Genomic DNA, 122,635 nt, shown 5'->3' with positions numbered 1-122,635 from the left:
GCCCACACCCATCCATATAACATACATACACCACACATGTGAAAAGGAGTCCTCCAAATCTAGATGTGAAGACACATATCTGTGATTCCACCAATAAGGAGGCCAAGATGAGAGATTACTGCAAATTCAAGGTCAGCTTGAGCCTTTTGATGAGTTTCAGACTAGTGTGAGCAACAGAGAGAGAACTTGTCCTAACTCATGATAACAAAGCACAAATTAAGTCAGCCAAGCCCATGTTAAAACACCCCTCAATTAGTTCCTCTTCTATTATAAAATATGACTAAAGAACTTGGAGAAGACTCTTACCTGACTTTACAGTTCCAGAGGATCAGAGTCCAAGATTGTGGAATGAAGGCTTAGTGGCAGGAGCTGGGGGCCTACCCCAGTGACATCCTCCAGCAAGGCCACACTTCCGAACCCTCCCAAATAGTGCTATCAATTGGGGACTAAGTGTTCAAATGCCCAAGGGAAGCTGTGAACCATCAGTCTCAAATTTCTTGCTAAACAACAATGAAGATTTGCAGAAGTCTGTGCAATAGACTTCTGTTGTAATAGTTAGCACATGCACTGCACACAAAATGATAAAGACTGCTGTGGGAGGAAGTCAAATGCTCTTTGGGGCTTTCTGTTGTTGGGTTTCAGTTTTGTTTTGTTTTTGAGGCAGGGTCTTGTTCTATAGCTAGGCTAGCCTGGAATTCACTGTAGAGACCAGGCTAGCCTCAAACTTGCACATCTTCCAGCTTCTACACCACAAATACTAGGATTAAAAATGCACTGCACATCCAGCAAGAAAACCAGTGTTGGAGAGAACTACATTTTCTTTGCTCACCGTTATCAACTGATAGCTTCTGGGTTAAGGATAGGGTGGTGGTGGGGTGTAATGTGTCTACTTCTCTCAGTGCTGGGACCCCATCTGGCTTAGACCTGTGCAGGGCCTATGTGTGCAGCTGTTCATAATCTGACTTCATGCATACACCAGTCCTCTTGTGTCAGACAGTCTTGCCTGCTTGCTGTCCCCCCACCCCCTCCAGCTCTACCATCTTTTCAGCTTCTCTTCCACAGAGTCTTCTGGGCCCTAAAGGGAAGGGTTTGATACAGAAATGCCATTTAGGACAGAGTTATTGTCCAGTTGTGGGTATCTGTGTTTGTTCCCATCTACTGCAGGAAGACGCTTCTCTGGTGATGGCTGAATAGGAAGGACATGAACCTAAGAGTATAGCAGAATGTTTTGTTAGTAGTCATTTTATTAGTAGTTAGTAGTTCCTTTAGCAGAGTGTAGTATTTGGTTTCCCCACTAGGTCCAGGGCTTTTCTAGTCTCAGGTTCTTGGTCATCCCAGGAAGCACTGGGCATGAGTTTTATCTCATGGAGAAGGCCTTAATTCCAATCAGTGACAACCTGAGGTTTCCCCCCCTGGATTCACATTCTAGAAGAAACCAACTTCTCTGACCTCCACAGCCTCTCACGGCCAGTGCATGCCCAACCTACTCCCACACTGACATAAATAAATGTGATCGTATATTTTTAAAGGTAAAAAGATTGTGTCTGTTCAACTACTCACCATCACTCACTATGCATGGGATGCATGAGGCCTGGAGGTTTGATCCTCAGACCTGCACAAACCGGGCATGTGATGTGAGGGACATGGAAGCCAGCTAGTCAAAAGACCAATTTCAGTTTTGGCTACACACGTTTGAGGCTAGCCTGGGTTACCTGAGACCCTGCTTTACCTTAAAAAGGTTTAGGTATATGATATAGGAGCATAATTAACTTGAGGCGCTCCCTGCTGAGAGGTGAACAGAGGCTTATATGAAGGTGGGGAACCTTGGGCTGGTGGGGAAATAACATGACAGTCCAGAAATCATTCTGCCTGGGGATTACTGTCCAAACAGAGAAGTCAGAAATAACGTTAAAGGAAGTGAGAAACTGGAAGAGTTGTTTGTGCTTTATGAACATTATACCCACGGATTGTCCCCAAAAGTTATCTAAATCTCCCAGCGGGTCTGGAAAACCTTGATTGTGTAAGCCGGCCGGAAGCTGCACGCCTCACCGCGCTGGGCCACCTGGGGGCGCCAGGCAAGCGGTCCCCAGAACAGTGGGGTGACCAGAGAAGCGCGATGGCTGCCGCACGATTGCTGCTGCGCCTTGCCGGGCGCCTTGAGTCAGTGAGCTTCACACAGAGTGTGTGTGGCCTCCTGGGAGCCGGGCAGGGACCCGGGCCGTGGCACACGCATTGCAGCCTGGAGCGAGGACAGCTTGTTCTCTCGAGCAACCCATTCCCCGCCGCTTCGGAGAGGCTTCCAATCCAGGTCGGGACAGGGAACCAACAGAAAAAATGAGGGCTGTTTGGGGGACGGGGTGGTTGGCAACAAGCTAGCTCCCACTGTAGGCGAAAGTCCCCCCACCTTAATCTTTGAAAGCCCAATCCTGCTTCCGAAGTCTTAGCCCAGCCAAACCCCTTTTGTCAGAGACCCCTTTTCTGCCCTTTTGCGGCTCTGAGCCAACAGCCTGAGGTCTTCAGGACAGAGCCGCTCACAAACAGAGGTGTGGACCTGGGTGTGGCAGTCATTCTTCAGTCCAGTGACCACACTGTACTGTTGACCCGAAGGACATCCACTCTCCGAACTTCCCCCAATCTATGGGTCCCTCCAGGTAAGCACCTAGGAACAGGGTCTATGGGAAACAAGTGCCTTTTCCCTCCACAATGTTAATGGGTAGTCCCACAGTGGTGACCCAAGGTCTGTGTCCACCACAAATTCCTCTGCCCGCTGGATAATGGGGTCTCTGATTAAAGACAACAACCATTCACATTGGGCCCATTCTTTTTGCAGGTGGGCACATGGAACTTGATGAGGAGGTACCAGTCTGCCGACCCAACCAAGAGACCTGAGTGGAGTCACCTTGGGTGTGGGCTGAGGGAGGAACAAAGAAAAGACTCTTGATAGGGTTGAGCTTTGGATACTCTGACCTGTTCCCTTTGACTCCCAGATACTGGAATGTGGGCTCCGAGAGCTGTGGGAAGAGTGTGGACTACTGTTGCCCCAGAACCAGTTTTCTTGTGTCCTTCTGGGGTTATGGGAGGTGAGACAGAACAACCCCTAAAGCCCACTGAATAATCCTTGTCTGCTCTGGGCACTGGGGAAAGGTGTAGATGGACTGGAGTCCCCAAGCCATAGCTCTCACTCCTGTCCCACTTACCTGTCACCTACCACCCACTCCTTTGGCTTTGGGCTAGCATTTCGTCTCCCTAAAGCTCCATTACAAAGTCTCAAAGATAGTAAGTTTCTCAATGTTATATTGATTTTTGTTGTTGTTGTTGTTGTTTTTCTTCTTCTTCTTCTTCAGAGTGCCTACCCTCCTAGGCTGAGCTGGGGTTTCCCCAAATACCATCACCTCATTCTCTATGTACTGGTGACCTCCCAGGAGTCACAGGAGCAACTCCAGGTAGGCTTGGTAGTAGGGGAAGACAGGTCATATGACCTAGCTGTGACAGAACAGAAGACAAGGGGAGATAATCAAGCAGCAAGCTGCCCTGCCCCTTGTCTGTCTCCTCTCTACCTGTGGCCTCTTCCTCTACCTGAAGAATCAACATGTCTGACCCCAGGCCAGGATCCAAGTAAATCCAAATGAGGTTAATGCCTTTATGTGGCTGGGACCAGATGTAGCAGCAGCTGTGGTAGCCACAGAGGATGAGACAAAGACACCCGGACTTCTCTCCCAGGACCTTCCACTCTCTGTCTGGTAAGAACTTTCCCTTTTGCTATCAGCATACAACATACGCGCATGAGCATGTATGGGAGGGTGCCGTCTGTAGTTTCGTGTTGTGCAAGAGACTTAGGGAATGAGTTTGTCTACTGATAATCAAAAGACCATCTGAGATCAAAGACACTAACTGTTAAGGGTTTGTGCTCAGACTAGCTAGCATCAAAGACCTTGATCTGAGCCCTCACTCTCCCATAGAAAAAGGGTTAAACCTCCCTGAATGTGTTTCCTTTCTGTCAGGTGAGGTTAACACTCACTTGCCTTCTGCAATAGTTGGGAGGATTAAATGACTCAATATACTAAAGTTCATTGTAATACAAGGCATGACCTAGACAGAAACTGTCATAATCCAGCGCAACCGAACTGAAGGAGGACGGAGGAGCCCAGTCTCTGGCCCTGCCCGTGTCCATACTCATGCGGGCAACCCCAGCCACAGCAGAGGACCAAGAGAGGGTCGGCGCTGGAACCAAGTTTGCCCTCAAACTCTGGCTGCAACACCTGGGCAGAGGAAGGGAAGAGACAACTTTCAGGTAGCACAGCCTTACAGGATGGTCTGGTGCTCTTAGGGACATCAAAGAGACAAGGGGAGAGCAACTGCTCGTAGCCATGTTTGTGTGAATGTCCCTACTCCCTCCCAGGTAAAAGTGGAGTCCACATGGACCCCAGACCAGCAAAGGAAGGCAGGCGGCCCATGAGAGGGTAGACATCCTGGCAACCAGAGACCTTCGTCTAATACCTGGGATCTCCTTCAAGATGGAAGGAGAGATCCCACTCCATAAAGTTGTCTTCTGGCTTCCACATGCAAAACCGTGGCACACATGCCCACATACGAAGCAATAAACATTTTAAATGTCCTTTTTTGATTTTTTAAGTGAAAGGATGGAACATGGACCCTGTCCCACAAACCATGGGTCTGAAAAGCAAGAACAACATCTCTTCCCCTCCATGGCGCTCACAGAACATTCACAACCTTTATTGTAGGCGAGAACTCTGCTACAGCTCCAGGGATAAAAAGTAAAATCACATCATAGGGCCTTGGCCCTGAAGGGGCCTGAGTATTGGGAAGGAAGACACAGAGCCCCCATGTCCCACAAAAGGTACAATAATCTAGGCCTGAGACAGGTCACTGGAAGCTTAGGCCCTTGGCTGTTCAACATAAAAACGTCGTGAACTTAAATAGATAAATAGAGACCCAGGCAGTAGACAGGCCACACCCTGCTCCCAAGCCCCTGGGAATCACAACTAAGGCCTGGTTTCCTCCTCAAGTCACACTGAGAAGTAAAAGGCAAGGGAAGTCGTCTTTGGATAATTTGGGGTTTTCTTATTTATGTACAAAAAAGAAAGCTGCAACCCAAAATAGAGTTCTCTGTCCATCTCTGACCGGCCGCCTGACTGTATGGCCGAAGAGAATGGAACGGACGTAAAAGAACAGAAGTTTGGGTTTGGGTAGGAAAGGAGTCTTGCGGGAGGGGGCAGGAGGCTGAAGATCTGGTAAAGGCTGAGCCTCCTTCCCTCAGTTCCTATCCTTCCGTCCACCTCCCACTGCCTAGGTTACCATAACCCAAAGGAATGTGCCACCATCAAAGAACACGTCCAAAAACAGACCCCAATGTCCTTTTTTAAAAAGTTAAATGTTAACCCTTTGAGTACTGGCCTTGTTAGGCAGCGATAAGGCCAAAATCAGGTATCAATGAAGGTCTGGCCTGGCCTCTGGCCAATGACCTCTGAGGGATCAGAGCAGCCAGGGGTTGAGAACCCACAATGTATCCGCTCAGTGGTGGGGCCAATGGAGATTGATTTCACAATTCAAATGACTCAGTCCAAGGAAATGACGTCTGACCTACAGCCAGTCAAAGAGGGACCTGAAGGCAGGGGTCCTCCATGCCCTTCCCTCAAGGAGCTCCCAGGAGCCGCAATGCTGCTGACACGACCAGGAGGGGGTGCAGGAGTGGAGCTGCGGTGAGAGCTCCCCAATGTGGGGGCCAGTGGGCCCAGGAAGTGGGAAGGGGTTCCCCGGTACTGGAAGAAGTGGCCAAGGGTGTCCTGTTCATCTATCGAAGTGATAACTGAAGGGCCGTAGTGCTGGAAGGATGAAGGGCACAGCTTGATGTGTTATCCTGACTCCACCTCACTCACCTCAAAACCACTCTGTAGGGTACCAACCCTCACTGATCCCACGGCATTCTTGAGAAGACAAGCTGGGGAACCTCTCTGACTCTGCCCTACTCCCCCAGACCCTTCTCCTGTGCCTGGCCTTGAGGCAGCCCCTTCAGATATCCAGTTCTTGGCCTCGTGGGGGGTCTGAAGTGTGTGAAACATCCACAGGGAAGGTTCTGAGTACGTGTGGGGGTGATGAGCTGGAAGAGAGGTGCTAGGAAGGCACAGGTAGAACTATGAAGTGATGGGGGAGGGGTAAGGAAGACAAGCTGCCGTGTTCTCCCCTCACAGAAAAGCATTTTTAAATCCCTAGGGAAACTGGGCCGGGGAACAGAGTATAATCAGTGTCTAGAAAGAACTCTTCTAAAATCTTAGGTCTTCCTAGACATAACCACTTACCTGACTCTCAGTCTGAAGGAAAGAAAATAAATCTAAACCTGGTAGGAAAAGAAAAATCAAAATCAACCCCTTCTGATTCCTTTGCCACAAGGAAAAAAAAAAATCCCCCTGTCCCTGGGGCTCTGCAAAGAAACAGGTCTGGAAAGGGTGACAGGGCAGGACCCTCCCCTCCACCTTAGGGTCAGTGTTCTACCTTGGATGTCAGCCCCCAGTGGGAAGGCAGGTGGGTACTCATGTAGTGGGAGACTGGACAGAAAATCACTGCCCAGTGTGCCCATTGCAGGGCTCCGCAGCACCGAAGATGGCTGGTGACCAGAGGGCAGGGCTCTGGGAGTGGAGAGAAAGAGCTGGAGAAACTAGCCAAACAGTTGCCCAGGGTCCCATTCCTCCTGCCTTTCCCCATCCCAAAGCCTGCCCTGTGGCCAAAAGGCAGTTCTGACATCTGTCCCCTCTCACACAGAAGCAGCCCTTTCTCATACCCTTTGCTTCCAGGAAGGGCTGGAATGGCAGCCGAGGTAACAGGGCAGTGCTTCTTGGTGGGGGGCAGATCTTCCTCATCTGATGAGCTTTCGATTGTCAAGTCAATGATTTCAACCCTCTTCTTATTCTCTGACTGATTTCCCTCTTGGACTGGACTATACTGGAGACCTGTGGGTGGTTAAGAAGGCTGTCTCAGAAAAAGGGCCACCCATGATTTAGCTCAATTGGGGAGCAGGGGGTCACTCACCATCCAGCCCATACCCTGGCGGGGGGCAAACCTCTGATGCCTCCTTCTTGGGTTTCATTGGACACCAGGATCCATCTTCCATGAACTGGATCTCATCACAATCCGAACAGGAATTAAGAATTTCCATGAATAAACTAGGGGAGGAGGACATGGCAGTTCATGAGGCTGGAAGACGGCTGGAACCGCACTCAGGGCTCTGAGTTCACTTCCTAAGCCTTAGTCACCTCGTCTGCATTACCTGCCCTGCTGGACCTCTCTGAGCTGCTGCTGGAATAGAAAACACAGCACAGGCTGGGACTGGAGCTCAACAAGAGAGCCCTTGCTTAGCATGTAGGCCCTGCATCAACCCCTAGCACTGTGGGTAAAAGTGCACAGGAGCTTCAGAAAGGTTAGGCACAGGGTTAAATCTTCCTGAGAGAGAATGTGAAAGCCCCAGGAGAGGCTGTGGAAGGGACTAAGACTACTAGTCAATTATTAGGGGTTAGTGTGGAGGACTAAGTACATCCAGAACCTTTAAAAAAAAGTGCTTTTGTGATAGAAAAAACGAAGAGGTGCCTGGCTGCTATGCTCTGTGGGAAGGTAGGGCAGCTGTCAGCAATGCATTGGAACAAGTCAACACACTGCTCTGTCACTTACTAATGTGACCTTCAGCCCTAGACCCCTTTCTTCATCTACCACGAAGGCACCTATGTCGTGGAATCATGAGAAAATGCATTCAGAGTGCTCAGGTCCGTAACGTCACACACATGGTGGACAGCTAAAGGAGATGGAGAGGGGGAAAGCTGGGATTTGTGGGAAGAAAGCCATGAAGGGAGGAGAGGAGGTCTTAGTGACTGTCCTAGGAGAGAGGGAAGCTAAAGAGCCTTACCCATCAATAATCAGCGACTCATATGGAGCCTTCTTGTCACACACAGGACACGTCCATGTTGGCTTCTTCTCGTTCATCTGTAGATAAAGGGCTGCATCGAAACTCTGCAGGTGCGCACAGGTGAGGGCGCGGCACGGGACAGTCAGGCGCATCTTCCCTAGCGGGCACATGAGTGACACCCGGAGACTTGTAGTAGCCACTTCACTGTCGGGGTCAGCGGTCAGTTTCTCCTTGACTGAAACAAGGATTGGGGCCATTGCCAGGGGTCAGTGAGGCTAGAAGCAGCCTGGCAGCAGACAGCCCCAGCTGACAGGCAGTGGGTAGAGTATCTGGGGGCCCATGGCATGTCACAGGAGTAGAGAAGAGATGTCCCCATCCCTGAAGATGCTTAAACAATGCAGGGCAAAATGTGGCCTACGCCGAGGATGATCTAGATGGGAGGATTAGACGGAATGAACTTCAGGGCTTTTCAGTACAGAGACCTCTTACTTAGTAGGGTGGGATCAGAGCCTTTGAGATACAAGACTTGTGTGATCAGGAACACAAAGGCTCTTCCCACTGTGGGTCTAACTCCTCAACTGAGACTGAGGAGAAAGCCAGGGAGACTACAGGGAAGAGCTGTTCCTGATGAAGCCTGGAGGGCAGCAGGAAGCCCTGAACCCAAAGCAGGAGGAGGAAAGGGCTGGTACTCACTCAACGCCCGGGAGTGGTCTGGATTCCGGATACCCTTGGCTCTGAGCTTTTGCAGAAGGGTCCCTGCAGTCAACTGCCTCACCAGGTACACAGACAAGGAGTAATTCTACTTGGGGAAGGGAGAGGGAACATTAGCTTCTGCTTCCCACACCAGCTCTTTCCCAATGGCCTTTGCCTCTCAGAGACCAGAGACGGTGGCCTTTAGCAGAGAGACCTAAGAGCAAGATGAACGCCCAACTCAAACCTAGATGGCTCCCTGCAGCCTCTTTGGGCTCTTTCAGCTTTAGCAATGCTCACCCGTCCAAACTCAGATGACCAATTCACCACGATGGTGTTGGGAACAGTGGCTGAGAGTCGAGCCAGGGGTGTGATGTTGATCGGACGGCTGGGCCTCTTGGGCTCAGCTCCATTCTTGGTTGGAGGGAGGTAACCCTGAGGAAAGGAGGGATTTGTTAGTGGAGAGAGAGCACTGGGTTCAACTCTAACAACAGAATTCCTATCTCAGATTACTCTCTGGAGGGAGGCCTGAGAGCAAAGGAATAGGGATCGCTGTAACACAAGGCCCTATGTAGAACCTTTTAGGGGTTCATTTCAAGGGTAAAAGGAGTTTATTGACCAAGGAACTAGGAACCCAGCCACTGGGTCCCACGGGTCCACTTCAACGGATATCACCTTTAAGAGGTCTTTTCTAAACCTTTGTATTAAACTAGTGTCCCTCTACTGGGTTCTGACAAAAATCAGTCAGCCCTATTTTATTTTACTCATTTTTATTATTAAGTCTTTGGCAGTATCCTACAATGTGTTTTGATCCTATTCACCCGAACCACCCCCACTTTTCCACCCACCCAACTTTGAGCCCCTCTCCCTTTTATTAACGTTATCAAGGACAGTTTGTATTATCCATATACTCTTAGATATGTGGCTTTTCACAGGAGCATAGTCGACCTATACTAGTCAGCCCTAATTTAAATAATCTCTAGATTATATTGATTTCATCAATAAATGAGCAACTACTACACGCACCAGGCACTGTTCTAAGCATGTCTTTTCATAAGAGGGTTTTACTCAATATTTATTCCTTGCCAAAGGGAAAGACTCTTTACCTACCGGCAGGGGGCAGAGTTTCCCATTAACCTTGACAAAGAGGTTAGGGGGGAAATAGTCCTCCTGGGGGCAGCTGGTCTCACAGAGACAGAACCTGGTGAGAAAGGACAGATGAATGGGGTCAGCGGCAGTTTTCTGAGGTGAATCTAGCCCTGGAGCAGGGAACTCCAGAAAAAAGAAAAAAACCAAAACAAAAATTGGTCCTAGATATTTGCATCCAGGAGTCAGGGGCCAGAGCGGGCGGGCAGGCGGGCGGGGGCTGGGGAGGAGGAGGATGCTGTCCGCCTGTTTAGCACCCACCCTTGAGAAGCAATTCACCTGAGCTGCACTTGTATGATATAATCGCACTTGGCTCCTGGCAGAACCTCCCTGCAACAAGGAAGAGCAATGGCAGTTCGGAGGGTGAGCAGAAGGGTGTTCAGGGTAGAGCGGCGACACGCAAAAGAATGAGACAAAGCAGGACAGAGAGCAAAGTCCCCAGGGACGGGGCGGGGGAGGACAGGTGTACCTGGATGTGAGAATCTGCTGCAGCTGCTGGGGAGTGAGTGCAAAGGTAAAGTGGGCTTCCTCAAACCTCTGGCTGGAGGTGGACGCTGCGGGCACAAAGGCACAGTTATCCCCAAGCCCATGCCTGAGAAGCTACTTGCTTCCATCCCATATTGCTGATCCTTCAAGAATAAAAACGTAAGAGGAAAACCTTCCAGCCTGAACCAGAATCCAGAGAGCCTGAGGGACCACAGTCAGCCATACCAAGGGTGGTGGGCCGGATGAGCTCTCCGTAGACTTCATAGAAGGGCAGTGGTTTCATGGTGACATCAGGGTGCACAGGCTGGGGCAGAGGAGGGTGCATGTCCACCTCACGCTTAGGGCCCAGCAAGGTGCCAGGGGTCAGAAGGGTGGGAGGAATGGGCGGAAGGGGGCCAGGGGAGCCTACAGGAGAGGCGCCTGGGGGCAATGAGAGCAAGGAAAGATCGGAAGGCCCCAGGGTCTTCCGGGGAAAGCGCCTGCGGTAAAGTTCTTTGATCTTCATCTGGACGCTGGGGGCACAGCTAGACTTGAGGAGGTGCAGGGCCTTGGCCAGCAGCTCGTGTTTCCGCCCACTCTTGTTCCGGCCAGCGAAGCCAAGGAGAACCTGGAGCTCAGACACCCGGAAACTCATCACCATGTGCTGCGGGAGAAGAGCACAGAAACGATGGAAGCTGAGCTACAGGGGGCAGGGCCTCTCCCCTCCGTCCCCAGTGTTGAAAAGTGCTCTAAAGCCAGTGTACTGCCTCTGAGTAGCTGACCTGACCAGCTGAGCCCACAAGGACCACCTGTAGCCCCATCCCTACCCCTAATCCAGACATTTCATTAAGCAGATTATTGTCTCTTAGGGCTCAGACTCTCAAAGCCTTAGCCTCCTGGGAAAAAGATAGGACATGAGGAAAGAGAATTCAGGGCAGATAGCCCCAGGAGGAACAGGCCAGGTGGCAAGAGGATTGTATCCCACTGCCACCCTCCCAGTCACCTCCCTGTCTTCCCCAGAGTTCTGAATTAAAACTTTTATGGTCAGTGATTTTAGGTCAGAGTTCAACACTCCATCATCATCATCATCCCCACCTTTTACACTATTTACACACTCACACTCCTTTAGTCCTATTTACTAGAAGGAAGCTAGCAAAACTTGTAGGGGAGAAGGGTGAATCGCCAAGTCTAGGTAATTGACCAGACTTACTCCATTTGTCAGTGATAGGCTGTCTCTCTGCCAGTGAAATGCACCAATACAAGCCAGATTAGATTAATTTATATAATTATACATTTATATTAGGTTTATGGGGAAGCTGCCCCAAGGGAGTCACCATGGGGGGAGGGGAGGGGAGAGGGAAAGGGGAAGAGAGGGGGAGAGAGCACAAATGTCTGGATTATATAGGGAAGAGGCTTGGGGGAAGGGCAGCCCAGCCCTTAGGCTTGAAAGTTCGGGATTCGGGGGCATGCATGGTACGTCAGGGACTAAGGGATGCTGGGAAAACATAGAGGCCAGGTCTGCTAAGATATGCACCTCAGTCCCCTGTCCTGGGGTCTGAAACCAAACAGTCCGGAACTACTATCTTGTTTCTTTTGCTTATACATGGTATACATAGCCACCAGGGTGGAAACCAAGGCAAACTTCTCAACAGAGACCTGAAGAGAATGAGAACGGGGTCCATGGACCAAAGCCCAGAAGTAAGCTCTTAAAGGTGGATGCCCCATTGGCCAGAACTCAGGCTTGTCCAGGACATGGATGGGGCTAAGCCACAAGATGGGGCAATGGTCTAAGGTTCTGTGGGATATCATCAGGTGTGGTTCCCTGAAGACTGTGTGGTGGGGGCGGGGGCAAGATCACTCTCCTTCTAGAGCTCCCTTCTATGAATTTCTAGAAGACCTAGTCACAGGCAGACCATTAGTTCTCCCAAGTTCTCTTCCTCCTGGACTCCTTTTCATTAATGTGATGGAAACCTTGTCCCTCTACCTTTCCATCCTTAGCTCCTCCTACTTGTTTTTATCTCTCCTTTGGCTCTATAACTTATTTTTCTATCCAGTGGTTCACACTTCTCTACCTCTCCAACGACAGCACCTCATTAAGACAGTTCCTTGTCTCCAGGATGCTCCAGCCAAAGCTCTTGAGGTACCCTCCTGTGCAGCCCCGCCCCCTTACGTCTCAGCAGCCTACTTCCCACGGCTCAGATGCCGACAGCAGCCCCAAAGCCTCCACCCTAAGCATCATGTCCCCCGGAGCCAGCCAACATTTGGTCCTCGGGTCCCATCCCTACGTCTCCCCCTCACTGCCATATCTCTTGGCCTGATGGACTCACCCCTGCGCCTCTAAAGCAGCTTCCCCTCGCCTGACTGTACCCTGCAACTATCTACTACTAAAAACGGCTACGGCCCGCGTCCCCGCCCCCTGTGCCTCGGTCCCCCGCGGCGACAATTCCCCCTCCGCCCCACCCCTGCATCTGCCCTGCGGCCCCGCCCCCGGGGCGCCGCCGCAGCCCCTTCTCGCAGCCGCTGCCCGCGCATCCCTGCAGCCAGCCCCTGCCACGTCGCCCGCGCCCACTCCAGCCCGCTGCGCCCAGCCTGGTCGCCTCCCCGCCTCGGCGGGCAGCCGAGCGAGTCCTGCTGGGGCTGGGGGAGGGGGCCGGTACCTTTAACTCGCCCAGCTCCGCCATCTTGAGACATCGCAGGCGCCCCAGCCCGAGCCGGAGCTCAGGCCCAGGGACCGGCGCAAACTCTCCGCCCCAGCGCCGGCCGCAAAGGCCGCCTGCTCCGCCCCGTCCGGCCCCCTACACCTCCCCTTCCCGGCCCCGCCCGCCGGGCTTCGGACCGCCGCGGGCCTCGCCCCTTCTCCTGCAGCCCGGCGGCCGGGGCAAGTCTCCGGGTGGCGGGCGACACGGTGGCCCCGCAGGGAGTGTGCAGCCGGGGGGATCGCGGGGCCCTGCGGGTAACGAAGAGGAGGCGGGCCCGAAGAGATGGGCTTTTAGGGAACCGAGGATACTTGAAAGATGGAGGGAAAGTATCCGGAACTGCCGGAGCTCCGAGAGATGGGGGAGGGGCGGCGAAGTTGGAGCCCCTGCCCTCCGGAGATCTCGGCAAGTTTAAGTTAGCCAAACCCCAGAGTTCTGCCAACTCTGGGAGCGATGTGCTCTGGTCCTTTTTGGGGAAGTTGGGGACTTGCGAACTGTTGGAGACGGCTGTTCCCAATCCTTCACTCCACCACCCCCCCCCCCCGCCCCGAACACCCAGCAACTACAAGCGTATCTCCTGCTAGCGCCACACGACTCGAGGCTTGACAGGCAACAAAGTTGGGTGCGGAAAGCAGGACTTACCCGCAGAGTTGCAGGGGTGGGCCCCGATGCAGAAAGGGCTCGCGCCGCCCCTGCAGTCTGCACGGCTTGAGTTCGGTCCGGCAGCTGGACGCTGCAGCCGCTGCACCGCCCGGGCCAGAGCTCCGCCCGGCCGAGCTTTGCTGCTGGGGCCGCCCCCTCCTGGGTAAGCCCGCCAGGACCTCGGAGAGGGGAGCGGGGCGGAGCCCGAGAGTGGGGCGGGAGTATTAACTCCTGTGAGCACTTAGGAGAGAAGAGGTTCTGGGCGTCCAGTCTCAGTAGTCGTTTGATCACTTGCGGGCAAAACTGTGTGCATTGGAAATCTGGTTGTTCAGAGAGGCTCTAGGATGAGATTTCCATCTGTCTGGGGGGGGGGGGGGGGACCTGGGCTATGAATGGAAAATCAGCAACCCAATCCCTATAGATAGTCCTCTATCCCCCAACCTCCAAATATGCTTACAGTAACTAGGGATTCCACTGTTGGTGAACACAAGGAGGTACATGTACAGAAGAAAAACTTCTGCCCCTCTTTGAGATGCCTTCTCCCTCCTCCAAAGTTTTGGATCCTCCAGAGGGCTCTGTCTCAACCAAGTTGGCCACTTAACCTCCCGATTTGAGCAATTAATTTCTACATCTATGAAGATAGGTACTTTAAGGCACTGTGTCTTGTACTGTTATAGTATAAACTCCACGTTTTATAGTTGGAGCCTCAGGGATAATGTCATCTGTCCAGTCAATATTTGAAAAGGGGAGAGGTGAGTAGTAAAGTGCTAATCGGTGCTTGCTAGGTGCTGAGGGCTTAAAACCGCTCGAAAGCTCAGTCTGGTATCAGAGGCAAGTTGTACAACAAACATGCAACACAATAAGAAGCTCTGGTAAATACCAGGAATAATCCCATTTAGTTTAAGCCTTCAGTGTAATCCTTTCCATGAGCCCCAACCCAAGCTGCAAGCCATAAAATGCTAACAATATTCTTAATGCCTGTTAATTATACTTGACGACTTCCTGGTTTTGTTCCTAGGGAAATGACCACCCTCTCCTAACTCTGGGGATTGGGGGAAGGGGTTGTTCCTTACTGCTTGAAATGATGGGCCCCTCGAGCTAAATTTAGGCTAAGTACTTGGCCCTAAGTCTCATCTGCTGCTTCCTGCATCCTAATCACGCCCTAGTGCTTGTCCCTTCTGGGGCTAGAACCTCGGACTTTGTGCACTGGGATGCTGGCACAGCCAGCTGAGCTCATTGCCAGTCGTATTCCTTTGTTTCTTCCTAAGCTTGATATCCCTTTTTGCCCCAGACATTTTGTGACTCCAGATCCCTGGCAAAATGGATGTATAGAGATAAGTATGTATAGTGGCTGGGGAGATGGCTTGGTGGGTAAGAGCACTGAGCTCTTTCAGAGGTCCTGAGTTCAATTCCCAGCAATCATGTGGTGTGATTGGTGACTCATAACCATCTGTACTGGGATCTGACTGCCTTTTCTGGCTTGCAGGTGTACATGCAGATAGAGCATTCATATACATAAAATAAATCTTTTTTTAAAAATAAGCATATAAATCAGACAGTTACTGACAACAAACCTTGAATATTTCTCTAATTCTTTGGTATACATATAGCTTCATCATGAATTAAAGATGAAAGCAGCCATGCGTGGTGACACACAGCTTTAATAAAGCGCTGGTTTGTTTTATGGAACTCAAAAAAGCAATTAAATAATACAATCCAAAGGTATATTAATTTGACACATTCTAGAGAAATGTGTGATCGGAAAATCCTTACTCTCCAAAAGTAAGGCATTATATTTTTATAAGAACAGAAACTTTTGTATGGACAGTAAAAAAATTGTCATTCATAAACAGTCGTCTTGAATCTGAGCTAAGATGTTTCAGTGTTCATAGGCATTGCATGTCACGATGGCATGTGTGCTCCAAAGTGCCTCCAGCACTGGAAATTTGAGTATATCCATTATACCTCAACAAAGCTATAAAAACATACTACAGAAAATGACCTCTTCTTAATTCTTAGTGATTTAATAAAATATCTTAAAATATGAAAACTGGGACATGGAGGGTGGGGAAACTGGTCAGGGCACAAAATAAATAATAAAATATTTAAAAGAAAGAAAGTTGGACATGGCTCATACTTAAAATCCCAGCATGCGAAATCCTGCCAAGGCTACATGGTAAGTGAAAGGAAAGAGATATCTGGTCATGAGGAAATCTAATCTCCTCACACAGCGCACCAGTGTTGTTAAAAGATGACGTTCCGGGTTTCAGTACCAACGTTAGGAAAAGGATGAAGAGTGGGGGGGGGGGGGGGATATGGCCCATGGAGGTGTGTTGAGGCATGGGGGCAAGGGGGATGCCTCTGGGGGGGATCCATGTTGGGAATCCCTTCCCCCTGAGGGACCAGCCACACAATGGTATAGTACAGAATAGAGTTTATTCAAGTCATAGGAGAGTTAAGAGGGTAGTAGAGGCAGAGAGAAGAGAGGAGTAGAGGCTGGCCATGAGCACGTGGAGGGAGAGGGGGGAAGGGAAGGGGAAGAGGAGGGGGAAGTGGGGGAGAGCAAGGATGCAAGAGCATCCAGGGATGCAAAAGGCCAAGAGGCAAGGGAGAGAGGAGAGGGCAAGCAGCCCCTTTTATAGCGTCAGGTCACTGGGGCGGAGCATACCTGAGTAACTGAGGGACGGGGTGGGGTATACCTGGCTGTTGCTAGGTAACTGAGGGGTGGGGTTTACTGAATCCCAACAAGTACTACATAGTGAAACCCTATCTCTAAATAAATAAATAATTTGAGCACTTGTAAGATAAAGGCATGAAGATCAAGAGTTCAGAGCTGGAGAGATGGCTCAGTGGTTAGAGCACTGACTGTTCTTCCAGAGGTCCTGAGTTCAATTCCCAGCAACCACAAGGTGGCTCACAACCATCTGTAATGAGATCTGATGCCCTCTTCTGGTGTGTCTGTCTGAAGACAGCTACAGTGTACTCATATAAATAACATAAATTAATAAATCTTAAAGGAAAAAAAAAAAGAGGCAGGCAGATCTCTGTAGCATGTTCCAAAACAGCCAGGACCACAGTCTCAAAAAAGAAACCAAAAAGAGTTAAAGGCCAGCCTGAACTACAAGAAACCCTGGGGGGGGGGGGGCAGTAAGATGGCTCTGTCATCAAAGGTGCTTGATGACTGAACCCATTCTCCACTTACAAAAGGAAAGAACTAACTTCCTCTGACCTCTGACCTCTGACCTCTCGCCTCCACACCTGCCGGGGAGATAATAGCACTTACTGCACTTGCAGTGGGCCAGAACTCAATTCCCCAGCACTCACAACCTCCTGAAACTCCAGCTCAGGAGACCCAACACCTTCTTCTGACCTTCGTGGGCACCTGTACACTCGTGGGAGAACAGAGGGAGCATCGGGACACAACACAACCATGAAACCGAGGAAAGCTCATTCTTTGGGTTTGAAGTTGGCAGTTTAGATTAAGTCAGGAGCCGTCTACTCCAGTGTTAATCACTGACCACTCTCCCAGCTGCCATCTTGGGATCAGCTCCCTGGAGCCAAAGGCCTATTTTGCATAACCAAAACTACTTCCTGACACACTTGAATTTAGCCAAATGGGACTGTCCCTCTCTGGACCTCCTCTCTGCATTTTCTTAGTTTTCCTACCCATAATTCTAGATATAATGAGTGTGCCAATCCTTGATAATCTTTAGTAACTGAGAGGAAGGGATGAAATATTCTATTCGAGAAATTTCTGAACCCTTTCTGTGCCCTCCCTTAGTGGTTTCCTATCACTCGTGTCTCTCCATGAACCTCAAAGCTAGTCTGATCCTTCTCTCCGATCTGATTTGAGTATCTCAGCTGCACCCCCTCAGCCAAACCCTGGACCAGTTCCTGCAGCCCTGAGTGTAGCCCCAGTCTCTCTCTGCTGTCTCTTTCCCTGGGGCCACTCTACTGGCAAGCCCCTGCTGTCTGACCCAGCTTAACCCAGCAGAGGGCGGGCTGAGGGAGGAGATGGAGAGGGATCTGCTTGCAGGCTTCGGGCCTGCGGTCCAGATTTTTTAGGAACTCTTTCCCATGGAGTGGCCAGGGTAGAGGAGGGTCAGGTAGCTGAGGAATCAAATCTTTCTGTTCTAGAACCAAACCTGGATGCCCCTCCCTTCTTTCAAAAATCAGACTTTTCTCACTGTGGACCTAAGAGTCGCTTGTGCATTGAAGCCTGCCCTAGGATATACGTGGGCCACTTTTTTTTTTTTTAATTCAGATAGTTTTTAATCCCTGCATGCACCCAGAAAAGAATGGTGATCACACAAGAACATGTGTGTCAAATCAGGACACACTGTCACGTGCATTCATAGAGTACATCAGGGTGTAGACAGGTTTCCAATGGTATGTGCCCAGCACAGTAATCACAGTAGGTTTACAGGGACTCTGTTCTATTTTAGACAAGATTTTAACAGAATTTTTACTTTCTACACTTGTTGTGTGTGTGTGCACCCAGTCATTAAACCCAGCAACAAGCACACACACAGCCAGAGCTATTTGCAGGCTCAGATGGAATTTTTAATTGTGTATGATAGGGCATGAGTACCCTCAGAGATCAGAGGTGTCCAGTCCCCTTGGAGTTGGAATCACAGTTGGAATCGGTGAGTTTGAGGCCAGCCTGGTCTACATAGACCCTCAGCAGAGCAGAGCACAAAGAATCCCTATCGCTGTAAAACTACTGTGACTACCTTGCTGGGCACCATTGCAAACCTGTCTAAGCATTAGGAGTAGGCCCTAATGTGTGCCTGTGACAGTGTGCACCGATGTAGGTTAGTCAGTTACAAATTTATCTCTCTAGTGAGGGACTTTGCTAATAAGGGAAGAGAAAGGATGTAGTTTGTTTGTTTGTTTGTTTTCAGACAGAGTGGCAATTGTAGCCCAGGCTGATTGGACTCACTAAGTAGCAAAGGCTGGCCCTGAATTTTTGCTCTCCCTGCCCCAACCTCCCAAGCACTGAGATTAAGGTGTATACCACCACACCTGGCTTATTTTTTAAGTTGTTTGATCAAGATTCTTTTGTTCCCCATTCCACCCTTTTTGACAAAAATCACAACAATACCCAGGACCATCTGTTTTCTGCTTTATTTTCCAGGGAACTAGTTTACATCCACAACTCTGGTCCCATCTGTGCTGATTCCAGGAGCCAGGTTTTCAGGTGTGAAGTCCGTGTGTCCCGTGAAGCCCCTACACACAGCACCACTAGTGGGTAATTACCACCACCCACCTGCCCACCACAGCTTGATTGAGCCTCGTTACTCCCTGTAAGAAGAAATCCAAAGATGAATTCTGCACCCTTACCCTCCTGTCCACATCAACATGCTAAAGGGACTGCTTGTCTCCAAACTGGACAGAGAGCTGCCCATAAACGGGTAGGAGAAAGGCTGGGAGACAGTTGGTTTTTGAGTGAAGGGTGAGAAAACCTGGGGTCTATAAAGTCCCACCCTAGGGAACAACTGTCCCACTACCCTTCTTCCTTCACCGGCATCTCTGTACCCCAGACTTTAGCAAAATTTTCTAGCCATATTTTCTGTGTGTCCTGTTCACTCATCCTGTTAGTCCTTAATTTCATGACACCTGCTCAAGGTCCCAACTCCCCCTAGTGACCCACACTTTGTCTTCTCCATTGGCTTTACTTCAATGCTCTATGCCCTTATAGGACTCCCCAGTGTCAAAGACAAAAACCCCCATCCCATCCTTCCATAGCACCCCTCCCCCCCCAAGTCCTTTCTCCAAAGGCCCAGCCCTCCTTAGCCTCCAACCATAACTCACAAAAGGAAAATGCCTTTATCCCTGAGGGTACGAAGCGAGCCTGCCTCACTCCTGCATGCTGAGGATTCGAAGTAGGATGTTGTAGACATCTTGTTCCATGTAGCCCTGAGGGGAATGGCAGGAAGGACATAAATGATGAAGCACGGAATGTGGGGAGAGGCAGATGAGGGAACAGTTTTGTAGGATAGCAGAGTGCCAGTCATTACCTCTTGTAATTATATAATCTTTAACAAAATCTGCCTGCCTGCTGTGTCACTTTTTTTTTTTTTTTTTTTTTTTTTGTCTACAGTACTTGTGACTGAACTGTTTGTCAATGAACTATACCCCCAGCCCTCACTTGTAGTGTTAGATAGCTTTCCCATCTTCACAAGGAGGGGAATGCTACCTACCCCTCAGGATGGCTGTAAGGGCCACACCATGAATGCTGCAAAGCAAGCATGGTGTATCTCTACAAAGTCACCTCAGAGGAAACTGAGCTGGGGAATGGGGACAGGAAAAGCCCTCATGGATTAGGGAACCGGAAAGAGAGGCAGAAGCTCCTCCTCCTCCCATTCACACACAGCCTCTCTCTCTCTCTCTCTCTCTCTCTCTCTCTCTCTCTCTCTCTCTCTCTCTCTCTCTCAGACCTGCCACAGGGGTCCAGTGGATCTGACAAAGTAACAAGTATGTGTAGGGAACAGAAGGAACAGACGTGAGATTCCATCCTCTGTGCCTCTGCTGCCTCCCAGACTCCAGCACGCTCACCCGGGCAGCATTCAGTAGGTGATTCCTGTAGGTGGAGATGATCTCTTCATGGTTCTTCTGGGAATCCTGGAAGGGTGCAGCCATGGGAAGTCACATGCCTACCGTTCCCACGCTCAGCAAGCGGGGTGGTAAGGTGAAGCTTCCTGAGGCTGGCTCCGTGGGCCCATCGCTGGTCCACCCTGGCTAGTCTCCTGACACTCCCCACTCCCCACGCCCCTCTTCTCTGTCACCATCCATTTCCCTGCAGGCCAAAACCTACCTGCAGCTGCAGGGCCAGGTGAGTATTCTGCCCCCGGACTTCTAGAACTTCCTCTGAAAGCTGCTCCAGTTTCTTCAATAACTCCTTGATCTAAGGCCGGAAAGGAAAGAAAAAGATGGGAGGGGTTAAGACTGGGTTTCGAGTTTATGTTACTGTGCTTAAGAGAGCTATACAATACAAAGATGCCCCCAACCTGTGACCCCCACTTGCCTAAGGAGAGATAGCTTCCTGGAATGCTGGGGCTGTTGTTCATAGAAGAAAGCAAGCCACAGGCTTTCACGTCTGTGAACAAGGTTGGTTGCCCCAGCTGCACAAGATGTCCTTGATCACATGTAGGCGGGAGGTGTGAGAACAGGAAATACGTCAGGATATATGCTCGCCCCCAGCTGGATGAAGGCAGATGTGCATAACCTTGTGGGCTTTGCCTCTGTAAGCGCCGAACATAATCTACAGCCATTCTCTGTCCAGTGTCCCTCAGCCTGGGCAGTATTTAATAAAGCTTGCTTCAGATTTGGCTTTAAAAATGTAGTCATGGTCTTACTCTCATCTCATGAGGTTAACAGGGACCCAAGTCATTTTCCCCAAGATGACCCAGGGCCAAGGTCAGGTTTTCTTACTGAGTATTTAATATGTGCCCGATATTTCTACATGCATTGTCCTCTATAATATCCAATCTAGCCCTTCTAAGAACAATGCTTCTCTGAGGAAAGGACCATTGTCCACATTTTATGGGTTTCATAAGATTAATACGTTTTCAAAACCATGTAGCTATCTCAGGGTGGTGGTGCACACCTGTGATCCCAGCAACTGGGAGACAGAAGAAGCAGGCTGAGCCCTGTGATTTTTGAGGCCACTATATAGTGAGTTAAGGATGACAGCCAGAACTGTGTAGTGAGACCCTGCCTAAAAACAAAACAAAACCAAAATCATACAGCTAATAAATCATGGTTTAAACCAATTTCTCTTTGCTCTACTATAGTTTATGAACTTTTGGGGGGGTTTTTTTTCTTGCTTTTTGGTGTGTGTCTGTGTGTGTTGTTGTTGTTGTTGTGTTTTTTGTTTTGTTTTAAACAGTCTCACCGTATAGCCCTGGGTGACCTGGGCTCAGAACAGAGACAGAGCTGGCCTCAAACTCACAAAGATCCTTCTGCCTTTTCCTCCAGAGCACTGTGCCATTACAACAGGCTATAGCAACTTTTTACTGAGCACTTGACATGTGACCCAAATGATCATGTGTATTCTATTGTGTGTGTGTGCGCGCGTGTGTTTGTCTGCATGTATGTAAGTGTACATTCCACTTGTGTGTCTGGTGCCTGTGGTGGCAAGAAGAGAACTCCAGGTCCTCTGCCATTGGAGTTAGAGACGGGTGTGAGTTACCGTGTGGGTGCAGGGACCTAAACTGGGGTCCTCCAGAAGAGCAGCAGGCATTCTTGATTGCTAAGCCATTTCTTTGGGCCCAATAAAGCAATTTACTTGCTTTCCTTCTCTCTTTCTGTTCCCAGTGGTGGTGCTTAGGGATGAAACTTGGCCTTCTCCATTCTAGGCAAATGCTCTACCATTAGGCCATGTCCTCAAACCTTTTCTTTTTTGAGACAAAGTTTCTCTTGCCTTGCCTGTCCTGGAACTCACTCTGCAAATCACACTGGCTTTGAACTCAGGGAACCACCTGTGTCTGCCTCCCAAGTGCTATCGCTAAAGGTCTGTGCCACCATACCTGGCTTCCATGTCATCAAACTTCTGAGTATTTATAATAATTTATTTAAACGGGGACTCTTAGGAATCAAGTTGGTCTCAAGCACAAGGAGAGCCTTAAATACCTGATTCTCCGGTATCAACTTCTTTTTAAACTTTTATTTATTTAAATTTTTATGTGTATGGGTATTTTATCCGTGTGTGTATCTGTGTACCAGGTGTGTGCCTGGTGCCCTCAGAAACCCTGGAACTGAAGTTACAGATGGTTGTGAACCACCATGTAGGTTCAAGAAATTAAACTTGGGGCCTCTGGAAGAACCGGCCACTTGAGTACTGGAAACTCAAGTCCTCTGGAAGAAGAGCCATTGTTCTTACCCATTGAGGCATCTCTCCAGCCCAGTAATCTAATCTTGTTGAAGAGAAACCTAGGTTTCAACCAGGCAGTGGTGAGGCATATTTTGAATCCCAGCACTCGGGAGGCAGAGGCAGGTTGATCTTGAGTTCGAGGCCAGGCTGGTCTACAGTTTTAGGACAGCCAGAGCCTCACAGAGAAACCTCAAAAAAACAATAAAGCAAAGACAAACAAACAAAACCCCTGGGCCTTTGATACGTTAAGAATGTTGCCAGGGGTGGTGTCACCAGCCTTTATCAGCACTCAGACTGAAACAGGCTGATCTCTGTGACACAAAGACTTCATAGTGACACCCTAGCTCAAACCAAAACAAAAGGTTGTCTAAGATCAGTCAGCTATTAAGTTTTATTTGTTTTGTTATCAGTGTTGGGATTGACAGAACCAAAGGCCTACAAATATGCTAGGCAATCATTTTGCCCCACCCTGTGTGTCTGTACGAATGCATGTGTACATTTGTGCCACATTCTCAACACCAAATTTTCCTTGCCAGATTTTACTGACTTTCTTGCCATTTATTGACAAAATGCCTCATTTAACTCCCTTCTATGGTGATGTCTGTTTTGGACAACAGTTCTTCTGTGTGTGTGTTATACAGAGGCACACGCTGTTTATATTCTTATATTCTTCTGTTGTTCTAAATTTGGATATGTGTACAAGAATTTAGTGGGTAGTTCTACAACTTTTTTTTTTTAAGATTTATTTATTATATAAGTACACTGTAGCTGTCTTCAGAAGAGGGCACCAGATCCCATTACAGATGGTTGTGAGCCACCATGTGGGTGCTGGGAACTGAACTCAGGACCTCTGGAAGGGCAGTCTCCAGCCTGTTCTACTAATTCTAAACTCATTTGTAAATGAGTGGTTTAGAATATATAAAATATGTCATGTTGCCAAAACAGCACTAAGAAAATAGTGCCTTTCAGACTCCGCTGAGTCTCGGTGTCTCAGACAGGGAGGGTCTCAGGAGCCCTGGAGCCTTGGAACCAGCCCTGCAGCGGAAAATGACTTCTTCAAACTGTTCTGTTTCATTTTCTTTGCTTTGGTGTCTTTTTGGCCAATGGGAGTTGTTTCCGGGACTCATAGTGAATGGAAGGGAGGGGAGAGCAGCTACAGTTAACCCATCAGACTCTGAGTCAGCCGAGAACATCAGCAAAACCTCAGAACTCATTACACCACTAGGTTGGGCTAATGCAGGATTAAGATAAAATACTAATTGGCCGTGGTGTTCTCTGGTGGTAGCCCTGGGGGCATACATAACTTCTGAACCCAGAGTACTAAATTTTAGTGCCTACGCCCTCTTCTCTCTTGTATTGGGTTATTTGTTTTTATCTCTTTTTTCTATCTGTACTCCACCTCAGCTCCAGTCTCAACCCCAAACCTCTCTTGCTCTAGGCGAGCAAGCAACTCGGTTCTGCAACCTGCAAAAGCACCGCTGTTCCCGCTTTGCTCTCAAGGATACCTCGGTGCTCACCTTGGCCTCCTTGTCCCGACAAGCTCCGATGAGGTGGTTTGTCTTCTCCTTCAGCAGCTCAGCAGTTTTCTCAAACTGCTCCGAGCGCCCGCGCATCTCGCTAGCCTGGCGCTCCTGCTCGGCTGCCCGAGCTGCCAGGTCCTCGCTGCGGCGACGTTCCTCCGCCGCGGCGTCCCGCAATCGAGTCATTTCCCGACAGGCTGTGTTGTACTTCTCCAGCACAGCTTTGAGCTCCTGGCCCCAAGCCTGTGCCTGGGCCACCAGCGAGCCTCGTGTCTTCTCGTGCTGTCGCAGGCTGGCTGCTTCCCGAGCCCTCAGCTCCGCCACTTCTTCCGTAGCCTGGTACAGCAGCTGCTTCAGCTTGCAGATCTCTTGGCTCTTCCCGCTCATAGTGGCCTGTACAGCCCGTAGCTCTTCCTCTAGCTTCCCCAGATCTTCCTCCAGGGCAGCCACGTGTGGGGATGCCGTAGCCTTCAGGGATGCCTCTGGCTTACCACAGGGAGCCAAGGATCCCCTCAGCTGCTGGTTTTCCTCCTCCAACCGAGCCAGCACCTGTTGGGCTTCGAGGTGCCTATGCACCAGGGTGCTGATGCAGGCCTGCAGCTCCTCTAGGGGTTCTGCAGCTGTACTCTGTGCACTCCCTTTGCCCACGAGGTCTGGGGGTAGGCAGTTCCACAATCCTTGGAGGCCGCTGGTCTGGGAGGCCAGTCGCCTGCGCAGCTTCTCTGTAGCCTCCTTCTCCGCGGCCAGTTCCTCTGTCAACAACCCCACGCTCCTTCGCAACTGCAGTAGCTGGACCTGTGCCTCGGGCTTGGGCAAAAACTCCCGTTGTAGCTTCTGGGTCAAGGACTGCAGCTCTCCCTGCAAGCGTTGCCTCTCGCGCCCCAACTCTCCCAATTCCTCCAGTAAGTTGCTATTGCTCAGTCTCAGAGCTGACACCTCTTTCTCCAGCTGTCCCTTTGCCAGGCCTCCTCCTGAGGCCTGTTCTTCTCCAGGGGCCCCTAAGGGCTCTCCTCGGGCTCCAGGAGCCCTCTTTTCTTCCTGCTCTTTAGTGCATCCCAGGACTGCCTTTGGGGCTCCATCTCTGGACCCCTGGGCAGGGGCCTCAGGTTTCACATGCAGTCCCATCTTAGCTCCATCCAACCTTACCAGCACTCTCTCAAGCCTGGCTTCCATCTTTTCCCAGGCAGCTGCTGCAGCCTCAGCTCTGGGAGTCCCCAGGGCTCCCTCCAGAACTGGTCTTGACAAAGCCCCTCTGGCAGCGTCCTTTTCTCGCCACACTGCAGCCAGCTCTTCCCTTAGCTGTAGGAGGAGCTGGTTCATGGCTTCAGTGCCCACTGGTTCTCCAGCTGTGCCTGCTGGCCCAGACCCTGGAGCCGGGGCCTTCTCCTGGCCAGCACACTGCTCGGTGCTATCAAGGCCAAGGTTCTGTCCCCCGTTGGTGTTTGGTTGCTGCCCTGTGGCTTTCCCAGTGGTCTCGGACCTTGGGCTCTGGGGCAGTCCCTGTTCTGGTTGAGACTTTGTATGTACTTCATAATGGGTCTCTGCTGGGGCTGAGTCTGCAGCTCTCTCGGGGACTAATGTTGGGTTTACTGTGGCTGTTGCCTTCTGCTGCTTCTTTAGCTCTTGGATCCGCTCAGCCAGCAGGTTCAGCGGACAGCCCTGCTCCGTACCATCTCCTTCTGGCTGGGGACCAGGGCCTGGATTTCCTGGAGCTCCAGGTTCTTGCGCTAGGAGATGGCCTAGTTCTTGCACTTGCTCTCGAATTTGGTTCTCTAGGTTTGAGAGGGCCGCAGCTCGAGCCTTACACTCCTCTGTCTTTTGCACTAGCTCCTGCTCCAGCTGATGGACTTTCCTCTGCTCCTCTTCATACTTCCACCTCCACTCTTCCGAGCATCGCTCCTCCCCCTCCTCTTCCTCCTCTTCTCCCTTGGGCTTTGGTACCCATGAGCTCTTAGGAGGTGATCCCACCTGAGGCTCAGATGGAGAGGCCTATGTCAAAAAAGAGCAGCGATGTGACGCTATCTATTCAACTAGCCTCTGAAAGGGCCCCACTTCTCTGAGAATGTCTTGGTGCCCACGTGGACTGCTGGAATTGCTTGGGGGTAAGTCCAGAACTCTTAGGGGTCATACCTGAGAGGCGTGATCTGGGTGTTGAACTAGTCCATGACCTACGAGAAAAGAAACGGAACAAAGGAGAACTCAGCTCTCTTCTAATTTTCAGAGCTTGTCAGAGAAGAGGTGATCGTCTCATTCCATGGATCCCTAACTACCCGGCAGCTTTGGTTTCTTCTGGAGATGAGGTGTTCCTTCATTCTGTCCACTTTCCTCTTTTATTGATCACTGCCCTGGTACTATGAAGGCACTGGGTACATCAGTGGTGGGCAAAATGGAAATCACATGGACGATAACAATAACCATTTAATCCCAGCACTTAGGAGACAGAGGCAGGCAGATCTCTGAGTTTGAGGCCAGCCTGGTCTACAGAGTAAGTTCTAGGACAGCCAGAGCTACACAGAGAAACTGTCTCAAAAACAAAACAAAACAAACAAACCAATAGAACGATATCAATAACCGGAGTTGCAATGAGCAAAGGCTACAACCGGGGAATTTCGTGACCATGTTTATGGGGACGTGGGGTCACACGTTCCCAAAGTGCAGCAGCACTAAATTAGTAAAGCCTTTGACTAAGGCAGTGGTCCATGTTTTCAGATGGACAGCTTCCGTGAGAGTGGGATGCTAAGAAGCATCTTTAATTCTTTAGCTATCGAAGAGACTCTTGAAGGTACAAAAAGACGTTTACCGCCTCTCCGCCGCCGGTTCAGGGCCTGCTGTAGCAGCCTCCACAGCTCCTTGTCTTGTGTATGCAAAGCATAATGAAGAGCGTTGTGCCCCAAGCTGTCCACCGCTCCGGCATCCGCCCCGTGGCTCAGGAGCAGCTCAGCCACCTCAGCGCTGCCTTTCTCACAGGCCAGGATCAAAGCTGATCTGTGGGCGGAGACAAATCCGGAACACCAGCTTCCCCTCACGGTTTCAGAAAGCCCTTACTCGGTGGAGTCAGAACAGCACACCAAACCAGCCACAGACAAAGCTTTAGACCAAGGCAGGATTTTTTTCAGTGGCGTTCCTTGGAATACCAGAAAGTGGACCACTGGGAGAGCTCCATTTTCGTATGCTTTACAGGATACTAAAGTTCTGCACATGCCCATGGGCATACACACATGCTCCGAGCACGCGTGTACACACACGCACACGCACACACAGAGCAACATATATGCTCATGATCCTCTTGCCTCAACCTTCTGAGTACTGGACTACAAGCATATATCACCACGTCATCTTCTGCATACGTTTGGAAGAAAACTGTTTAGGATGTAGCCTAAAAACTAGCAGATTAAAACAGTGACCCCAGGCATAGCCACATTACTTCTATCGTCTGTGCTAGCATGGCTCCCTTAGAGCTCCAGGCAAAGACTTTCTGAACCATTCCTGGAGAGGAAGAAGCGCTCAAATAACAGAGAGTAGCCTACTCTCCCCAGTGCCTGCGGGCCTTTCCGGATTGCTAAAGAACTGGGGATTGGGATAGGACACAGAGATGGCTCACTTGTCATCCTTGTCTGTGACATTAACTCGGGCACCTCTCTGCAGCAGCTGTGAGCAGATAACCGCATGACCACCCAGCGATGCAATCATCAGGGGTGTGCGTCCATCCTGCAGAGGTTGTGGGAAAGCGTGGGGGAACCATTTGATGACCCAAACCCTACCAACTCCCCTTCCCCCACCCCCGCCCCTGCTGAAACAAGTTCTGGTCCTGGGGTTAAACACTAAGGTCCAGAAAGTTAGGAGCTCCCCAAATGATACGGAAAAGAGGAGGGATGGAGGAGGGGTGATGGAATTTTGGCCAATCAAACTCAGAGAAAACAGCAGCCTCCCCTTGTGAAACGCCGCCCATTGGTCCATCTGATACTCACATTATCCAGCACATCCAGGAAGGCTTCGTGGTCACACAGCAGGAGGACACTTGAAGCGCAGCCAGAGGAGGCTGGAAGGATCGAAAGACAGTGGTTAAGAAGAGGTTTGAAGAACGTCTGTTGTGCCCCCACAAATGTTAACCTCCCATCCGGTTCCCCAGGCACACACCTGCCCAGTGTAATGGGCTGCGGTTTTCTGCATCCACAGCATCTTCATTAGCACCACACTGTAAAGAGCCACAAAGGGAAGCAGATGTGGAGCTCAGCACTAGCATTCTCATCCTGTACCTCATACCAAGCCCCCAGTTTCCATGGTAATATGAAAAGGAACAGGAAGACCACAGCTCTGAGAGAAGCTAACTACTAGGCAAGCCCAGTCACTCCCTGCAGGTGATGGGCAACCTTGAAATTCAGTCCTACTCCTTAACTAGGGACAAAGAAAAGAGCAGACGATCAGCAAGTAAACAGATTAAAGGACTCGATACCCCGAATTGGCTGGAGTTTCAGAACCATTATGTGAAATTTGGAAGAGACCAGGAATAATAAAGGCAGAACAGTCAGTATGAGCTCAGTTGCCTACTGGGATACGCAAACCATCCACATGTCATTACACATGTATATTTCTCTTTATGCTACGTGGCTATAACCCCCTTCCACATCTATCTATCTATCTATCTATCTATCTATCTATCTATCTATTTATAAATGGGGAAGGGGTATGAATATGCCTGTGGAGATCAGGGGATAACTTACAAGAGTCAGGTCTCTCCTTCCATCATGTGGGTTCTGAGGCTCAGACTCAGGTCTTTAGACTTGGCTGTGAATTCTTTTACCTGCTGAGCCCTCTTACCAGCTCCTCCCATCAAAGACATTTTTATTTGAACATTCCTGATTTTCTTCTACATAGCAGTTAGTCTGTGCAGTGGCTCTCTATTGGCAGAACCCGATCGTCCTTGGGTACCCTGCTTTCTGACCTGTCCCTAGAGAGGGTAGCAAGCACGGTACAGGTACAGAGTAGATGTTAAACAAATGTTTGTGGACATATTAATAAATGCCAATCAGCTGTGCTGTTGGGAATGAGACAATATCGTTGGCTACTACAAAACAAAGTTGGGGACATGCTGCCTTTCTTTCTTGCCTGCACAGGAGCACCAACGACTGCCTTTACCTGAAGCAAGACCTTCACACACTGTGGCTGACAGGAGATGGTGGCCAAATGCAGGGCGGTGCTTCCTGGAAAGAGAAGAGAGGGAGGGTGGCTCGGTGAATACAGATGACTCACGGAGAGGGAGGGGAGGAGACGCACAGATAATCAGAGGGAGATTAGAGAAGAGAAGCCGAGGGCCACACCAGGCCAGAAATTCCAGTTCCTTGAGCAGCTGGTACCCTTAATGGAGGTGGGAGTGGGGGTGAAAGGTGCCTGGCTTCCAGGGAGGGGAACCCCAGGAGAGATGCTAGCCGAGACTTACTGAGCAAAGAAGCAAAGGCCCACAGCTGCAACCTCCATCAGAGCCCAGCGCCCGCCCCGTTGCAACCAGAGGCAGTCGCGCAGCACACTGGGCACGCAGTACCTGCTGACTCACCGTCCTCATTTTTGCTGTTGATATCAGCCCCGTTTGCCAGCAGTATTGTCAGACACTCTGTCAGGCCTTTGGAAGCTGCCAGATGGAACCTGCCAGGGTCAAAGCCAAGAAGGATGAAAGACCAGGGGGGTAAAATAGAGATGGTTCTTTCCTTTCTTAAAAAAAATTGTCTTTAATATTTCTAAGTTATTCTGATCAGTCTACATCTGGATGTCTTTATTTTGTTTGTTTGGAGAAAGGGTCTCACTATATAGACCTGGCTGACCTTCAGTGCTTGGCCCTCCTGACTTGACCTCCCAAATTCTGGACTTATGAGCAGGTACCAGCACAGCTGGCAGGGGGAGCTTTAATAAGCCCTGCTTCCTCCGCTCCCCAGCCCAAAGCCAATTCCAAGTACCAAGAGGGAAGCTCCCCTCGTCTGCCTTTCTAAACGGAGATCAAGCCTGTTTCCTACACCCACAAAGCCAGAGGATGCTACCAGAAAAGCTAGAAGAGCTACAAACGTCATGGGATTTCAGATGCTGCAGGAATGTTCAGGGGACACATGATGGCCTGCCTCTCCCAGCATACAACCTTCATAGGGTCAGCCAGACCTGAACAGGATTGTCCTGAACACTCCCTCCAGCCCCATGACAACATGACTTCTCAAGCATACACACCCTCCTGCTTTTTTTGAGGAGGAAACTTTGTTTAGCAATTAGTTGTCTGTTGGTTTAATGGGCTTTGCATCCTTTTCAAATCAGTGCGGCTTGTGCGGAGGCTGGAACTATGGGACAATACCCTCCTCCCTCCGTTGTTCTGTGCTTACCACATGGCAAAGGTTTAATACATACGCTTGACAATTCAAACAATAGAAGGGCTCTGAAGTTACAAGCCTTGCCTGATCAAGTTCAAATTTTTCACAAAGAACCACACTTATGGGGTGGGCTCAAGAAGACTTACTTACGGGGACTGGCCATTTGAGTTTAGTTTGGTGGGTCGGGCTGACTTCCTAGAAGCCAAGGCAGCCACGCGTCCCACGTCCCCCCGCTGCACCGCCTCCAGCAGCTTCTGATCACGACGGTTCCATTTCTCCACCTAGTCGGGAGTTACAGATTATATGATCATCGGCACTAGCAGTGGTATGGGGAAACAACCGTGATTTTAGATGCCCAGCAAGAGTAAAGGAGCGTTCTAGAGGTCCTGGCTTGGGCAGAGCAGCAGAACTTTCTTTCTTTCTTTCTTTCTTTCTTTCTAAGTTCTTTAAAAAATTTATTGGTTCTTAGATAGTTCCATACAGTGTGTTTTGTTATATTGATGTTATATTAACATTTATTATATAATTGTTATATTAACCCTTCCCATTCCACACCACCCACCTATGAGTCTTTTCTAAAAGCCCTTAAGGACCGATTTGTGTTGCTCCCATACTCTTTGATGTATGGTCTTCCATCATTGTGTGATTGGCTCATCAGGAAACTACCTCTCGGTCTCTGAGCAGTAGCAATTGGTGCAGTCATAGCTCGTGCTGGGACTGTGTCCTCACTTTTCCTTTCCATGCTGGGACTTGGCTGGAGCTTGTACAGGTTTTGTGCATGCTGTTTTAACCACTGTGAGTTTGTATGAAGAACTTCTCAGATGTGCCCAGAAGATACTGTTTCCTTCCAGTCATCCACCACCTCTGGCTCTTATATTCTTATAACCATTCAAAAAAGACAAACGGAAACCTATCACTATAGAAGTTTCCATCTATCTATCTATCTATCTATCTATCTATCTATCTATCTATCTATCATTAATGGAGTTACTCCATAACAGGACGACAATGCCTTTTCCAGACACCAGAGATGCAGCGGAACCTTCTCAAGTGGGCCAGCAAAACACTAACCACTCCATGTGTCACCAAGAATTATCTATAGCAACTGTCAACTATGAACCTAAAGGTGTCTAGGGAATCTCTGAATTAAAAATTATGAAGGTTGGTGTGATGGCTCAAGCTTATTACATATATACTAGTGCCCCAGGAGGTGGAGGCAGGAAGATCAGGCCCAGCCTCAGCTACAAAGCCAGTTTATAGCCATTTTGAGAGATACATGAAGCTCCACATGTGTGTGCATATAGATAGATATACATACATATGTATATACGTATGTATTGGGAAGCATAGTGACACAGCTAAGGGTCTCAAACTTGAGAAGAGAATCTCAAGTTTGAGGCTAACGAAGACTCTCAAGAAAACAACAAAAAAAAATTACGTTCATCTTTTAGGGTTTTGATTGTTTTGTTTTGCTTGGTTTTTTTTTTTTCTTTCCAAGACAGGGTTTCTCTGTGTAGCCCTGGCTATCCTGGAACTCACTCTGTAGACCAGGCTGCCCTCAAACTCAGAGAAATCCTCCCAAGTGCTGGGGTTAAAGGCATGGGCCACCACTGCCAGGCTAATTTTATTATTTTTAAAGTGCTTTGTTTTGTTGAAACAGAGTTAAGCTGGCCCAGGCTGGTCTCAGAGTCTCTGTGTAGCCAGACTGGCCTCAGACTCAAGATCCTCTCGATTCAGCCCCTTAAATGCTGATAGTTCAGCATTTCTCTGCCACACACAGCTTCAAAATTATTCATAATGGTGACTTTATTTAAATTTGGTTTTGCTTTGGGGTTTGTTGTTTATTTTTATTTTATTTTATTTTATTTTATTTTTGAAGCAGGGTTTATATGCTCAGTATGTAAGCCAGGCTGGCCTTAAACTCAGAGACCCTCCTGCCTCTGTCTTCTGAATGCTAGAATGAAAGGTGTGTGCCATCATACCTGGCACAACTCTTTTCACATTATTTATTTGTTTTTATTTTTGCCTCCGTGTATGTCTGTGTGAGGGTGTCGGATCCCCTGGAACTGAAGCTCTCATGTGTTGTGTTGGGATTTGAATCCAGGTCCTCTAGAAGAGTAGCCAGTGCTCTTAACTGCTGGGCCATCTCTCCAGGCCCAAAATTACCTTTTAAAATAAACTTCACTTAAAACTCCCACTAGAGACTAGATTCCAATCTTATTACCATAAAACAAACAAAACCCACCCAGGCCAAACAATGCACTGTCATGACAAATGCTAGGTGTCCAGCCTAAGGACAGTCCTAGCCAGGACCCCCTCCCTCAATGCTCCCTGGGTCTTCCCTGAGCAAACCAACCTGACCACTCCTGATTGGTTCTTGGCATCTCCCCCCCCACCCCGCCCCCTGCCCTGCCCTGCCCTGCCCCACCCCATCCAGACCCACCTCCCACGTTACTGTATTTGTCTTTAGTCCTTTGTGATGTAAATCAAGCACCCAGCTTTCAGTCACAGCCATACCTAATCACACTCTGTGACTCTGGATTCCAGATTGGGGTGGGGTGGGCGGTGGTCATAGAGTTTCTGCTGTCCTGTATCGCATCTGCTTATGTCTGTCGCTAGTGTCTCAGCCTCTTCACTGAAAACAACCAGCATAGGCAAGCCAGTTTCTAGCTGTACTTGGGGAGACAGCCAGAAGAAGAGGCAGAAAGAGATTCCTCCCTCCCCTCCCTCCTCCTTCCTAGTTTCCCTGGTAGGGAGCAGCTGTCCCAGACAGCCGCCACACCTCAGCATACATTGTTCCAACCTTCCAGCTCAGGTTTTGAGGGTGGAGGAGTAATTAAAATAATTGAAGTATTACAGGGCATAAAAGAGAGAGCTGTAAAACCACCTAGGGCTGCAAGCACAGAGAAGCCTGGTTTGATCCAGAGATGGGAAACAGACAGGAAGAAAGAGGAGAACAAAAAGATCATTGGTTAGGAAGAAAAGTCTTCAAGATGGGTCTTCATCTGGACTGAGACCTGGTTCAGCTGCAGTCTCAGCTGTGTGACCTAAAGCACGCCATTAAACACTTTAACCTGTTTCCATGGACGTAAAATGTAGGCAGTATAACCACCTCACCACAACATATTAAACAGGCTAATGTAGACAGACCACATAAGTGGATGGCATCCTTACTCCAAAACAGGAAGTAGTGACAAGTCGTGGGTGCATTTTATGAGGTATAATCTCAACAAGAAGGAGGTTATAGGAAAGGGTGAAAAAAAAGTCTGTGAAAGCCCAATAATTCATTTTTAAGTACTGTTTATATAGACAGGACAAATTGTTAATCAACCCGAGAAAGATTTAAAGGCCATGCCATAAAATTGTCTAGGATAGATGGGTTCCGAGGTAAAGCTCCTATAAAATACTCGTAATATCTCCTAGTCCTGCCAATTAGCCCCAAAATAGTCAGGGATGATAAATATTATCTTGTGTCTTTCATTTAAAAAAAATGGAAGCACACATATGTTAAACATCTGTCCAGGACCACATAAAAACGTAATATAATAGATTGGCTTTAGAAATAACTCAGGCCTAACTCCTATGTCAGACCACACTCTTGCAGAGCTATGGGAAAAGGATTACCTATTTCCAGATAAAGTTTGAGAATGCCTCTGGGGCAAAGCTACTCACTCTCAGCTGTTACTCCCTGTGTGTGTGGGGGAGTCTCCAAACAGGTTTATTCTCAATGACAAAGCAAGCGAACTGACTCCTCCACAACCTGGCAGGTTCTGACATGCAAGAACAAGTTTTTTTCAGTGCCCCTTGGGAACCAGGTCATCTGATGGAAACAGAGCTGGAACAATGACTCCACCACACACAGAGGCCACCAGCTGACCTTAACCTCGGGTTCCCTGTTCACAGCCGTCTTCCCTCTTCTGGTGGCCATATTCTCTGTATACATCCTTGACTTGCCTGCCACTCTCCATCCTCCAGAGTGCTGGGGTCTTAAGTGTGTGCCACCATGCCCTGCTCTAACCTTCCTAGTAGCGCTTTGTCTCTGCATCAGACTTGTACAGACATCCTTGAACCTCAATTTGCTAATGACGTAAGAGCAGACCGGGCATATAGTTTTGCGTCTGTCGCATAGTAGACACACGATAAATGGAAGTTCCGATTCTTGGCTTTGCTGGGTACGCTTTGCTTGGTGAGCTGGAAGGATCTTGGTTATACCACCCTATGAGCTAGCCAAGCAGGACAGGTGATAAAGTGTGTTTTAGCACTGTGGATATATTTCTTCCCAGATAGGTCCCTCTGGCTTCACCTGACTTACTTTCTATAGTCTCATTATACCAAGGAGACTTTAGAAAAGATAGGAATTCTCCATGATAAAACCACTGGGAAGTAGAGGACAGGAGGGCTTCTTCCAAAGTCCAGGACTCAGCCCATTGCCTGCCTTAGCACCCTGGAAAGAAGATGCAATACCATCACAGCCTCAAGGGAGCAATCACCAAATTAATCACCAGACTCCCTAACAAGGACAAGCTGTGTCATTTCTACAGGTGAGATTAAGGAACCCATGTGGAAGTAAGTGTGCCCTCTCCTACCTCTGACTGTGAACTCTCAAACTTGCCGTCCAGATGGGAGGACAAAGGCACCAACAGGCAATGCAGGAGCAACTGGCTTCTGCCGAAGAGCAGGTGGATGGCAATGGAATGCCTGCCTAGAAGGGATGAGGACCTGGCTATTGACACTTCAAAAGCGACAGACCTTCCTCTGTGCTGAGCTGGTGCCAAATGTTGAAAGCTATTTACCAGGCCTATGTCCTGACCCCTAACCCCCTACCCCGGCAGAGCAAGCCTAGATCTATGCCACCCTTGAAGGTATCATGGACTTTGAGTCAAATAACCTGAGATTAGAGGGCCTGAGTTTATGTCATCTTCCTAGACAGTAAATGCTGTACGTTAGATTTAGCTGACTTTTTGTGTGTGTGTGTGTGTGTGTGTGTGTGAGAGAGAGAGAGAGACAGGTCTCTTGCATCAGGCTGGCTCCAAATTCCATCTGTGACAGAACATGACCCCGAAGCACTCTCTCAACTGAGCCCAGTGCGGACGGTGTTAAATGATCGTGACCACTCCATCCTTGCCTCAAAGGAAGGTTCCTCATGCAAAGAATTGGGATAGCGAGAAATGATCAGCTGACATAAGTGGGAAGCTGTCTTCTGGGGTTCCCAGGAACGCTGTCACACTATCGGCCATAGGTTCTGTGTGCCAAGTGGGGGTTATTATAATGGGATTTCTTGAGGAACAACTTGTAGCTGAAGCCAAGCTATTTTAAAGTCTTTGGCAAGTTTGATTTGAGAGAGGACGTTCTAATCTTAAGCATGTAGTTCTAAGTTGCCTTTTACGCTTTACGATTCTTGATAAGCTATGATCTTGCAATACTAGGATTCTGATGAGTGGACATTCCTCATGACCAAACAAGTAGAGAACTAGAGCCTTGAAGGATAGAGGGAAGGTTCTAGATCCCAAGATCTAGCCCACTGCTCATCTGAGGATCTAGGAAAAGAGGCACTGCTCAGGAGAACCAGGAAAAGCCTAGGGCCACATCACCTTGAACTTGCTTGATTTTAGAACCTAAGCATGGTTGGGCCTGGTGAGTAATTGGATGGAAGAATCAAAAAAGAATGAACTAAGCCAGGCATGGTGGCTCATGATTGTAATCCTAGCACTTGGGAAGCAGAGGCAGGCAGATTTCTTGAGTGTGAGGCCAGCCTAGTCTACAGAAGGAGTTCCAGGACAGCCAGGGCTACACAGAGAAACCCTGTCTGGAAAAAAAGAAAAAGAAAAACCAACAACAACAAAGAATGAAATAGTCCCCCTCTTAGAGAGAGAGAGCAGAGTCTTTCTAAAGTCCCATAGATCCAAAAGGGAGGAACAATTGTGGGAACTTTGCATATTTAGGGAAAAGTATCGGTGGCTTAGAATATCACTGGCTGCGAACCCAGGTAGCTCAGTTTCTGTTGCCTGCAGTAGTAACTACCTTTTGACTTTGGTCAGTGTGTAGGAACTCCATGTAGAAGCAGATGTAAATGGGAGAGAGACAGGCCTGGGCAGTTCTGACTCTTGCTCCACAGCTTTCTGCCAGGTTTCTGTGGCCTGCCCGTGCACAGTGAGATAACCAAACATTTCTCACATCTGCTTATGAACGAATGACAAGTCAACTAAGCAATACTGGTACCAAGGGACTCGTGCCCTCACCCTCCACAGAAGACACCATCCCTCCACAAAGGGGCACTCTGGGGAGCGCTTCAGAGAAGAAAAACTGTACCCTCCCTGAACCGCCATCTCCTGAAATCTTTGTTTTGCTCTAGAGGAGAGAGAACAGAGAATAGAGTAACTTTTGCCAGGAACTCTCCCATCGTGGTCCACTCTGTCTTCTCCCTCACCATCACATTTCCCTAACTCAACCAAAAAAATGAATACAACTCCTAAATGAGACAAAAGAACAATCAGGGGGAGAACCAGGCAGAACTCCCAAGAACCAGTTTGAAGACCAGACAGTGCAGAGAACTGGCCAGGGTAGATCCTGCAGACAACTCACCCAGCCTCTTGGGGATCAGCCAGGAGACCTGCCTGTCCTCTGACAGCTTTGTCCAGCTAGCTAGATTGCAAGATTAAGCCACTGCGAGCACGCAGGAGGTCCAGGAAAGAGGTAGAGGAAATAATATTGAGGAAAAGATGACCAGAAATTAAAGAGAAAACAGAGGCTCCGTGTTGGATAGTCACCTGGAAAGAGATTTGAATTGGTGCTTGAAGAATGAGAGAGGAAGTGTCATGGAGTGGGAGAGGGGCAAGTTCGGCGAAGGAGGCCGTGAAGAAGGGCTGGAAGAAGGCACTGGGCTGGGAATACTGTTCGGGGCAGAAAGCAAACAGCAAAAATGAAGCTATGTAGGAGAGAGAGTTGTACAGGAGAAGGCTAGGATGGAAATGGAGCTATAGGGAAAGAATTAGAGATGGAAGCAGGAACGGATTCAAAGGCTGGGGGTGGGGCAGATGTCTGGAGATGGGTTGGTACCGGGAGCCAGAGCTGAGGTAGAGACCAGGGTCATTGAAAGATCTTTAGGAAGCATACCAGAAGCTGGAAGCCAATATGTTGGGAGAAGGAGCCAAGAGGAAGGACCTTGGGAAGGAAAACATTAAGACGGTTGAGGGACAGGTTTTGGATAACACCCGTAAGTTCAGTTAGCAGGGCTGGCGGCCACATTAACAGAACAGCGACGCAGGAAAGATTGATGCAGGGTTAATGCAGTGGAGATGGGACTCAGGACTTCTATCAACACATGGCTTGAATTCCAGTCCCAGCCCTTCTCCCACACATTTGGCACCTACCGCCACTTGTGAACTGGAGCAGGAGAAGATGCGCTTCATGGCCGGGGCTAGGGCCACGGGGGGACGGGGACGCGCAGAGAGCCGGGACACAGGTTCCTAAACCCACTCCTACGGCTGTCAAAGAGCAGACTGGGTCCCGCCCCAAGCCCCGCCCCAGATCTCATCCGCTCAATCGGAGACGTCTACCTGGAGGCTGGGCTTAAAACCCCGCCTCTGACCCTGCCTAACCCGTCCCTGCAGAGGCAAAAAGCCCGCAGTCGGCCACGGCCACCCAGGCTGGCTCCCAAGTCCCGCCCTTCAGCCCGATCCCGCCCTCCGTACTTACCAAATCTGAGAGGGATGCTCGCAGCCCCCCGCAGAGGCGACTTCCAGGCCCTAACTCCCTCGCCTTTCTGCGTGGATCTCCACCCCAAATTCCGCCCCCGTCCTCCCTCCCCCGTCTCACGCCGGGTCCTCGCGCGGACCTCCACAAGCTTCGACGTCACCAACCTCTTTTACCGGTTAATGACTCTTAGTCATGACCTGTGTGTGCTGCAGCCCCTCCTCCCCGACAAAAACCCAAGCCCCAAGATCTTCTAAAGAGAACAGTTTGGAAACGATGCGCTTGTAGAGCTAAGCAGACTTGAGCACCGACGTGTGGCCCACCGCAACCAGTAGTTGGACAAAACTCAGGAAAAGGATCAAGCCGACCACTTAGTGCAGCTCTTAGAAAAGAGCGAGGGAAGAGTTTTCACTGTATGCTTCCCCTCTCCAAAAACAAACAAACCAACCAACTTCCTTATCACCGTCCTTTAGACCCAGTTCTTAGTAATTCTTGTTTGACCAGTGTTAGTAGCAGCCAACTGGTCTGGTTGTCTCATCTCTCCTTTCTCCTCCCTGTGAACCAAGCAAGCCCACCCAAATACTCATGAAATCCTGTGGAATAAAGCCCTAAGTTCTTTTTGGAAGTGTTTTACTTTAATTCATTTACTGGGGCATGAGTATGTGCTAAGGGTGGGCACACCGGTGGAGGTCAGAAGACAGACCGCAAGCATTGCCTTTCTCCATTCACTGTGGGAATCCGGTGCTTGAACTAAGGTAGGGAGGCTTAGCAGCAGATAGCACTGTGTCCCCTCCCCCCTGTCACACCCCCTGCCCACCCACGCAAGATGCTACAGGCCCAAAGTTCTTAACACGGTGGTTTTCAAGGTCCTTCTGACACAGAAGCCTGAAGGCGTGGTGACGCACCCCCTTTAATCTCAGCACTCCGGAATCAGAAGCTGGTAGATTTCCGAGTTGAGGCCAGTCTGGTGGGTCTACATAGCAAGTTCCAGGACAGCCGGAGGTACATAATAGAAAGATCCTGCCTCAAAAACCAAAACCAGAAGCCTGTTTCCGCTCTCAGTATGGAAAACATCCAAGTTAAACTGTTGTAGCAGACCATACATAATGCCCTTTGCAGCTTCTGTAATCTATGTGAGGTTCCATTGTAAAGTGTTTTTCATTGTTTTAAATTTTTCCCCTAAAACCCTGCTCAACAGAGTGTGAATCTTGGTGTGTGGCTTGCTGGCCATTTTTACCATCCCCTAGACAGCCACGTGTGGTGTTTACATCTTTTTTCCCCCTATCAGGCAGGGGCTTTCTGATGGTAGCAGTTGTGTTTTTTATTAATCCCCTGGCTTGGCACATAGCGTTAGCATTTTGTCTAAGCTCCACCCCACAGTTACCTGACAATAGCCAGGTTTGCCTGACTCACTATATAAAAGGGGCGGTTTGCACCCTCATCTCTCTCTCCATATGCTCATGACCAGTCTCTTTTACTTTCTTCTTTCTCCTCCTCCTTCCTCTCTCTCTCTCTTTGTGTGTGTGTGTGTCCCTTTCTCCACTTCCACTACCCTCTTAACTCCCCTCCCCATGCCCTGAATAAACTCTATTCTGTACTATGTCATGTGACTAGTGGTGGGGGGAAGGATGCCTCAGCATGGGCCTGCAGAGGTACCCCTCCTTTCCCCATACCTGACTACACCTCCATAAAACATATCCTCCCTCTCTTTATCTTTTATAAACACATCACACAGTAGGTCTTTAATGTCTGTTAGGTAAACGAGTGAATGAATAAATGTGCGAGTGAGCAAAAAGCAACAAGAAAGGAAGAGTCTAGTGTGGAGAAGAGCATTGTTCCTATAGTTGCTTCTACACTGGTTTTGCTTCAAAAGACTAGTGAACTTTCTGAGGAATAGGCTGAGAAAGTCGGAAGGAGCCCTACTTCTGAGCTGGGGACAGATAGGAGGCAGAGATGACCTTGTTGGAGGGCTTAAATAATTCTTGATCATAGCCAAAGGTGAAGAAGTGGGGGGGAAAGTTTTCTTTCAAAAGTTTATTACATTTCTTTATGTCTGTGTGTTTGTGTTTGTGGGGGCTGTTGCACGGTTGTGAAGATCAGAGGATAACATGCAGGGGTTCACTCCTTCCATCAGGGGTTCACTCCTTCCATTAGACGTATCCTGGGGATCACGTGCATACTAGGGACCAGACTCAGTCTGTCAGGATTGTGGCAAGCACCTTTACCTGCTATCTGCCAACCCCAAAGTGTTCTTTAATCATATGAATAAAGGACAAGGGGTTGGAGAGATGCTCAGTAGTCAAGAGTACTTCCTGCTCTTCCAGAGCATCCAAATCTGTTTCCCAGCACCCATGCTGGGTGGCTTACATCCACCTGTAACTTCAGCTCTCTGTCGCCCTCTGCTGGCCTTTGTGGGCACAGACACATATGTGACATACACTCTTCTCAGTACATGTTCACTGGGGATACAAGAACCCTGGTTGTCCATGAATTGCCTAGAAAAAGCCAGGTGTGGTGGTACACACCTGTTAGCCCAGAATTTGGAAGGTGCAAGCAGGTGAATCAGGAATTCAAGGCTAGCCTTAGATATACAAGAAGTTCAGACCAACTTGGGCTACAGAAGATTGTATCTCAAACACAACCACCAAAGCAACAGACAAACAAGAACCAGAAAGCAAGCAGGTATTTGAAGAAATCAAGTAGATTTGACCTTTACCATCAGAACCCTAGTTAATCATCACCACAGAAACTCAAAGGGTCTGCGTCACAGAGCAAAGACGTAGTAGAGGAGCAAGTAGCTTAAAGGAAACAAATTAGGGTCAGGAACCACCTGATACTTCAGCAGATCTGTCCTCATAACACATGGAATGATAGATTATTCTATAATAAAATATTTTTGTAATTATGGTTACTATTTATTAAGCATTTGCTACATGGTCACTTTACCTAGATGGTCTCATTTAGTTCTCAGAACCTCTAGTTTAAACACAAGAAGGCTGGAACAGAGGTTAACCTGTCTCAGGTCACATACACTTGAAACCGCATGGCCTATATGCCCAAATCCTTTATTCCTAACCTTGTACTATAAGATACTATCTATCTATCTATCTAGATATCTAGATATCTATCTTTGTTGTTTCTAAGACAGGGTTTCTCTCTGTAATAGCCTAGGCTGTTCTAGAACTCCCTCTGTTGACCAGGTTAATCTCCAACTCAGAGATCCACCTGCCTCTGCCTCCAGGTGGATCAAGGGTGTGTGCCGCCGCCACCAAGCCAGGCTTTCTTGAAATCTGACTTGTTCAAGATGATATGGCAACAAATAGATGCTCACTGTCACTGTCCTCAGACACCAGAAGAGGGCATCAGATCCCATTACAGATGGTTGTGAGCCACCATGTGGTTGGTGGGGTTTGAACTCAGGACCTCTGGAAAAGCAGTCAGTGCTCTTAACAACTGAGCCATCTCTCCAACCTCCTCCCAGGAGGCCTTAAACGGTCCCAGGTGAGGGACGATGGAGCAGATCTCCTGGGAAGGAAGAGTCACAGAAAATATCCCCAATAACTGTAAAAGTAATGTTTATTCACCTGCTGTAATTGTTGTCTTACTTCTGAATATACTCACCCTTTCTAGAGCTTTCTGAGCTCTGGCTCGCTGGTTCAACTCAGCTGTTCTGGCTCAAACTCCTTCCTTTCCAAGCTGACTGATTCAATCTGACTTCTCTCAGCTTCTCAATAAATTGCTCTGCTTGGCCTCAAACTAATGGGCAATCTGTTCTAATCTTCCGGATCCTTCTCATTCTTTGGCCCGTTCTGTCTTGTGTCTAGCGTGTTCTCTCTGCAACCTGTCTCTGTAAAACCGTTCCTTAAACATCCACCTCCCAGCTCCACAAGCTGAACTGCCTCTCCGCTCACTGGGTTCCCAACTCGACTCACTGCATTGACTGGACAGAGCTCAGATCTGCATCCTCTGCCTCCCAAGTGCTGGGATTAAAGGTGTTCACCACCATGCCTGGACCTTAACCTTTCTTTACCTGGGACTTACTCTGGGCCAAGCTGGCCTTGAACTCAGATCTGCTTGCCCTTGCCTCCTGAGAGTAAAGACATGTCAGTATTCCAGCCAGATCACAGACCTAGAAGGTCTTTGGATGTGATCCCTTGTCAGGGCAGCCATGTTACTGCATTAACATTTCTCTACAAATACGTGCGTACTCTGTATCCTAGGAAACTCAAACAGAGCCAGAAGTCATTTGGTAACTGGATTTTATTTATTCTGACCATCTGCTCACCGTGACAATCCCCAGGAGGAAGCCGCTGCATTAGACCAGAGACACCAAAATAAACATCGCAAGCAGACTCAGAGAACAGCCTGGGAAGACGGGTTCTCTGGCATCTGGTCAGCTACCCAATCAGATTTCCTCTCTTCGCTGTCTAAGAGGGCATCTGTCAGAGCTGAACTATGGAGTCCAGTAACTGTCTTTGCTCTTCAAAGTTTTAATTACAATAAAAAAAAAGTTTCCCCATTACTATAAGAATTCCAATTGCCCATGAACCAAAACATATGACAAAAGGGAGAGAGTTTAGAGTCAACATGGGATTTCCAGCAAAGGAAATCAAATAAGGGCTGAAAAACTCACTCCAGCAGAGAAACCTACAGCGCATGACAGGAGTCTCAGAATTATCTTCCCAGGATATCACGGTTTACTCTCCAGGGACCCGATGCCAACCACGTAGACTTCCAGACGCAGATTCCGCCTAGTTTGGATCTCATGGGGCTGTTGTTAGCCAAACCTGGTGGGGTGAAAGGGCTTCCCACTGGATATGCTTTCTGTTAAGAAAGCCCAAAGAGAAACTGGAGGAAACCGCCAACGGGCTTCCCTGCTATCCCAGCTTGAACCACCTGGGGGCCTCTGGCTCCGGAAAATTCAGCATCAAGTTCTGGCCTCATCCCAGAGAACCAGGGGGCAGCTGGGTTTCCCCTGCACCTGAGGGCGGGAGTACTGTGAAGTCTCGGGTTTCAGCTGGCTGGCCTGTCTGAAGGCTTCTCTGTGCCTTGGAATTGTACAGACTGTCTCTTGTGGCTTTTTCTCCTCCCTCCTTTTTTCCTGTTGACTCTCCCCATCTGGCTCTATGAATCACAGGACTCCACGGAAAGCAGCAGATGTTGACTTTTACTTCTTTTAAGCCAACGTCAGCTCTCTCCTGTGGAGTGGGGAGCCGGCAGGAAGGTGAGTGTGTGTGTGTGTGTGTGTGTGTGTGTGTGTGTGTGTGTGTGTGTGTGGGCAGGGGTGATGGATAACCTTCTTTTCAGAACTGTGAGGGGGGACAAGGGGACTCTGAAAGGAGTCAGGAACAAAATCTTTTGACTCCTGGTAATGAGGAAGATAGGGCCTGAAACAAAGACCCAGTGCTGGCTGTGGAACCGTCAGGAGGAGGGGCAAACAGGGGAGGATACTATGTGTTTTGGTGCCAGCCCTTCTCTAAGGCAAAGCTTCATCTCTTGCCAGAAGCATCCCCATGGCTCAAAAGTCAAGTCAGGCTTCGGGTCAGGAGACATGTCCCCCCAGCATCTTTCCCCCTTTGAGCCTCCCAGTGACATCTGAGTCTCCTGGAAAGGCTGCCGCTGTGGACTTCTGAGCCTTCTGCGGTCACTGCTGCAACTTCTCTTGGCTTTGTTCTCCTTTAGGGATTTTCTTACGGGTAAAGAAGCCAAGCTGTAGAGGAAAAGATACCAGTCATTGCCAGATGCCCAGACTGGGGGCCTTGCCAATAGCCCTCCAGCTTCTCTGAGGTCTTTGCTTTTGTTCTGTTTCCAAAAATGAGATTCAAATTTATTTTACTTGGCTTAGGTTAATTCAACCATCATTTGTGGACTAGAGTAGAGTCAAGGAGAGCTAAACATGGCACCCGCCTGCCCGCCCCCAATCCCACCTGACTAGCACAGAGCCTGTCCTTCCTAACAGAATAAGGTGTTCTACCATCCACAAAAGCTGGCCTTACCTTCCACAGGCAGAAGACAAGGAGAGCAAGCAGGAGCAGCCCTCCCAGGACACTGCCAACGAGGACCCACAAGGAGATGAGGGTGGGGAGGGTCTGAATCACCTCTAAGCGGCTCTGTATATCGAGAAGAGTTGGTTGTGTCTTGTCTTGCTTTTCTATGTCATGCTTTGCTTTTGAGGTGGCTTTTTGTGGATTTGTTTGTTTGTTTTTGAGGCAAAGTTTCATTTCATGTCCCTGGCGGGCCTTCAACTCCTGGTGAGCCTCCTCTCTCAGCACCCCAGTACTACTAGAATTACAGCATGCACCATCACACCTGACTTGTGTTTTATATGCGCCTTTTAACCCAGATAGCCTCACTTAATGGTATAAAAAAGCCAGCCCCTAAACAAAGTAAAAACAAACAAACAAAAAAGCCCTCTTTCTACTTAAAAACACTGAAGCAAGAGGCAAAACCCATGTGACCAACACTTCTGCCTGATGGGTTGCTGCCCACGGATATGGTTTAGCTCTGATAATCCCAGTGTGGGGTGGGAGATGGTGCCATGGTTAAAAGCACTTGCTGCCCTAGCGAAAAGGTTCCAGGTTTGGTTCCAGCCATGGTAGTTCAAAACCACCTTAGTTTTGGGGGACCCAGAGCTAAGAGGTTCGGACCCCCTACTCACATGGCACACTTGCTTGTGGGCAATACACTGATACTCATAGGTTTTTAAAACTAAATTGAAAAAAATAGAGGGGGAGAAAGGCCATCCTTTACCCAACCCATTTTCACTCTTTCCACAGCTCCAGCCCTACCTCGCTCCATCGGGAGGCTTCGTTCAGGAGGAGGACACTGCCCTCCTCAGTTCCCAACCTGAAGGTGCTGACCACTGTCACAGACTTGAACTTGGCCTGTGGAACAAGCAGTTAGGAAAACATTTAAACTGAGCCATCGTCTGGTTGTGTGGAGCCCCAAGAACAAAGCTGAAGTCTGTGGGCAGTTACCAGAAGATGCTTTTGGACATCAATGGGGAAAGAGGAAGGCAAACAGTGTGTGTGTGTGTGTGTGTGTGTGTGTGTGTGTGTGTGTGTGTTGGGGGAGGGACTTTGTGCATTGTGTATTCAGAAGCTGATTACTGTGCCCAGGGATCTGTTTGCAGTGGGGATGTTGGCATTGTCAAACATCTCCTGCCCTGATGTTGTGTAGAAATTGTTTTTCATCACCTCTGATTGGTTAATAAAGAGCTGATTAGCCAATAGCTGGGCAGGAGAAGAGAAGCAGGATCTCTGATCCCAGTGGGAGGCTTGGCTGGGGATCAGAGAGAGCATTGCCCTGCCCCAGGAGAGGAGAGGAGAGAAGAGAGAGAGAGAGAGAGAGAGAAAGAGAGGGAGGGAGGGAGGGAGGGAGGGAGGGAGGGAGGGAGGGAGAGGATGATTGATTTACTATCCAGACTCAGAGGTAACCAACCATATACAGACATAGAATAACATAACAGGTTAATATAAGTTAGGAGCTAGTTAGGGAGCAAACCTAGCTTAAGGCCTAGGCATAAGTCTTCATTTCATTGGTTATTCAAGAGCTGGGGCAGGCTTAGAAAAGCCCAGTTACAAGAAACACAAAGAACGCCTATTCTGCAAATACACAGTTTACAAGGACATTCAACTTCCCTTTCTGTTCAGGAACCTTTCTATTCTGAGATCAGAGACACTGATACTAGAATCTAAGTGTGGGTTGAGTGCCTAAGCCTTCATGTTGAATCTTGGTGTCTACTGCAAGATATTAAGAGATATAAACTTAATCCAACTGTTGTGTTTAGTGGTGGGGCCTTTGGGAAGTGCTGGGGATGAAAGACATTATTGGAGTCTTGAGAATGAATCCTGGTGGCTTTGAAAGAAGAGCAAGTAAGAATGGATACACAGAAGCCCAAGTGCATACCTTATGACTCAACAGGGACCCCACAGAAGTTGAGCTTAGAAAAACATGTGTTTACAGCTCTATCTTTGTCCACTGGCCTGTAAGATCCTGGATGTTAAGAACTGTGTTTGATCAGCCTTTGTGCTGCCAGTGTATGTCAGTCGTGTAGTGGTGTGTGTGTGTGTGTGTGTGTATGTAGATCAAGGCGGTAATCTTGGGTGTTATTCTTCAGGTACCTACTTTTGTCCTTTTGTTTGAAACAGGGTCTGCCATTGACTTGCCTTTTTTTTTTTTTTTTTTGGACAGTTCTCATACGAGGACTGGTCTTGAACTCATGAAGTTCAGACTGGCCTTGAACTCACAGAGATCAACTTGCCTCTGCCTTTAAGTGCTGTGATTAAAGGTGTTTGTTTCTAGCTTTTAACTTTGTTCAAAAGGTGAGACTAGGGGGCTAGTAAGCTTCTAGGGATGCACCTGAATTGCTCTCCAACTTCACAATGGAATCGCAAACACGTCATCCAGCTTTCTGTATGGGTGCTGAGGTCATGCTTTACTTACTCAGTCACCCTCCCCCCAGGCCCTCCTAGAGGCTTCTTAACAAATGTTGGTATTAGTAATAATAATAATAATAATAATAATAATAATAATAATAATAATAATAATGCTAGTTATGGTGGTACACATCTGTAATCCCTGCACTCGGGAGATGAAGTCAGTTCAAAGCTAACTAGAACAACTCACTGAAATCCTGGGGGTTGGTGGAGCGGAGCAACGGTTCAGCCAGTAAGAGCTTGCTGCTCTCCAAGAGTACCAGACTTCAGTCCCCAGCTCCCAATGCCTTCTTCTGTTCTCTGACAGCACTCACACACGATACATCTAGATACACACACACACACACACATGCACAAATAAAAATCTTGAAAAAAAAAAAAATAAAATGCCTGGGGGTGATCAGTGGTAGAATGCTTGTCTCATGTTCCAGAGGCCACTGAGACGATCCTGAGTCACACACATGCACACACAACTGAATCAAACAAGATGACCAAGAGAGACAAAGAGAGTACCAAGACTTGGAGAAGACTTTGTCAGACTTTACTCACCTAAGACATACTTATAGCCCAGAGATCTTGCAACGCTGAAGGTAGTATTGCTGTTACTTGTAAATGTACAATATAATCTCCTAGTGCTAAGTGTAAATAGCCATTTACAGTTAAGATGCCATTTCCCTGCTCACACTGACTTCTGAGGACCTATCATTTAGTGACTTCAACTGGGAGACTCTCATAGTCTAGATCTCTCCGTCGACTATGCAATCTCACCTTTCACGACCCATAAAGATCCTATCATAGCAATTATTGTCATCATTTGTTTGACAAGAAAAAAATAAAATACCTGCAATGAGTTAGGCAAGATCCATCTTTGTGTAGAACTAGTCCTTTTGGTGTTGACTTAACACAAAGTCACTCCTATAACAGGCACTTGATGAAGTGTGTGTGTGTGTGTGTGTGTGTGTGTGTGTGTGCACACACGCGCGCTCGAGTGTGCGTGCAAGCACATTCGAATGCACATGTGTGGCTGTCTGGCGTGGGACTTGCTATGTAGACCAGACTAGCCATGAACTTTGAACTCACAGAGATCCACCTGTCCCTTGAGAGTTGGAATTAAGGATGTTCAGCACCACATCTGACTTGGTAAATTATTAAGTGTGGGCATTCTATTAATTGATCTCTATGATGGCACTAAGGGACACTGTGATGGTTTGTATATGCCCTGCCCAGGGTCTGGCACGATTACAAGGTGTGGTCCAGGTGGAGTAGGTGTGTCACTGTGGGTGTGGGCTTTAAGACCCTCATCCTAGCTTCCTGGAAGCCAGTACTCTGCTAGCAGCCTTCAGATGAAGATGTAGAACTCTCAGCCACTGCACCAAGCCTGCCTGGATGCTACCATGTTCCTGCCTTGATGATAATGAACTGAACCTCTGAACCTGTAAGCCAGCCCCAATTAAATGCTGTCTTTTATAAGACTTGCCTTGGTCATGGAGTCTGTTTACAGCAGTAAGACCCTCACTAAGACAGACACTAAGTAAAGGAAAATAAAGGGTGGCTGCTATGTTCCTTCACCTCCACAAGCTAGGTATTATTGTTCCCATTTTAAAGATCAGGGAAAGACCAGGCATGGTGGCTCATGCCCTTAATTCCAGCACTTGAAAGACAGATGCAGATGAGTCTTTGTAAATTCAAGGCCAGCCTGGTCTACACAGCGAGTGAGCTCCAGGGCAGCCAGGGCCACGTAAAGAGACTCTGTCTCCAAAACAAACACGTCAGGGAAAAAGATTAAAGAGATAAAACTACTTGCTAATGGCAAACAAAGGGTGACTGAACCTAACCGTGAGTTTACCTGCCTCCCAATCGGTGTTAATGTTTCAGATAGAAGCAGAAAGGAAGAACGATTTACCCTCCGGAAGAATTCGTTGTGAACCAGCCTCAGCAGTCCAACAGAGATCTCAGTCCCCTTGGCCAGCAGTCCAAGGTGGCACCTCACCACCTGACACCGAGTGTTACTCCCATTCTGCAAGAAGAGAAAAACCAAGACTCTGGAGTAGGAAGATTCCCCCCTCTCATTGCCATGCCCCACCCACCTGTCACCAAACAGTAATCTCTACTTGCTTTCCTGTCCCCGACACCTTCCTGTGACTCCTACCAATTTGCTTATGTGCTGAAGCTCCTCTGGATGCACAGGGGATCCTGGCGGCTCAGTCAGGTTCTGCACTATGCAGCTTGCCTAGAGAAAGATCCAGCTTGAAAGAACCCCCTAGACAGGCCACTCCTATAACCCTTCTAAATGCAGAATCCCTTTCCCTCCCCGCAAGCTACAGCTAAGAGTGGCCCCAAGAAGAGGAGGCCCGAGAGCAGTGAGTCAACAGGTGGCAGTCCCCTAGTTCAAGATGACAGGTTCCACATGCTCTGGCCCAGACTCACATTGCCAGAGATGACTTGAGACAGTGACAGGAAGTAGTTACCCCCATGGGCTACGGCTGGAAGGAGGGCAGAGATGACAAGGCCACTGACCACATGACAACCAAGGTTCTGAACCTGGGAGAAGGATTTAAATCACAAAGAGGCGACAGAGGACTTGCTTTGTTAATTTGCTCCCTCAGCCACTCAAACCCATGAAAGACTCTTCTCAGTCTTTCCCACATACCCCACCCCTAGAATGCCAAGACCCCTCCAGCTTCTCACCCTAAGAGTGGTTTTGAATTCAGGGCCAGGGCCCACTGGGAGAGTCCTGTAAGGGTGAACCTCATACCGGTGCAGAGTGGACTCACTGTGTAGACGCCAAGCCAGGAGGTGCAAGGTCACAGCCATGACCCACACAGGACACATGATCAGCGAACAAAATAGATTTGGGGAAGGTAGGGTCAGCACAAGGATAATGAGACAGGAGGGGATAAGAAGGAAATTAAATATAACACAGGTTTGATTTAAAAACAAAAGTGTTTGACCATAACCCCGTATTTGTTTATCCCAGTTCTAATGCTCAGGACCCGACTAGATGTTTAGAGGGAAGGTTGACTATGAAGGGAGTGAGGACCAAAAGACCTAAGGGTTGAATTCCCTGTTCCCGGGGAATGCTAAAGCACGAGGAAGAAAACACAATAGATGTCATCTGTCAATCGGGGGTCAGAATGGGCCCCAGCCAGGAGCCCAGCCCTACCTAGAGAACATGAGGTGAGGCTCGTATCGGATGTAGGCAGAGGTCTGTGCCGTGTTATCCTGAAGGGTCTCATTCCTCTCCAGGCTACTGCTGCAGGGCCAGGGAGAAAGTTTCACATCCCAGTCCCGCCTCAGTGACCCCCTCTGCTTCTAGAGGAGTCTGAGTCGTTTCTTCCAGCCACCCACTTCTCTGACTTTCTGAAGGGGGCGGGAAAGGGCTTGGGGGAAGCCCTTTTGCTCTCCTCTGTCCTCACCTACTGGCGGTCAGCCTCACAGAGACCTGGCTCAGGAGGAAGGAGCAGCTGAATTCAAACTCTAACAGGAAGGTCACCTGGGGGCAAAAGACATGGATGGGATCATAATGAAGTCTTCCTTGTGGAAACCCCATGGAGGAACAAGAGCCCAGGTCTCTTTGCATCCCAGAACCTCTGTTCCCCATGGATCCTAGACCTAGCTTGTCCTCATTCCAAACCCATACTCGCCTTGGCCCCAGCCTGGAAGACAGGATGCCCCACGATGCAGAGCCGGGCGTGGGGGGAAGGGACTGCACACTCCACCTTCACTGACTTGGCCCTCTGAAGGCAGAGGGATGGAGGGGGAATCAGTTGGGTCGGAGCCACACTTCCACCCACACTCTACACACAGCCCTTCTCCACAGCACCCGTAGCTGATGTGCTCTTCCTGTGCCTCGGTCCCTTCCTCCAAGGCACCTGAGGAGTAAGACTGGCCAGGTGGAGGTTTCTGGAGAAGCGGAGACTCAGGCTGGTGTTGTAGGCATTCTCCTTCCTGTTCTCCAGGGTCACCGGCACCAGCACTTTCTGTCGGCCACCTTGAACCACAAATGGGGACTTCCTAAGAGTGGGAGGCAAAGCACAGACTAAGGGGCAAAAGAGAATCAAAGGTCTCATTTCCAATACAAGGACACATGCTTTTAACCCCCAGCACTTGGGAGGCAGAAGCAGGTGACGCTAAGGCCAGACTGGTCTACACAGCAAGCTCCAGGCCAGCCAGGGTTACCTAGGAAGAACCTGCTCCCCACCACAACACAACAAAACCAGCAAATAACCCTTCTCTAGCTCCCCTGGTCCCTTCTGGTTTACCTAGCTCATTTCCATCTAACCTGGAACCTCTGAGGTCCATGTCAGCGTGAAGCACCAGGTCTGTGATACATTCATTGTCAGGCCCACAGTCCTTCGAGAAGGGGATCTAGAAGAGAGTTGAGGGTCTGAGAGGAAGGAAAGGAGGAAGGACTGGAATGGTTTCCCCATTTGTATATGACCTCCCCTTGCTCTGAAGTTCAGTAGGAGGGCAGCACTGAGACCCCGGATGGAGCAGGGCCTAACACCGCTAACCAGCTTCCGTAGAGATGTCGAGGTTCCCTCAGCCAGCACGGGCCCTGGCTTCGTGGTGTTGTCCAACGCAAAAGTCACAGTCAAGGCCACTGGCCGGAGGTAATCGGATGTATCCTGAGGGAAACAGAGTAAAGGGCGGGTTGTGGGGAACCAGGATTGAAGGAGAAGACAGACCTCTGCAGAATATGTTAAGTGTGGTCATCTATACCCTGGGCACTGTCCCAAGGTTTTCACAGTACAATGGAATGTAGTACAAATACAACTCCCACGAAACAGTTATCAGTATGTATCTTCCATTTTTAGCAAGGATACTGAGATGTGGTGGCTAAGTGACTTGGCAGAGCCCGCGGTTACAAGTTATAGAGCTGGGATTCCATCCATATCATCCTGACCCCCAAATCGGAATGGTTTCAACTTCTGTTTTCATTTTATCACTGATGTGGTTGGAACAATACAAAGAACTTCCTATCCCATCCTCACCAGTGCGTGGAAGTGCAGCTGTTCACAAGTGACATTCCCAACACTCAGCTGGAGCTGCTGAGGGGACAGCCGCTGGCCAGAGCCATCGAATGCTGCACGTGCCCCAGCTGTCCACTCATCCAGTGACGCCGAGAACCGTATGTCTGAATGGGAGAGGCAAGCACGAGAGTGGAGGCGGATGCAGACACCAAGGGCCAGGGCCTGAGGGTTGTCTTGGATACATTGTATCCACTCACAGAATCTGCGATCCCAACGCCCAGGGGTTTGCGAAGTGACTTGGAAGCATAAGGCTGCAGTCAGACAGGCTGCTTCCTGGCCTCGTCGCTTACAGTCCTTCTGAACCACACTGATGTGGGGAGGCGTCACATCCAGGGTTGGGATCAGGTGGATGATGGGCTGCGAGCTGGGATCAGGGTGGAAAAGAAATTCTAAAAGAAGCAGGTAAAGTTCTGACAAAAGAGTAACCCTAGCCTGAGGATGGAGCTCAGTTAGAGCTCTGCAGGATCTGGGCATTCGCTTCAGAACCAGAGGGGATGGAAAAGATAAGGGATGCAATCTTGGTACTTGCCTCCCTATGATTAGGTGAATAAAATACATATGGTCTGAATGTGCCACTTCTCACAGAAGCCTATGACAGGAATCATACAATACCTTCATTTCAATAAGCACTAACGTCAGACTGCAGAGCTGACTCAGCAGTTAAGACCACTGACTGCTCTTGCAGAGGTTTGATTCCCAGCACCCGCTTGTAAACTCAAGAGGTAAAACTCCAGTTCCGGGGGGATCTGACACCTTCTTCTGGTCTCCCCAGGTGCTGTGCACACACCCAGTGCATAGATATACATACAGGCAAAACACCCATACACATATAACATACACGTGTAACAAAAATGCATTAGCATGGTCAAGAACTTTATGTGGACCATCTATCTCGTCTGATATTACAATAAGCCAGTAAGGTAGCGGCAATTACTTTCACTCTATGAACTAGGGATTTAGGCATTAGATCAGCTGACCCAGAAACCCAAATGTGTTAGCTTTGTTCTTACGAGCTGTGCATGCTGCCCACTGCTTCCTAAGCAGGACTCCTTACCTGAACAGAATGGCTGCCCCATGGGCACCCACAGCAACATCTACAAGCTCATCTCCGTCTAGATCTAACCGACCATCCACACTTCGGCCAAAGTACCGGAGGGCCTGTGGCATGGAGGCAGCAGCAATCCTCTGAGGAGAAGAGAAAGGAGACTGAGGAGAGGCTCACATCACTTCCCTCTTCTCCTGCCAGGTTCTCTCTAACATTCCCATCTGTCTCCCTCCTCCGCTACCTCACTTTTAAGAAAAAATTTGTTTATTATATATAAGTACACTGTAGCTGTCTTCAGACACACCAGAAGAGGGCATCGAATCTCATTACAGATGGTTGTGAACCACCATGTGGTTGCTGGCAATTGAACTCAGGACCTCTGGAAGAGCAGTCAGTGCCCTTAACCACTGAGCCATCTCTCCAGCCCCCTTTATGTCGTTTTTAAGACAGCATCTCACCAAGTAGTCCTGGCTAGCCTAGAACTCACTATGTAGACCAGGTTGGCCTGGAACTCACAGAGATCCACCTTTTGTGATAAAAGGCCTGTGCCACAGCACAGCATTTCTTCTCCCAGGACTGCTGACCTGGGTAGGATGTGGCCTGATTCCAGTTTGTGTCCCATGATATAGGTACAACGCTCCCTGGTGTCCGTCCTCCAGAGGTGCCCCCACTGCTACGTCAGTAAAACCGTCATGGTTCAGATCAGGAAGAGCAGCCATGGCAAAGCCAAACCGAGAATCCTGGGAGCGGTCTGGCTGAAGTGTTCCTTGGAACGTTAGCAAATTTTGCTTGTAATGGAGAAAAGATAAAAGGCATTGCTTATCTGGTGACCTTTGCCCCTCAGCAGCTCTTAGATATGTGGGTTTCCCTCTTCCCGGCCTTCCACCATCACCCCCACACATCTTATGGGGGTCTCTCTGATTCTTACCTGACCCACCATGTACACATAAACACGTCCAGTCTCCTTGTTCTGGGGACCCAGGAACATGGGAGCCGCCACAAGTAAGATATTAGTTATCCCGTCTCTATCTGTATCCAACGGGCAGAGCTCACTGCCAAAGTATGAGCCAATCTGGGAACAATGGATGGTATGGATCCGAGAGAAAGGGTGATGTGAACAGCTGGACTCGGCAGGAAGCACTTACCAGTCTGCCAGCCTGGTCCTTGCATCCCTGACAGACTGCCTATCAGAACCCAGCACAGGCTTTCCAGCCTTGTCTTAGAAGTCCCTTGGTGGTGGGGGGATCCCAAGGGTTCCACCCTCCCTTGATGTCATACCTGATCCCCCTGGAGGCTCTGGGCAACTCTCACAACCCCATCTTTCTTTAGCTGGAAGGCGATAACTTTTCCCCGATGTCTGAACCTGGGTGCACCCGAGAGGAAGAGGCGGCGTCCACCCGGCAGAACCATGGAGGAAACAGAGTAACCTAAAATGAGGAGGAGGAGGTGAAAAGGAACAAGATGAAGTCAGAGAGAAGGGTTTGCTGAAGGCATACGGTAAGGTCTAAAGAGATTAAGGGGCCGAGTGAAAAACTGTGCAAGTTAAGAGGAAGTGCCTCATTGGGTCTCCCCAAATCTCTCTGCACCTTTCTGTGACTCACCCAGGTAGGCCGCGTGGTTCTGCAGTGCAGGGGGAAACTCATCTTCCAGGGCAGTTTGCGGCGGGAAAAGGCGGCGACCTTCTTCAAGCCATAGCACGGAGCCCCCCCAGTCATAGGCCCCCACCATCCCAAAGAGAATCCCATCCTGAAGGGCAGAACCAAATGTGGACACTGAGAAAACTGCTGGGAATCAGCGGGGGGGGGGGGGGGGGTAGAACTTTCCAGTGGTGAGATGCTCACTGTGGTCCGAAAGGCATGGAAGGTCAGGATGTGAGCTAGTTAAAGAGAAATCTGAAAGGGCCTTGGGTTGGAATTATCTAAGTTAGGAGTAGGGGAGGACCATGAAGAGATGGAGGGCTAGGGAGCGTTGTAGAGGGTCAGGGTCTGTCCAACCTGTAGGCGGTGGATGGAGAAGCCAATCTCGGACATTTCTAGCCCAAAGGAGCTTTCATTTTCTCCACGTGACCCTTGAGCATGAGAAAATTGCAAGGCGCTATCAGGGGAGCTCGCTCTACTGAACTCAGTCTAGAAGGCCCCCAACCGGGTCTTCCATCTTGCCAGGATACTCATTACCTTCAAGACCAAAAATCCGATCTCCCAGTGCATCCACGATGTCCGTCAGAGCAGCCTCATCTGTGACATTGAAGAAGAAGCGCTCATCTGGATCACTAGCAATGGTTCTGATTTCCCGAAGAAAAGAGCTGGGGTCTCTCTGTCGCCGGAGATAGTGACCAAGGACCTGAGTTCAAGATGGGGTCCATTAGCTGTGTGAAGTAAGGTGTTAGAACCAATATAGAACATGGGTGTACTGGCTGGTTTTGTGTCAACTTGACACAAGCTGGAGTTGTCACAGAGAAAGGAGCCTCAGTTGAGGAAATGCCTCCATGAGATCCAGCTGTAAGGCATTTTCTCAACCAGTGATCAAGGGGGGAGGGCCCAGCCCATTGTGGGTGGTGCCATCCCTGGGCTGGTAGACCTGGGTTCTATAAGAAAGCAGGCTGAGCAAGCCAGGGGAAGCAAACCAGTAAGTAACATCCCTCCATGGCCTCTGCATCAGCTCCTGCTTCCTGACCTGCTTGAGTTCTAGTCCTGACTTCCTTTGGTGATGAACAGCAATATGGAAGTGTAAGCTGAATAAACCCTTTCCTCCCCAACTTGCTTCTTGGTCGTGTTTTGTGCAGGAATAGAAACCCTGACTAAGACAGTAGCCAACCAAATAAAACCAAGTGAGGGAGATAACAGCTGAGGTCTAGGCAGTGGTTAGTACTATTGTTTCTACTCTGACATCCTGAAAGTCTTTCTTCCTTGGTCTTTCTAGATCCAGAGTCAGTTCTTGGTCTGGGATGAAGACTCAGCAGATTAAGTGCTTCCTAAGCAAGCCTGACAACCTGCGTTTAGATCCCCAGACCCACACAACATGTGTATCTGTAATTCCACCATGCTCCAAACCAAGATACAGGAGGCTGAGACAGAAGACCTGCTCAAGACTTGTGGGTCAACTAATCTGTCTTATTGTATGCTGCAGTGAACAAGATGAAAGGTGAGGACTGACGTCTGAGGATCTTCTCTGACCTGCATATACATACCATGGTATGTGCACAGATGCACAAGCACACACATCATACAAGTACACACACACACACACACACACGATACAACACAAAACAAAACTAGACTTGATCAGGTCTCACCGCAATCCCGTAACGTGTTACTCTTCCAGCCTCACAGGCCTTTAGTGCTGCTGGAAGCTCCTCTCCGTCATGGGATTCTCCATCAGTGACAACCACCAGCAGCCTAGCGGCCTCTGGTCTGCCCCCCCGGGATTGACTGAACCCTTCTGTGCTAAGAAGAGAAAAATGAGACATGGTCATGTGTATGTATGTGCACATGTGTGCATACACACAACCATGCACACACAGAGGCATGCACACATGAGTACATGCATGCACATACAGTATATTTAGCACAGTCAGACGTTCACTGAGGTCAGACGTCTTTACACTTTTCCCCAACAGTGTCTAGCGTGCAAACTGTTTGGATGGCACAGAACATACAGAATGACCCATCATCAGTGTAAATAAGCACAAGCTTTATTCATTCATAGAGTCATTCAGCAAACATTGCACTTGGGTTCCCAAGATCACGGAAATGGAGCATAGAGACTAGTTGGGTCAGATAACCTCCCCAGAGGTTTAGGGTCATGTTTGAAAAAGAAGGCTAGGGGGTGAGTGGTTGAGAAGCTAAGAATCAGAATTAACACAGGAGTAGAAGAGATGGAGTTCTGTGTGCAGAAACAAAACAGACAAGGAGGGATGCCCACAGACACTACGAAATGCAAGCAGTGGCAGCAACCCAGCCTTCCTCCATGAGCTTCCGGCACGCAGATAAAGAAAAGCACCCAGAGCATCTTGTGACGTGCACACTACACTCCAGACCCTCTCCATCGCCCTGCTAATCCTTCAGCCCTTCACCATGCCTCACCATGCCACCTTTATAGCCTGGGCCGTTCTCGTTTCTCGGCCCTCCCTCCGACTGAGGTTCCTCGCGGCTCTCACGACTTCCTCCTTTGTTTGGAAATCCCCCAGGAACCACTCGTGTACAGGGCTCTCCCCATACTGTACCAGTCCTACCTGAGAATGATAGACCATGTGCCCATGTGGGATGCATGTAGAGGGTGGAGAAGGTGAAACACAAAGGAGGAAGGGGAAAGTGGACGCCTAACAGGTGTGTCCAACTTGCAGCCCGTGGGCCCCAAGCAACTATATGCAGCAAGAGAAAGCGATGAGTGTGGTCCCCACACAATCATAAACTTACTGCAAACATTATAAAATGTGACTTTTTGGTAACTTAATTGCACGGTTCTTGAGCATGAGCTCTGTAGAAGACAATGTCCTGGGGTGATGTTAGAGGTTGGACCTGCCACTTACACTGAAGGGACCTCTTTCTCTCCAATCGCACCCATCTATCTTTCTCTTACCTGTATCTGCTCCGGATCAATAAACAGTCTTCCTACCAGCCTCCGAAGGAAAGTCTGAACTTCTGACCAGGGATAGATACTATTGGAGCCATCCAAAACAATGACGATATCCATGTACGTAGGACAGCCTAGAAGCAGGGGTATGGTGATGGGAAACAAGGTCGTGGAAGGATGCAGGGTGGAGTCAGGAGGATGCTGTGATGTAAGCATTCACTTACAAGGAAAGCACTATGCAAAGTCCTCAGTGCAGAAATGAAAGAAGAGTTGGGCAAATGTAAAGATTGAAATATGCTCTAGCTAGAGACCTACCACTACTTTGTGCTACTGAAGCCTGAGCCCCACTTTCCTTTGTGTTTGTGGGGGAGGGGCAGTATTTGAACCAAGGCTTCTACTCATGCCCAACTAATGTGCCACAGAGGGGCATGTCCAGCAAAGGCCAGGCATGACAGTACATGCCTATTATCCCCATTCTTGAGAAGCGGAGGCGAGCAAATTCCAAGTTCAAGGCAGCTTGGACTACTACCTAAGACTATCTCCCAAAAGTCAACAGATAAGAAAGTGTGTGTGAGGAATGAGGGGAGACCCCAATAACTGAGAGCTCGCTTGGCATCCACAAAATGAAGATATCCAAGACTGGGAAAATGCACGGGGGTAGAGAACACTAAACAAATCGAGGTCCAAAAATAAACAGAACAACAATAACGGAAAGGTGATGGATGAGGGACAGGCTGTGCGCAGGATGAGCTGTTTCTTTTTCAGTTGGTAAGACCAGATCCTGATGTCTTGAGGCTCTCCTAAGGAGTCTGAATTCTAGTCTGTTAGCAAACAGGAGCCTCTTCTGCAAGCACACTTGGGAATGACGAGGACAGCAGTGAAGACCTTTTGTTCTGTTTTCCCACCCAGCATCCCCATCTGGAAACTGAGCCCTTGGCCCCTCCCACTGACTCACGTTGGGCGGTTGGTGCCAGGCTTCCCTGGGGCTGGAATGAAGCATCCACACGGGCACATATTCCAGAACTGAAGACAGAGCTGCCACAGGCACGGGACCAGAGAGGGGCACAGGCCTGGGTGGATAGGGGATAGTTATTCCCAGGCTTGAGAGGGGCCTCTTAGAACACCCACCTAGTTAAAAAAGAGATGGAGACCACTCCATGGGGCACTCAGTCTTGCTCCCTAGGGTTTTGAATTCCTTGTCTCTTCTATACAGACTAATTTCCCTTACCATAATGTTTCTTTCACTGTATAACATTGACTGTCCTGGAAAGCACTCTGTAGATTGGGCTGGCCAAAGGCATGTGGGCACCACTGCCCGGGTACCATAACTCTTCCCTGCTGTGAACCCTCTGAGCCCCTTCTTTTAGCTCACCATAAATCCCCCATCAGCATCTGTCTCTAGGAGAGACATCCCAAGGTGCATATTCACAGCAGGCCGAGAGGAATTTCCCAGTTGATAGTCACCTGGTTGGAGGAGGTAGAAGGGATAGAAGAGAATGAAATCATGGGGTCATAGTTTCAGGCACTTTGGTTCAGGGTCGTTTGGGAAGTAAATGATAAAGAATCCATTGATCACAAGTTCTGTCTAAGTTATGGGGGCAAAGAAACCGATGTCCAAGGAGTCAGTTACCAGATGTCAAAATCAGGGGGGAACATCAGGGTTCTTCTTACCCAGGTGGCCTTTGGTACATGGAGCACTGTGGAATTCCCCTATAGAGCAACGATAAACATCCCCCCTCCGGTCACCCGAAGGCCCATCCCAGGGGGCGCCTACCAGCATCCTGGAAGGAGAATATGGGTATAAAGATCCAGTGAGTATGATCCTTAGTATAGGGGGAGGGAGAGTGCATGAGAAGGTATGGAGCCCTAGATGTCTTCAAAGGCCAGCTTGGACCATCTTCCTTGCCTCCCTTTATCAGTACAACCGGAGTCCCAATCCCAGGCTCCTGTTTTCCCTCTCACCATCGCTGTCCACCCCCGACATGCTGTAAGACACTGTATCCAAATTCAGCCTCTGGTGGCCCTGTGAATAGGCGTGGGTGATGCTCATCCAGATTAAAGGGGGAGCAGAGACCTGAGGGGTGAGAACCGTAATTAGCATCAACTAATTGTTCATGAAGGGGACTGGAGAGGCACAGCCAGAGACAGGACAGGAGGGAGCGTTTCCATCTCAGTGTGTCTGCCTCATTACTTATAAGCTCATCTGGTCAATGTCTTGTACTCAGAGCCCCAGGTGGGATGATTGGATGGTTCTCTTCCTGTGGAGGAGAGGGGGTGGAGTAGGGGTGGGGTCCTGAGGCCCTCTGCCATGCTGAAGCACAGCTGCATTTCTATTCGCATCCCTGAAATCTCATTTACAGACACATCTGGAAAGGTCAAGTTACTCTTTCCACATCATTCCTCCTACATACTCTCCTCTTTAAGCCATGAGAGTCAAAAGAGGAAGAAGGCTTTCCTGAAGATGCAGAATCACCACCCCTTCCCAATTCTTCCTGAACCCAGGGCCATGGGGAGAAGAGGAGGAGGGCAAGGAACTCCTGCCTGGGTGTCTCCCTTTTCCATTTCTTCTTGACATTGTCACACTTGCACTCTTCAAGGTCTAGGGCGCTGGCTCCTTCCAACCCTGCCAACCTCAGTACTAATTAGGTGGGTGGAGCCTCTGGCCTGCCCACACACAGTCTGCCATCTATCCCTGTTAAGGGTCCTACAACCCACAAGATTCCCCCACTAATCTGCTCCTGATCTCATTCACCTTACAAATACCCCTTGCTTACTCCCCTAGTTCCTCAAACTCTAGCCCAGTTTAGGGGTCCCCAACTGTGCCCTGCTGGTTCCTTTCTCCTGACCCCAATTCCCATAAAATCAGAGCTGTTATTTTAGGAAACAAAGATTATAGGGCACTAGCAGGGAAAAATTCCAAGCCACTTGTCCCTCCCATGATTCTCTACTGTCTTGCTCTTTGCATCCTAGCAACCCTCCATTCCCCAATATCTACCTCCAACTCACAGGGCGCTCACTTTCAGAAAGGTATTTTATATGTGAGCCTTTTTTTCATTCGGGAATTGGCAGGGTTATGAGACCAGGAACTGTGGCTCAGTCGTTAGGCGAACCCAGAGTTCTGACCACATAGTAAGTCAATTATGCCTCAGGCACCAAGGAGTAGCAATGGCGGGGAGAAGCAGGAATTGGACCAACCGAATGAAAGATGAGAGACATGTTTCTTTTCTGTATTCTCATGTCTACAGAGTTTAGGATAGAGGTTTTAGATAATTAGGCATAAACCAGGGAAGCTTTAGCCCCTGCCATTTGGAATCTAATGAGTACACACATGAAATACAGCATCAGTATTATTAGCCTCTGACCCAAGTTCCCAAAGAATTTTAGCCATAATGGTCCCAATTCTAAACAATCCATTCCCACCAGAAACCAAGTTCACTTCCCTCACCTGTTAGCAACGCCAGGGGCAAGAACAGGTGAGGGATGGAGAGGGGCTCCATGGTGCTTGTCGGGTCCTGTCCGAGAAGCTCTGAGTCGCTCTGTCCCTCTCCTCTGCTGTTTTCGTTACTTTCCCTCCTATCCTGCCCCCTCCCACTGGCAGCTAAAAATAAAGTTGGACGGAATGGGAGTGGTGGTGAAGGGAGCTGTGGGGAGCCCCAGACAGGACAGAGCAGTCTTAGTCCAACTCTCTACCTTGGTGCTGCCCCCTGGAGGCCTCAGCTAATATTCAAAGAGGACACCAATTTTGACCCTTCTGAGGCCACTTTTATACAGGGTTTTATTTGTTCAATGATTTCCTCCAGTTTGGAACAGAAAGTAGGATTCAGAGGCAATATTTTTTTTTGCCTTATTAATCTTAGCATGAAATATACAAAATAGCATGAGAGCAGTGACAGCTGCATTTTCCTGCCCACTGTGTGAAGGGCAGTCCTACTGTGTGACCTTGCCAGTCCACTGAGTTCTGGTCACGTTTATGTGTGTTTAATAGATTTTGGAGAGTCTTTGCCTGTAAACAGGTGTACTTTGTAGTGTCAAGATAATACTTTGGGTTAGAACATCTCACCCTTAACTTGAGGCTATGAAGATCTTAGTTGGTGGATTGTTTAGGATTGGCACCAGTATGGTGTCCACAACGTGTCCCCCAACACTTACATTTTCAGTGAAAACTTGTGGGTAACCGTGTTTGCTGCTAATGCCAAGGAAACCCATCCATAGTCACAGGAGCTGAGGCTTAAATGACCAGAACGTGAGAGACCAGATGTCGATGAGAAACTGAATAGAGGGACACTTACCTGCTTTCCTGGCTACTCAGAAGCCTAAAGCTCAGAGTTTCAGGCCAGCCTAGGTAATAACACGGTGAGACACCACCCCCCCCCATCTTGAAATTGAATAAAAACACCGTGAGTAAACTGATCTTTAATTTGTTGGCCTGGAAGGCTTACTTGCTCTGTGGGCAACGACCAGTTATTTACATAGATTCATTGTACAGTATTTACAGGAAGAGGCCAGACACAACATCAGTGTGGATAGAAAGGGCAAGAGCCAAGTGGGGAAGGAAACTCTAATTTCAAACTGTACACAGAAACTGCAGTGTTGAGGCCAGAGGAAGGTCTGTGCTAAATCAGGAGGCAGTCTGCTGAGGCAAATCCAGGGAAGAAGCCTCAAACAGCCTGCAGAAGTGAGGGAAGTGTGTGCTGGGCCAGGAAACAAAGCCTTGAAAAGTATGGAGTATGGAAGAGGAAAAATATGCTAAATTCTGTTTCAGAAAACAGAATACAATTAGCATTTATCCATCCATAACTTATGTTTCCCCTACCAAAAAGTAACCCCCCACTTCTTTGAAAAGTATCTGGACAAGAGACTAAGAAAGAGAATTCTGTCTCATGGTAACAAATTCTTAACCAGACTCAAGACAGATAAAGGGAAGAGAGCAAAGAGATTCTGGTAATGCAACTAAAGACCAACTGCCAAGGCATGCAGGAGTCTTCCCGTTAGCATCGACTTCCTGACCTGTCTCTGGCAGGTTCTTCCCCTCAGTCCTAAGTGTCTGGGTTTTAACTTCAGTCAAGGAGTTGAATTAGAATGAGGCTGGCGCATGGGGGACAGTCTCAGCTTCCATCTCACCAATTTGGGTTCCCTCCTCATCCCGCACCACAGTCAGGGCTTGAGTCGTAGCCAGGGACAGATTAGGGTGAGAATAGAGAGAACGGAGGATATGAGGCCGCACAGCCCCACAATCCCAGGGCCGCAGTGCCAGAGGCCTAGCTTGTCCAGTGGGATGAAGAGGTCGCAGGCATTTCTGAGCACATCCAGCAGAAGAGGGGGGTGACCTCGAAGGACACGAGCCAGTAGCAGGATTCGGAGCCGAAACTTTAAAGCCAGGTGTGGCAGACATCCTCCTGGAGTGCCTGACCCTCCGGGTCCCCCAGTCTCTGCTCCTCCTGAGACTCCTACTCCAGAAACCTTCGTTCGCCTGCTGTAAGCTGAAGTCTCTTGTTCCATCAATAGGCGAATCTCATAAGCATCACGGCTGAGGTTCATGATGAGGGAAAACAGGTAGTACCTGAGGCACACAGGGCAGATACATGAGTTAAAAAAGGCACAAAAGTCTATTGAACAACACACGCTCCACAGACTGGAAAGGGATTCCACTTTAGCACATCAGAAGTGACTGCTATAAGCCACTACTAGAAATGTCCATGCTGAGGCTGGAGAGACAGCTTAGCAAGTAAAGACACTTGTCATCAAGCCTGTAGATCTGAATTCGATCCCCAGAACCCATGAGGAGGCGGAAACTGACTTCCCCAAGTTGTCTTCTGACTTCCACAGACACACTAATGTATTTACATGTACCCACATACCCACTATAAATGCACTATTACATATAATATAAATAGACATCTAGATAGATAACTTTAGAAATCCAAAGCTCTCTTCTAGTCTGCAGCCAAAACACTGTATGCATAATAAATAAACAAATAACTCTTAAACATGGGAACCCTTAGAAGTGGGAATGCAGTTCACTGGTAAGAAGAGTATTTGCCTTCCATGCACAAGTCTTGATTTCAATATCAGCAACACCAGAAAAGAATTATCCTTTCCTAACAACATACTAGGTTTGATATATCTGATACAGAAAGACTCACAAACTCACTTTTGTGTTAAATCCAGGTAGCCTAACTTACGGGAGTATGTAATTAAACTGTGGTTGCCAGGATTGGAGGGGGCAAGAAACAGGAAGACGTTTAGCTAGCAGAGCAAACATTCAGTTTTACAAAATAGTAGTTCCATATATCTAACATGGTGACTACAGTATAATATGTCAGTTAACAATAACATAGTTAATATAATCGTGCACTTGAAAGTTGCTAAATGGGTTCATCTCAGCGCGGGTGTTCTTATCATTAAAAAGATGTCACCCTGAGGGTTAGGAGCATTTTAAAATCATTTATATTATGCATGTGGGTGTTTTGCCTGCGCACTATGTACATGACTGCCACCCAAGAAGGCCAGAAGAGGGTGCCAGATCACCGGGAACTGGAGATACAGGTGGCTGTTTGGTCATGTGGATGCTGGGAGTTGAACTGGTATCCTCAGCCAGTATTCTTAACTTCTGTGTCATCTCCAGCCCCAGTATAAGTATGTTACGCTCTTGACTGCGGCGATCATTTCACCATATGCATATACAAAACATCACACCATATGTTTAAATACATATAATTATACCCCAGAAATAATAAATTAAAAGCAGCTGCCTATGGATCAAAATGTAGAACTCTCAGCTCTTCCAGTATCATGTCTGACTTCAAACTGCCACGCTTCCTGCCATGATGATAATGGACTGAACCTCTGAGACTGTAAGCCAGCCCCAATTAAATGTTTGTCTTTGTGAGAATTGCTTTGGTCATGGTGTCTCTTCACAGCAATAAAACCTTAACTAAGACATCAGGCTTGCTTGATTTTACTCACTGAGTCATCTTAAACTTTATGTTTCAAGGATCAAGCACATTTGTTTGACTTTTGCTTAATCTTCTGGCCCCATAGTAAGAAACTGAGAAATGTTTTTGGAAAATCCAAGCACAGTGGGAGTGGCACACGCTTATGGAGTCCCAGCTACTAGGGTGGCCAAGGTAGGAGGAATCTTTGAACCATGGATTCTGTAGCAGCTTGAGCAACATACCAAGACCCTCATCTCTTTCATGAATGGAGGTACACACATGCATGGGTATATATGCACATGTGTGCACATGCATGTGAAGCTCAGAGTTCAACCTGGGGGTCTCTCGTCAGGTGCTATCCACCTTGATTTTGAGACAGGATTTCTCACTTGGCCTAGGACTTGCTCATTTTCCTAGGCTGGCCACAGAGCCTTGGGAAGCCTCCAGTTTAATTCCATATTGCTGGAATCACAAAAACGTGTCAGTATGCCGTGTTCTTGTTTGTTTGCTTTTTTAAATATAGGTTTTGGGGAATCAAACTCAGGTGTTCATGCTAATAAAAGACCTGTGTTATCTCAGTCCTATAAGGCCCCTATCTCAAAAAGAAAAAGAAGCTGGATATGCTATATCACACGCCTGTAATACTATCCTTGAACTGAGGGGGAGCAGTCTAAAGCAGGAGAATCCTAAGTTTCAGGCAAGACTGGCCTATGTAGTGAGACCTATCTAAAAACAAAAGAACAAACAACAAAAACACCATACAAGATGACCCAGCAGGGTAAAGGCATCTGTCACCAAATGTGATGACCTGAGTTCAATCTTGAGACCCATGTGGTGGAAGGAGAGAACTAACCCTTCCAAACTGTCCTCCATACAGAGTGGTAATACCACATCCTTTAACCCCTACACACACACACACATACACAAAATGAATAGAATGTGGAATAAAGGAAGCCCATGAGGGTAGACTATGGTTTAGATATAATTAAAGGAATATAATAGCTATCATCTATAATTTTGTCACTTATGTAGCATAGCATATATAATTTCCATCTGATATTGTTACTCTTTTTATGGTTTAAGATGCAAATGGAAAATTGGAAATCAAATGGTCAATTAAGATAGATATAATTGTCATGGCACAGTGGCACACACCTAAAGGCAGCTACAGAGTACTCATATACATAAAATAATTAAGTCTTTCAAAAAAGTAAATGAATAATATACAGTTAGTCCATCCATGGAGGATTAATTCCAGGATCTTTCCCCTGTTCATCCATCCAAATTCTACCCAAATTTATAGCTGCTCAAGTCCCTTAGATAAAATGCTATTGCATCTATATATAATCCACATAATCCTCTGTACCCACCTCCAGATTGTTTACAATATCTAATACAACATATGTGCAATGTAAAGAAATATCATATTGTTTAAGGAATAAGGACACAAACAATTTTCAGGTTTAATTTAGATCCACTTTTCCCCTCAACATTTCCAGCCTGTGGTTGCTTGAATCAGCAGATGTGGGAACAATGGGTGTGAAAAGCCATTGTACACTCAAAAAAATCCAGAGACACCTCTGTCTCAGATAGAGCAAGTTATGGGCCAGGGAGATGAAAGTGGAGGCGGGCCAGGAGGTGGAAGCACTTGCCACAAAAACCTAATGGCTTGAGTTTTATTCTTGACCTGAGGTTGGTACCTGGAACTCACAGTAAGAGAAAACCAGCAACTGAAAGCTGTTTGTTGTCTGATCTACAGGTATGCACTTCGGCACCTACAATATTAATTCTTAGTAAAGTAAATATATGGGGCTGGGGTGATGATTTGGTGGTTACAAGCACTGGCACTTTTCTCTAGGACCTGGGTTTTCATTCCCAGAACCACATGACAGCTCACAACCACCTATACCTACAATTCCAATGCCCTCTTTTGGCCTCTGCCAGCACCAGGCGCACAAATGGTGCACAGACATCAGGCAAAGTATCCATACATGAAAGCAAAACGTTTACTATTACAAGCTCTGCAGAATGAAGGACACAGACAGTCTTGTAGGAGAAAAGGAAAGCCAACCTGAACGAACGCTGTGCCCACTTTTCCTGGTCCACACGGGGAGCTAGTCCAGACTTTCCAGCCCACAGAACATTGTCACAGGCAAAGTACAAGGCTCGGTTGAGGTGACTAACAGTGATGCAGAATCTCAGAACGACATCTGATAGGTGCACAGCTCTTTTGGCTGACTCCAGGGCGTCTGCAGAGTTCCCCAGCCGGAGCACTTGTGGCGATTATCAATGGAAAGCAATGATTTGAAGTAGAGGGGCAGGAGTGGTGGTGGGGATGGAAGAAAAGAAAAAAAAAAGTTAAACAAGCAATAATAACATACAGGAAGAAAGTGTAAAAATCATTTGTTCTTTTTCATAACTTCAAATGTAATTCATTTTTATGCCAGTTTAGGTTTTAGTTGCCCGCAGCTCTCCAAGCAGCGCTAACTTCCTTGTACCTGTTCTCTTACCTCGACTGGAGGTGCGCAGGGGAGAACCAAATGATGGGACACTGGCAGGAAGGGAGCGTACAGTAAGGAGAGACAAAGGGCTACCAGCTGAGGATAAGAGAAAGGTTTGCTTTACTTACACTTTCGTCCGAGGCTCAGATGACCCTCCAGTTGTCGAATCTGTTTCTGTAACTCAGGACTAGCCCCATGTCTCTGCAAAGCATGACCGAGAAGGGAACAGGCATACTGGGCGGCCCTGGAGGAGAGGACAGGCAGAGTAAGAAGAGACAGGCCTCCTTAACCTCTCTGCCAACAATAATGTCCTCCGTGAGCTGCTGAGGCGGTTAAGAGCACAGTTCTTGAAGAGGACACGGGTTCCACTTCCACATGGTGGCTCACAACTGTCTGGAACTCCAGTTCGAGGGGATCCACCACCCTCTTCTGTCCTCTGCAGGCACCAGATACTCATGTGGTGTACATACATATTTGCAGACAAAACACTCAAGTAAACTGGAAAACAAAAACCCCCGCCAGGAACACGCCCTCCTGTTCATACCAATATCTTTCCGTTTTTCCTCAAGGCCAGGGGAAGGGAAAGACGAGAGGAAATAAAGCCTATAAAATGGTGGGACGCACTATTTGGAGTTAAGAGACTGCGAGTTTTGAAAATGATGAGGCCTAAGGGGGCCAGTAAGCAGCCCGGGGTCCATCGCAAGCCCACACGAGAATTTATACAAGAAACACAACAGAGGGATATCTAGTTGAAGGGCAAATTATTTCTCTGGATAGGAGAACTAAGAGATTAAGGTCCTTGTACTGAATGGAAACCGAAGGGGAGCCGAGATAGCGCGGTTCCTAGGTGACAACTGGTTTGAGGACGCAGAATTGAGGATCGCCCCTTATGCCACCACAGCAGTGAGGAAACTTGCTCTGTATGGACACCGTAACCCTAGGCGGCCTCCCCGCTGACCCACTCATGCCTCAGTTTCCCCATCTTTCCCTTGAGCAGGGAAGAATCATCCCACAACCGGCAGCGGAGTGCGCCTTCCGGGCCGCGCGGGCCCCCGTAGCCACAGCTGACCCTTAGGGACCCCGTAGCGCGCCCGTCGCCTCGCGGGAACCTGCTCTGCCCTCCCGCCCGTGCTCCTCCGTCGGCCGCACCTACACAGCCGCTCCCGGGCTTGGCTTTGAGCACTGAAGCGGACCCAGGCGTCCATGACGGCGACAGCCCGGGCCCACGGCGCCGCAGCCGGCCTGCCTCCAGCCCCAAGTCACGCCTCCTGGGCGAGCAACGGAGCTTCGCGAGGGACAAACGGCAGCAGGACCCAGCCGGCCTTGAAGCGAAATTTCAGGACGCGAAGCGAGATCGTGGATGCATTTCCAGCAGCTCATCCCTACCCCGGGATGGCCTCCAGCTTTTAAGCACGCCCCCAGAAACAAATTTTGTATTAAATTCTCAGCAGCAAGGGGTGGGGCCTTCGGGAGCCCAGAGGCGGGCAGGATGCCGCCAAGGCACACACCAGCTCCCGCCTCAAACCCCCTCGGGTGCTGAAGAGTCCAGAACAGCAGACGTCTGTCCTAGACTATTTGTCCTATGGAAAGCGGGGGGCGGTGAGATGCCGCTTGGCAACCTTCTACCGAACAGAGGTAGATAGAGTCTAGGAGCAGAATTAAGCCGAACAAATCTCAGGCTACCACATCTGCAGGCTCCAGCACACCTTTCAGGTCAGCAGTGGTGAAGGATGGAAATATGGCAGAGATGCCCACTTTCCCAGAGGCTGCAGTGTCTGAATGGGAGTGATGATTATGCTCTGCATTACTTTGCTGGAGGAAACTTGGCCGGGACTGTAGTGAGGGGCACCGCAGTAACTCGGCCAGCCCCATCCCTTCGCAGCCCCACAACTCTTGACTCATTTAGCTATTGCCAACTTACAGGTCACTTCTGGGGTCACCCCAAGACCCAACTTGAGATATTCTTGTTCAGTGTGACTAGAGACATCACGTTTCAGACATCCATATCTCTAAAAATGAATTGCCGTGTTGGTAGCAGCTTTCCTGAAGCAGTACTCAACCTGCTTTAACCCAGAGCTCAGGTGGAAGGCTTGAACGGAATGTTTGGGGGAAACCTGGTTTCTTGTCTTGCTCTAGATGAGTGAGCTGTCAGGGCTCCGGGTCTGGGCTGAATCTGAATTTAGCTACACACAGTAGGTGCCTGGGAAGTTACCGCACTGCATTGCAGCCACTGGCCACAAATCCTGGGGGAGGGAGGCTGCTCTCTCAAGTTAGGATTTACATGCCAGATACCTACATTTTTGCAAGTCCAACACTTAGGAGGCAGAGACAGGAACTGCTGAAAGTTTAAAGCCATTTTATCTTCAGAATTCCACCGGCGGATGTACATACTGAGGCTGACTTTCGTGTAGGACTTGGTGGTTGAGTGCTTACTGCCCTTGCATGGACTGGGTTCAATTCTTAGCATGTCAAGGATTGCTCACAACTATCTCTAACTCCAGTCTCAGGGAATCAGATGTTCTTCTGGCCTCCATGGCACCAGGCATGCAGATAATATCAGGCTGAATTTCATACAAGTAAAAAAAAAAAAGTAGTACGCTATTATCTGTATCTGCATCTCTCTCCTCAGGCTGGCTTTACTTCCAACTCTTTGCATCCTTCCTGTTCCACCTCCTCTAAGACATCGGTACAGAAAAACCTCCAGGTCAGGAGCACATTTTACAGCCCAGGAATCTAGGAGGGCAAGCAACCCTAGTTAAGGCTCCTAGCAATGGATATAAGCCTGAACTGGCCATTTGCTGTAACCAGGCAAGAAAGTCTTCCAGTAGAGGAATTGTGACACCTACCCAGCCACAAAACCTCCTACCTATAATGTGTCCCACCTACACGATGTACTGGATGCAGAAATTGTGGGAGTAGCCAACCAATGAATGGTCTAGTTTGAGCCCATGCCATGAGAGGGATGGGCCTAACAAGCCAGGTACCAGAGGCTGGATAGCCCAGAAACAAGATAGAACCAAACAATTGGGGGCAGGGGCAAAGGCATGAAATGACTAATGACATTCTGCTATATAGATTGGTGCCTAGCCCAATTGTCATCAGAGAGGCTCCACACAGCAACTGATGGAAAATGAGGCACAGACCCACAGCCAAAAACTAGGTGGAGCTTGCTGAGTCCTGCAGAAGATGGGAAGGACTGTGTAAGAAAGTGCACAGAATCAAGTAAATTGGGCCCACATGGGGCTGAGACTGAACTGCTCAACAGGGAGTGTGTGAGATGCTTTGCACATACTACTGTTGTGTATCTTGGTTTTGTGGGACTAACAGTGGGAGCAGCTGTCTGACTGCAGCCTGCCGGTGGGACCCTCTCCTCCTAAGACTGCCTCATTTAACTTAATGAAAGGTACTTAGTCTTCCTGCAACTTAATATGCCACTGCTCTTGACAGACATGGAAGATCTGTCTTCTTCTGAAGAGAAATGGAAGAGAAAGTACGAAGGAGGATGACACTGTAATTAAGATGTTAAAAAAAAGCAATAAAAAAAGATAAACTGGGGGTATCTCCAGCCCCTCCCCACCCCCAAAGGATGAAGTCAGCTGGTGTAATGACTAAGCAGAGTCAGCCTGGTCTTCAGAGCAGGTTCCAGAACAGCCATAGCCAAAAGGAGAAACCCCATGTTTAAAAAAGTGTGGCTGGAGAGCTGGCTCAGTAGTTAAGAACACTTGCTTGCTCTTGGAGAGAGCCCAGCTTCAATTCCCAGTACTGACATGCTGGTCACACTGCCAGTAACCTCCAGGGGAGGTAAATTCTAGGGGATCCAACAGCCACCTCAAACCTTAGTAGGTACCAGTATGTACACAGTACACAAACATGAAAAGAAAAACACCAATTCACACAATTCTTAAAAAGTGAAGCACTTGCTAATCTCAACAACCTAGCGCTGGAGGGAAATTAGCAAGGCAGTTGAGTTCCAGGTTAGCCTGAGCTAGCTAGTTTTAACACCTTGCCTATAAAGCAGCAGCAGCAACCGCCTAACTATAGTTCTGAGGAGGGAAAAAAAAATCCAGTATTACAAACAAGATCACAACCACCCACTATAAAAGGAAAGCTAGGGCTGGAGGTGACTTGGCTGTTATGAGCACTGGCTGTATTTCCAGAGGACAGAAATTGAATCCCCCTTCCAGATAGTAGCTCACAGCATCTGTAACTTCCCAGAGGATCAACCTGGAGCCCTGTTCTGACCTTCTCAGGCACCAGGCACACACATGATATACAAACATACGTGCCGGCAAAACACTCATTACATAAGATATTTAAACCAAAACGGCCTTGTAGTGGTGGTGTATGCCTTTTATCCCAGACTTGGAAGAGGCAGGTAGATCTTTTGTAAGTTCCAGACCAGCCTGGAAAGAGAAAAGGGGGTCTGAGGTAGAGGAGAAGACTGGAGAGATGGCTCAGTGGTTAAGGGTACTGATTGCTCTTCCAGTTCACAACTGCCTGGAATTCCAATATCTGATACTCTCACAGATATACAAACAGGCAAAACACCAATTAACATAAAATTCAAAGTATATAAATTAAAAAAAAAGCTATTGATATACATGAAATTTGAAATGTTAATGGTATAGAAAGAATGACATTAGGAATAGCTTATTTAAGCTCAAGTTTTAAAGTCATAGTAGTTAAAAAGAGGGTTTCTACTGTACATGGTTAAATTCTGTAGAAAAAAGGAGTTAGAAGGCCACACAATAAATTGATGAGCCCCCCTGATACTTCCTCTCCCTGAGGACAAGATCTCATATGACCCAGGCTGACCTCCAACTGGCTATGTAGCTGGGGACCACTTCAACTTATAATTCTTTCGCCTTCACCTTCCCAGTAAGTGCCACGCTCACTCTGCTCCTGTTAAAGCCTAAGGCTGTGCACACTAGGGCATTCTACCTACTGAGCCACATCCCTTATTCCTTATGAGCTACTTTTTTATACTTTTCAAAGCACAAGGAACATCCAGAAATGTAAGGACACAAGATAAAAGAGGATCTTCCCAACTTGTTAAGTAACCGTGTCATATCCAAGCAGTTCGTCTACTGTCTCTCTAGCCTTCACTCGCCCTCCTGACCCTCATGCCTGCTCAGCTCATTCTTCCAGATATCTGAGAACCAGGCTTATCTCTTACCAAACTAACACTCATTCAGTCTACTAGAAGCCACCAAGGCACCCTAAACTAAAATAGATTCTTAACTAATTTAATCCAAAACACCCAGCAATTTACCAAAAGGAAGAGAATGACCAATAGTATCTGAAAAAAAAAATGTTAAGTTTAATATTTGCCATTATGCACTGGGGAGATAGAGACAAGAGCATCAGTCTGAGGCCAGTGTGGACCACATAGGCACCTACACAGACAACAAAATAAATCATTTCAGCTAAAAACTACGATAAAGGGATAGCAATATCTTTATGGAACTCATATAGACCAGGTTGGCCTTAAATTCAAGAGATCTACCTGCCTTCCAAGTGCTGGGATTAAAGGTGTGCATATTGTTACATAGTACTCAAGCTGGGTTTTTATGTTGTAGGAACTAACAAACTTCAGTTCAGCACCATATTCAAAGTAGAGCTGGCTGAGTATCTATCTCAAAGCTCCATGTTTCAATTTTAGGGATCACATAAGCTGGGTATGGCCCATGAGTGCAATCTTAGCACCTGGTAAATAAGAGGCAAGTATCAGAAGTTCAAGGTCATTCTTGAGTTCATATCAGAGTTCAAGGCAAGCCTAGGGTGTACAAGAAGCAAAAAATTCTAACATCTGCTCACAAGAGTATGTAATACTCACCCCTTAAGGCCATAAGAAAAATCTCATTACCCTGCTTGCTCTCACTGTCTAAGAAAAAGAAATGCTGAGCGGTTTCCTTGAGCTTTTCTAGAACTTAGAATGCCACACCAGACACAAGTATTTTCACAACCACTCAGAAGGCCTCACTCTCCTTGTTTAGAGTTTCCAGAACAGTAAACAATTTTAAATGTAACAAAATGGGACATTTATTTTTTAATTAAACTCAAAAGCAATACCAAGTAGCTAGAGTAAGAAATTAAATATATACAAACACAAGGTCCACCCTCGCCCTGTTAACCCAAGGCAGCATAACCAATGGACTCAAAGACCACATGGTCAACAGAGCATTTATCAGCGGCGTCGCCGGTCTGGACTCCTGCTTCGTCTTCGGCCACCTCTAAGAAAATTGAAAAAAAAAAAAAGAGGGAAATCAGAGAGATAATACAGTATCCTTATTTATCTTGCTCCTGTTCCCTTCAGTAAGATAAATGTGGGGCCCCCACATTTTTACCTTCTCTTGCCCTTTGGTGGACCACGAACAAAACACCAGTCGACACTGATCGGCTGTCCCATCAAATCTTGACCATTTAGTCCCTCCATGGCAGCCTGAGCCTCTTTGTATGTTTCATACTCAACTAGAGTATACCCCTAGGAGAAACAGAAAAGTATCAAAGCTTGCCCAGGTATGACAGCAAAGTTTTAATTCCAGCACTGGAGAGGCAGAGTCCACCCTAGTCTACAAAGTGAGCCCATGACAGCCAGAACTCTTACACAGGGAAATCCTCTCTCAAAACAAACAAACAAACAAACAAATAAACAACAAAAAGTATCAAAATTCTCTTCACCAACTATCAGATACTCTTCCTTAAGCCAGAAATGCATACTTAACAGAAAAATTTAGCAGGTCTACACCCTGAAAAGTATATCCCCATTATACACAAAACATGCTCATTCTGTCTGTCTCTTTCTTGTGGGTCACAAAATCAATGTCCAATGTCATTACACTTCTTACCTGTGCTTGACTAACCCAGCAAACACAACATAACCAATGTATCTAAGAGCCAGTCATAAGTGAAGGAAGCAAGAAACTCTACCTTCAAGTATCCCGTGCGCCTATCCAGATTAAGGTGGATGTTTTTTATTTCCCCATATTCAGCAAATTTGTCATGGATATCTTCTTCAGTGGCTTCTTCGTGGACTCCAGTGACAAAGAGAATCCAACCTTCAACAGCTGTAGGGTAAGGAAAAGTGTTGTATGTAAGATAAAAAGTCCAGTACTCAGGAGGCAGAGACAAGCAGATCTGTGAGTTTGAGGCCAGCCTGGTCTACAAAGTTTCAGGACAGCCAAGGCTGTTATACAGAGAAACCCTGTATCAAAACATCAAACTAAGAGAGAAAATTTCCAAAAAGAACCACAATAGGCCATTTCCTGAGACCGGTTAAACAACTCTTTACTTCCCATTTAAGTGCCAATACAGACAGACTTCCCACAGGTCCTATTTACTTACAGCGCTGTGGACCTGGTTCATCGCCATCCTGCTCCACACTGTCATAATCCTCCCGCATCCGCGCTCGGGACCCCTCTTCTAAAAGAATGCATACCAGATCACCGAAAACTGTCCTCCAAATGTGTTCCCATGGCACCCCCAAATTCGCGGACTTCTCCCTATTAGGCCACCCTATTCCCCACACTCACCTGAGCCAAAACCGCGACCCTTCCGTTTCTTCGCTTTTTCTTTTAGTTTGTGGATGCTTTCTAGAGTTCCAGGTGAGAAAATAAGAAGCAACAAAAATAAGAGTCATTAAAAACAAAAACAAAAAAACCTGTCTCGCTTCCTAGACTATCTGGAAACATAGGGCACGGACTCCAGCTTCAGTCCCTTCCCGGTTCCAACCCTAATTCGTTCTCAAGAGGGAGGAGCCTATCTTTTCGAGATCCAGTGCGTGGGGTCGCATCCCAGAAAAATTTCTCCTATTGCAGTCTCCTCTCGCATCTTACCCTCTTCCCGCAGCCGCCTCCGCTCTACTCACCGTCCCCATCCTCATCCATGGCGAAATCCTCGCCCCCTGCCTCGTGAAGATCCAGCACGTCCGCCATCTTGCTTCTCTCGGAGTTCTGTGCGGCTAAGAGCTAAGCACCCTGGGAAACTGTCGTAGAGAGAAATCGTCACTAGTCAGACTGACCAATCAAAGGCTGCCTTCAAGCCCCGCCTTCGGCGCGGTGAAAATTCGTAGATGTAGGCGGCCCCACTTTGAAGTGGAGCTGGAAACCTGCAGTGGCTGGACGCCTTTAATCCCAGCGCTCCGGAGCTACGGTGGCGAAGCGCTTTTAGGCCATAGGCTACATAGTTTGTGATTGTGTTTTCTTTTGTTTTTTTTTTTTTTTTGTTTGTTTGTTTTTTGTTTTGATACAGGGTCTCTCTCTCTATAGCCCTACCTGGGCTTGAAGTTACAGATACCCAACTATATTCCCCTTCAACGTACTGCTGGGATTAAGAACCTGTGCTACCATGCCGGGCTCCAAGACTACAGAGTAAGACCCTGTTTCAAAAAAAAAAAAAAAAAAAAAAAAAAAAAAAAAAAAGGTTTCGGAAGTTCTACAGCCAAGTTGAGCAGGTTGGAGGTCGGGAGCTCAGCCTCGTTGGAACAAATTTAAAGGGTGATGAAGTCAGTGACTTTCTCTCTTAAAACCTTTAACAAGAAATCCTTTGATGCATATCTACATATATGGATTTATTGAAATGACTTACAGGCTGCAGTCCAGCTAATTGAAGAGTAGCTATCTGTGTCCAGAAAATCCAAGAATCTAGTAGTTGTTTAGTTCCACAAGGCTGGATGTCTCAGCTGGTCTAGAATCCTGAGGAAGTAGGCTCCAATGCCGGTGAAGAAATGAACTTAGGAGCAAGGCAAAGAGCAAAAGGTTTCTTCGTCTGTGTTCTTATATAGACTTCCAGCATAAGGGATGGCACACATTAAAGGTATGTCTCCCTGCCTCAAGATCTGGATTAAAGATGTGCCTTCCTCATAAAGCCTGGACTACAAGTGGGTCCACCCACTTCACCAAACAGAAAATCTTGCAGGTGTGCCCTCCATTTCTGGATTTGTACTTCATCCCAGAGATAGTGAAGCTAACAACCTAAAATAGCCATTACAGGTGGGGTTTTTTTGTTTTTTTTGTTTTTGTTGTTGTTTTTATATCATCTTGCTTTTTATTTTAAACAAAAATTACATTTTCTTTTGGCAGATGAGTTTTTAATAATTTAAAAAAAATAATTTGTTTCTAGTTATGTATATCAGCACGTGTCTGTGTTCAGGCATGTGTGTGAGAACGCAGGTGTCCAAGGAGCTCAGGAGAGAAGGTTAGAGCCCCTGGAGCTGTAGTTACAGACGGTCATAGTGCACTGTCTAAAGCAGGTGCTGGGAACTGAGCCCGGTCCTCTCCAGAAGCAGCAAGTGATGCTAACTGCTGTGTCATTTCCCCAGCTTTTAACAGTCATGTTTTATATGCTGGGAACATAAGGAAGGCATCTGTTCTTTCACAGTCTGTGGAAGTCATAGCAATGGGACCACAAGCAAATGCCATTTTAACCGCTGTTTCTTTGGCCCTTTGTGGATTATTCCTCACAATTGGTCTGGATACATCCTTTCAAATACTAATTTTTGTGATGTCATATCTTTATAAGGAGACAGACATTTTTACATTGATCAAATCTTTAGCATGGAGCTGGGTGAGCACTCTTCTCAAATCTAATTCATTCTATACATGTCATAATGATACATTTCATATAGTTTAGTGGTTGAGGTGACACTTTAACAAACTAATATGTAATAACTAGTTACTGATTTTATGTCTTTTTTGCCTTTTGTTTTGCTTGAGATTGGGTCTATGTAGTTCATCTTGTAACGTTACTTAATTATCAGCAGATCCACTTGTGTGACTTTACTGCCAAAGTCAAAGGGAATGGAATGGCTATAAATGATTATAAAATGAACTAAGGTCACTTAATCAAGAGTCACATAAAGAAAGAAGCCAGAAACAAAGGTCAAGGCAGAGTTGCAGCTGGCCAGAGAGGATACCACTGGCCTGACTTTCATATAAAAATCTGTAGTGAGAAAGGAAACAACCACCATTACCCGTGTTCTGTGTCCATGAAACGAAGACTCCTGAATGAATGATAAACATCTTTTAAAATAAAAAGCCTTCACATGATCAAAATAGAAGCCCCTCCCTCTGTCCCTTCTTGAAGATAGGTTTCTTTTGTGTTGCCCTGGATGATCTCAACTTTCTGGGGACTCAAGCATTCCTCCTGCCTCAGCCTCCCAAATATCTGAGACTATGAGTTACTCAGTGGCCAGGTGTGGTGATTTGTAATCCCAGTACTTGAGAAGCTACAGCAGAGGAATATGAGTTCAGAACCACCAGGCTACATAGGAGGGAGAGGGAAGGAGAGGAGGGAGAGAGAGTGTGTGTGTGTGTGTGTGTGTTTTATGTGTTGGTCCATGTAACACCTAAAGTCATTTCAGCTGACACCAAGAGCTTGTTGAGGAGTGCAAGGTTGAATTTTTATGGAATAAGTATCTCAAACATCAATGAGAGTGGGAGATGGAGCTGGAGAGATGGCTCATTGGTTGAGAGCAACTAATTGCTCTTCCAGAGATCCTGAGTTCAAATCTTAGCAACCACATTGCGGCTCACAACCATCTGTGATTGGATCTGATGCCCTCTTCTGGTGTGTCTGAAGACAGACAGTGTACTCACATACTATAAATAAGTCTTAAAGGAGTGGGAGAGACACCAGCAGGGGACAGTGCCTAAGCTACCATCCCAGACCCGTTTGTACTCTCATTTTATACTCTAAAACTACAAATGGGGCAGGCGAGCAAGGTTTTACAGATGTTTACAAGCAGTCAGGCCGTTAAGGGCCATTGTTTGGCTATTTCTCTAGGTTATTCTGTACAGATAGCAAATGAAGTCATGTTTGGCAAATAGGCAATATGAACCATGCTTTAAGTAAATCACTAATAAACCAGTATCTAATAGTTGGTCTTATTCTATACCGGGCTCACATATAAAACTTTGGGTAATGCTTCTACAGGTAAACAAAGCTAAATGATAGTTTAAGCAAGAATAACAGTCATGAAGGGGTAACAAGATGAGTTACTATTGAAATGTTGAGATGTTGAGGAAGAACTGGATAAGGACAAAACACTGGAGTTCATATACAATGCAAACTCTTCAGGCTAATTGGAAGAGTAATAATGGGAAGAACTGAGGATGGACCTCTGATTTCTGCCCTAAATAACTAGGTGCTTAATAATTTGGTAAGAGTGAGGATGTCAAGGAGGAACAAATGTGGAGAAATGAGTTCCATCATAGACATGTGAATTATATCTGGCAGTGTTGGCCAGTGTGTAGAGTACAGACATAAAATTTCAAAACAAGTTCAGGTAAAAGACATGAGAATTATATGTATTGAAAGTTTAAGTCGCCTTAGTGAAAATGAGCTTGAAAAGGGGCCATGTACAAAATCCAGGCTCCTTAACTATTTGGAGAAGGGAGACAGGCTGCCTTCCCACTAAAACCCTTTTTCAGTGTATGTGTGGGTGCACCAGGCCCTGTTAAAGCACATCCGATAACTGCCTCAGTCATCCTGGCAGGATGTGACACGTTTGTAATTCCTGATTCTGGGAGAAGAGACAAAGGGCGTTTGTAATTCCTGATTCTGGGAGAAGAGACAAAGGGTGACTTCATAGTAAGACCCAGTCTCAAAAAAACCCCAACAATCAGACTGCATTAGTCAGTATTCTCTGGAGTCACAGAATTTATGGGTAACCGCTAAGGGAATTTGTTATGATGACTTACAGTCTGTAGTCCAACACCTCAACAACAGTCAGCAGCTGTGAATGGAAGTCCAAGGATCCAGGAGTCAATCAGGCCCACAAGGCAAGCAGGCAAAGAATAGTGAAATGTCCTTATGTAGGCCTTCCGTAGAAGGTGTGGCCTAGATTAAAGGTGTAGCCCAGGTTAAAGGTGTGTGCCACTTCCTGCTCATTTGATCCATCAGCATAATGTTATCCATATAGTACCAAAATGTGATATTTTGTAGAAGAGACAGAGGATCAAGATCTCTTCTAACTTAAGTTATGACACAGGGCAGGAGAGTTAATACATCCTTGAGGCAAAGCTGTAAAGGTATACTGCTGGCCTTGCCAACTGAAAGCAAATTGCTTCTGGTGGTCCTTATGGACAGGTACGGAGAAGAAGGCATTTGCTAGATCAATAACTACATACCAGGTACCAGGAGATGTGTTAATTTGCTCAAGTAAAGAAACTACATCTGGTACAGCAGCTGCCATCGGAGTTACTACCTGATAGTCACCTGTCATTCTCCATGACCCATCTGTCTTCTGCACTGGCCAGACAGGGGAGTTAAAGGGAGATGTGGGAACCACCACCCCTGCATCTTTCAAGTTCTTGATGGTGGCAGTAATTTCTGCAGTTCCTCTACAAATATGATAGTTTTTGATTCACTATTTTCTCTGGCAGAGGCAACTCCAAAGGCTTCCATTTAGCCTTTCCAGCCATAACAGCCCTCACTCCACAGGTCAGGGAACCAATGTGAGAGTTCTGCCAATTTTTAGGTATTCTATCCCAATTATATATTCTGGAACTGGGGAATTGACCACAGGAAGTATTCAGGGACCTATTGAACCTACTATGAGTCAGACATCAGACAAAATTCCATCAATCACCTGTCCTCCCTAAGGCCTTACTTTTATGTAGATCTTTCTTGGGATCTCCTGGGATCAGTGCCAATTCAGAATCAGTATCCAAAGACCCTGGAAAGTCTAATTATTTCCTTTTCCCCAATGCACAGTTACCCCTGTAAAAAGCCATAGATCCCTCTGGGGGAGAACTGGAGAAAGGCTAACAGAAAATTTGTAGGTGTCTTATCAAGATCCTTCTGGCCACCCCCTCATTCAAGGGGTTTTGGGCCTGCAAACTGGCTCAAGTCTAGAATTTGAATCACTGGCCAAGGTTGCCTTTTGCCACACATGATCTAACGTAATCTTTCTTTCATTTGTTTGAGAATGTTTCTGCTTATACAGATTAAACAGATATGCAGTAGACTTCCTATCTATTTCATGCCTGGAAACACCATGACCAATTAGCCAGTACCAAAGGTCGGAACGAGTCACACCATTATAAATTTCACCTCTCCTGTGCTGACCATTATGAGCTGTGCCATTATAAACATTGCTTTGTCTACGCTGTCTGTTATAATAACTACCATCACCTTGTCTCTGGTGATTCAATGCTGTACCTAGGCCTTGTTACCATGGGGCACAGTCAAACCCACTGCATTTAATTCATCTATCTTCAGCCCTAAGGTCAGCTCAAGGAAAAGGGTGAGAACAAAACCCTTCAAATGTGCCGATGCCCCTCTCACCAGTTTGTGTCTTATAGGATTAATGAAGGGCATATCTTCTGGGCCTTCCCATTGTGGAGGATTACGTTTTACACAACATATCCACTATAGCATTGCAATTTCCCTGAATCTCTTTTTAAAGATTTATTTTATGTATATGAGTACACTGTATTTGTTTTCAGACACATCAGAAGAGGGCATCAGTTCCCGTTACAGAGGGTTGTAAGCCACTATGTGATTGTTGGGACTTGAACTCAGGACCTCTGGAAGAATAGACAGTATTCTCTCTTAACCGCAGAGCCATCCTTCCAGTTCACAATTCCAGATTCTTAAAAGATTCATCTTTATATTTCTTCTCCTCTAGAACCACTTCCAGCACCAACTTCTGTATTAGTCAAGGATCTCTAGAGTCACAGAAATTTGGGTAGTCTCTATATAATAAGGGAATTTGTTATGATGACTTATAGTTTGTAATCCAACTCCCCAACTATGGTCAGCAGCAGCTGTGAATGGAAGTCCAAGGACCTAGTTTTGACAGATCCACAAGGCAATCATTCAAAGATTGAATCTTCCTTCTTCCAATGTCCTTATGTAGGCTTCTAGCAGGTGTGGCCCAGATTAAAGGTGTGTACCACCATGCCTAGATCTGGGACTTGCTTTGTTCCAGATGACCTAGAACTCAGAGATCTCCTAGCCTTAAAGTCTACTAGGATTCATAGCCACCTGTGCCTCAAGATCTCCATGCTAAGATCTGGGTCAGAAACTTGTAACTCTCAGCCTCAAGATTTGGATCACAGGTGAGCCTTCCAATTCTAGATTGTGGTTTATTCCAGATACAGTCAAGTTGACAACCAGGAATAGCCATTTTACAGGCACATAGCTCCGACCTGGGAAGCAGAGTTAGAAGGATAAAGTATTCAAGGCGAGCTTTGACTACAAAACAATTTGGAAGCCAGCCTTGGCTACACAAGATCCTGTCATAGGAAAATAAAAAGTCATTCTGGCTTACTAGACAAAAAAACACTTTTAATTGTGTAAAATTTTACATAGAAAATACATAGAAATACCAAAAGGATAACTAAACTCTTCAACATCAAAAGTGGACAGAACAATTTTTCTCATGTTCTTTGGAGTCTTGGGTTTTTGAGAAGAAAGAATAATTCCAGGAAATACAAGGACAAGTCTTTCCCAAACTGATAACCCTTAACACATCTTACACAAAGAAAGGAGCCCAGGAAAAACTGGAGGATATCAATTTAAAACAGACACAACAGGTAATGCAGGAGCCTCTGTTTCAACCCAGTCTGTTTTATGAAACAGAGGCAGGGCCAACTAAAGGAATGAAAGAACCCTTCTCCAAGCACTGACACTGTTCTAACTGGACACCCTACCCTGATCCTGTGTGTCCTTGTCACAAAGATGATTTCACCTTGTTCCAACCCAGTGAGCTGATCTAACTAACCCTGCTCCCTTCCCCTCTTCTTGCCAAATCTCTCACTCCCTCCCTACCCTTTTGGCAGTAGAGATTAAATCCAGGCCTCCCATGCCAGGCAGACTCTCTTTACTAAGCCCTGTTTTTACTTCATATTTTTGAGACAGTCTTGCTAAGTTACCCAGGTTGCCCCTGAACTCTCTCTAGCTGGTATGGACCATGAGTTTTCCATCTTGCCTTAGCCTCCTTTGTATCTAAGATTACAGAGCTACACCTTCAGACCCAGCTCCTAATCTAAAATCAAACTACATCTGTCAAATGGTAAGTCGAATTATAGTAGCATTAACTGTCCCAACTTGACAGAAAGTGCACTCAACAATAATACAATATAGCAGAGACTACAGAAAAAAGAGAAATTGAGCTTACTACATAAAATTCTCCAAAAGTACAGAGTCAGCCTGTGCTCCTGGTCAGTTTTCTCTTCACACACAACTAACCTGTTGTGCTTAAGAACCACACTCTAATCCAAGCTTCATCTACCCGTGTTCTCACAGCCAATGTGCAGAGGAAGGAAGAAGCAGAAAATGAGATTCCAAGGTGTGTACATTTTAGAGTAAACAGCACAGCTCAGTGGACAACATGGTTCTCTCTGAACAGAACCAGCTATAGTTTCTAAAGAACAAAATGCTTCTTATCACTGAAGGAAGAATTAAGGCAGCTGAGGTGTTGTTAACTGTAATCAAAGCATGTAAGAGGCTGATGCAGAAGGTCTGGAGTTCAGGGTCATTCTCAGCTACAAGGAGTTTGAGGCCAGCCTGGGCTACATAAACAAAATGGAAATTGTGTGTGTGTGTGTGTGTGTGTCTGTCTGTCTGTCTGTCTGTCTGTCTGTCTGTCTGTCTATTAAGTTTGGTGAGTAAGAGAAGTGACTCCAGGGAACGGTGAAAGGCAAGCAGCCCCAACCCTTACCCTCTTCTCACATCCAGAAATCTAGACCATTAGCAGGGGTAGATAAGCCCAGAAGCAGCTTAAGTACTGCCACCTACCCACCCCTATATGAGTTGGGTGTGTAATTCTCTTGTTTTTAGGCAGTTTCTTAGGAGTGACTTTAAAATAAAAACCAGGCCAGGCATGGTGTCCCATGCCTATGATCTCAGCAAGATACAAACACAAGTATGATGTCCTCTTAGTCTATATGATGAGTTCCAGGCCACAATAAGATGTCTCACAACACAAAAGAAGCCAGGTCTCCTTCTGGATAAGGTAGGAAAGCCCCCAAATGAAGGAGCACTTACAGGCAATGAAGAAGGACAGTGGGCAAGAGAGGTGTACTGGAAGGTCACTTTAAACAAAAACCTGACACTCGCAATCTATTTTAGTCGAGCAGAAACCAAGAATATGAGGGAGGTGGAGCGCACGCTCCTTATAACCATGGTGGTTTCATATGTGGGAGGAGAGGGTCTGAGACAGGACCTTACACACTGTAGCCCGTGCTGACCTGGAACTTACTGTGGAGCCCAGGCTGGCTTCATATTCACAGCAATACTGCCTCGGACTCCTGAGTGTAGAGATCAGAGCCATGAGTCATCACGCACCTGTCTGCTGTCTTAAAACAAAGAGCCATGAACTCTTAGTAAATTGTACATGTTAATGACTTAATCTGAATATTTAAGAGTCAACCATATTCTAAGATGGAACAGTGATATTTAAACGGTAACTACATCCCCAAAGTGGAAGTTAGAAAAGGGATCTCTTAGCAAATAGAAAGCCAGGTGTAGAATTTATACATATATATCTATATTTTAAAGTATAAAATTGAGAAAGTATATACAGAAATCATCATCCTATGTCTTAAAAAGGAAACATACAAAAAAAGGGCCCGAAGAGCCATGGGGAGTTGAGGGTAGATGCTTAGCAGCTGGAAGAATGCATGTTACCCAACTGCCCAGCAGCCAGCATGAGAATATCTTTCTTCTCCTTGTGGAAGCGCAGCTCCTTTCCTGCCAGCCGGGCTTCATCGAGCTCCCGTTCAGTGGACGCCAGCTCTCTTGACAGTGCCCCTGGCACACTCTGTTCCCGGCTCACCCAGTCCAAAGCCATTTGGTGGCGAATATCGTCATCCAGGGCCCGATGTGAATAATGAGCCAACACCTCCTGGTTAGAGAGGAAGGCAAAGATCACTGGGAAGGTAAAAATGCATGTGACACACCATAGCACAGTGACCCCAGTGGAACTTAGCCTTGATGTCTGACCCAAAGTTAGCACATATGTTCTATAAAGAGTTTAAGTAAACCGGAAGTTGGTGGGGCAGGAGGTTGAATACATGCACAGATCAGAGAAGCACAGGGCTCTGCTGTGGAAAGCACAGTGAAGTTCAGAGCAGCCAGAGCTCTGGTCTCAGGGACAGGTCACACCTTCCAGTACCCCAGCAGCATGCCGAAGGTGTTTAACTGTGGTGGAAAATGTGGCCATCTTTTAAAACAGAATAAAATTTCCTAAATGTGTGAAGACCTCCTTGTTTGTTTGGTTGGTTGGTTGGGTGGAGAAAGGATTTCTCTGTGTAGCCCTGGCCATTCTGATACTTTTTCTATAGACGAAGTACACTGTCTCAAGTCACCACTGGCCCCTTGCCCAAGTGTCTGTAGGAAGGCTCATAACTTGACAAAATTATGTTAAAATGCAATTACTATTTTATCTCTTGTGCTCTAACTAGCTTCTTGTTTTAGAAGGAATGGAAAGGTTCTATGAAACGATGGAGACTGATCCACAATTAGTGTGATAGACTTGGTCCTTCCTAAGTTTTTAGAAAGACACTCAGAGTTCTGGACAGATGGCTCAGCAGTTAAGAGCACTAATTGCTCTTCCCAAGGTCCTGAGTTCAAATCCCAGCAACCACGTGGTGGCTCACAACCATCTGAAATGAGACCTGATGCCCTCTTCTGGTGTGTCTGAGGACAGCTACAGTGTACTTACATATAATAAATAAATACACCTTAAAAAAAAAAGACAGACACTTAGAAGGTGATAAGTTTTAGAGTTATCAGCCTGTCTTAGAAGAGAGGCATAGCTGAGCAGACTAGTTCATGTCAGCAGCCAGGAAACAGAGGACAGAAAGACAGGGCTTTTTATTTGTTTGTTTTATTTTGTTTTGAGACAGGGTCTCACTGTGTAGCACTACCTGGTGTGGAGCTAGCTAGAACTCAGATCTGCCTGCCACTGCCTCCTAAGAGCTGGAATTAAAGGTGTGAGCTACCAAGCCCAGCTTAGCCTAAGAGTATCTTATATTTTTGGTTGTGAGCCTAGCCTTTAACGGCTGAGCCATCTCTCCAGCCCAGCCAAAGAGTTTCTTAAGGGAAACGTTACGGCAGGGAAACAAAGCAAAAGGAGCACAGTGACATTCAAAAAGCAAAGAATACAAGAGCAGGCTGGGTGCCTGCAGAAGGCAGAGAGACAGGTTCAAAGCCAGCTACTCACTACAGGGTGAGTTTCAGGACAGCCAGAGCTACACAGAGAAACCCTGTCTTCAAAAACAAAAAGAATACAAGAGCAAAGTTAATAAGGCCTTCAGTAGTCCCGGCCTGGCAACCATTTAACATCTCCAAGCTGCTCTCCTGCCCTCCTCCCACAGGTGACTCTTACCTGTCGAGAGCACTGTCTCTCCCTCATGGCCTTAAGGCTGCCATTCCAGTGCAGCAGCTGAAAGACTGTCATCAGCTCCTGAGGGAAGACGTGAGGAAATGCCAGTGTGAAGGCCATTTTTTGTTGTCGACCTGATATGGAACTAACTAAAACCCAAGCTGCTGGGTACACCTGTGAGGGATTTATCTTGATTGGATCATTTGAGGTGGGAAGACACCCCTACCTGCACCCCCTTAAGTGTGGGCCACACCTCATGGCAGTCTCCATGAAGGCCATGAAAAAGGCATCTTGTTCTCTTTGCCTGCTTGCTGGTGCCCTCACCAGCAAGTCCATTACACCGGCACTACAGCCTACTTCTTTGGGATTCTGGTGTGTACTGAAGACCAGCTGAGTCATCCAGCCTCATGAACTGAACAGATACTGGATTCTAAGAGAGTCATTGTTGGAAGAGTCAGACCACAGCCTATCAGCCACTCAATTAAACTGTGTGTGGGGCGCACATGCATCCTATCAGTCTGTTTCTCTAGAGAATCCTGACTAATACAACCAGGATAGTGATGTTAAGTTAGGAGACTGCATCAGAATCACAGGGGAGACTTTGCACAAATCATATTGTGGAAGCACCTATAATTACCAACTCTGGTATGTACCACAAGGGGAAAGAGAGGTAACTGTACATTGTAAAATCTAACCACCTTCTCTCCCTGTGGCTTTTTTTTTTTTTTTTTTCTTCTGAATAAGGAGGTAAAGATTAGGAGGTGGCACTGAACTTTCTGTGTCAGGCTGTCCTGCATTATTAGAGCCAGGGATGTGAGAAACTGTACCTGGAATTCCAGCATTGACTTGCCCTTGTTAGATTCCAGCATAAATCTGAAGGCACCAATCCCCGTGTTTGGGTTGTCGGCTTCTTCTCTGTTACCCTGGTAACAGAAGAAAGAAAAAGACAAATAGATCTTCAATCAGAATTATTTTTTTTGACTGGCAGTATCCAATAGATATTAGTCACATTTTTGTGCACATGTGCATGTATGGATGTGTGCATGTGTGCTCATTGGAGGCCAGAGCTAGTGCTATTCTTTAGGAACACTGACCACCTCCTGTCAGACAAGGTGCTTAGCCTGAGGCTCACCAGGTTGGCTACACTGGGTGGCCAAAGAGCCCTAGAGATCCCCAGCCCTTGAACTATACCTGAGAGCTACCATACTCTAAATGGGCTTTGGGGTTCAAAATAAGCATCTCCTGCATGCAAGGCAACTGTTTTACCTGCTAACCCATCCTCCAGCTCTTCATGAGACACATATTTAATCTTTGAAGATTTTTTTTTATGTGTGCATGTTTGTGTATCATGTGTAAATGTCAACAGAGGTCAGAGGAAGGTAGCAGTTTCCCTTTGTTGCTGGAGTTATAGACAGCCCACCTGATATAGGGACCCAAACACTGGTCCTTCTACAGAGCAGCAAGTGCTCTTAACTGCTGAGCCATTTTTCTAGCTCCCCTATGTTTAAAATTTTTCAGTTGCCACACTGAAATATAAATAAATAGTTTAATCATATAGAGTCTGTATGTGTGGAGACCAGAGACTGATTTTGGGTATCTTCTCTCTCTACTTCTATTTGTTGTTGTTGTTCTTTTGTTTGTTTGTTTTATTAAATATTAATTTACTTTATGTGTATGAGTACACTGTAGCCATCTTCAGACGCACCAGAAGAAGGCATCAGATCCCATTACAGATGGTTGTGAGCCACCATGTGGTTGCTGGGATTTGAACTCAGGACCTCTGGAAGAGCAGTCAGTGTTCTTAACCACTGAGCCACCTCTCCAGCCGCCTTTTTTTTTTTTTTTTTTAATTTGTTTTTTGAGACAGAGTTTCTCTGTGTAGCCCTGGCTGTCCTGGACTCACCCTGTAGACCAGTCTGGCCTTGAGCTCAGCGACCCACCTGCGCGCCAGGATTAAAGATGTATACTACCACCACCCAGCTGACAAAAAATGTTCTTATTATTTTTGTTTGTTGGAGAAAGGCTCTCTCTATGGTCCTGGTTATCCTATCTCTGAATTCCACAAAGCTCAACTAAAAATATCAAGATACCAAAGAAATATATAGAAAAATCAATAAGCATAAAAACACAGGTAAAGAATTAAAGACGGACTTGGAGCACACAACACATACAGATCGGTAGAGTAAACAGAATAAAATGCAGACAAAAGGGCTGGAGCCATGGCTTAGTCACTAAGAGCACTGACCACTGCCCCAGAGGGCCAGGGTTCAATCCCTAGCACCCACGTCACAGATCCGAACCATCTATAAATCCAGTTACAGGGACCTGGTGCTCGTCTGGCTTGTAGGCACTGCATGTATGTGGTACTCCCATATATACAAAGTAATACAATACTTCTTAAAAAGAAAAGAAGAAATACAGACAGAAAAGAACAAAAATGCACGGGTTCCCTGCCTCTCCCATCCCCCATGCTCCCTCCTTCCATTTCCAAGTTCCTTACATTGAAAGATGCCAGGGCCTCTGAGACACTCTTCTCAATAAACTCATCAGTAATTCTTCGGGATGGATGCTCATTAAACACGGAGTTCATTAATGCAATCTTTGCAGCACTTCGCCGGGCCTCAGCTTTTGTGGGGCAAAACTGGGCAGGAGAGAAAGAGTGAGAATATATACATATGTGCATCTAAGAGGGGAAGACAGCAGAGAGGACTCCACTGAGGAGGAAGGAGGAACAGGGAGGACATCACTGAGGAGGGAGGAGGAACAGCAGGGAGGACTTCACTGAGGAAGGAGGAGGAGCAACAGGGAGGACACCACTAAGGAGGGAGGAGGAACAGGGAGGACTCCACTAAGGAGGGAGGAGGAACAGGGAGGATACCACTGAGGAGAGAGGAGGAACAGCAGGGAGGACTTCACTGAGGAGGAGGAACAGGGAAGACACCACTGAGGAGGGAGGAAGAACAGGGAGGACTTCACTGAGGAAGGAGGAGGAGGAACAGGGAGGACTCCACTGAGGAGGAAGGAGGAGGAACAGGGAGGACTCCACTGAGGAGGGAGGAGGAACAGGGAGGATACCACTGAGGAGGGAGGAGGAACAGGGAGGACACCGCTGAGGAGGGAGGAGGAACAGGGAGGACTCCACTGAGGAGGAAGGAGGAACAGGGAGGACACCACTGAGGAGGGAGGAGGAACAGGGAGGATACTGCTGAGGAGGGAGGAAGAACAGGGAGGATACCGCTGAGGAGAGAAGAGAAATAGCAGGGAGGACTTCACTGAGGAGGGAGCAGGAGGAACAGGGAGGACACTGAGGAGAGAGGAGGAACAGCAGGGAGGACTCCACTGAGGAGGGAGGAGGAGGAACAGGGAGGACACCACTGAGGAAGAAGACATTTGGACACTATGGATGAATCAGTTGCATTCATCACAGTTTCTGAAGCTTTACTGAAAAATGGCACGGTGTTTGGAAACATAATTTTGACTCAGCATCCTGAAGTCATTAAAGAGGTGGAGATGACTACTCCTTGCAAACTGAATGCAGAGCTGGGAAGGCTGCTGAAGTCAGCAGATAGACATAAGACATGGAAAATGCCTCTAGTTAAATTGTCAATGAACTAATTACTCAAAAGCCAGTTTGTCAGGCAAGGGCCTCTGAATTCTAGGTAACTTAAGATTAAAACAAGGCTGTGTCCTGTTGGAGGCACCCCTCTGGGATCCTCCAACTTTTTCCTGAGTTTAGTTCTCAAACGCACAGAACCCACATCACCTGTAACTCCAGGGGCTTACTATCATCTTCAGACTGTAATGTACCGGCACTTACTAACACATCCCCCAGACACAGACACATACATATACCTGTAATTAAAAATAAAATCAGACACTTCTGTTCCTTGCTGCTGGAGATAGTGCTCCTCTGGAGGTAGGTGAAATATCCCAAGATGGCTGGGCATAAACTTGCTCTAAAAACCACTGATTGGATATCTTTTGTGGAGATCATACTCCAAATCCAGAAGACAACTGGAAACACCCTAAAGTCCTGGTGAGACCCTCCACACCGGGTTGGCTAGTCTGTCTGACCACCACCAGCAATTGACTGGGCTTACTTCAGGCCAATGTGGCCAAGGCTGGCTTGGTGGATGATTTTGAAAAGAAGTACAATGCCCTGAAGATTCCTGTGCCCGAGGATAAATACACAGCCCTGGTGTACAGGGAGGAGACGGAGGATGTGAAGAACTGTGCTGAGTTCATGTCTGGATCTCAGGCCAGGATCCAGGAATATGAGAAGCAGTTGGAGAAAACGAGGAACATAATTCCCTTTGACCAGATGACCATTGATGACTTCAAGGAGATCTTCCCAGAAACCAAGCTAGACAAGAAGAAGTACCTGTACTGGCCCCACCAGCCCATACAGAACCTAGGAAGCAGCCCAGGAGGGAGCCCCAGCTGCCATGAAATAAAATATCTACATAGTGAAAAAACAATAATAAAATCAGAGCTAGGTGTTGTGGAGCATGCCTTGAATCCCAACACTTGGGAAGCAGAGACCAGCAGATCTCTTGAGTTCGAGGCTAGCCTGGTCTATACAGCGAGTTCCAGGACAGCCAGGATTGTCACAGAAAAACCCTGTCTCAAAAAAACCTAGTAGGAGTAGTAATTCCAGTTATGGGGAGATAGCTCGTTGGTTGGAAGCTCAGGACGCTCTTACAGAGGACTCAGGTTGGAGTCCCAGCACCCGCATGACAGCTCAAAACAGTCTGGAACTTTGGTTCCAGGGTATCTGGACACTCCTCAAATGTGCCACACAGACACAGAAGCTAGCAAGATGCCCATACACATTTCAAAAAGAAGAAATGGCAAGAAGTTGGAGGGTGATCATGAAAGCTAGATTAAGGCAAAGGCTGACCCCTAGTGCCTCCATGACTGCTTGAATCTGAAATGGGTTTGAGTTGTGGGGAACAATGGATGCTGATTGAGGCTCCTCTTGGGCTCACAGCCTCAGGTGCTGGCTGGAAGGATTCACCCAGAGTTAGTCCTCATATCTGTGACATCAGGCAGAGCTTAGTGGCCACAGTAATAAAAGTCCTCATTAGCACTACTGCCGCCTCGTGACTCTTACCTGGAAACTCCCGAAGCAACTCCCTCCAGGCAGAGTAACATAGCAGACGTAGGGAGGGCTGTTGGAGGGGACCATCTCGTACACCACCAGAGCCCCGTTCTTCAAGTCAGCACCCCGAGACTGCTTCATCTGCCAGAATTCCTGAAGGGCCTCCACCACATTCACTGCAAGAGGTAAACATAGACTAATAAATTAGCATGCCAAAGCTGGGCTTTCCCCCTCCTTTTCTTCTTCCTCCTCCTTCCCCACAGTGCTCTGTTTCCTAGCCTCTTAAACTATAGGGTTATGACCTTATATGGCAGAGTGGGAAACTGGGAACAGAAAAAGGCTTCTGGATGTGCTGTAACCAAAGTAATTAAAAGTCAAATGTGCAATGAATCCACAGTGCTTCTGACAATGCCACTGGTGGAGGACCCTGCAGCTTCCCAGCAGCCTAGTGATGCCACAGCGCTGAGACACTTCTGCTCAGATTGGAGACGCTAGTAGGTAATGAACTGCCCTGTGTCTAACACAAAAATCTTACAGAAACATAATAGTTTACAAACAGCTCCAAACCCAACATATTCTTTTTTATCATATTGTGTTAAAATGTTCGATTTAAAAATTGTTTTGTGGGGCTGAAAAGATGGCTCAGCCATTTAGAGCATTAGAATGTTAGAATTATCTTCTATTTATATTTATGTACATGAGTGTTTTCCCTGGATGTGTTCCTGAGCACTACACACGGGAGGTGCTGGCTGGGGTTAGAAGTACACATCAGATCCCCTGGAACTGGAATTTGGATGGTTGAGACCCACCATGTGGGTGCTGGGAACCAAACCGGAGTCTGTTGATCCATTTCTCTCGCCCTGCAATGTTTGCTTTTAAAAGTTGCTGGTGGGCTGGAGAGATGGCTCAGCAGTTAAGAACACTGACTGCTCTTCAAGAGGTCCTGAGTTCAAATCCCAGCAACCACATGGTGGCTCACAACCATCTGTTATGGAATCTGATGCCCTGTTCTAGTGTGTCTGAAGACAGCTACAGTGTACTCACATACATAAAATAAACAAGTAAATCTTTTTTAAAAAGTTGCTGGTTTAAGTTTGAATAAAATAGATAGTTAATGGATGGGTGGGTGGGTAGGTGGGTGGGTGGATGGATGGGTGGAGGTCACCAAGATGACCTTCTTAAGCCTGGTGATCTAGTTCTATTCCTGAAATCCACATAAAGATGGAAGAGAACTGAACCCATAGAATTATTCTCTGACCTCCTCAAATGTCATAACACAAACACCCATAAACTTGTATTATGCACACACATATAAATAAATAAGTTCAGTTTTGGCTTTTGATTAAAAGTTTTCATTTTAAAGGCTTATTATTCTTGTGTATGGCTGTGTGTGCCTATGAATCCAAGAGAGAGTACTGAGTCCCTGGACCCAGAGTTGCACACTTCAGCCCTGGACAGAGTTGTTAATTTCTGGGACGGCCCTAACTACTCTGCAACTCTGTACTAATTACTAAGGCAAATCAGCTCTCAGTATTGATGAGATGTTCAAAGTATCAATAAGCTTTAAAATGTTGACAATGCTCTGTATCCACAATGTCTGTCTTGCCCCCTATCTTACCCCCACGTGCCTGGATTAACATCCCTGTCTGTCGTGCTCAGTCACTGACGGGGACAGCAACAGAAATCTTAGATTGTGTGCAAATGTGGTGGTGGACCTAGAGGGGACAGGGCAAGGCTGTGAGCATGGTCTGCTTCTGAAGAAGGGATCTGACCCACACACGTTCACTAAGCAAAACTCAGTCTTTAGGGATGGGAAGAATAGCACACAGCCTTGGCCAGCAAATCTGCTCTTACCTGCTCTGCAAACTAAAACGAGGATTCCCATAGAGCAGCCGATACAGAAAGCAGCAGAAACCCTTTCCTCATCTCACACCCTATATGTCACCGACATGGCAGAGTCATTCTGTCAAAGGAAGGGGCTCTCTTTCCTGTCCTTGGGCCAGCGAAGCAGCAAGACTCTCAGAAGTCACTCTGGCCCAGAGGGCTCAGCCATTTTGTTCTTTCAATTGAGACTTTTTCAGCCCTTGTCTTTGAGACAAACCACAGCTCCCCTAACTCACAAACAACAGGGGAAATAGGATGGAAGAGAAGGGGAGGTGACCACGGGGAAGGGCCTATTCAAAAGCTCTTGCCTTCCCACATCCAGCTAAATCAGACCCTGGCATACAGCACAGGGCCGATTCTTTCATGACTCCTCAAAAGCTAATTTAGGCAATATTGAGTATAAACCCAGAAACTGGGACAAGGGGTTTTGTGGTTTTGTTTGGGGTTTGGTTTGCCTTTTTCTTTAAAAAAAAAAAAAAGATTTATTATTTTATGTATTTGAGTACACGGTCAACTGTCTTCAGACACAGCAGAGAGGGAATCAGATCCCCAGATGGTTGTGAGCCACCATGTGGTTGCTGGGAATTGAACTCAGGACCTCTGGAAGAACAACAGTCAGTGCTCTAACCACTAAGCAATCTCTCCAGCCCTGCTTTTTCTTTTCTTTTGTTTTCTTTTTTTTTTTTTTTAAAGCAATTGATTGTGATCTACATTTGAAAATGCTCCTAAGTGATGCCTTTGTAGCCCAAAGCCTGCAATAGAACTGCAGCCTGAATCTAGATATCCTAAGGCCAGTGTTCTTTCCAGCTTGGGAAACATAACCCAAGATCCAATCTATAAATGAGCTCCAAAGGGCTTCACAAGTCCCCTAAAACTTACAAACAATTTTTTAAAAGAGATTTATTCACTTTATGTGAGTACACTGTTTTCAGACAGACCAGAAGAGGGCATCTGATCCCATTACAGATGGTTGTGAGTAACCATATGATTGTTGGGGATTGAACTCAGGACCTTTGGAAGAGCAGTCAGTGCTCTTAACTGCTGAGCCATCTCTCCAGCCCCTTACCATCACTTCTATGTGTGTGCATTGTATGAGTTTGTACTTGTATAAGTGAACAGCCCGTAGGATTTTGTTTTGTTGCTTGATTTTCAAGACAGAATTTCTCTGTGTATCTCTGGCAGTCCAGGAACTTGCTGTGTAGACCACGCTGGCCCTGAACTCAGAGAGCCATATGCCTCTGCCTCCCGGGTGTTGGGATTAAAGGCGTGTGCTACCACCGCCCAGCAGGTTTTGGTTTTGGTTGTTTTGTTTTGAAAGCAGTTTTTCAGTAAGGAATCTTGGACATAATGGTTTATATAAGATATTTGAAGAAGTGCTGTGAAAAGAATATATTTGATAAATGCAAATGCTTTGTGGAAGTTACTGACAGATGTTGAATTGAGATAAAGACCAAACTAGTGAAGAATGTTTAAATGCTTACACTCTGATGCTGCAAACACAAAAGGGAATATTTGTTTTTTGGTTTTTACCTGTAGGAAATAAAACACTAGATGACTGTCTGAATGAAATATTAGTGACAAATCATTTATTCCCAAGGATAAAGACATCAGGCAGAGGCAGGTGGATCTCTGAGTTTGAGGATAGCTTGGCCTATAGAGTGAGTTCCAGGGCAGCCAGAACTACACAGAGAAACCCTGTCTTGGACGAACAGACAGACAGACAGACAGACACACACACACACACACACACACACACACACACAGATGTGTGTTAATTAAATGGACCTAAAAAAGACAGTAAGTATAGAGTGAAGACATAGTTCAATTCTAAGGTGCTCGCCTAACATGCCCGAAGGAAGTGCTAGCTCTGGGTTTAATTCCCAAGCTCCAGGGAGAATGAGGGGGGGTAACGTAGGAGCAACAATAGTAATAATAAAAGAATAACTCCAGGGCCAGAGGCGGTAGCATACTTCTGTAATCTCAGGCCTGAGGAAGCTGAGTCAAAGGAATTGCACATTTGAGGCCAGCCAGGACTACATGAGACCCTTCCTCAAAAAAAACAAAACAAAACAAACAAAACCCAAACCAGCATAGGTAGGGAAAAGAATAAAGACAATCTTGTGGTAAGGATGGAGGGGCTATAAGCCAGTACCTAGGTAATGACACGGAGAGGTGAGGGGTTTCCCTGATCATTCAGGTTTGCAAGAATAAGCTGGCAGAGGTCCATCAGAGAAATTATGGAAATAGGAAAGGTGCTTAACAATTTTGTCTAATATCTTCTTTTTCAGTTTTTGGAACATCACAGATAGCCTAGGGTGCACAGCAGTCTTTGAAGGCCAGCACTGGGGAGTAGCGGTGACTTCAGTGGAGACTCTATCTACTAAAGCTAAATAATGCATCCTGCCAACATCTGCTTCCTTAGTCCCTGGAGCCCATGGAGCTACCTTGTGGGGCTAGGATTTTGCAGATGTGTTTACAGACTCTGACTCAGGGAGTCATGGATTATACCAGTGGCACGAGGAGGCGGAGGCAAGGGGATCTCTGAGTTCGAGACTAGCCTGATCTATATTATGAGTTTGAAGCTAGTGAAAGCGACACAGCTGTACAGGTACAGGTACTGCCTGTTTCAAGAAAGGAAGGAACGAAGGAAGGAAGGAAGGAAGGAAGGAACGAAGGAAGGAAGAAGAAACAGCAAAAAACCTGTGAGGGGGATCTCAAAGCTGCCAAGACACAGAAGAGGAGGGGACCTCACAGAAGCAGATACTGGGGTGGGGTGGTCATGACCAGGGCTCTGGAATGTTGCTGCTGCCAGAAGCTGGAGAAGGCAAAGGAGGCTAGACTTTCTGGCAGGATCCTGCTAATATGCATTTGCTCAGTGACGCTGATGTTAAAGTCTGGCCTGCAGAACTGTGGAAGAACACACACTATTTTGTTAGAACTCATAGTCCAGGTTGGCCTCGAAGTCCCCATGACACAGAGATCGCCATGAATTCCCATTGCTCCTTCTACCTTCATCTCCCAAGTGAGAATACAGATGTGTACCACACTTGCTTCATTTCTTTTGTTTAAAGCAGCACAAAATAGATTTCTTTGTGATGACAGCCACAAGAAATTAACAAGAGGTCTGATCCAATATTTCCAAAATTATAAATGCCTATGCCAGCTTAGCTCCAGTGATATTTAGTCTATGAGTGTAATGACAACAAGTAGCTAAGCAGAAAATATTCTTGGGCTGGAGAGATGTCTTAATGGTTTAAAGCACTTGCTGCTCTTCCAGAGGACCCAGGTTCAGTTTCCAGTATCCACACAGTGCCCCAAGAGCATCTGTATTTCCAGTCCCTGGAGATCCAACACCCTCCTGTAGCCATTGTGGGCACTAGGCATGTACATGGTACACGGATATGCATGCAGGGAAAACACCTATAAACAAAAACATCTGAAACTCAAGGCAAGTACTATAATACCCATTTTGCAAAACCGATACAACTTAAGGAACAGACCAGAAGTGACAAAAGTGGGATTAGGAACTAATAATTTGCTTGGCTCCAGATAAGCTCCTTCGGATTGTACTGCCTTGCTTTACCATAGCATTAATCCATGTTCTAAAGCAGACTGGGCTCTGACAACCTGGAGACTAAATATGTGACTTGTTCACCACTGCATCTGGTGAGCAGTAAACATCCGCTAAAAGAAAAGAAAAAGGAACGGGTAAAGCATAAAAAGCAGTAAGCAACATGGGCAAGATCACAGTGCCACTGCGTGACAGGGCCAGGTCCCCACTCACACAGTCCTTTATACTGTGAGCTGAGCTGAGAATCAACAGCAAGCTAGGCATGATGGCACACGGGAAGCTGAGGCAGGGGAATCACCATGAATTAAAAAGTCTGAACTACACAGTAAGTTCCACACTAACCTGGGCTATATACCAAGAGCTTCCCCCCCCCCCAAAAAAAAAACAAAACAAAAAAAAAAAAAAACAAACAAAAAAAAACAAAATAAAAGAAAAGAGCCAACACACTAGTGTGTATGTGTCTTTTGAGCAGGTATGGGTAGGGGAGTGGGAACTAACCTACAGGTGAGGGGAGAGAAGTGTGTGTGTGTGTCTGTGTGTGTGTGTCTGTGTGTGTGTCTATGTATGTGTGTGTCTGTGTCTGTGTCTGTGTTGGGACCCAGTGCTGGTAAAGATAAATGTAAAAAGTCAGTACAGGAAAGGGAGAGCTGAGAGTTCAGGAAAAAGATGAAGGATGCAAATTGAAGATGGCATGTAAGGTATCCCCAGATGAAAGAGGGATCTGGGCAGAGACCAAAGTAAATTGTATTCAGGGCAACAGAGCCATCCCTGGAATATCATACCTTCAGTCACAAGGGTGCATAGGCACATGCCAAGGGCGGCTTTGCCTATTAATTGTAGCAGAGTAAGTGGTTCCATGTGGTGAAGGACTTGGAGCCAAATCAGCAGAAAGCCAAATTCTCCTACAGCACTGGCTGGACACCCAGACTGGAAATGAGAAACTCAAGAATAATAAGACTGTGGTGGGAGGTGGGGAGACTGAGGGAGAGACACACCACAGAATCTGAAGCCTGGTTGTTCTTTGTCAGCACCATCCCTTTGTTCCTTCGTCCTTTCTTGGGAAACTAAAAAGGTTTTCCAGACACCCAGTTTAGAAGCCAAACCAGAGGCTCTTCAGGGCATAGAAACAAGTGAGGAAGGAGTGCATTTCTCTCTCATGTTGATAAGTACCTGTAAGATTCCAAGAGGAACTCTTCAGACAAAGGGTAGCTACTTCTGGCTACTACTACACCCAAGGCAAAATGCGTCCCTCAGAGCTGAGGTAAAAGGAGCTGGACATATCTATCATTAGCCTTGTTAAACATAGGAACCGATCTGGAGAGTAAGCTGTATCGGCTCACTAGTTTCAGAAGCACATCCCTTTGTATCCCAGCTTGCATGGGATTCACACTGGTTAGAGAAAATGAGCCATCAGACATGCAGCAGAGTGCGTCCGAACATCCGACTTCACTGAAACCTTCCGGTTCACAGAGATACAAACACTTAAGAGGAGAAGAAAATAACCCATGTTCTCAAGAAAGATATCACCAGAAAACCTGGGCTAGCAATCATTTCAAATGCCCACACTGTTGTCAGTTGCAGATCTTAACCCAGTGCACAACCCTTGAAGAAACTTGCTCAGGGAAGTTATGAGTCCCTTTGACCAGAGATAGAGCAGGGACTGACGGGCCTCTGAAGCCTGTTCGCTGTTTTCACTGTAGCTTCCAGAAGGAAGTAAAGAGTGGGATGGAAGGAGGACAACAGTCTGGAGAGAAAGGGGGACGTGCAACTCTTCTGACGCTCTAGCTTGTAGACCCAGGAGGTCCTGACTAAGGAAACAGAAATGATGTCTTGGAAACCCCAGACTTAAAGTCTGAGTCACACGCCCTTCACTGAGTGTTCCTTGTCGTTTAAACTATGAATTTAGAACCAGGATTCTGACAGGAAATTGGTTAACATTGCCTAAACAAAAACAACAAAGAAAATCCTCACATCCTTCTTCTCAGGAATTAGGCATTTTTAAACTGGCAATTTCTAAGCAAAATAGGGTTGTTGCCTGGCTTGTTTCCACAGAATTTAGCATTGAGTGAGCCAGGGCTTGAGATTTATCCTCAGTTCCTGGGCTGGGGCCAGGAACACAGCGCCAGACAGACAGAGGCCTGAGTTGTGAGGCTCCAAACTAAGACACTAAAGCAAGGCAGCAAGTCACAGGAAGCTGGCAGGCCTCAATGGTGTGGGTACAGATTCAAAGGAACAATTATTGTGAGTGACTTTTGAAAGCACTACCTAATTCTGCAGCAGATCTGAAGTCGGGATGGAAATTTCATAGTGGGGGTGGGGTGGATAAATATGAACTAAAAAGTCGGGGTACAGAAGATGAAGTACAGGGGTTCAGAAGATGGAGCACAGGAATTGCTGAGACAGAGAAAGACAGAGAAGGGCAGGGTTGAGAAATATCCTGGGTCTGAGATAAAGAAGAGGATCCCACACAATAGAGGCTGGTTCTCAAAGGAAGGACATTAAAACCTTAAGCCTACAGGAGTTCTGCTGTTGACAAGAGAAAAAGTTGGAAAGAAAAGAGAATTGCATCTGAAAAAAAAAAAAACGAGTCCCTGGAGAATGCATTAATAACTCACTGCGTGTGTGTGTGTGTGTGTGTGTGTGTGTGTGTCTATGCGCGCGCGCGCGCGTGCACGCTTGTATGTGTATTCAGAAGGAAACTCCCCAAAAGGAAATGCATGCAAGGGCTGGACGCCAAGCGAAGCCACTGTGAGGACGATGGGAGTTGTGGGAGCCAGCCAGGCTCCTGTCTAGAGTGTCCCGCAGGAGGCCAGTTCCCAACACTTACCTCGACCATAGCCCTGCGTGTGCTTGGCGAAGCTCCTCACCACCGCCTCCACCGCCTCGCGCAGCACCGCAGGGCTCCCCGCGGCGCCGGGGGGCAGGGGCAGCCCGGAGGCCCCAGCTAGAAGCAGCGGCGGCGGGGGCGGGGCGGGGGGCGGTGGGGCGGGCGGCGGGCCCGCGGGGGGTGTGGCGGCGCTAGTCGGGGCCCCGGTCACCCCGGGCCGCAGTGATCGCAAAGTGCCTCTCCCTCCGACACCTACGCCAGGCTGCAGCCGCTGTGCTCGCATCGTCTCCATCCCGGCGGCTGGCGGAGCTGGGCCCCGGAACCTGCCAGCCTGGCGAGCTAACGGTCCCAGCCACCCCAGAGAGCGAGAGCCGGGAGACTGAGGGCGGTGCCGGGATCCAGCTGTCAGTCAAGAGCAGGCGGGGACGAGCCAAATACCATGCCAATCACTGGCGGAGAGGGAGGAGAGGGGTGGGCCCATGAGCCACCTTAGGCAAATGATTGAGTAAGGCGGAGGCTGCGGGAACCAATTAAAAAAAGAAAAGGCTAACTCGTCTAAGAGGGAGAGAGCTCCGGAGCATCTTTGGGAATCCTGTGGTAAGAGCGAGAAATCCAGCCAGATCCCCTGGGCGGAGCTTGAAGGAAAAATAGGCCTGGATGTAAGGCTGGATAGAACTGTAGCTGGAGAGGATTCTTAAGGACCATTTTTTTTTTCTGATCACTTTACTTTCTAGATTTAGATGCGGTTCAGAGAAGTGATGTGACTCGTCTCTAAGTTCATACACAGTGGGTGGTGGAGGGAAAACGTAGTATGATACCGACTTTAACGAGAAAATGCTATGTAGTATACTTTAGTGCATTGCCTTCTTTAATAACTGCAAGCACAAACCAGATTTTATTTTACAAACAAACAAACAAACAAACAAACAAAAGTGATGCTCAGGAAGATTAGATACACATTGCCCCCAAATCAAATGGCTAGATGACAGGGAGATTTAGACATTAAGTGTTCCGACTCAAATGTTTTCCTTTTTTCACTATTCTACACTCAGGGATGGTTTTCTGATTTCAGCAACTCACTGGGGGAGTCAGAGAATGTAGAGTGTGTTTGTCACTGTACAGAAAGAGCAAGCTAGAATACGTGCAGACACCTATCATACTGAGAAGTTCAGGACATAGATGCGGAAGGGTACTTTCATCCAGGTAAGGGTGGGTTCCCTACAATTGTCCCCAGCAGACATCAGTGTACACGTGCTGTAATGCCCTTTTATTGACTGACCCTCACTCCTTTTTACCCTTAAGTGACATTACTAGCCCCACCTCCTCTCCTAGGGTGGCTAAGAGATTCGGGACAATGGAGGTGAGAAGAAAATGAATGAGCCACACCTGGTGGAATGAAATTAAACCCTGTATTTAAAACAACAACAACAACAACAAAACCTGTATGGTCAAAACATAGAAAGTAGTTTCTGCTTATGGAGAAGGGGGGCACTCTGTAAGAATCTTAAACCATTAAAGGTCAGGCATGTGGAGGCTGGGGGAAAGGCCTACCAAATGCCTTAAAACCTTCAGAACACATTTGCCTTTTCTTCTCCAACCATTACTGATCAGTTGGTCTCCCCCGGAAAGAAGGTAGCTGTAACCTCTAGTTCACTCCCTGAGTAGTTTTGACTGTAAGCGTCACCCTCCCATTCTCTCTCTCTTTACCCCCAGCCCACACCTTCAGGCAGCAGTGACAAAACAGACTTCTGAACACATTTATTTGACATGTCAAGTGGTAAGAGGACTGACTTAGGCTTGCTCCCCACTTCTACCTGTGGGAGTTGTTCATAAGCTCAGACACACAGAAGAGCAACTTTGAGCCCATGACCTACCCACTGGGGCAAACAAGACAATCTGTAGTGGTGTGTGTGTGTGTGTGTGTTAGGGGGTGGGGCACAGGGAAGGAATAAAAAGCAGGAAATTGAGAAGTGGAGGACATGAAAGGCAGCAACAGAACCGAGATTGGGAGCTGCTTCAGGAACCCCAAGAATAGTGAAGAAGACATCCTGAAAAGCAGATGGAAGCAGGGTGTGAGCAAGGAGCCAGGCATGGAGGAGCAAGGCCTGCCGAACGGGGTGAGATAGTCATGAAGAGAAAGCAGACTATGCCAAGGTATGATAGGTCACGTCGCAGGGCATACATGGAAAGCAAGGGACTGCTTCTTCGGGAGGGTAAAGATACAGACCAGCCATGAGTGGGGGCTCCCTGCTGCTTCTGAATAAACGTGAGACCCTGCACAAGTGGTCCTCTGTTGGTGTGCTGTGCCTATGGGTTCGCAAGGAATCCCATGTACTTGTGAAATGACCAGGGCACGAATGCGTGGGTCTATACGCCCAGTAAACACAGTATTTATCCTTCCTCGCTAGTAAGTGTACTGTGCTTGTGGACACATGCTTACCCATGTGTGCGTGCACAGTGCCAGGAGCACATGCAAGAGATCCCATGTCCGAGGTATCAGCTGGTTCTCCCTCTATCAGGGTCCTGACCCTCCCCCTCCTTGGCGTCCCTCATTTCTTTCAGCGCCCTGGTTCCCCAGGCCCGCCTAGACTCTGGAAACCTCCTAGCAGGCGAATCTGCTCAGTCTGCATGGAGTGGCGTCTCACCAACTTGCGCTTGGTCCTGGGAGACCCTGGTGCCCCAGAGTGTGGAGGGGCAGGCAGTGAGGGTGCCCGACCTCCGGGTTGGGGACGAATGTCGGGGATGGGAGGGTGAGGACTGACGTTGAGAGGAGGCAAGAAACCTGGTCGCGTTTGCGAGATGTGGTCCAGGAGCAAGGTTCCAGAGCCCCTTCGCTCTAACAGCCCAGGACTCCGCCTCCGTCCGCTCAGCGGGGACACAGCCCCGGGCAGACTTTCCTGGGACTGGCGTGGGGAGGAAACGGAGCCCGCTGGAGGGAGGGTCAGAGGAGAGGCGCTGTATCGCCGGCGCTCCAGGGATAAACGGCTGGACTCGGGGGAGTCAGGGCAAAAATGTCCAGGGGTGTCGAGCTCCACCGACTCCATGCGGCTCAGTTTTTGCCTTAGCCCTGAAGGAAGACCAGACTCCTGAGCCTCGGGTGCTGTGTTTCGGCGCGAGAGAGGACCCCCGCCCGTCACTTTCTCCGCCCATGGAGGCGGGTCCTCCGGGCCTTCGGTGCTGTGACGCCGAGAAAGACGCGGTCTACCGGTCAGGGTCAAGCCGTTGAATTCAGCGGCCAGACGCTCCAAGCTCGGCCTCCCTTCTGCAGGGGGGACCGGTTGAGGAGGAGCCACAAGGCCCCAGGGCTCGGAGTTGAGCCTTTTAAGTGGTTTTGGAGGATGTCGAGGTGGCTTGGGGAGAGGCTCGGAAGGGGAAGGGTCATCAGGGGGCTTAGGAAGAGGAAATTCAAAAATGTCTCTTTTCTCCTCTTCTTCCTGGGCGCGAGGTGATAACAACCCGCGTCCTCCTCCCGCAGTCTGCAGTTGGACTTCAGAAGGCGACGTGCAGACCCCTGGACTAGGAGGAGCGGGTGCAGGGTCCTCTACCCCAGGGGACGGTGGGGAATTAAGATACTGCCTGGTCTTCTTGGTGCCCGAGGGCGAGGTATCCGTGGTTATGATGATGACCTCCGTGCCCTTGGCCTTGCAGGCGTCCAGCAGTGTGGCAAGGGTCTCGCGGTCCCCGCGGTCCAGGGCGTGGACAAGCGCGGAGGCGCCAGCGTGATCTCGGACTGAGGGGTCTGCGCCGTGGGCAAGGAGCAGAGAGGCCACTGCGGCTCCCCCACCCCCGGCGCACGCATGCATGAGCGCGGTGCGTCCTAAACGGTCTGCGATGTTGGGATCCGCGCCTTGCTCCAAGAGATACCGTACCATGCGCGCCTTGTTCTGAGGGTCGTCGTACCGGGCCCTACAGGCCGCCATTAGCGCAGTCTCCCCCTGGGCATCACCCTCATTCACGTAGGCTCCTCCCTCCAGAAGCAAACGGGCCAAGCGTAGCTTACCCTGTCCCACAGCCCGAAGAAGAGCATGGCCCTCGGTGTGCAGCATAACTGCGGCTCGGGCAAAAGCACCGATGGAGCGGGGACTGGGACCTGCCGAAGAGATCTAGGAGTATGGGGGTGGTGACTGGGAGAGGCCTGAGGTCTCGGTAGTGAAGCCTATCCCTGTGAAAGAGAGAGAGAGCTCACTGACAGGTTCAGCAGGGAAACTGAGGCATCGATGAAAGCACCTGATGTATGGACGAGGGATGGTTGGAAGGGGGGCTACAATGCAGTCTTTTGACTCCTGCCTTTGAGCCGTCCCATCCCCCCCCCCACAGCGCATGCCAGAGGAGGTGGGAAGGGTGCACCACCCGCACTGAAGGATGAGAGCTCGTGCAAATACGTACATGCACGCGCACAGACATTCCCACCCCCCATTCGCACCCCACGGCTTATCAGACCTTTCCAACATCCCCCTTTTCTTATCCACACTTGGAATCCCCCTCTCTAGGATACTGAACGCCACCCACCCACACACATGCACCCGTACAGTCATACACATATTTCTATTCCTAACCTCTTTTAGATTGCCACATCCCCAAAAATTGAGTGTGGCGGGAGGTGGGGGGGAGAAGCTTGCAATTGGGACCTAAAGGGGTGGAGGAAGAATTAGGGTTCCTTTTGCCTTTGCTATGTTCCCCATTGATCCTTGTTCTACCCCCTCCCAGGCTGTACCCCCAAATAGATACCTGAATGTCCGCATCATCTCTGCCTGGCCAGGATTGAGGCCGGGACCATGGGGGCCTCTGGGGTGGAGAAGCCGGGTACCTGGGGGCCCACATGGCGTGGGGGGGGCACCCGGGTTCCCTTGGTGTCAGTATCTGCGCCCCAGCGCTGGCTCCCGGTCCCTCCTCCCGGTGCGCCCCGGGCACAGCGCCGGCTCCGGAGGAGAGAAGAGGGGGGGTGGGGGCGGAGCTCTTCTGTGCTATTTATAGCCCAGTCTCTGCGGGTGGGGGCGTCCGGCACCAAGCCGCTCCCCACCCCCATGCGCACACATATAAACCTATAAACCCTTAAGGGAAAAAAAAAAAAAAGGCACCTAGAGCCTCCAATCTTGACTTCCCTTTCTTAACCCACCTCCCCAGCCCAAACAAACCTAAGCGCTCCTTAGGGGACTCTCCCGCGACCCATTCAGGAAGCATCCAGATTCTTCGTTGATCTTCAACAGATCTCCATGAGCTCCGGTATGCCAGACCTGACTGCCACACATGGCATATGGCACACTGTGCAGAGGGAGGCGGTTGGGATCTGCAGCGGCGTCCACACAGAGCTGAGAAGCAGATGTGGCTCCCTTCCCATAGTTTAAATATCAGGGAAAGTATAGACATGCACCCCTCTCAAACATCACACACCATAAAGACACTTGGGTCTCATTTCCCTTGGGTCCCTTAGGAATATAAGGAAGGTAGTTTTCCCTGGGAATTTTTAGGGCAATGGGCATTCTCAGATTCCCTCTTTACAGTATTTTAAGGGGTGTGCACGGGAGGTAGAGAAAGACAGAGTGACGACCGAACCCTGTTGCACGGGTGCTTTCATTACAAATCTCTTTACTCCCTTGGACTCACTCTTCCATTTCCCTTGAAGGTCCCTGCCTGAATCACTCCTTGTCTCTTTCTATCTGTTGCTCACCGCCTCTCCGTACCACCTGCCCTGTCTCCATGGTTACCAAGGCTTCCATCTGCATAGTTTCAGGATGAGTTTGTGTCCAGCTGGAAGGTACCAAGGGAAATGGGGGCACCGGATGGGGACTAAGGGTACTAAACTCACCGAGGATCCTAGAGGACTCAAATGTCACCATGTACAGATACAAAAAATAACGTTACTGGGAAAGGAGGAGAAATAGTTGTAGAGGAAACACCCACTTTTACTAGCTATTGATGTGCGCCGAGTGAGTGCTTGGCATACATACATAATCTCCAACCCTCAGAACTCTATGAGGTGGGAACTATTGTCTTCTTGCAACAAATGATAATCAGGTTAGGCAAGTTCTCCCAACAGTTTCACAGCTATGTTTTTTGTTCTATTCCAAAAATCAAGTGTGTGTCATCCACATGCAACTTCCCTGTCTAGAGGCCATTTTCTCTGACCTCTCTGACCTGTTGACTAACTCCTAGTTTTTATCTCCTGAAGTGTTTCCCTTTATTTCTAGTCTGTGAAAGAATGACTACTCCACCCGCTTCCCTTGAAGGGGCTTAAAGGGCAGTGGAAAGCGCGGAAAGAAAAACAAAAACAAAAAACAAACAACAACAACAACAAAAAAAAAAAAAACCACACTTCTCAGACACAGCAGCAATCCATGGGACGGGGCATTTGGGGCCTGAGCATGGTAGCAGAGTCAGTCAAGAGTATCAAGAGTTCAAGGCCAGCCTAGACTGGGTAGCCAGACCCTGCCTTTAGGGGGAAAAAATCTTTTAAAGTATTTATTGATAGTGCTGTAGAATGAGAAAGATTTAAAGAGAAGGTCTGGAAGTCACCAAAAGACTGACTTATAAAGGGGATGGGGGCGGGGGGGATATGTCCTAAGCCAGAAGAGGGCGCTGGAGTCAGGCGGTTGGGAGCCTCCTGGAGGGTTCTGGGAACTAACTCCAGACTCCTGCAGGCAGAGCTGTTAACAGATGAGCAGCCTGGTCTCTAAACCAGGGCTACATTTCCCAGCAGCGGTTCTCTTTTTCTGGCTCAGCCACGTGCCTGGATGAGCTCTGAGTAGCAGGTCATCTTAGCCGACTCCTGCCATCCAGAGTCTGCTCCGTCTGGGCAGAAGAGGTGATCTCTGCAGCCCCAGGTCTCAGCGAGCCCCCACTTCCCAAGCCTCAGTTCCGGTTAGGCTCGCTCCCTCCGCCTCCTCGCCTCGCCCGCCTCCGCTCTTGTTGATTGGCCGCGAAAACCCACCAATGGAGAGGTCGGGGAGGCGGGCCTAGAACGCGGGCTGGAAGAAGAAAAGCAAATTTCAAGTTGGCGGCTGCGTGGGCCCCGAGTTGGGGAGGGACAGCAGGTAAGGCTTCGACCTGGTGGCTCTGACCCGGTTTGGTTCGCTACTTCGCGAATTAGTCCCTCGGCCCGGACTGCAACGTAGATAACGCTTTCTGTCAGCCAGTTGGATCAGCCCCCTTCTGAATCCCTCCCCTTTCTCCCCAGACTCTCATTGCTGTCTTGACTGTACACCTAGACAGGGCTTGCTGTCGAGCCTGGGTGCAGATATTGAAGCAGGAGAGGAAGGCTCATTCTTGTAGCTCAGACTCTTCTATGGTACCGGCTTCTCCCGCATCTATTAACATAACATCAGCCCCCCTGTCAAGAGCCTGACAGTACCTATCAAGTTCACTGAACCACTACCCTATACCCACCGCTTCCTAGACCTCTTTGAAGAATTTGATTCCCCAGCCTGACAATGTCTGATTATCACTATTGGAACCTCTTTAACCTTCAAAATCACATTTATTATTTGGGGGGGGGGGGATGCGCGCCACGGCTTGCACAAGGAGGTCAGAGGACAACTTGAGCTAGTCACTCTGTTTTCCTGGCCACTTGGCAATAAGAGTATTTACCATTTCATGAGGCTCCCGTCCTTTTTAGCGGCAAACTCTTGCTCCAATTTGTGTTCCTCCTGCTACAGTCTCCCCAGTGCTAGAATTGCTCGTTCTCTTTTGATGTTTCTATTTTATGAATGGAAGGTTTGATGGGGGCAGATTGTGGTACTTAATACATTGTGTTCAGTAAGTGTTAATTGAATGGAATTGATTTGTGAGGACCAGTGCTCTTGTCAAAAAGGACAAATTTAAACTCCTAATATAATTAGGGAACAATAAAAAAAAAACAACATAGTGTATAATTAAGGGCCTTTAAATTGGTGGTTTATTGCATTAATGTTTTATAGTTATTCTCAGACCAGAGGAGAAAAGCAACGAAAAAAACTGGGAGTCTTTATGACTCTCAAGGTGTATAGACTCATATTCAAACGACAGAAGTTTGCTGAGCACCTACTACGTACCAGACACAGTGTTCAACAAAGGGGATCACAGTGAACCTTCTGATAACATCTATTCAATGCATTGTTATTTAGAATTTGGGAAAATATTTTTGAGACAGGTTCTTTCTATGCAGGGCAAGCAGGCTGGCCTCTAACTTATAATCCTCCTGCCTCAGCCTTCATGGGATAACAGGCTTGTACCACTACACCCCAAAGAAACCTTTTTCTTTTCAATTGAGAAGCGTGAATCTTGTCTTACAAAGACTGTGCATTAATTCTGCCCCTGAACTACAGCCCCGCTCCTGAACCAGCATCTTTAGGAAGAGAATTCACTAGTTCCTTTTTAGGTACTCCCACTATTTAATTTCTTTTTTTGTATCTACTCAACTTAAGCATACTTTTTTATAAAAGATTTATTTATTTAATGTATGTGAGTACACTGTCATTGTCTTCAGACACGCCAGAAGAGGGCATCAGATCCCATTACAGATAGCTGTGAGCCACCATGTGGTTGCTGGGACTTGAACTCAGGACCTCTGGAAGAGCAGTCAGTGCTCTTAACCACTGAGCCATCTCTCCAGCCCCAAGTTAAGCGTACTTATTGTTAGTGAACCTAGCTGGAGTGTGTGCCGTGGAGCATATGTGGAGGTCAGAGGGATGAAGTGTTTTCTACAGGTTGGCCCCAAACTCCCTATGGAACCAAAGATGACTTCAGACTTCTGCACAACAGACTTGGCCCAAGGCTTTCTGTTAAGCAAGTTTGTTGTTGTTTGTGGGGGTTTGTTTATTTTCCTTTACTGGGGATTGAACTGAGGACCTTGTGAATTACTAAGTCAGGGCTCTACCACTGAGCTACAGCACCAGTCCTCTGAGTTCCTGTTTTACATGTATGTGTGTTTTGTCTGCATGTATGTCCTTGCACCACTTCTGTGCTTGAACCCCTCAGAAGGCAGAAAAGGGTGTTGGATCCCCTGGTTCAGAGGCTACAGGCAGCTGTGAGCCACCGTGGGGTGCAGGGAATCTACTCCTATTCCTCTGGAAGATCAGCCAGTAAACACTTAAACACTGACTCTCCCCGGCATTCTTGCAAAAAGAACATCCTTTTTACTTGTTAATTGTAGGATATACATTTACTCCATACAACTTTCAAACACAGAGTAATACAATGTGCGTTATTTCATAGCCCTGACATCATATTGATTGTAACTAGTATTTCACAACTTTAAACTTTATTGTTATTTTCTGCACTTGTGCCCATGTGCTGTGCACAGCATGCAATGTCCGTGTCAGAGGACAACTTTGTAAGGTCATGTTTCCCTTCTACCTTTATGCGGTTCCGGGGATGGAACTGACTTTTATTTGCCGAGCCATCTTTTCTGCCCTGATACTAGGATTTCGACGTACATACTCTCAGTTTATTCTGTATATATGCATAACTGTGTTTTATAAGTCAATGGGGCCCACACAATACATCCAATTTTGTACCAAGATTGAAAACATAAAAAAGAAAATTACAGATAAATATGACTTTATACTGTATTCTCTCTTACCCTCACACTCCATATTATCAGCCTCTTGCCTTGAAAGTGGTTTGTTTAGGTTTTTTGGTTGTTGTTTGTTTGGGGGTTTTGATTATTGTTTTGGTTGGTTGGTTTGGGTTTTGTTGTTGTTGTTTGTTTCCTTTTAAACAGGATTTAACTGTGTAGCTTTGGCTGTTCTGGAACTGGCTCTATAGACCAGGTTAGCCTTGAACTCTAGATTTCTGCCTGCTTTTGCCTCCTGAGTGCTGGGATTAAAGGCACACACCACCACTGCCTGGCAGTTTTTTGTGTTTTTTATCACCTATTACTAGACCACTATGTCATTTCAGAATTTGTTGTTGTTTGAAACAAGGTTTCACTGTGTAGCCCAGGATGACTACTTTCTTCCTTAACCTCTCTGGGGGCTAGAACTATAGGTGTGACTCACCTCATCTAGTTTACTTCAGGACTTTTGCTGCCACAAACAGCTCTTTAACAAACACTGTGATACTTTTATGGCAGAATATGTGACTATTTAGGTCATATTTTAACAGTAGGATTTCTAGGTTAAAGAATAAAAACACTAAAGAAACCTCAAGAGATTGTTTAGTCTTCCCCCCCAGGTGTGCTTAAGGTTTAGTTTGCTCTCTATTGTTATGGTAAAACACTAGGACCCGAAGCCTACAGAGGGAGGAAGGTGTTTATCTGGTTTACACTTCCCAGTCACAGTCTTTAATAAAGGAAGCAGAGGCAGGAACCTGGAGGCAGGATCTGAGGCAGAGGCCCTGGAGAACTGCTGTCCTGGCCAACTTGCTCTCTGGAGCTTTCTCTGATTCTTTTACAGACCATTCAAGACTACCTGCTCAGAGGTGGCACCATTCACAGTAAACTAGGCCCTCCCATATCAACCGCCAATCTAGGAAATGCCCCACAGGCTTGCCCGCAGGCCCATCTGAAGGAGTCGTTTTTTCCCAATTAAGGTTCCTTCTTCCTAGCTGGCCCCTGCTTGGGTCAATTTAACAGAAAGCTACCCAGCACAGCCCATGTCCATTTGAAGGAAAGCTACTCACCACAGCCTGATTATCATTTAACTTTTTGTTAGTTCCTTATTAGGTACATAAATGGTTTAATCAGGACAGGGAGATTGCTTAATCCATAAAAACACTGTCAGTTCAAGCTGGAAAAACCTGGATTCAGTTCCATGGAACCTATGTAAAAGCAAGGCAGATGTGGTAGCCCTCTGATTCCAGCACTCCTATGGGAGGTTGGGACTTGGTGTGGGGAGGGAATGCTACAGGAACTCCTAGGCCAGCTGTGGCAAACAAGAAAGACCCCCCTGTAAAACAAACCGGGAGGTGAAGACCAACACCCAAAGTTGTTCTCTGACCTCCACAAGCATCAAGCTCACACTCATGAATTATACACACATACATATGTAAATGTAACTTGTATTTGCCTGAATAATTGTTGTCTTGGAGGCATAGTGCCTCTGTCTGCTAACCTAGGGCTAGTCCTGGAAGCTTTAGCCTCTACAGTCTTATTTATGTTTTCAGCCTCTGAGGCCCTGCTACTGAATAGTCTCATCCTCTCTTGTTCTTTCTGATCTCTGACTGGCTGGTTCAACTCAGCTGTTGTGGTTCAGTCTGGCTTCTCTCTCTGCCTCTGAACTGCTCTGCTTGGTCTCAAACTAACTCCAGCAATCGTTTCTAATCTTCTGGCTCCTTCTCATTCTCTTGCTCCCTCTGTCTTTACCTGAGTCTGGCTTTTTCTCTCTTCAGTCTGTCTCTGTCAAACTCTCTCGGTAAAGCTGCCTCCTCCCTCTGTGCTGCTCCACTCTCCCCAACTCTAGGCACTGTCTCCAGGAACTCTGCCGAGTTCCCTACCGCACTCCCTTCTCCGGTACTGTCTGCCTCTCCCCTAAGTAGCTTCCCTTTCCTCTCTTCTAGTGAGTCGGCCATATCCTAGTCTGTCAAATCTTTGTCTGTTACTCAATTAGACATCACTTTCAAAATGGCTGCTTCCTTCTATAAACTAACTTTACCTTCATCTTGTGGGATTAAAGGTGAGTACTAACAGCATGCCTGTATTCCAGCCAGATGAATTAAAGGTGTGTGAGGGCAGAGCCACACCACAACTAGAAACAGGTTCGAATATCCTGTAACATACATACAATTGTATATTTTAAAGCAGAGGCTAAAAAGATGGCTCAGCTATTAAGAGGGCATACTGTTCTCAGTTTTATTTACCAGCACCTATCTGCGACTCCAGCTACAAGGGAATCTTACCTCTGAGACCTCCATGGGCACCAGCACTCACATGCACATACCCATAAACACACAATGCACACAATTCATAATTAAAATAAATGTAAATTTTGAAAGAAAAAAAAGAGGCCAGGTATGGTTTTAACTTTAGCACTTGGGAGGCTGAGGCAGACAGGTCTATGAATTTGAGGCCAGCCTGGTCTACATAGTGAGTACTGGGACTATGTAGAGAGCCTGTCTCACATACATACATACATACATACATACATAAGTAAATAGATACTTTAAAGTGGCTTTATTAACCATTCTTTTGTTCATTTTCTGCTCATATTCTTTGTCACGTTTTTGTTGTCTATCTGTTTTGAGTCAGGGTCTTCCTATGTAGCAGTATGCAGAACAGATGCTTTGAACTCAGATCTGCCTGCCTTTCCACAAGTGCTAGGATTAGAGATAATGTGCACCATGTCCAGCCTTTGTCCCCTTTTTTCCCTGTTTGTTGTTGTTGTTGTTTTGGTGGACACTTTCTTACTGTGTAACCTAGGCTTGCCTTGAGTTTGTAGTCCTCTTATCTCAGTTTTCCTGGAGTTGGAATTACAGGTGCGTTCCACATGCCCATCTTACTTGCTGTTTTTCCTCTCTGGTGCTGGGGATTGATCCTTGGCCCTTGCACCTCCTGGAGAAGGGCTCTATCCTAGAGCTACATCTCCAGCTATCATTTCTCCTGAGGGGAGGGGATGGTTTTCTTCCATTTAGACCTCCAAGAGTCTTAACATAGAACTGACCTCTTACTTTATTAGAAATAGGGGATTAGAGCACCCACTACTGGTCACTCCACCATCCCCTTTCCGGACCTCATCCACACTCTTTATTTGTAAGCTGATGAATCCACTAGCATAGAAACTCCGTGTAGGAGGCACCAGGGTGCTCAGGGGTTTTGCTGTGGGTTAGTTTTGTTCCTTTTACTCACAGCTTTATCAACAGCATTCAGAAGTAGGTGTGGTCGTTTGTCTGAGCACAATCCCCAGAGACTCATATATATTTGGGTGCTTTGTCCCCAATTGGTAGAACTGTTTGGGAAGGATAGGGGGTGTGGCCTTGTTGCAGGAGGTATGTCACTGGGGGGTGGACTTTAAGGTTTCAAAAGTCCTCATTGTTCCCAGCTAGGCATAGGATGTGAGTCCTTAGCTATATTCCTTTGCAGTGCCTGTCTGCTGCCATCCCTGTCATGAATGTCATAGACTCACCCTCTGAAACTGTAAGCCCCAATAAAGTCTTTTCTCTGAGTTGCCCTGGTCATGGTGTCTCTGGGGAGGAATTTAAAAGGAACTGAGGTTTATTATTACTTCCATTTTGCAGACAAAGAAAGAACCAGAGTTTATGGAGCTAGGAACTGACAGAACCGGAACTTTTTGGCTGGTTGGTTTATTTTGGTGTTTTGAGCTAGGAAGCCATGTTGCCTAAGATGTCACTATGTAGCCTCACCTGACCCTGAACCCCAGATCAGCCTGCCTTCACCTCCCAAGTGATCACAGGCACGTGCTTCCACTCCTAGCTCTGCCTTCCTTAAACTCCATAAATTTGTTGTTTTTTTTTTTTTTTATGTTGTGTTGAAATGTGCCCTTTAGTAGCTTTTACTACAGTGCAAAGTTCTGTGCACATAAGCAGGCCAGAGTCTGTCCTGTGAAAGCTGGAATGTGGGCAAATCACTGGGGAACACTGGGAAGGGCTGATGGTAACAGGAACACATCTCGGTCACATTAGAGGAGGCTTCAAATGCCCTCAAGGATCTCCTCTTAATGTTTTTATGAGTGTATGTTAATTACAGAGCAGCGGGCCCCATTTCATCTATGTACAGAGTATTTCTTTTTCCTTTCTTAATTTCTCTCTCTCTCTCTCTCTCTCTCTCTCTCTCTCTCTCTCTCTCTCTCTCTCTCTCTCTGTTCTTGTTTTGTTTTTTGACACACAGTTTCTCTGTGTAGTCCTGGATGTCCTGGAACTAGCTCTGTAGACCAGGCTGGCCTCAAACTCTCAGAGATCCACCTGCCTCTGCCTCCTTGGTGCTGGGATAAAAGGCATGTTCCACCACTGACTGGTTGTGCAGTATATGTCAAACACACACACACACACACACACACACAGAATGGGGTTGGAGAGCATCCTCACACCATGGGTAAGGCTGTTACCCACTGTTACCCCTTCCTCTCCCATTCCTGCTAATATTTTTCCAATTAGACCTTCTTGTGTGTGCGGTTGTGTCTTTTTTCTGTGTATGACTGCATGATTCTCAATAGGGTTGTTTATAATAACGTAAGAAATCATTCATTGATTGATTTATTGAGATAAGGTCTCACTATGTAGCTTTGGCTGGCTTCAGATTCCTGTTTAGATCAGGCTGATCTCAAGCTCACCTGCTTCTACCTTCTTTTTTTTTTTTTTTTTTTTTTTTTTTGCTTCTACCTTCTTAATGCTGGGGTTAAAGGTGTGCTCCACCAGCGAGTCTCAGGAAGGGTTTCTTTACTGGAGAATGAGGACCTTACCAGTGGCTACACCACCGAAGAAAATGTTTCTCCTCTCCCATAACTCTTTATAATCAGGGAAGGGGAGGTCCCATGACCCCTCCTGTGACAGCATGTTAACAGTCTCAGGCTGATCTTAGCAGTTAGTTAGTTCATTTTCTTCCTCCTCCCAACAAGTAGGTGATAAAGGCCTCCTATATACCGCTTGACAACCATCAGTCAGGTATTCTCTATACCTTGATCAGTCTCCAGAGGAAGCTTTTCTGACCAAAGGCATCACAGCACCAACCCATACCATGTACTTATTTAGAAGGACTTTTACAGAATTCCAGCAGTAGTTTCTCCCCTTGGTCCTTTGATCTCCATAGCCAGGAGCTTCTGAGTGTGCGGTACCATCTTTCATAATCTTAAATGGGTTCATTACAGAGAACCATTTAAGCTGAGAAGGGAAGACCGGTGCTGTTTGATTTCTGTCCACCCCTTAATTCCTTCATTAGATAGGGTTCACCATCTCTCCCTCTGCATCTTTGGTGGTCAGTTTTTTGATGTGGGAGTATCCTTTCCAGTTGTTTTATGTATGTGAGCACACTGTAGCTGTCTTCAGACACACCAGAAGACAGCATCAGATCTAATTACAGATGGTTGTGAGCCACCATGTGGTTTCCAGGATTTGAACTCAGGACCTCTGGAAGAGCAGTCAGTTTTCTTAACCCCTGAGCCATCTCTCCAGCCCTTTCCCTTCCACTTTTATAATGGTGATTAGACTCCTAATTCCTCAGATACCATCTTCCTGGCTACAGATTATTAATCTTACATATGATTTTGTACATGAGATATATATTTCCATTTAGTTCAATTTTTAAACTTTTACTTAATGTGAGGGAGAGATAGAAAGAATCCTCAGAGTTCTCTGACCTTGTCTGTCTCCTCCCTCACCTTATTGAGGCAAGGGTGTCTAATCACTGAGCAGTGGATGTCAGGCTGGTTAGCCTCTAACCCCCCAGTGATTCTCCTTTCTGTTTCCCATCTTTTCCATGGATCAATCACAGGGTATCAGCTTGCATGCCCAAGGACCTTTGCCTGCTGAGACATGTTCTTAGATCCCTAGCTAAAATTTTAAATCAATAATTTATTTGTTAGCTGGTCATGTTGGCACATACCTAGAGGTAGAGGCAGGAGGATCACAAGTTTAGAACTTTCCGAGTAGCCCAGGTTAGCCCTGGACTCCCTTGGCTTGGCTGTTCTCTTTCCTTGGCCCCACAAGTGCTGGGATTACAGGCTCCAGTAGCAATGCCTACCTAATAATTTTCTCTCATTATAAAAGATGCGTTCATACACTACAGGAAAAACTAATTCACAAACAGGAAAAAAAAAAAGAAACAATCATGAAGGCCCATCGCCCGAAAGAAAACCATGTTACAGGGCTGGGCGTGTAGTTTAGTGTCCAAAATAATGAGACAAAAATTTTAAAAAATAGATTTTCAGAAAAACTGAGAAGACAATCCCCAGAGTTCCACGTATCCCCAGCACATAGTTCCCCTTGTATTAATGTTGTATTTTATTGTAACGTGTTCGTTACAATTAATGATATATTTTTTCCAAGGTTCATATTCCACTCAGATTTCCTTATTTGCTATTTCCTTATCTGCTACATAGTTACAATGGTCTTTTTGTGTGTCGTGATCCAAAACACCACAGCACATTTTCTCTCTGCTCTTCTGGCTCCTCTGGGCTCTGACAGTTTCTCAATTGCATATTTTAATAATCTCAACAGTTTTGAGGAGAACTGGTCAGGCATGCTGTAGGCTATCCTGTCGGAAGCCATTGCTCTCCAGGGACTGGTCTGAACTCAGGAGGTCTGGGGTGATGGTCACAGAGGCCCACCTGTCCGTTCACCTGTCCGTTCACCTGTCCGTTCGGGTCTGGCACCTGAAAGCTGCCAGAGGAACAGTGCTCAAGGACAGCCTGGGCTACATGATGGGACCTTGTGAAGGAAGGACCAGAGAGAGGGAGACAGACAGGGAAGGAGGCACAAGCCCTGCAGTCCCACAGCTCCAGAGCAGAGGCAGACAGAGTAAAGGTCACAGCCATTGTCTGCTACATAGTTTCAGGTCAACCTGGGAGACTGGAGACCCAGAATCAACAAAACAAGAGAGGAAACAAATGTGTCACTGCATTAAGAATATATATTGTCCAGAATGAGTTCCAGGATAGCCAGGGCTACACAGAAAAAGCCTGTCTCAAAACAAACACCCACCGTGTTGTCCTTGTGAGTCACTCATGCTATTGATGTTGATCTTGGTCACTAACCAGAATGATGTCCATTAGAAGGACCCCTCACACTCCAACTTGCCAAAAACACGTGAGACAAAATTTCCCACTCTTACGAGTCAGAAATTATGCTCCTTTCCTGTTAGCTTTGTCTTTTTTTTTTTTTTTTTTTTTTTCTTAGTTTGGCCTATCTACATAGTTTATTTAGAATCTTGCATGAGACATTTGTCTCTTCCCAGTCATTTATAACACAATGGAATGGACCCATGGGCGTTTACTTTGTACTTTGGGACTATAATCTAATTTATTTTATTTTATTTTATTGGGAGCTGAAGGGATGGTTCTGAGAGCACTGACTGCTCTTCTAGAGGATCCAGGTTTGGTACCTGCACTGTCAGGCTGCACCAACCAACTGTAGCTCCAGTCTCAGGAGAAACAGTGCCCTCTTCTGGTGTTCATGGGCACTGCACTCAAATTAATATATGCCTGCAAAACGTCCATACACAAAATAAAAATAAATAAAACTCTTTAAAATAAACAGATTGGTCTTTTTTTTTTAATTGTGGGTCTGTGTGATCTCTGTGTATACACATGAATTCAGGTGTCCATGAAGGCCAAAGGCATTGAACCCTCTGGAGAGTCTGTGAGTGCTGTGACAAATTTATGTCATCTGAAAGAGCAGTATGCACCCACTCTCAACCACTGAGACATCTCTCTAGCTGATTTCTTTTAGTACTTTAAAATGTTATTTACGTTTACTTATTCCTATGTGTGCCTTATGTGGAATGTGCGTGGAGGCCGTGGAAGACCATTGGACCTCCCGGGACTAGAGTTGCAGGCAGTTGGGAATTACGTGGTATGAGCCATGAGAACCAATGCCAGGTCCTCTGCGAGATCACTGGATGCTTTTAAACACCAAGCCATCTCTCTAAATCGTGTTTGAAAGCTGTCCCTTAAAAATGTCTTTAAAGTGTGTGCATGGAGTGCAGATGCCTATGGAATCCAGATAAGGGTCTCAGGTCCCCTGGGGCTGGGTTTACAAACGTTTGTGTGACACCAGACACAAGTGCTGGGAACTAAACTCTACTCTGTAAAAGCAACGCGCATCTCAACCACTGAGCAATCTCTCCAGCATTGTTTAAGATATGATCTTGCTATTCATCCCTCATGGCCTGAAACTGTATGTAGACCAGGCTAGCCTCAGACTGCCAATCCTCCTGTCTTAGCCTCCCAAGTACAGAGCTGAGATTACAGGTTTGTGGTATCACTCCTAACTTTATGTTTTATTTATTTTAAATTAATTAATTATATCTTTTATTTATTTTGCTTTTTTTTTTTTTTTTTTTTTTTTTTTTTTTTTTTTTTTTTTTTTTTTGAGACAGGGTTTCTCTGTATAACCTTGGCTGTCCCGAAACTCATTCTGTAGACCAGGCTGGCCTTGAACTCAAAGTAATGCCTTTCTCTGCCTTCCGAGCGCTGAAACTAAAGGCGTGCACCTACAGTGCCCAGCACACTGGCTTTTTAAAGTGTCATGGAAAAGGGATTTGGAATGTAGCCCAAAGGTAGAGTACTTCCCTAGCATGAGAAAAGCCTGGGTTTGAACCTGGGCCCGGAGGAAAACATCACCTGCCAGAGAACATCACGTGTCCTGCAGCTCCTTGGCTTTATGTCTCTTCTAGTATCCTTTCTTATCTCTTTGTTTTTGTCTTTATTAGGTTTTTCTCACTGGATCTCTGTGTATCCAGGCCCCCTCCACCATGGCCAGCCGGGGTGGGGGCCGGGGTCGTGGCCGAGGCCAGTTGACCTTCAACATGGAGGCTGTGGGCATTGGGAAGGGTGACGCTTTGCCCCCGCCCACTCTCCAGCCCTCTCCACTGTTCCCTGTGAGTGTCTCCCTTCCCTTCCTAAGCCTCCCTGTGCCCCTCACTGAGTCTAAGTGAGTGCAGAATCCTCCTGGCCCATCAGGAGATATCCACACCTTGACTCTGTAGTCACGCCCCACGGGAGGTGTTTTCCAGGCAAAGAAGTGTTTATCTTCACTCTTCATGCCCTCTACTCTCCAGTTCTCAAAATACCCTTCATCTTTCTGGTTCTCCCATTTTTACTAAGAACGCTGGATATTATTTGGGGGTAAGGCCCTTTACGGTTTTGCTGCAGCACTCCTGACTAACCACTGTACTTCCTCAGCCCTTGGAGTTCCACCCAGTGCCTCTGCCCGCAGGAGAGGAAGGGGAGTATGTCCTGGCACTGAAGCAAGAGCTGCGTGGGGCCATGAGGCAGCTCCCCTACTTCATCCGGCCAGCTGTCCCCAAGAGAGGTCAGTAGAAAGGCTAGTGTCATGCTTAGGGCCTTCCGTAGGCAGTGCCCAGGCTCAGCACACTCAGGACCAGAGAGGCTTAGGAAGTTCACTGTCTAATGGAGAGAGCATTAAAAGTCCCTAAGTTTTTGTGTCTAGTGTCTAAGATGTATCAGCTTATTCGAGATTTGAGCTGAACCTTAATCTTGGGGCTAGTGGGACGTTGAAGCCTTAAGCGTCTTAGTTCAAATGTACCAATGGGGGAGTGGGGTACCAGTGAATTTCCAATTCATTACTTGGAGAGACGTGATGCTGGGCCACTGTGCAAAGCATCTTCCCCTTTGCCTGTGACTGGAGACTGGAGAAGGCGGAGCTACTGGCTCTGGTGCTCCCCCCCCTCCCCCCCCCAGTCCCTGGGAGCCCAGGGCTCAAGAGGCGGGAAGACTTACCAAGCTAACCCTGTTAGTGAGAGGGAGACTGAAGACTGAACCCTGGGTTTATCCCGGTGTACTCTGATCAGTGGAGAACTCTGCTTCTCAGAAAAGGACTCTGGACAAAGACAAGAGTAACAACTGGGCTCTGGGTTTAGAGAAGAGGGTGGACTCTTAGGAACAAATGTTCTAAGGATAAAACTCTGACTCTTGGGCTCTGACCCCCCAGATGTGGAACGTTACTCAGACAAGTATCAGATGTCTGGGCCGATTGACAATGCCATCGATTGGAACCCTGGTAGGTGTCTGGCTCTCTCTGAATGCCCTTCTTTCAGATGCTTACGGAGCCTCAAACCATCACCCTCCCTTTCCTGTACAACATCTAAAAACTAGAGTCTTAGATGTGCTCTGCAACACTTTCTACTTGGAAACCCTATTTGTAACCACAGTGCCCACCTCTCTAGAGGCGTCCAGCCTACAGTTTTATTCTGAAAATCTTCAAACCAACCCTTTTCTTCCTGTCCTTTTAAATACTCCCCTTCGCCAGCCATCATTCCTGGAACCTCCCAGCCAGACAGGGTCCTGCTGATTTTCACTCCTACTCTTCCCAGATTGGCGGCGACTACCCAGTGAGCTCAAGATTCGCGTGCGGAAAGTACAGAAGGAGCGTGAGTAAATCTGCGGGAGGAGGAGATGCCACCGTGACCACACGAGGGCAGCAGACCTCCACGTTTGCTGCGGGAGACCACACGGGGGCAGCAGAGTGCCGAGTTTGCTGCGGGAGGGTGGAGTAGCCTCAGCTAGGATGGAGGGAGAGATGGCTCAGCTGATAAAGACACCTGAGGCCAATCCCTAGGACCCACGATTTGGAGTTGGAAGGAAGGACTCATTCTAACTCCCGCGTGTGTGTCACCCCCCCCCCACACACACACACATCAAATTTAAAAACCAGAAAGAAAGCTAATTAGGAGATGTGTTTCCTAAGGACTCACATTTTGGTCTTCCAAACAGGGACCACCATTATCCTTCCCAAGAGGCCCCCTAAGAGCACAGAGGATAAGGAGGAGACGATACAGAAACTAGAGGTGAGGAGGAAGCGCGATAGCCAGCTGGCCTCCCAGTCCCTTAGAGCCTCGCTTCTCCCTGCGTTCTGTGAGTGTGAGTTTCTTCTCTTCCTATTCATCCTCACATGAGACTCTAGAGAAGAAGGAGGAGGAAGTGACTTCAGAGGAAGATGAGGAGAAAGAGGAAGAAGAAGAGAAGGAAGAGGGGGAGGAAGAGGAGTACGATGAAGAAGAACATGAGGAGGTAAAGGGGACTTCTGCTCCCCTCCCTGTCCCCTCCTTTCTTCCTCACAAGTCCTGGACTCACAACTCTCTCTCTCTCTCTCTCTCTCTCTCTCTCTCTCTCTCTTTCTCTCTCCCTTCCTCCCTTCCTCCCTCCCTCCCTCCTCCCACCTCTCTCTCAAGATTTTTTTGTTTTATTTTTGGTTTTGGATTTGAAACAGGGTCTCCACTATGTAAGCTAGGCTAGCCAGGAACTCCCCAGAAAACCCCCACTTGTACTTCATGCTGTTGGGATGACGTGAGTACACCTGCAGACTTAGCATACAACTCTGTATGATTGTATACCAAGCATGTCCTGGTGCCTGACAAGGCCTGAAGGGGGTCTTTGAACCCCTGAACCTCAAGTTACAAGCAGTTGTGAGCCTGCCCAACTTAGGTGCTGGAATCTGGACTTGGGTCCCCTGGAAGAGCAGCAAAGGCTTTTAACATCCAAGCCATCTTTTATTACATATGTGGATGAGTGTGTGTGTTTTACATGTGTGTGCTTGCATGTGTCATGGTAAATGTGTGGAGGTCAGAGGACAACTTGTGGGAGTTGGCTCTCTCCTTTTCCCATGTAGGTTCTGGTTATTGAACACGGGTCCTCTGGCTTGACAAGTGTCTTTTGTTCTGAGCCATCTCACCAACCCTGGGCTCTCATCTCTTACACAGGAGACATTCTCAGAGAGTTGCAGTGCTACCAAAAGGCAGAAGCTTTTCTCCAATTCATCTATTCTCAAAGCACAGAACATGGCCGGCAAGATGTCTCAGAGGGCAAAAGGGCTTGCTGTCAAGCCTGATGACCTCAGATAAATTCCCCAGAACCCACATAATAGAAGGAAAGAACAGACCCCTGCAAGTTGTCCCCTGACCTCCACATGTGCACCAGGGGCATACATGCACACACATATACAGGCAAACAAATAATTTTAACTTTTATAGCATGGAGCTGGAGAGATGGCTCATGGTTACGAGCACATGCTGCTCTTCCAAAGGACTCCACCCCCAACATCCATGTGGCAGCTCGTAAGACTGTAACTCCAGTGCCCGGGCATCGGGTGCCATTTTCTAGCCTCTGAGGGCTCCAGGCATGCAAGCAGTATACACATGCATGCAGTCAAAACACATAAACACATAAAAAGTAAAGTAGATTTATAACAGCTGGTAGGGATGAGTCAGACATGGAAAGGTAGATTTGGGAGGGAAAGAGCTAGAAGGAAAAAAGAAGCTCTGAAGTCATTCCTGATCTTTGCTTCTTTTTACATTTCAGGAGACTGATTACATCATGTCATATTTTGACAATGGAGAGGACTTTGGAGGTGACAGCGATGACAACATGGATGAGGCTATATACTGAAAACCTGGGCTCATATGTCGTTCTCGATTTGAGATATAGGAAGTAAACATCCCTATTTACTTAGGGTTTTCCCTGTTTTCATTATTGTTTTTGAGAGAGGATCTCATGCAGCTCAGGCTGGTCTGGAACTCAGTATGTAGCTTAGGCTGGCCTTGAACTCTTGGCTTTACCTACCACCTTTCAAGTCCTGAGATTACAGGGATGTACCAGACTTACCAGTGTTTACTTGTGTTGAGGAGAAATGATTTAGTGGGAATCCAGGTGACCTGCGTGACCCCTGGGGGTTGTGATGTACAGCAAATGACAGTTCAAGGGATACTTGGGGTGGAAACAGTCCTGTTTTATATTCTTAAATAAAATGTTTGTATCTGTCTCTCTATCCAGAGTGATGTCTACTGGGAACGGGCTAGAGGAAAGGCTGAAGGGGATGTCCAGTCCAGCCATTCTTATCTCCCCCCACCCCATTTCAGAGCTTGAATATACAGCCTTGCAAATGAGAAACAAGTGTTCTATCACTGGGCCATAACCCCAGCTCTTTTTATATATTTATTTTAAAAATTTTAGACGGCATTTTTGCTAAGTTGCCTACATTGGCCTGGAACTAACCCTATAGCCTAAACAGGCCTTAAACTGCCTCAGCCTCCCAAGCTTGGGATCCCAGGCCTGTGACACTAGGGGGTCACTGCCTTGACCTTTTACTTCTCAGCCCTTCCATGGGGCACATTCAGGAACTCCTCTGCTAAGGAGAGCACAGGCTCTCCCAAGACTACCCCAGCCTTTGGCCTCCAGAGGCACAGGGACATGGGCCCGCATATTCAGGCATGGTCACCAGGACGCCAGCCCTCAGCTTTCTCACACTCGACCTTCACTGTCCTTATTTACAAAGAGCGATTGCAGCTATTTTTGTGCAGAGTCAAGAAAGTCAGGGGCCGGGGAAAGAGGAGTGAATCACTGTTTTCAGCTTACATGGTTCTCTTCCAGGACCTGGAGAGCCCACTCTGAAAGGCATATTTAGAGAACTCCCTAAATAAACTGTTCTCTACCGACAGCCGGGGTGTGGCTTGCAGCTTCTTCTTCTTCTTCTTCTTTTTTTTTTTTTTTTTTTTGTTCTTTCCTTTGTGGAATTGAGTTAGCCTTTCTCACTCCACTTTGGGGAGGGGGTAGGCGGTGTTATCTTCCAGGAAGTAAGGAGGGTGGGGAGGAAGGGAGGGATTTAGGGGACAGTCACAGCTCTAAGAGAGTCTTGCTCGCCCACACAGCGCTCCCTTGGGTGAGGTCACTTCCCTAGGCTCTGATTGGCTTCTCAGGAAGCCTTCCTCGAGCTGATTGGTTGCATGCACTTGACATGCCACAGCCACGAGTAAGTTGCGTGTCCAGTATAGAAACAGAGTAAGGAGAACCGCGTAGACATCTGAGGTGCCACCACAGGAGGCCCCGCTGAGCACTCAAAAGTCTAAATGTGAGAGAAGCGTCCAGTAAACTTCCCAATTACTTTTAGACAGGCCGACTGAATTTCCTACAGCATCCTGAGTTAGAGAGCCAAAATCCAAGGTCAAGAATTTCTGACTCCATTGTACAGGGTGAAGAAGGGCTTACACTCCACAGAGGAAAAGCACCTTAAAGGCCTCGTTTAAATGTGTTAGCAAGTGTTGGGCTAGAAGCCCTGCCAAGAAAACGGAGACGAGAACAGGAATAGAAACGAACATTCCAGAGTTATTGAGCAATTTGTAATGATTGATGTGTTTCCTTTTCTAGCCCTCCGAGGTGACTGCGGGGTGGGGCCGGGAGACTTGTCCCCGGAGTTTCCCACAGTGACACAGCCAGTTTCTGTAGCTAGGGAGGGAATAGCAGAAAACAAAGATCCTGAACGGGCTGTGTCTTTTTGTTTTTCTGTTCTTTCCCCACTTCATCCCCAGCAAACACAGTGGAGGGGAGATACCATCCTAACCCTCATCACTTAAATCCAGGTCTATGCTGAGAGACACTGCCACAGGCTAGCCCACCTGATACTCCTCTGGAAATTTCAGTTTTTATTACACTTCATTTATTTGGCAGGGATACACAAAGTGGCTTGTGTGGGGACCCCAGAGGACAGCGTACAGGAGTTGGTACTCTTCCTGCTGCCTGTGTGTCTGGGGGCTGACATTCAAATCAACAGGCCGGAGGCGGGCACTGTCTGGGCCATCTCACCATCCCTGGTAGAACATCTTAATGGAAACAAAGATCCCAAACTAAAGGCAGTTAGGAAGGGCAGGAAACGAGTCCCCACCTGTCTTTTCACTCGTCTGTCTATCTGTCTCTTCACGTTTCTTTTCCCACGGCACAGGGGAAAGGAGGACAAAGGTTGGAATGACCCCTTGGGATCAGTCAGCCTGCCTCAAAGACAAAGTGTCATAAACATCAGGCCATTCTTGGACTCTGCC

General features: G+C 47.5%; 9 protein-coding genes and 1 pseudogene across 17 annotated transcripts; 3 read left to right on the top strand and 7 right to left on the bottom strand.

Annotated features, from left to right (window-relative positions):
• Window positions 1-2,111: 2,111 nt before the first annotated feature.
• Window positions 2,112-4,590, top strand: NUDT17 (nudix hydrolase 17). Its single transcript, XM_080915162.1, has 8 exons — window positions 2,112-2,308; window positions 2,468-2,651; window positions 2,831-2,856; window positions 2,988-3,080; window positions 3,345-3,443; window positions 3,604-3,740; window positions 4,115-4,291; window positions 4,400-4,590. The coding sequence occupies exons 1-8, from the start codon at window positions 2,117-2,119 to the stop codon at window positions 4,401-4,403; spliced, it is 912 nt and encodes a 303-aa protein (XP_080771288.1). The 5' UTR covers window positions 2,112-2,116; the 3' UTR covers window positions 4,404-4,590.
• A 117-nt stretch (window positions 4,591-4,707) lies between these two features.
• On the bottom strand, window positions 4,708-13,660 carry PIAS3 (protein inhibitor of activated STAT 3). Of its 2 annotated transcripts, none has more exons than XM_080915160.1 (13): window positions 13,552-13,660; window positions 10,460-10,877; window positions 10,218-10,302; window positions 10,028-10,078; window positions 9,713-9,803; window positions 8,903-9,037; window positions 8,606-8,711; window positions 7,913-8,147; window positions 7,045-7,178; window positions 6,797-6,965; window positions 6,511-6,644; window positions 6,318-6,355; window positions 4,708-5,843 (listed from the first exon to the last, which is right to left on the bottom strand). In XM_080915160.1, exons 2-13 carry the CDS (start codon window positions 10,872-10,874, stop codon window positions 5,577-5,579), a joined length of 1,860 nt encoding a protein of 619 aa, XP_080771286.1. In that variant the 5' UTR covers window positions 10,875-10,877; window positions 13,552-13,660; the 3' UTR covers window positions 4,708-5,576. The 2 variants fall into 2 exon arrangements, with proteins under 2 accessions (XP_080771286.1, XP_080771287.1); XM_080915161.1 differs by lacking the exon at window positions 13,552-13,660 and adding an exon at window positions 12,871-12,970.
• Window positions 13,661-19,410: 5,750 nt separating this feature from the next.
• Window positions 19,411-37,702, bottom strand: ANKRD35 (ankyrin repeat domain 35; the record flags this gene model as incomplete). 3 transcript variants are annotated; one of them, XM_080915793.1, is made up of 13 exons in its annotated part: window positions 19,411-19,470; window positions 20,110-20,175; window positions 20,369-20,458; window positions 23,944-25,935; window positions 26,077-26,114; window positions 26,747-26,931; window positions 27,548-27,654; window positions 27,915-27,985; window positions 28,084-28,141; window positions 29,083-29,147; window positions 29,498-29,643; window positions 30,444-30,574; window positions 37,664-37,702. In XM_080915793.1, the coding sequence occupies 13 exons, from the start codon at window positions 37,700-37,702 to the stop codon at window positions 19,411-19,413; spliced, it is 3,048 nt and encodes a 1,015-aa protein (XP_080771919.1). The 3 variants fall into 3 exon arrangements, with proteins under 3 accessions (XP_080771919.1, XP_080771920.1, XP_080771921.1); XM_080915794.1 differs by having other exon boundaries at window positions 29,498-29,586; XM_080915795.1 differs by lacking the exons at window positions 29,498-29,643; window positions 30,444-30,574 and having other exon boundaries at window positions 29,083-29,103; window positions 37,670-37,702.
• Window positions 37,703-43,629: 5,927 nt separating this feature from the next.
• Window positions 43,630-60,570, bottom strand: ITGA10 (integrin subunit alpha 10; the record flags this gene model as incomplete). 3 transcript variants are annotated; one of them, XM_080915290.1, is made up of 30 exons in its annotated part: window positions 43,630-43,695; window positions 43,982-44,095; window positions 44,774-44,869; window positions 48,327-48,440; window positions 48,573-48,653; window positions 48,851-48,964; window positions 49,112-49,196; window positions 49,587-49,676; window positions 49,840-49,916; window positions 50,068-50,160; window positions 50,296-50,437; window positions 50,706-50,791; window positions 50,938-51,051; window positions 51,418-51,560; window positions 51,654-51,820; window positions 52,511-52,641; window positions 53,086-53,289; window positions 53,430-53,573; window positions 53,780-53,928; window positions 54,103-54,247; window positions 54,496-54,569; window positions 54,676-54,841; window positions 55,794-55,944; window positions 56,584-56,732; window positions 57,080-57,207; window positions 58,029-58,143; window positions 58,446-58,537; window positions 58,745-58,854; window positions 59,036-59,147; window positions 60,519-60,570. In XM_080915290.1, 30 exons carry the CDS (start codon window positions 60,568-60,570, stop codon window positions 43,630-43,632), a joined length of 3,504 nt encoding a protein of 1,167 aa, XP_080771416.1. The 3 variants fall into 3 exon arrangements, with proteins under 3 accessions (XP_080771416.1, XP_080771417.1, XP_080771418.1); XM_080915291.1 differs by having other exon boundaries at window positions 50,068-50,157; XM_080915292.1 differs by lacking the exons at window positions 58,029-58,143; window positions 58,446-58,537; window positions 58,745-58,854; window positions 60,519-60,570 and having other exon boundaries at window positions 59,036-59,123.
• Window positions 60,571-61,471: 901 nt separating this feature from the next.
• Window positions 61,472-67,754, bottom strand: PEX11B (peroxisomal biogenesis factor 11 beta). The gene is made up of 4 exons (XM_080916405.1): window positions 67,659-67,754; window positions 66,638-66,753; window positions 66,080-66,281; window positions 61,472-62,633 (listed from the first exon to the last, which is right to left on the bottom strand). Exons 1-4 carry the CDS (start codon window positions 67,712-67,714, stop codon window positions 62,228-62,230), a joined length of 780 nt encoding a protein of 259 aa, XP_080772531.1. The 5' UTR covers window positions 67,715-67,754; the 3' UTR covers window positions 61,472-62,227.
• Window positions 67,755-71,809: 4,055 nt separating this feature from the next.
• Window positions 71,810-74,444, bottom strand: RBM8A (RNA binding motif protein 8A). 2 transcript variants are annotated; one of them, XM_080916350.1, is made up of 6 exons: window positions 74,377-74,444; window positions 74,042-74,101; window positions 73,854-73,931; window positions 73,440-73,576; window positions 72,857-72,993; window positions 71,810-72,742 (listed from the first exon to the last, which is right to left on the bottom strand). In XM_080916350.1, the coding sequence occupies exons 1-6, from the start codon at window positions 74,441-74,443 to the stop codon at window positions 72,697-72,699; spliced, it is 525 nt and encodes a 174-aa protein (XP_080772476.1). In that variant the 5' UTR covers window position 74,444; the 3' UTR covers window positions 71,810-72,696. The 2 variants fall into 2 exon arrangements, with proteins under 2 accessions (XP_080772476.1, XP_080772477.1); XM_080916351.1 differs by having other exon boundaries at window positions 73,854-73,928.
• A 6,372-nt stretch (window positions 74,445-80,816) lies between these two features.
• LIX1L (limb and CNS expressed 1 like) lies at window positions 80,817-98,581 on the bottom strand. Its single transcript, XM_080915174.1, has 6 exons — window positions 98,227-98,581; window positions 89,957-90,120; window positions 87,344-87,484; window positions 85,671-85,766; window positions 84,847-84,924; window positions 80,817-83,361 (listed from the first exon to the last, which is right to left on the bottom strand). Exons 1-6 carry the CDS (start codon window positions 98,516-98,518, stop codon window positions 83,119-83,121), a joined length of 1,014 nt encoding a protein of 337 aa, XP_080771300.1. The 5' UTR covers window positions 98,519-98,581; the 3' UTR covers window positions 80,817-83,118.
• LOC308419566 (ATP synthase subunit d, mitochondrial-like) lies at window positions 88,779-89,725 on the top strand (annotated as a pseudogene). The gene is made up of 2 exons: window positions 88,779-89,309; window positions 89,613-89,725. The product of its transcript is annotated as an ATP synthase subunit d, mitochondrial-like (transcript).
• A 2,203-nt stretch (window positions 98,582-100,784) lies between the features above and the next one.
• On the bottom strand, window positions 100,785-102,272 carry ANKRD34A (ankyrin repeat domain 34A; the record flags this gene model as incomplete). Its single annotated transcript, XM_080916606.1, has 1 exon — window positions 100,785-102,272. The coding sequence occupies one exon, from the start codon at window positions 102,270-102,272 to the stop codon at window positions 100,785-100,787; it is 1,488 nt and encodes a 495-aa protein (XP_080772732.1).
• A 2,623-nt stretch (window positions 102,273-104,895) lies between these two features.
• POLR3GL (RNA polymerase III subunit GL) lies at window positions 104,896-120,591 on the top strand. 2 transcript variants are annotated; one of them, XM_080916091.1, is made up of 8 exons: window positions 104,896-105,257; window positions 116,519-116,686; window positions 116,991-117,120; window positions 117,760-117,828; window positions 118,142-118,198; window positions 118,542-118,615; window positions 118,725-118,838; window positions 120,126-120,591. In XM_080916091.1, the coding sequence occupies exons 2-8, from the start codon at window positions 116,561-116,563 to the stop codon at window positions 120,210-120,212; spliced, it is 657 nt and encodes a 218-aa protein (XP_080772217.1). In that variant the 5' UTR covers window positions 104,896-105,257; window positions 116,519-116,560; the 3' UTR covers window positions 120,213-120,591. The 2 variants fall into 2 exon arrangements, with proteins under 2 accessions (XP_080772217.1, XP_080772218.1); XM_080916092.1 differs by lacking the exon at window positions 116,519-116,686 and having other exon boundaries at window positions 105,205-105,257.
• The last annotated feature ends 2,044 nt before the right edge of the window (window positions 120,592-122,635 follow it).

This window comes from Micromys minutus, assembly GCF_963924665.1.
Source record: "Micromys minutus genome assembly, chromosome: 4".
NCBI lineage: Eukaryota > Metazoa > Chordata > Mammalia > Rodentia > Muridae > Micromys > Micromys minutus.
The sequence above is the reverse complement of the archived record's forward strand: the minus strand, read 5'-3'. Positions and strand labels throughout refer to the sequence as shown.

Coding starts and splice junctions, on each gene's coding strand:
- NUDT17 (XM_080915162.1), top strand. CDS start 2,117: ATGGCTGCCGCACGATTGCTGCTGCGCCTTGCCGGGCGCCTTGAGTCA. Junction 2,857..2,987: donor ACATGGAACTTGATGAGGAG/GTACCAGTCTGC, acceptor TTTGACTCCCAG/ATACTGGAATGTGGGCTCCG. Junction 3,444..3,603: donor AGTCACAGGAGCAACTCCAG/GTAGGCTTGGTA, acceptor GTCTGACCCCAG/GCCAGGATCCAAGTAAATCC.
- PIAS3 (XM_080915161.1), bottom strand. CDS start 12,894: ATGGCGGAGCTGGGCGAGTTAAAG. Junction 10,079..10,217: donor CAGCAGATTCTCACATCCAG/GTACACCTGTCC, acceptor TCCTTGTTGCAG/GGAGGTTCTGCCAGGAGCCA. Junction 6,356..6,510: donor ACTGGGGGCTGACATCCAAG/GTAGAACACTGA, acceptor TTTTCCTACCAG/GTTTAGATTTATTTTCTTTC.
- PEX11B (XM_080916405.1), bottom strand. CDS start 67,714: ATGGACGCCTGGGTCCGCTTCAGTGCTCAAAGCCAAGCCCGGGAGCGG. Junction 66,754..67,658: donor GCCCGGGAGCGGCTGTGTAG/GTGCGGCCGACG, acceptor CCTCTCCTCCAG/GGCCGCCCAGTATGCCTGTT. Junction 66,282..66,637: donor TCTGAGCCTCGGACGAAAGT/GTAAGTAAAGCA, acceptor AATCGCCACAAG/TGCTCCGGCTGGGGAACTCT.
- RBM8A (XM_080916350.1), bottom strand. CDS start 74,443: ATGGCGGACGTGCTGGATCTTCACGAGGCAGGGGGCGAGGATTTCGCC. Junction 74,102..74,376: donor CATGGATGAGGATGGGGACG/GTGAGTAGAGCG, acceptor CTGGAACTCTAG/AAAGCATCCACAAACTAAAA. Junction 73,577..73,853: donor TGAACCAGGTCCACAGCGCT/GTAAGTAAATAG, acceptor CTTACCCTACAG/CTGTTGAAGGTTGGATTCTC.
- LIX1L (XM_080915174.1), bottom strand. CDS start 98,518: ATGGAGACGATGCGAGCACAGCGGCTGCAGCCTGGCGTAGGTGTCGGA. Junction 87,485..89,956: donor GTTGCTTCGGGAGTTTCCAG/GTAAGAGTCACG, acceptor TCTCCTGCCCAG/TTTTGCCCCACAAAAGCTGA. Junction 84,925..85,670: donor AGTCAATGCTGGAATTCCAG/GTACAGTTTCTC, acceptor GTCTTCCCTCAG/GAGCTGATGACAGTCTTTCA.
- POLR3GL (XM_080916091.1), top strand. CDS start 116,561: ATGGCCAGCCGGGGTGGGGGCCGGGGTCGTGGCCGAGGCCAGTTGACC. Junction 117,121..117,759: donor GCCAGCTGTCCCCAAGAGAG/GTCAGTAGAAAG, acceptor CTGACCCCCCAG/ATGTGGAACGTTACTCAGAC. Junction 117,829..118,141: donor TGCCATCGATTGGAACCCTG/GTAGGTGTCTGG, acceptor TACTCTTCCCAG/ATTGGCGGCGACTACCCAGT.